This window comes from Grus americana, chromosome 3 (assembly GCF_028858705.1).
Source record: "Grus americana isolate bGruAme1 chromosome 3, bGruAme1.mat, whole genome shotgun sequence".
NCBI lineage: Eukaryota > Metazoa > Chordata > Aves > Gruiformes > Gruidae > Grus > Grus americana.
In genome coordinates, this window is record NC_072854.1 from 11,722,435 (window position 1) to 11,866,613 (window position 144,179).

Sequence of the window (144,179 nt, forward strand, 5' to 3'; positions counted from 1 at the left end):
AGCCCACACACATTAGGAAAGGAGAAACCAGAACACAGCCTTAGAGTGTGGAAAGCAGTGTATCAAAAGGTTTTAAACGCAGCATAGTAGATTCAGATATGTAACTTTAATCTGCTAGCTGTGACCATGAGGAGAGCAACCGGTCCCAAAACAAATACACACCAGCAGATAGCCTAACATGCGTGTGTACATACACCTGTGCATTATAAACCAAGAATAAACTATAACTTCAGACTGCACTATGTGCATTTCATCATAAGAAGATATGACCTTCAAATGATTGGACAAAAACTCTACTGAATTGAAAAGACTAGAATCTGAGACCCCATCCTGCCCAAGCTGCATGTTTTCACCACTTTACCAAGTCTGCTCGACTGATTTCTTTTCTCAATAAGGTCTCAGGAGCTAGTTCAAAGGACGAACAAAAAATTACACTCAGCCCCTCTCCCTAGCCACAGTTCCCATTGGTAACAGTAAATTGCTTTCTGTTGTAAGAGCCTGTAATGCCTGTAGTCTCCATTTACCCTAGCCTCCTTCCCTTTTCTGAAGGAAACCGGTGGTCTTACAGCATCCTGGGGGTGGTCTGCAGACCTCCTCTTAGCTGCAGTTGCTCTGGTTCCTGTCTATGCTCCAATCAATTCATACCCAGCTCAATGCCACCCACAGTGCGCAGTTGCATGTGAATATCAGAAAGTTCTCCGAAAGATGCCAGCTCTATCTTCCTTTGATGTGCCATATTAGGTCCTAATGGGCCAAATTCTTCCCTTACACACATGCAGCTCCTGCTGACTTCAACCAAGGCTGCAGACTCACAACACACAGCTTTATGCTAAGTAGAGACTAACCACAGTTTCTGAAGTATCTCAGAATAGAGTTCCCTCCAGTACGAGAAGTCATGTTCTTCAGTGCCTCAGCTATACCAGTTGCTGGAATCTGTTTGTCCCTAGGAGAGGTCCATATCCATGTGTAAACACATTTTTATGGGTACACTATTGCAAAAGACTAATTGGATTAAATAGTTCTCACTGCCTGAGGATTTTTCTGTACTTTGTCTACAAATTATACATGCAAGCACAAGCCATTTCTAAATAAACTAGCCTGGACACTACTAGAAATGCAGCTAGAAATACAGGAAGGGACTCAGTGCAGGATGCAAAATCCACAAGGAGGCTGGGTAATATTAATGGAATTTACCCATACTGTGTTTTGTACTGGGATAATTGCTCTCCTACCAGTACCTAACGAGCTAGCTTAAAGATAAATCAGCTTCAGCAACTGGTATGAATTGCAGTCATAATACAGACCTCAGTATAGCCATCCCCCAAAACAGTGATCGTTAAGCTTATGCAGATATTTGTAGGACTGAATCTTAATTATACCACAGCTTTTCCACTCCTTCATCCACCACATGTGTAGAAGGCAAAGCCAGGTTAACAGAACATGACATTCACATGCCTGTGGATTTTTGGTTCATTTTTTAATAACTGACATATATTTTATGGTAGAATTACAGTGATGAGCTGGTTGCAGTTCTGAAAGCAATCAAAGCAGTTATTTACATTTACTTTAGAAAAATGCACCATATGCTAAACCCAAGGCAGTTTATACAGTACACAGGGCAGCAGGAATACTTCAGAACAATCCTTTCTATATCTTTTCAAGATTTTTGCAAAATTCATAAATATGCGACTGTCAATACTGACCTGAAAGATCCCCGTGTTGTGTGCACACATTCTGTAATTTTTGCCAAGTATATTGGCACAGGGTTATCCCAACAGCAAAGGCTATATTGAATTTTATATAGCAGAGACTCACAGAATTTGTACCCACATCACTCATTCTGTAACAGCCTGCAATTAATTTGTTGCAGAAGGATAACAGATTATTCTTCCATGAGTGGTAAATTTAATACAGGCTGGAAAATCTGGTGGAAAAATTAGGATTGGACTATTCTCAGCTAGCTCAGACAGGAGTGTCTTGATAAGACAAGACAAGGCAAGACAAAATAAGATGATATAAAAAAAAGATAAAGCAAGGCAAGATAAGTCAAGGTGCAAAGTTAGGTGGAGTGGGGTGGTTTGCAGAGTCCCTTATCATATCCCTACTAGGGAAGTGAGGTGTTATTGTGCTACCATCATTTAATCTTCAGATTACCTACTCAGATAGCATCTGCTCAAATACGGGCAGTAGTAGTTCAGTACAGATTAAACTGTGGGATGAATTGCTCTGTAGATCCTTCCTTCTGTGTCTTTTTTTCTCCTCTAACCTCATGAGTTTTCCCTTTAGCAGGGTCACGTAACGCCGCAGAACTTGCAAAGTGTGCAACTTCCCCGGCATGCTGATTGCCTTGGCATTCGTCCCTCAGAGTCATAAGGCCTAAAGCTGTGACAATCCAACAGTCATTTCACTCTGCCATGTTTCCTGGCAACACGGTGGGAGAGAAACTCTGCCAAAACCATCAGTGAAACAAACTGACTTCATAGAGCTGGTTATTTTAGATGTCATTGAAATTAAGGACAGAAGAGACAAGCAAAAACTGTTTTATCTGGACCTCCTATTTATTCCAAAACATTAAATATTTGCATCTCCAATCCAAGCAGCTATTCCCCTAAGAATTGTTCCATGTAATATTTAAATCCCACTCCATCCTCTAGCCTCAAACAGGTACTGGGAGGCTCATATCGGGACACAGATGGGGAAGGGGACAGTGACCTCCCGAGATCCCTTAACTGTTTTCTTCCTAATGCAGCCAAGCATGCATTATTCACGATGAGAGTACTCTGTGGGCTCATATTCCATCTGGTTCCCACCTTCCCACCAGGGCTACTATTGATACAGTTCCCAGCCTGTGCTAATTCATGGAGTTGTTTTGTCCCAGGTGCAAGACTTTGCACTTCTCTTCGTTGTACTTCAGGAGTTTTCTGTCAGCCCTGTCCTCAAGTTTATCAAGTTCCCTCTGGACTGAATCTCTGCTACTCAGTTTGTCACCAGCTTCCCCTAATTTATTACAGCCCTCGAATTCTCTGAAGATATGTTCTGCCTCGTTATCTTATTATGGAGTAGCAAACATTGCAACTATGTTCATGGCACAAAAGGTAAGGGATGAACAGAGGACTTCAGATTCAGAGATTCCCACGCCAGAAAGACACATACCACAATGTTCAGCCAGATCTTCCCTCTTTGCACACAGGCTGCGAGCCATCTCCTCTCTTTTCTTACAGATAGGCCAGTGTGAGTAAGTCATTCCAATATTTAATCATTCTCAATGCTAGGAAATTCTATCTTGTTTAAGTTTGTTTAAGGAAATTCTTTCTGCCCTTTTCCAACTGTTTCAGATTTCAGTCTAAAGCCTTACTACAGTATTACATGAATTGGTATGGGGAAGCAACCCCAGACATAGAATTTTAAGATATTTTCCCCACATTTTTTAAATTGATATTTGAAATATTCTGTTGCTCTGAAGATGGGAAAGGAATTTCTGAAAAAGTTGCATGTTTTCACTCTTTATTTGCAATTTCTGAAATTTTACATTTAAAAAATAATTTTAGACCCATTCCACTGTGGATGATTTAGACCATACCTAGACAGTAAGAAACTATTTTTCAGGTGTGTTTTATAGATCAAAATGCATTTCGAACAAGGATAATTTTGCACAGTGAAGATGCCTGAGTTTGGTACACATGAGAGATGGTAGGTCTGAAATTGCATATTGTTTCAGTATCTATGATCAGTTAAGGAGTTAGCCTGCTTTAGACTTAATGCATTGCTTCTCAGAAGCTCTTGGTTTCAGAGTTGAGGAGCATGGTGTGGTGTCACAAGAACTAACTCAATATTGCTATCTCTTCCTACAAAGAAATCTGGTTGTAGTGAGTTTAAAAAAAAAGTGGAGATTTGCTAGCATACTAACTTAAGAAACAGAAGTTGTGACCTGCTTGGGTTATTGCTGTTAAATGCTTATTTTTTCTTTCTTTCAGTATTTATTTTCCATGTATTTTCGCTGCATCTGGAATTGGTACTAATCTTTGATGAAAAAGTCAGAAAAGTGAGAAGTTAGAAATGGTAAAACAGTGCAATGTAGATTTCCCATAGATGTTCCAGCTGCTCTGTACCTCTCTGGTGACATACAGCAGCCTTACATTAGTTAATCTAGTTTTATGACTCTCTTGTATCACTGGGGTAACATAAAGACACAGGAGCATATTGGTGAATCTGGTTCTGTGAGTATGCTTTTGGTCAGGTTTGACTTATTTTTATCTGTATAATTCAGCAAAATTAATTCCTCTGACATCAGTGGAGTAGTAGCTGGTATGCGCATGAGGAAGCTAGAGCATACTTCTGAAGAGCAACTGCTTGCATTTGTAGCATTAGAATGGGATTTGAGAGCTCTGCATGCAGTTCCTCATGATCACAACCTTTTTGTGAGACCTTCTGCAAGACATCATTTTCCTGCTCATGACATGTAAAATGAGCGTGGAATTTTTTTCTTTCATCCTTCCTATGTCCCATTTACTTGCTTTAAATACTGAGATACAGCAACTGCTTCCTGGTATGTCTCTGAAAAGCACCCAGCAAAACAGAGCCCTAATTTGTGATGAACTTGTAAAAAAAGGTTAACTTTCCTTAACTCATGCCTAATGATGCTTTAGATGAGACACAGAAAAGTTCGCATGCATTCTGTCTTTTTCCTGGTTACCATGTTAAACAGTTTGACTGGAGCTATTCATATTTCCTCCAATATGCTGGTAGCATTTTCTTTTCTACCCGCCAAAGAAACTGAACCTCTGATAGAATCCTGGAACTGCACAACACCTGGCTTTTTTTGCCAAAATATTTTCAAGGTGTTGCATGGTGGTGAAAAGTAAATTTTGAAAATTGTTTTTCCCCCCAGTGCTAAAACTCATCCATTCCCAACAAAAACATTGCTCATGTCTCAGGCACTCTCTGCCTTGCAGGCTATTTTATGAAGAAAAGGAGGGGGGAGGGAACACTCTACATAATTCCTCACAGTCCCCTGCCAGCATCTACCTCATCAGTGGAGTTAAGTCCAAGAGGTATTGTTAAATCCTTATGCCATTCTTCTGAGACTTGTATCCAGTTTTGTCTCCCTTTACATATGCTTCCAGGGCCACTGCGATTGCTTCAGCATCAATTAAAAAAAAAAAAAAAAAGGCAAGATGAGGGGAAAAAATCTCCAAACGCCCTCATTAATGTGGGAGGTCCCAGCTCCCCCAGAAGGTCTGCGAGATGTTGAGCATGCTCATTTGGAGACAAATTTTGGCAGTTTGCCATCACAAAAGGACAACGTGGGCTCCTGAGCTGTACCGCCTCTGCCACACTGTAGGTGTTTCAGAAGTGATGGTTGTTAGAACAGGCAGTGTGAGTTCAAGCTTATGTGTACTGTGGAATAACAGGATGATTTCCTCTCCCCTGTCCTGTTGGGTATGCCTGTCTTTGTGTGCAAAGGTGGAGAGGTGCCTTGGTCTCTCATCTGTTTAGAAAGTGCTGCCTTTGCTGGCCAAGAAAGCAGGCAGGTGGGCAGATATTTCTTTCCAAAATTTCCAGTTGCACTATATGCCTTCAGCCAGGTATGAGGCTAACTTGTGTACATAACATTTCCATTCATTTGTCGTCGCCGCTCTCTGAAACTACTCATTTAAGAATCATATTTTTGATTGATTGCACCAGTCCTATTTGCCTAGTTCTCTTTTTTTAAATGCTCCACCTTGTTCCGTTGTTTATTCCCAAGCCACCTATGAACTGACTCACCTGTTGTATGCTGAAAAGTCTGTGTTGATGATGAATACCAGTTCTGTAAAGCTGTTCAGAAGAGGCAAATTACATGGCCATTATAAGCCAGTTGCATGAAAATCCTTGGGTAAACATCATGTAAGTCAATGAACAGAGCTCCAAGTTGGCACATTTTCCTTTTAGGTAATGGATAACCCTGCATACAACTACTAGAGTGTTCCCTCTGAACTAATAATGAGGAGGAAGCAAAGATCATACTTGGATTTAGTACAGCCAAGTGTGAGGGCAAGAGTTTTATTAAAGGAGTTCAAACAAAAGGGCAGGCATGACCAAGATGTTATGCCTAAGGATTTAAATTTAGTTTCCTGTATAAGTATGCAACGTCTGCCAAGAGACAAATTGTTTCCAGGGTAACACTTGAAAAGAGTGATCGTATATCCCTTAGAGTCAGGCTGTTGAACATTCGTATAGCAGGACGCCACCATGACTTTGTGCGTGCACCAAGTTTTACTCAAGAACTGTGCTAAGTGAGGTTGTACTGGAGGGAATGTCATTCACAGTCATTTTTTCCTGCCATTTTCCAAGAGAAGGGCCACCAGCAAAGGATTTCCACCTACAAGTGTGTTGCTGCACATACTGCTGATTGAAAGTGCAAATGACTGTGTAAGAGCACCAAGGCTTGAATTTTCAGAGATGGCTGATGGAATTAGGCACTCTGTTCTCACTGAACTGCAGAATTGGCATACTTTCTGTCCAAGCATTTTTGGAAATACCAGACTAACAGTCCATGGCACTGTGAAATGGCTGATCATTTGGTGCATCCGATGTCTAATTGCTGAAGATAAGCCTATGATAAAAGGAGTTCCTTATTGATTTCCTATATGATAAGTACAATAAACAATGTATTACTACATTAGTTTTGGAAAACATGGACAAGTCAATCTGAAGGCAAGCTCAGAGCAGTCCTGATGGTGACTGGTTTCATTTCTAATGCATCCTGCTCCAGGATGTTGTACTAAAAGTTTCATGTTAATTTTCTGAAAACAGGAAAATAAATGCTAAAATGGCTTTTGCACTGAAGTTATATCCTGCTTTTTATCTGGGGTCAGGCTTGAGGTAGTTAAGAGATTGCCTGATCTTTTTTCAGTTTTTCGATAGTTTTAAAAAAATGAGTAATTTGAAGTTATTTTGTGTTGACTTGATTAGAGAGATTTCTTTTCCAGCTTTTTGGTGAACTGCAAAGTTACAAATATTTAATTTAATTTAATGTTTTACTCATGCCTTTGTTCTTTTTTCAGTGAAACTAAAACCACTTATCAAAATGAAACATCATTTAGAATCAAATCCTTTTGTTCTGAAAATGTCAAAATGAAGTCTTTTGAGTTAAAAAACAAAACAATACATTTTCCAGAATCAACACTAATTTAAAAATATTTTGGTTTATCAAATTTGCATTTTCCTGGCAAAAAAAAAAAAAGTTGTATTCTATTTTATTTTATTGACCTGGATCGAGTTAGAAAAAGATACAAGCTGAGTGAAAAAAAATAGAATATAAGAGAGTGCCAGGGCATTGTATTGTGTTGCAGTTATCTTGGTGTAAACGCAAGGATATCAATTTTCAGGGTAGCATTTTTCTTCTGTTAATGCAGAATCATTTCTCTCTTGGGTGGCTGAGATAGCAGTGTGCAGATTTTAAATGTCAGCTCACGGTTTTCTGCTCGGTGGAGCATACATATTTCTGCCTTCTAAGGTTGATTTAGACTTTATTGAGAGAAACTTTTGTTTTGAACCAAAGCTAAGAAGTTTGGCTTCCTTCTACTCAAAGCTGAAATACCAAAGATCGTGATCTCCTTCTGTAAATACCAAGATAACTTCTGCTCTTGAGAGCAAAAGTGTTTAAAGGACATAGTTGGCTTAAAAAAAAAAATCTCTTTTCTCAGGCATTTGGTTGAGAGAATGGGATGTGGGGGAAGGAGGGTTTGATTGTTTGTAGTTTTACGTCAGGAAGTCTAGCAGAAGCCACTGCAACATCTCATAAAACATTGTGCAGCTGTGTGCAGACCTCAGGGTGCACAGATGCGTATGTATTATATTTCCTTGGAAGGGGCACAAGCTGAACTTTTCGATTTTGACACCCGACAGCATCCAGCAAAGGTGAGGTCTGCTACTTGTGCTTTAGGTTTTAAAATTAAAACCGTGTGTGTTGTAGTGCTCACATGACATGAACAAATGTATAAATGAGGCCCATTAAGTGAGTGCGTTTACACATCATTTAAATGAAACAACACACCTACCCAGATGGATTCCTAAAATGAGTAATTGTGTACTGTTATTTCCATAACTATTGCCCTTCCTGGTATACCCTCACTTCTCTGGTATGTCCATCGCTTTGATTTGAGCTTCCAGATTGGGGGCCAAGACCTTGCTTCTCTATGTTTTCTGTGAAGATCTTGATGTTATTATGTGCAACTGGGAGTGGGATTTTTCTCACCTAACTTTAGCCATCAAACACTTAGGCTCTAATCTAAGCTTGCCTTTTTGGCATCCTCACTAGCCAATGCAAAGAAAAAAGGGTTTTTTTCAGAGGGCAGTTTTACCCATCCAGAGAGATATATATAAGGCAGTTAGATTCACGTAGTCCTCTAGATGTGCCTGTGTCTTGATTGCTTATGATAAAGGGAGTCTGGAGAACTAACTTGGACAAATTGCCAACCTTTTGATGGGAACAGTTATTGACATGAAACCAAGCTTATAAAATAATATCAAAGAACTAAAAAGAACACAGAAAGATAGAAAAAGGCAACATCCAGGGGCTTTTGAGAGACACTGAAACCTTTTACCACATCTCTGCATATAGCAATTTCTATAGCATTTTGTTCGACTTTCCATGAGAAAGTCTGTCAACAGTGCTGCATCTCATTATGGTTTCCAGGATGGCTGCCCAATTTAAAACAGGAAAATCAGGTCTCAAATCTTGACATGCATGTAGGAGGACTCCAGAAGCCAAAATCTAGCTACATGTCTGCAACAGCTGGATAAAACTACCAAACAAAAATAGAATGTTAGCCATCCTACAATCCCTTTTTCAATTCAAACCTTAAACATGCCAGTGGCATGAAGTATAAACTCTTGTTTTTTAGATTTTGTTGTCTTTGTTCTTGAAAACTGGCAAAGTATCCTATGCAAATACTACCCTCCACCCAGATAATTCTAGCCTATACGAAGTTGTCAAAACACATCTACTTCTTTTGTTCTATCAACTTTCATTCTTTTTCCCTCCACAGATGGTAAGAGAAAAATAATAATAATGCCAGCTTTTCTTGTAGCTCTTTTTTGCCCCCTCAGATTTCAAAGTACTTTACAAAGATCAATGTCATTATTGCCCATTTTTCACATGTGGATATGGAAGCGTTTAGCTGTGAAGTGGCATCCAAATATAGAACCTGAATATTAGTTTCCAGTTAAAAACAGAAGTTGATATTTTTTTCAGTAACACTTCCAGCAGCTGAAGTGGGTCTTAAGGAGTACCAGTATGCTAGCAGTGGTGCATTTAGGAGTTCTGGCACAGAGAAAAATAAATCTGCAAATGTCATTCATTATTGTTACCCATTTTGCTGTCATGGCACTTGGTCTTTGCCACATGAGTATGCCAGACAGCTGCGCAGCAAAGTGTTGCAACTTCTGGACTGTTCATCAGTTGGTTTTTTTATGGTGATAAAGTGAAAGCTGAATTTGTAATAATACAGGGTATGTGATCATGTGCATGTGCAATGTGTGTAACATAGGTGTGGATCCGTGTGCTCTGTGTGGTTGTTTGGCTGTGGTCTGAGCTGCATCTGTTAGCAATGAAAAATATGTGTTTTCTCACAGACATAAAATTCCGGGCCACTTAAAGGTGAATATTTTCATCAGATCTCTCCCCATCCTGTAATTTATAATCAGTGCAACTAGTGTGCAGTTCTCTAAGACCATAAAACAGATAGAAAATAATCATGAAGGGAGAAGTTAGTAATGTTTGCCAGATGATAATCCATGCTCGGAATTTAGATTGGTGACCCCTGTTACCTTCTTCAACGACACAAGAAGGAAGAAGATAATAAGATTATGTATTGGAGAATAAGTAGTCGGCAGTGTAGTGGGGCATACTTCTATTAAAGTGTGTGGACAAGATTTTATAATTAATGGCTAGCTTTATGCACATCCTACACATGTGCTGCAGGATACAGCAAGGGGACTGGTCAGGAGAGGGAAGGGTTGGAAAAGATGTCAGAGGACAGAAGTGAAGAGCTAAGGGAAGGTAGCAAAACAATACCACCCAGTCATCCATCTGTGAAAAGGGAAAAATCTTAAATGAAGGATCCTTTCTAGGCTTTTAAGTATGCCATATATAATATACTGCTTTGTACTTCCTGTTTATGTTTTGTCTATTTTATGACCTCAGGAGAGTGAGTCAGTCAATGTAAAAATGGAAATGCTTTGCTGGAAAATGCTCTGCTCTTTTCATGTGATATGAAACCTGAAATATTAATTTCTTTTGCTTTTTATTCCTAATAGGATTGCAGAGCATTTACATCTCTTGGAGGCTCTTCCCAGGACTCTCTGGCTGTGTCCATATGAGTAAGACCACAGACTGTTCTCTGGCTCTGAGGTCAGTGCACAAAGAGGACTGCAACCCTGTGTCTGGGGAATCGTCCCTGGCCCATGAATACTTCCAAAGAGTGCCCAGGAACTGTTTATGAAAGGACCGATGGCAGACACTGTTTAATTTACTTGCTTAATAGATGTACCCTGTTTTGCTCTAAGCATCATCAATACTGGTTCTGCAAATATTCACACAGCCATCCAACCAGGAAGGAAAAGTAGTGAAAAAATGTCTATTATTTAGAGAAACTACTTGTTCTTGTTAATGTTAGTGAGATTATGATGATGGTAACATGGTAATTCTGAAAATCAAGTCCTGCTCTATCTTGGCAATAGAATACTAACTTAAAGGAGATGATCAGTTCTCACTCTCAGCATTACTTCTCTGCCTTTAGGTAAAGATCTGCGGACTCAGGAGCTCTATACCCAGTGCAGAATTTTCTCTAATGATTCAGCCAGGTTCATTCTCTGACATGGTGTTTCTTTTCAGCAGATTTGTTCAGAAGTCACTATGCAAAACTAATAATGAATGTTGAATTTTTAGAATCTGAGTCTGAGATATCAAGATAAAATATGCAAAATTGAATGTTTTCATCAAATGTTTGCTAATTGCGCAGTCATCTAAGGTTTTGTTGCCCTGGACCAACGTGATGAACATTTAAACCAGTTTCTTTTGAAATTGATGGGAGGTTTTCTACTGATTTGAGTCTTTCCAGTACGTATTAAAAGCTAAATTAGCACAGAGATAGTGACAGAGGGTCTGAAGTATAAAAAATCCAAAACCTCATGTAAATTGTATTGCTCACAGGCATACAAATAAGCTTCTGATTGACTGTCTGAGCCTGACCTAAGCTCTGACCCAAAGTGCACAAAGCTTGAAGGTTTTACATCCAAAGTGTCTGTTCGCATAGTGCGTTCTGGAGCTCTTCCAGAAGTGTCCAGGACTTCCTTTTTGTCCCAGGACGTATTGCCTTCCTCTTCTGGCAGCAGCCCATGAAAATGTGCAGGTAGAAACAAAACAGAAAGTTTCTAGCCCACGGCATATTATGTTAAGGGAATCTATTGTATTGACATATGGGTAACTAGAGATGAATGAACTAGTTCAGTCTAAATAACAACCAGCCCCAACCTTTGCCCACTCAAAAAGTGACCCTAACCCAAATCTTTTTCCAATTTGGATTGGTTCAGAGAGATCAGCTGTCGAGTCTGTCAGCTGGTAGCCAGACACCATAGCAGACATAACTAATTAGGATATATTCCCTCATCTGGAGATTAAACATATTTTTTGTGCTCCTTGCATATTCCCATAGTTATAACTTGCATTAAAACCTCCTGGTCTGAAAGCAATGTCTTCAGAACCAAAGCAAGTGAAAAAGTAGCTTTCTTCCAGAGAAACCTATGGGAGTTGAATTTGTCCTGGATGTTTTCTCCCTCAGCAAAGTTCAGCCTGCAAAGTTACTGACTTCCCATCCTCACAGAACATCTGATTCTGAGTTTCAGAACAACTTATTTCTCAGCTCTTTTAGTCAAACTTTACCTGTATATTATCAAAGTTTGTCCAACAACCATATGATTTTGTTACTTGTCTTAAGAGAAAATATTGCAAATCCAAAAGCTCTAAAAATATGCATAACTTGGGACTTCAGTAAGGTGCCGTGTATTCTGGTGGCTGGAACTCATGAGGTGTCCATGGAATAAGGACAACCCATAGGACTGAGAAAATTTAACTGAGCAGCTGAACTTTGGACCTCTACTAAACAGCTTGCTGACTGTGAGAGGCAGAGTATGAAGCTTCCCTATCTTTCTAAAAATAAACACTGGTGATGATGTATGTGGTGTTCTGCACTTGCTATAATTGCAGCTTTTGAGTGATTTTGCTCTACCATTTATTATTTTCTGCCCAGATTTCAATCTGGTTCCACAATGGTCAGGCAGTGCACTAATGTATCCGAGTCAGAGTATATTTACCCTGTACTTTGATGCCAGTGGTATTCAGAATCCAGGGAAAAGTTAATATAATGGAGGTCAGGATCTCAGTAGGTTTCAAAACCAAGATTAAACATGCTTATGGGTAAAAAGACTGTAGAGCAACTTTTTGATAGGGAGCCTAAAACTCACATGTTCCACATGTGTTAGTGAATGGTGGAAAAAAGATTGGAAGAATTCAGTGTTTCAGAGAAACTAAGCATCATGTGCTCAATTTCTTTTCAAAAAAGATTGCGCTCCTGAAAAACAGTTTTAATTACATATTATGTATATATTGCCAGAAAATATTTAGCCATTCTGCATTCAGCAAGGTACATCCGTACTGCCTGAGTAGGATGGTATTGTTAGTTGCCTGCACATTTTTTTTTTTTATGCCAAACTGTGGACTGATTATGTGTAAATGACAGTTTTATATAACTGGAACAGGAAACATATTTCCATAATCCATGTGTCAAAGCTGTAAGACAACTGGAATGGCTTTCTAGAAACTCTGCTTTCTGACAGTCCATACTCATTTCTTTATTTTTTCTGCAAATCCAGCTCAAACTTCCCCTTGCTGAGTCAGTCATTGTTTGTAACAGAAATTGCTGTTGAATCTCACTCCTTAAATATTCAATGGCATAGTAGTCAGAATTTATCGGGCATAGTGGAACTCGAAAACATCTGTACTAGAAGGCACAGCAGCCACAAGAGCTGAATGGGTGCAATTTTCACCGAGTGTCATTTAAAACTTGTTACATATTTTATACAATTAAAAATGCTTAGGAACATCTTCTAAACAGTTTCCCTCAACATTGTAAATAAAAAGTTGGGGCTGATTTCACCTGCTTCAGCCATGCACTTAGCCATGTACATACCAAAGCGTGCATGCTTTTGTGGATACCTTACTTGCTGCCACCCAGCTGCCCGTCCAGACAGGTGAGGTCTCACATGATGTCGGAGCAGGTATGTTATGTACCCTACAGCATTTCAAAAGGCACCAGAAACTTGTGTTTAGGCAGCTGAGTCTGCCCTGAGCCCACAGTTAGCTGAATCACTCTCTGTGCTCCTTTGACTGTATTAACTGTATCTTCACTGACCGCTTAGGGAGCTTAAGCACCTGCCCCACATAATACACCCCTACACGTAGAGAATTAAATTACGGTGTATAAACCTCTTGCTGAATCATGCCCTTACTCTGTTTAATCATTTAGGCTCTCGAAGGGAAGACAGGCAGTTCCAACCATCTCTTCACCCCAGCCTAACACCAAGGGGTGACTCACTTTCCCTCTTGGAGTGCCAGTCTCCATGGACCGTGGAAAGCCAAGCTTTCAGACAGCTGGTGAGAGCTGACAGGAGTCCTCACCCAAGCTGTTTTATCCTGGAGCTTTGGCAAAACCCCTAAGGCTTGGGAACACAGAGTTCTGTTCTCTGTCCATGCTTCCCACAGGCAGGGGAGGGGCTGAACCTGAAGCTCAGAAGTCAGAGGAGCTTTGCCTTGATGTCAGTGGAGGAGCTTAAGACCTTACAGAGCAAGAAATACTGCAAGCCCCAAAAAACTCTTCCTGGATCAACAGAATGGGATATATTTGCAAAACAGTACACATCTGATTGCAGATGTCACACTGAATGTGTTTTTTCACTTGCTCTATGTATTTAATCACAGGTAATAAGAAAGCATGGCTACCTGCCTGCACAGTTATTTCACTCTTTGTGTGAATGCCGGGTAAACATAGCATCAGACTGAATGGTGAACTTTGTATATCTGACCTCTAATCCACCAGGTCAGTGGAGCTTCCCTGATGTTACCTATACTGGACATTTTGACCTTGGAAGAAAAATGTTGCATATGTAAGAACAGAAATAAATATGGAAGTGTTTTCTGTGTGCAGCATGTCTTGTCTATTTCTTTGATTATTTTTAACAATAGTAAAGGTTTGATATTTTCCAGGCATTGTGACTGCTCTTCATCTGAGAATCTCAAAGCATTTTAGAAAGATTAAAATTAACCCTCACTCTATATGTATATGCTATGTAAGATTTATTACAGACAGTTTACAATACTGATATTTAGCACATAGAATCAGTTGCAAGGTGGAAAGCTGAAGCAGAGTCCAGTTATCCAGTCTCCTAATCTTGTCACTAGAAATCTCTAATTAATATACAAGCAATTCCTGTGGATAGGCTTAAAGGTACCAGGACCTTCACTGAAAAGCTCAGTGCTTGCAGCAGCTACTATACTGTGGAGCCATTAATGGAGACCACTAATAATATTTTTGATTGTGTAAAAAATGTATAGGAGCATTGGAACTGAACTTCTGGTTTGTTCATGTTGCCATATTGGTAAGACAACCCTTGTTATCAGCCTGATAGATCTGATCGCCTTTTTAATATGAAGCACTCTTCTAGCATGTCTTAAACCATCACAAGCCCCTCTAAGCAAAGCTTTAATTTGATACATAGTTATGCAGTACATCTTTAACTAGCTTAAAGCCACTCTGTGATTCCCTCGGATTCTATCCACCAGCAAAACTGCACAAAGGGTGAACAGTTGCTTTGGTACAACATTCCCTACGGCCACTGAAAGGGGATTTGGATCTGTCTTATTCACATTGTGATACTGGTATGCAAGAAAAACGGCAGTATAATGAAATAAAGGATAAGACAACCTTACCATGAAGATCTTACAGTCCACGGTCAAAATTATATAATGCTTATTGCAGCACAGCACCAATTACCTTGGCTATAACTGTAGAATTATTAACCTTGAACAGAGAAATATAAAACTGTGGATGGGCAGGATGATATCCCCATTTCACTCACTACAATAGACTTACTGAGTAGGGTTGACGGCTGATGCAAAATAAGATGGGGAGCACTGTGTTTAAATGATGTGAAGCACAGGTCATTTCAAAGTTAACAGATTTTTAAGACCAGAGGTAGCACTGTAATCATCTAACTCTTATTTCCTGCCTAACACCAGCCAGAATGTTCTGCAGATTAATTTGTGCTGTGGAGAGAATCATTCTTCCTTTTTCAAAGAATACTGAGCTCAAAAGCTTATGTTGAACTAGATGTGGAGGTGATGGGTTTGAGCTTATTTGCTTAATTATTTCCTGGACAAGCTGCACAAGCAAAGGTACAGAAATCAATTTTATCTTTACAAATCTTCTTCCTCAATTGTCTTATTATAGCAGTGTTTATGATCTGGCCTATATTTATTGCATTCTTTGCTAGCATAGGCCTTGCATTCCTCACTTGATGTTTGCCATGTGTTGGGCATTACTTGAAATACATAGTTCTGGTTTCTTTTCTCCACAGTCACCGGACAATTAACTGATATAATGTAGGCGGTTTTTGAAACTTCATTTCAAGCCCTCAGTTATAAAGGTAACATATTGCTAGAGTACTGGTATCAAGAAGAAGATGTCAGCGAAGAAAAGAACAAGGCAATAAACAATCAAGCTGGCAATGAAATCCAGCAAGATTAGTAAAATGACATATGCTCTAACCTGCATTCCTCCTTTTTCTCTCCTTTTGTTTCCATACATACATATATAAATTCTTGTGTGTGCATGTACATGTAAACGGATTCTTGTATCTGACATAAACCATAAAGGATTGGGTTTATTTTTTCCTAGCTGTGAGATGAGCAGAGGCAAGTTTCACCACTTTGACTTTGTGTGTTCAGATTTTTCCTGTGGCTATTATTACTCAGCACCTGTACTTCCACTGCTTCTTGTCTCCTGTAGGAAAGTAGGTCTGTTCAATATCGGAGCAGGTAAAGTGAAGGCTGTGTCTGAAGCCACTGCTTTCTATTTGTACAAGCAATAGGTACAAAGTGGACATTAAACAGGCACCCTGCTGTGTACCTGATCAATGTCTGTTTCATGTCTATAGTTTTCATATATTTATCTTATACCTGCTCCAGGAGCTCTTTCTCTCTCTCTCTTTCTCTCTCTCTTTCTCTTTCCCCTCCTTCCCCAAACACACACTTCTTTTTTCTTTTCCTTAAAAAACGAGAAGATGAATTAGGGTAAAAAGTGGCATCTTTGGGAAGATTAGATAAATCAGTGCCTCTGGGACACAAACACAAAACCCTAGTCAGCTACAGGGATGACAGAGCTATTCCACTAGTGAAGATGGGTCTAGGAGAAGAATTTAAAGGCAGTATTAAAATAAGTGGGATTCCATACATGTGCTGCACTCACCAATTCCGCATAAATTCCCTCTTCTCATTGCCCAAGTTTTTAATGCAGCAGGATCAAGGGAGGTCGCTTCCAAACTTAGGTGTTTCACTTGTGTGAGCTCAGTCCTGTGAAAGCATCAGAAGCACCTACCTCTCCTCTTTGACTTAAATGGATGTCCTGGCTAGACAGCTCAATGCCAGTTCATGCTTTTAGCTTGCCCCTAAGAATTAATTGAGTTCTAATAAACCAGGAGGAATACATACTTGCATGTATTTTTTTTGTTACAGCTGATGACTGCTGAGAGCATGCAGCATGCTCTACCTCTTTCTGACAGTTATTGCTTTTCCAGAAGTCTTTCAACCTAACATTAAAATTGGACCTGTAGGTGGTACCTGGGAGGCGTGGCCAGGCAATCCCTGATAGCTCCAAGAGAAGAAATCATGGCCGATACTGGTGAAGAGTCTAGAATAGCAATTATGTTCTGGCCTCTGATATCTTTCTAGGCCATCTCCATCTGCCAGATTTAAACCCTTTACCTTGCCTTCCTTTAGATCTCTGACTTTAACACTACTGACTGCATGTACACGAAATTTATCTATTAGTTATGGCTTACAAAATACAGTATGGCATTCAGTGACTTCATAGCAGTTAGATATTCTCTAACCATGACACATAGATATTTTGTATTATCTACTACTCTTTGCTTTATATACCATCTGAAATCTTAACTTGAAGGTCAAAAGCAGAACAGATACATTTTCATATGTTGTCCCTTGTTTTGTCCGCTCCAGAGTGCACTGTTCAGGTGACAAATGCATTTGATCCCAAAGACTTTTCCTCTGAGACCCTGTGACAGTAGCAGATAGGTCACTCCAAACAAAGCATAATTCATTTGGTTGCTCCAGAGAGTTCAAACACCTAGAGCAAAGCCCTAACAGAGTAAAGGTCCAAGTGCACATTTCCCTCTACATAACCCTTGTTATCCACTTCGGGCTGTAGGGATTCATTTGGTACATCATGACTCACTGGTCTTTCTGCAAGTGCTGTAGTCTGGGAAGATGTAAAGCAAGCCTATATTTAAGTTCTACTGAAATTTAGATGATATCCCATCAGATGAGTGAGCATCTCTAAAAACTGAAGAATGAGGTCAAGGTGATGGGGGCAGAGATGTTGCATATCAACCTTTTGCATAAGAGGATACTTATGGGTAGGACATCTAGGAAAGAGGAAAGCTTTTCTTTATCTGTTGGTTTTGGGTTTTTTTTTTCTGCCATTGTTGAATGGCTTTCTATCACAAAATACAACTAGTCAGGCTGAGGTGAGAAGAATCACAGTTTTTTCCATGTCAAATGAGTGAAAACTAAACTCATGGAGGCACAGGGGTCTTCTTGCCTTGCCTCTCCCTAACCCCATGAATCTTTCATGCATAGGTGCAAAGTGGACCAGGAGGTGAGGTGGTCTCTTATTCAGAATGCTTTACTGGTGTTGGTCAATGAGGTCTGCTAGAGCGTGGGACTGGTGGGCTCCCACCACTTTTGTCTGTCATGGGTGTAGATCCTCGATCCTTCTCTTTGTTTGGACCAGTCTGGACTGGGTTACACCCTTCCCAGGTGGGAGCTGGTTGCTGTCAGTGTTATGTCAAATAGCATTTGCCAGACTTAGCAAACCAGCCTCTTCATGGGACTGAGCCAGAGAGAGTCAGTCTCTGCAGCCTAAATGGCACACTGCACACATAGCTGTTCCTCTGAGCCTGTCCCATCCAGAGGACATGACAGAAACGTTCAGCACAGCACCCAAGCTTTTAAACAAGGGAATTAGGGTTGATCATCTGAATACACATATCTAAAATTTAATTTACAGGTTGTACTTGGTTCCCCCAATTGAGGCACATGGTTTGCACTCAAATTTTAGGTTCCTAATGAAGCAGTTTGCACAGAATAAGTGACTAATTTCCCTATGTAGTCAAGGAAGAGAGGCAGGTGCCTCTGAAGACCCATGGATGGTGATTTTATTTACCTTATTTGATCAATATGCATTGATGAGCATAGCAGGGAAAGAACAGACTACAGCTGAGCAATATTCTTTGCTAATATTTTTCATCTTGTAACTTGAGACTTCTCTGCTATGATCACAAGAAAGTCCCCTGCATGCTCTGTGTTGTGCTGAGATCTTCCCAAGGATGACAACAGTTCTAAATATGTCTTTCTTTTTTAATTATATCGTCACCTTTGTACTGGATACTGGGCTGAACCAATCAAAATGTTCCATGTTTGTTTCCAAACATAAATTTTAGTTATTACTGATCTGTACTGGATTTAATCAGTGACCTAGGAACTTTACCAACAAGGTCCTCAGCTATTCCAGCTAGATCTGGTTTTAAACAGGTTTTATTAATACTAATTGGGGATACCATTTAACTATCCAGATAGGATATTAATAAAAAAGGCATTTTGTTGGCTGATCTAATGGTAATTTTATGATTTCTGACTCAGATTCCATTCCTCAGATTGTCACTTAAAATATTTCAAGATGCATCTTCTGCAATATGTCAGATCCATGTAATGACAATGAAGTTGTTCCAACTCATACAAGAACTTGAGGAAAAAAATCCAACAGCATTCTAGTACTTCAGAAAGTTCCAAATTTAAATTAAATTGAATATAGACATAACTTTCCCAGAAGAACAATTCAGCTTCAAGAAAGATTACTGATATAAAATTAATTAGATTCAGGAAGGAGAATATTTTTTCTTTTTAATAAATATATATATATAAAATTGTGTATGCATATAAAAAAGGGAGTACAACATCCATAATTTTTTTAATCATAAATTAAGCCCACACTTTACAGATGAAAAAAATATTTTCTGTTGGCATAATCAGATTATTCTGTCTTCTTGGATAACAGTTTGCAATATGCTCACAGACAAAGCAGAGCACAAATATACCAATTTTTAAATTCCAGATTATCATAAAACAAAACTCAAAATCTATAATTGAATGGAAAGCAGGGGGGGCGGGGGGGGAGGAGAACCAGGTTCTTTCATGCATTTCTTGTATATAATCCCACTGACATCAATAAATGTGTGCATGAACAACTGGGGAAGAGTTTGGCCCAGGATGTGGAAATTATTTGATAGAAAATGCTGAATTAATTTAAATTGCCTGGGGTATGAGCACTATCTTGTGGAATGAAAAGTGGCTGAGGAACTATAAACAAAAGCAGAAGACAAAACATTAAAATATAGATTTGTGGGAAGGTATTTTCCTACTGAGGTACTTCAGGGATCTGTATTCAGTATGGTTTTATTTAACATTTTCACTAATGATCTAGAAGAAGTAAGCCACCCATTAATGAAAGTTGTCAATGATGAATAAGAGGGTGGAGTTGCAAAAGGTGATGAAAGACAGATACTACAAAGGAACCTGGATACAGATCCAAGATTCTCATTGACTTCAATAAGCTTTGGAGCAGATCAGCAGAGATATTAGAATGATGGGCAGGAAGAATGACAAAATGAGATTCGTCTTGGAAAATATACAAAAGCATCAGGTGAAAAATTATCCTGGACCTAATAATCAAAGGGATATAGAAACATGGAGGGCAGCAATATAACTGAGTTTGCAATGCATTAGAGCAAGAAAAATAATATGAATACAATTTGAGGTTTATATGCTGCAAAAGGGAGGTACCATATTCTTGTGCTAAGGCTAGACATTGTGGAATATTACTAGGAAGAGTAACAAGGGACCCAAGGGCTACAAAAGAACAATGTGCAAATGCAAGTAGCAACGATACAGTCACCCCTATATCTACTGGGTATTAGGGAATAGATATCTACTATAGTTATACATACCCACAGTGAAGCAAGAACAAACAAGTCCCCAAAATACCTTGAAAACTATTCTTATGTTGAAGTTAGCTGTACTCTGAGGTAGCACTGACCTCCTCAAATCCCTTCCAAACTGAAATATTTAATGATTTTAAATACTGAACTCTAACTGTAGCAGTGCTAACAGAAAGACAATTTATTTTTAATAGTTATGACACATCTATTTCTCTTTTTTTTTAATGTTTTTGTGGCCAACCTCATGAAAATTTTGTAGAGGTTAACGATATTAATAATCAAAAGGTCAAAATTATCAATGCGTGAATATTACCTAGGTATATTTATGAGCATCATAATAATTTTTAGCCCAGGGGGTGGAGTCAAACATGTTTGGCCAGATTTTCAAATTTTATAAATAACACTAAAAGTATCTTTAAGGATGTTCAGCTTTCTAAGGAATTTTTATAAATCTCATTAGATGCCTTTGACAGTTGACCCTTAATGACTGCCTTGAGCTCACACAAGAAATTAATGATAGGAAAACTGAGGAAATTAATGCAACGGATAAAAGTCTGCAGCTTTGTAGAGTCATTATAAGTATCAAGGGTCACTAAACAAGCTTTTACCAGTGCAACCTTCTACTGCTATAGACCAGCTTAGACCCACTGATTAAAAACTTGAAAATCTGACATCTTTTTGGCTACCTACTCGGGTGGTATCTTTATTTATGCTAAGACTTAGAAAAGCACTTAAGCACATGCTTAAGTTTAATTTTAAGCAATTGCTAGAGTGCTTTATTGAACTGGGATGCAAAATTCATGATTTCCTATTCGCCAGACTCAACACTGCATATAACAATGTAAGCATTCTTTTCAAATAAGAAACGCTGGCTATTACAGTTCAGTTTTGAGCATTGTTCTACATTTGCTGGAAACAAAATAAGTCTGGGGCAATAATGTGTTTTGGAAACTTTTATTCCCTCCAACATCAAGTGGAATTTGCTTTTTAAAAATACAAACATTTTTAAAGGTACAAAGATGTGCGAGAAAGATTGGGAAGCATGGCTATAGCCTGATTCCTTTTGTTAATATACCCTTGTAAATCAGAAGCAGCTCCCAAGGAATTTAACTATTAGGAAACCGAAAGATAAGAATCACAGCACTAGTTTCTTCTTTAAATGAATTTGGCATTTCTGTGATGCTGGCTTCAATTTGCTAAAATAAAGACACCTTATGTAACTGTGTCACTGCGAAATCATTTAAAAGCTTGTCTGAAGTGTCAAGCCAGTGGAGGCGACATCCACGCCCTGTGGAAGGATGACAACAGTAGGTCACACAGCTCAGCTCTGCGTAAGCCAGTGCAGGTGGGCAGGTAGGAGGTAATGCTGTGCCCAAACAAATGAGCTCTGCTTCCAGCCCCTGAGACACAGGTCCATCAGGGAAACTTTATTTCCCTCAAGCTGGTGTTTCTTTGGGAATCTCTGCACCGTACCCCACCGTTTCCTTCAGCGCCAAAAATATTAGCCCAATAGAGTGCAAAGGACCAATAACAAACATAAATGGGCATACATTAGTAAAACAAGATGAAGTTATTCATCGATGTGGGAAAGCAGGTACTCAGTGGTGGTTTCATCGATCCTTGAAAAGCTTCTTAGCTCAGCTCACTGCAATTGCTACCACGCAGGTGCAAGTAGTGGTTGAGACAGCAGGTCATGCTGACACTGCGCAGAATCCCAGGCATGCATGCAGTGCCTTCCCAGCATGGACTCACGAAGGAATGGATTTCAGAACATAAATTCTGTTTTTTTGCCCGGGCTTCTAAATTTCCATTTTGACGAGGGTTGTATTACTTAACCAGTCAACTGAACAAGATGTGATACTGTGGTGTTATAATAAAAAAGTTATGAAGTAGGTTAACTCTAGTTGACCTCCTTTGTGCACCAAATGAGCCAAAAATCCTCACCTTCAGCAATATAACTGAAGATTGTACACAGTAAATAATAAAAATATCTCTCTTACCTGCAAAGGAACATAAGTGTCAGAGACAGTGCTAGGATCTTTATGGTTTGTTTTGAAGCTAAATAAATAATTTACAAAGAAAGTTTTCGAATTATTTTAGGGTTTGGTGGGGTTTTTTGGTTAGGTTTTTTTTGGTGGGTGTTTTTGTTTTTGTTTTTTTTTTGTGTAGGAATGTCAGTAAACAGATTTGTCCTTAAATTATTTATTATGAAGCTTTGACATGTAAATTCACATTTTCTTGCATTGCTAAGCTATAATTGGATGGAATCACCTCATCTATTTTTATTCCTAAAATATTTCTATTCAGAGATTCATCACAGTATTTTAAAATTAAATTTCCATGAATGTTCACTTTCCTTGATCACTGATGATACCAAAATCAAATGATTTGAAGATAGACTTGAAATGCATGGTTTAAGGAAGCAATAAGAATGATTTTGTAGTTAATTAATTTTAGGAAAAAACCCTACAAAGTCAGCACACACTACTGCCAATGTTACAGTGATGAGTGCATCACAAGTGCCTAGATTACCCAGGCAGACCAGAATAAATCTATTCCATATCTCTGAGATAAGAATTGGGTCTGTCATACAGTAAGTGATCCTTCACTCAATTTGAATTATCAGACATCGTAATCAGTCAGAACTATGAAAATGTGACTTTCTGCTCTACACCCAAACACAGATTTTTTTTTCTGCCCAAATCAAATCACTTTGTGATGTTTGCTTTCTTTCAACAGGCCAAAATTTTAGTGTCAAGAAATAAAAAAGTTTGTTGTTTGGTTTTTTTTTTTTTTTTTTTTTTTCTGAAATAAGAATTCCAACACCTGGTGAAAATTGGACAGCGTTTCAGAGAAATGAGGTCCAGCTCTCTTGTTGGTAAAGATCCAACAGTGTTGTTCATACAGCAAAGGTTGTTTATCCTGACAGTTTTAGTATTCTGGGAGATTAGATTCACATTTTCTAAAAGCAACCCCGAGTTTTCATCTGGTTCTAGTATTGCTCCTTCTCTACTTTATATCAAAGCTGTTACATGGTTTTCCTGTTCATTGTTAAAGAGTCATTGCTGTGCACCTCAAAGCACGATGCTCTAGGTTGATAGATTAATAGCAAACCATCCTTCTAAGAATGAATTCTTTATTCTAGCAGATCAATAGAGTTCAGTCTGTAAAACTGAACAGATATTATTCATATATGAAGTACTTCATCATTTATAACATTAGACTTAACTGCTTCAAATAAAACAGTTTAAATTCCTATATGGGCAATGTCAGGATGTTGAGCTTAATAAACGAAAACCTGCTATTCTCATGTCTTCAGGTTTAGCTAAATCCACTGCATTTCTAGTACACATATAATTATCAGCAGTCTATCTGCATCTCATGCACAGAAAATCAGTGCATTCTATCTCAGACTAAATTATATTCTTAGCCTGTACGGATTCTTCACCCAACTGAATATTGCTTACAAAGTGCAGAGTCTCTCACACACATTATGATTCCCTTCCCACAGTCTCCTGAAAAAGGTTTTATACCAGTATAATTCTTGAAAGCCCCAGAGTCTGATTTAAGTTTTCAGCTAAGAAATTGTGCTAATAATAGTGCAAAATTGCAGGGTTTTGAGATCTCAAAAATATTTCTGATCTTCATTATTTGTTATATATCCCATATGATGACAAATGACTTTGGAAAATACCACAAATACTTAATACACTTGTGATATTAGCCCATTTATAATAAATACTATGGGTGGAGTTATTTTCTAGATGATTTAGTGTAATCTCTTTGGCAGCCCAGCAAATGGGAAAGAGGGTTTTTTTACACATGGTTCTTTTAATACATAATACGGCTTACTAGATGATTAATAACTTAGTGCTTCTCATTGGGATACATAAAATGTAGTATAAATAAATAAAACCGTAAAACAATTAAGGGGATTTGTACTCACTGATTCGTTCCTGTTTATGAATATACAGTGTTAGTATAAACAGACAGGGGGTCCTCACTTTATCCTTTTATCATTTCCAAATGTTGTTATAAGATGGTAACCCCACTGAAAACAAACAAAACAGCATGTCATGTAAATGTAACTTCAATCTAACATTGTGTTAGGTCAGCCCGGCTTTGAGAAATATGTGGCTTTTTCAACTGTTACTTTTGCTGGAAAGTTCTGTTTGTAAATGTCAATGATATCACTTAAAAGCAAAACAAGAAAACCTTATGTGGAAAAGTTGCAGAAATGGTATTCACTAAAGTCAGTTTTCAGTTAAATTCTTCATCAGACTTTACATTTTATGCATTTATCAGGATATTTCTGCAATAAAGGAAACTTGAGTTCACAAAAAGATTCTCTATTGTCACGTAAACTTCCCAAACCACACTCTCTATATTAAGAAAAATATGTTCCCAGTAACATTTTAATTTCAGTGAACGTTACGCTATCTTTAAGATGCAAACTTGCACCCCAGTGGTGTTATACTTCTTCTTCACTTCCTATTTCACACAAAACAAGAAGTATTTCTGTGAAGATGGCTGAGAGTGTAGCTGCCAAGCATGAAGGAAACACAACTGTATGGGCGACCACAGCAGGGGCCAGGAACCAGCCCGCAAGGAAGTGGCAAGGTAATGAGTGGTGCCTCGTTAGAGAAGGGACTCTATTAGTCCTATCTAATCTGTGTGGGTAGAAATCCTGCTACCCCACAGAGCTGCAGTATTATAAAAGGAAGGCTATGAGAGATTTTGTAAAACTGTTAATATTCTTCTGAAAACATAATGTATGGGAGTTTTCTATCAGAAAGTTAAACTCATGGCAAGTAAGAGTATGTCCTGCTTTCATATCATGAACTTGGAATAAAGGCTGCCAAAGAAACACTTCGCCTTGTAATGTGTATTTAAGCCATGGAACTCATTGCTGCATATAAATAGTACAGATAAATAAAAAGTACACAGGCATTAATATAAAAACTATTTAAAAATCATGGAAGAATTAGATTTCCAAACATGGCTACAGACCTTCCTCTCTGGAAGCCTGTTAGCTGTTGATTGCTGGAAAATGCAATTAAGATGTAACAAAAGAAATGCTGCTGTAGGTTAGTCCTCTTATACTCGATTTCCTCTGCTAGCAATAGTCTTCATCCAGGGGTGCAGGCAGGATGCTGCTTTGAGTCTCCCTTGACCTGCCTAGCATGAATGCCCTCATGTTTTGGTAGGTGCAGGGTCATCCTTGGAGGTGTTTAAAAGATGTGTGGATGTAGCACTTAGGGGCATGGTTTTGCCATGGAGTTAGCAGTGCTAGGTTAATATTTGAACTTGATTACCTTGAAGGTCTTTTCCAACCTAAATGATTCTATGATTCTATGGTTTGACATAAAAGAAAGGGCTGCATAGCGTCATATACATGAAGTAGGCCTGGAAGGCAAGAACTTGAGAACTCTAAGTGTAGTTGTGGCACTTATTTTATGAGTTTTAACCCACAAATTTTTAATTACTTTTTAATCTTTTCTTCATTTCTTGACCTGCTGGTTTGATAATGGTCAGGTGGTCTGTTGAATTAACTTGTAAGTCTAGGGGCTTGAAGAACAGCATTCCTACCTTTTCCCTTGCTATTAAAACAAGCTCTTAGCAGTGTTTGCAAAATGCTCTTGTGTTCATCGTTTGATCTTCATTTTCTCTTGTCAAACACATTCACTAAGCTGTAATATTCTAAAATGAATAGCTTTTACTACTGATAACCTTTGATCATGAAAGTTATGTATTGCTCCTAAGATAATTAATAAAAGTTTGATGGCCACACTCACAGAAGTACTTTACTGCATGAGGAAAGACTGTTTTCCATAAATCTCTCACAATCTGGCATTACTTTTTGAAGATGTTCTCAAAATAGTTTATTTTGTGATTGTTAGGGAAAAGAAAAGGGAAAAGAAAAAACAAAAGGAAATGTGTTTATAGTGTGAATACATTATGCTTTTTCAATCAGCATAGCCCCCTGAGAATTTGTACTGCAAGATGAGTGTGTGTGGCTGCATGTGTGTGTGCATGTATTGAAGGTGTTTTTCATTTCTACAATGTAACATGGCTTGAACTGATGCAAGAAGAGGACGTTTCGTTCTACAACTTTATACTACAGGAAGAGCTCAAGAACAACAAAAATAAATTCAAATACTGTCTGTACTGTTCAATAATGGTCTTTTGCAGGACAGTCAAGTTTCCCACAGAGTAAATACAATCCATATTATGTAAATATGATCCTGTGTACATTCATTTAATTTAACATTGCCATCAGAATAGCACATTTCACACGTGGGAATGCAAAGCCCAGCAAGGGAGCAAATTAACTGCCCGCAAATTGTTTGCTAACTATGAAGTTTTCCAAAAGAAATCTCTAAGGTATATCTTTACCAAGGGCACAGTATTAGAACTCTAATACCACATGTTTCCATTTGAACAGATGGCAGTGAAAGGTTTGGCTGAAATGTGTTATTAGTTAACAGAAAAAGACTTACTGATAGACATCAAGGGTACTGTTTAAATTTACTTAGAGGAATGGTGGTTTGTAATCCATTCATACTTGCAAGTATAATTACTTTATAATTACTTGTAAGTGGATAGAACCTCAAAAGTCCAATAGCTTTTCTGCTCCAGAGACTGTATCTTATCTGCTATTGTAATCATCTCTATAATATGTTAAGCGATGCATTAATTCAGGTTCATCTGCTGTTGAACTGAGACAAGTTGTAACATCATTTCTGTAATTTCATTTCTAAAAATTCAGAGGAAGCAACACATTTTATGAATTCAATGATTTTTAAAAACAAGAAATCTTTGCTTGTTAATAGCACAGTTTGCATTAAGTGTCTAAAAGCTAAAGGAAAACACATGCTTATGTTATTCTTGTTACTTATTTGTGCTTTAACACAGACTGCTGGGTGCTGGAATTCCTACACCCAGAACAGTGACCCCTGGCTGAGAGTCTTAGATTCAGCTGGCACATCAAGAAACACAACCTGCCCCTACTTTCTGCTTGACCAGAAAGTGTCCAGTGCATAGTAGGTTCAGCCCTTGGTCCTCCCTGTCAGATCCATAATGCTTCCCAGTGACGGGAAGGATTGAGTTAAGTGACTTCAGAGTGTCTGAAAGTCCTGTCTGAAGTTAGTGGGACCACTCATATGGACATAGTTAGCCATACACATCAGTGTCTGAAGGACAAGGATGAGGGGTGCTGGGCTAAGCTTGTCATTTCACATTAAAATAGTTGTGGAAAGATGTATTGAGTCAAGTTCTATTGTATATATTTGATGTGGATTGATTAAGGTTAAAGTAACCTGCAGTTAAATAAATATAGGGAATGATACAGTATACATGTCAGAGAGAAAATTTTACAACAAACATGCCAGTAGAAATGTTGCTATATTTCGGTTCTGCACAATGGTCTAAATAGCAACTCAATGCACGTAGAGTAGATGAATGAGTCAGCTTTCATTCCACAGGAAATTTCCCTTTCTCCATGTGCAAATTTCCTTTTTTTTTTTTTTTAAGAAAAAATTGAGATTTGAGATGTAAATTTATTTCTTAATTTTATTCAAGATGAAAGTTATTGCAATCACCTAAATGTGTTCAGAGGCAGATTTTTTTTTTAAATTAATATAATATAAAAATAACATATTCCTTCTTTCACATGCAAGGTTTTAGTACTATATTAAAGAAAAATCCTGTTGACATTCAATATGAGATATGCAAATATACTTATCTCTGGCATGGGGAAATTTTTTTGTTAAATTACTTTCAGGAAAAAAACATATAAAATGGTTTATTTGATATTTAGGATATTTCACTTAAAATAATTATAGTTGTGATATAAAACACATTTTCAGTCTTACTGAACCCTGTTACTGCTTCTCCTTTTTTTTTCTTGAAGATGATTTTCTTTTGACAAAAACCCCAGAATGTCATGAAAATATAATTCCAATTCTAGGAGAAGTGCTCATGGTCTTGTACGTGATTCAACTGTATACTAGTGCCAAATACTAATAAAAATTCTCAGCTGGCATTTCAATCCATCTTGAAATACTTTTACAGTCTTTTTTTGGCCATCGCCAGTAGTAGATGCTGGGAACATGATGTCATAGTCTTCTAAAAAAAAGAAAAAGAATCATATATAAAGAGTACACATAAGATAAGGTCAGTGTAAGACTTGTAATCCCTTTACTCAGTGCTGTTAAGCCTTTTCTAAAGCTTTCATAGGTTTTGGAAACCCACGCATCAGGAAGAACATTTAGCCGTTAGAGACTGTCCAGCACAGAGATCAGAGGTCTAGAAAATGTGACCTCTGAGGAGAGATTGAGAGAAGAGGGTTTGTTTAGTCTAGAGAAGAGAAGACTAAGAGGAGACATGATACCAGTCTTCAAATATGTACAATTGTGCTGCAAAGAATTGGGCAATAATTTGTTCTCCTTGTCCACTTAGGACAGGGCAAGAAATAGTGGTCTTGAAATGAAGCAAGATAGAAATAAGTGAGAGAAAAACCTGTATTTGTTGGCAATGAAAGCTTTGGGTGCCACAAATATTAGCGGGAAAGTCAGTAAACAATAGTGATAGATCTTCTATCTTCCAAGTAAGAGTCTTGTCTTAGATCATTTTCCTATTGAAGTAAGTTGAACTATTGAAACAACAGAATGAGAATCCTAGCTGTAAAAAATGGGAGTCTATTTCAGAAGGAACTGACCAACGCAGAACCTTTTGGTCATTACAGGTAGCCAGTCAAGCTCTTGCTCAGCTGTAGCTGGGAAGCAAGTGCTGTTTTCAAACATATGACACACATAATAAAGATGTGGCATGTTATGCTAATTCTGCAGGTAGTATTTGCAAAGCTCTTAATATTTCTTGGGGTTGGGTCAGTTGCCTAAAGAGAGACACCTAATGCCTTTTGATCCACTAATGCATATGTATCCGAGATGTCCATACAGGAGTAGCAGATGTAGCCCTGGATCTAAAGGAGACTTCTTTCCTTCTGGAATTGCAGCTGGAGGCCAGGTGTGATACGTAAAGCTTCTATAGCAGTACTAGAATGAAGCAAATGAAGCGAGTTCCTAGTGCCTGGAGTTTAAAGGATTGTCAGCAAACTGGAAAAAGTCTATAAAACGAAGGTCAGAAACATTCAAGGTTTGGAAAACATGTTTTTTAATGGCATTGAAGAAACTGAAACAATTAAGTAGAGAAAGTGAGGGCTACCAGTGTGAAGTGTTTGCAAAGATTCTGATTTCCAGTGAGGAACAACTTGTTGAACATTTTGTATGCTAAACTTAACAAGTTCACACTAGAAAGTTAACACACATTTTTGGCAGTGACAGTCATTAAACTGGTACAATTTGCATAAAGATGTGATGGATTGTCTTACCATTTGAAATCTGTTAAATTAAGAATAGTCTGTTCAAAAGATGTACTGCGTCTAACATAGAAATTATGAACTGGAAAAGAACTGAATTTTTGGGTGTGTATTATACACAATGATAAATGAAATTATATCAACAAGTCTTAAGCAGGGCCACAGCTAAAATATTTGTCCTCAGCCTTTAGTGAAATTTGAAATACACCTACTGATCTCTGTAGGCCTTTGTAGGTTTGCTGTATCTGCACATGTCAACAGCAAAAATTAATCTGAAATCACTACAGTAGATGCTAATAAGTGTTCTTGGTTGTAAATATATGGACTTATGAATTAATATCTGTTGCATTAATTCAACCTCTTTTCCAACATACTGACTACTTTTCTATTACAGCACCAACTTCAGAGCAAGTTTGTGTAAATTTTGTACAGATGTATGTGGATAGTTATGACCATCCTTTCTCCTGCAGGCTAGAGTTTTAAAATAGCAGGCCTTTATCTGCTTAAGCATATGAACTCCGTTGTTGTAGAATCATAGAACCATAGAAGGGTTTGGGTTGGAAGGGACCTTAAAGATCATCTAGTTCCAAACCCCCTGCCATGAGCAGGGACACCCTCCACTAGACCACGTTGCCCAAAGCCCCATCCAACCTGGCCTTGAACACTTCCAGGGACGGGGCATCCACAACCTCTCTGGGCAACCTGTTCCAGTGCCTCACCACTCACACAGTAAAGAATTTCTTTCTAACGTCTAATCGAAATCGACCCTCCTTCAGCTTAAACCCATTACCCCTTGTCCTGTCACTACACCCCCTGATAAACAGTCCCTCTCCAGATTTCTTGTAGGCCCCTTCAGGTACTGGAAGGCTGCAATTAGATCTCCCCAGAGCCACCTTTTCTCCAGGCTGAACAATCCCAACTCTCTCAGCCTGTCCTCATAGCAGAGGTGCTCCAGCCCTCTGATCAGCTTCCTGGCCCTCCTCTGGACTCGTTCCAACAGCTCCATGTCTCTCCTGTACTGGGGCCCCCAGAGCTGGATGCAGTACTCCAGGTGGGGTCTCACGAGAGCGGAGTAGAGGGGCAGGATCACCTCCCTCGACCTGCTGGTCACGTCTCTTTTGGTGCAGCCCAGGGCACGGTTGGCTTTCTGGGCTGCAAGCGCACACTGCCGGCTTATGCTGAGCTTCCCATCAATCAATACCCCCAAGTCCTTCTCCTCAGGGCTGCTCTCAATCCATTCCTTGCCCAGCCTATAGTCGTGCTTGAGATTGCGCCTACCCATGGGCAGGACCTTGCACTTGGCCTTGTTGAACTTCATGCGGTTCGCACGGGCCCACCTCTCCAGCCTGTCAAGGTCCCTCTGGATGGCATCCCTTCCCTCCAGCGTGTCGACCACACCACACAGCTTGGTGTCGTCAGCAAACTTGCTGAGGGTGCTCTCGATCCCACTGTCCATGTCGCCGACAAAGATGTTGAACAGTGCCGGTCCCAGTACCGACCCCTGAGGAACGCCACTCGTCACTGTTCTCCACTTGGACATTGAGCCGTTGACCACAACTCTTCGAGTGTGACCATCCAGCCAATTCCTTATCCACCGCGTGGTCCATCTATTGAATCCATGTCTCTCCAATTTAGAGACAAGGATGTCATGTGGGACAGTGTCAAATGCCTTGCACAAGTCCAGGTAGATGATGTCAGCTGCCCTTCCCTTGTCCACCGACGCTGTAACCCCATCATAGAAGGCCACCAAATTTGTCAGGCATGATTTGCCCTTAGTGAAGCTGTGTTGGCTGTCACCAATCATCTCCTTATTTTCCATGTGCCTGAGCACAGTCTCCAGGAGGGTCTGCTCCATAATCTTGCCAGGCACGGAGGTGAGACTGACCGGCCTGTAGTTCCCTGGGTCTTCCTTTTTTCCCTTCTTAAAAATGGGGGTTATGTTCCCCCTTCTCCAGTCAGTGGGAACTTTGCCAGACTGCCAGGACTTCTCAAATATGATGGAGAGTGGCCTGGCTACTTCATCCACCAGTTCCCTCAAGACCCGATGCATCTCATCAGGTCTCATGGACTTCACCTTCTAGTTCCTTAGACATTCTCGAACCTGATCTTCTCCTACAGTGGGCAGTTCTGCATTCTCCCAGTCCCTGCCTTCTGCGACCTGGGCAGTGTGGCTCAAGCACTTGCCAGTGAAGACTGAGGCAAAGAAGTCGTTGAGTACCTCAGACTTCTCCATATCCTGAGTAACCAGTTCACCCATTTCATTCCGGAGGGGACCCACATTTTCCCTCGTCTTCCTCTTATCACTGACATACCTATAGAAGCTTTTCTTGTTGACATCCCTGGCCAAACTAATTTCTATCAGGGTCCCAGGTATCAGGCTTTCCTAACCTGATGCCTGGCTGCTCAGACAGTTTCTCTGTATTCTTCCCAGGTTACCTGCCCTTGCTTCCACCCTCTGTAGGCTTCCATTTTTTTTTTGTTTGACTTTGCCCAGGAGCTCCTTGTTCATCCACAGGGGCCTCTTGGTGTTTTTGCTTGACTTCCTCTTTGTTGGGATGCATTGCTCCTGCGCTTGGAGGAGGTGAGCCTTGAATATTAGCCAGCTGTCTTGGGCCCCTCTTCCTTCCAGGGCTTTGTCCCATGGTATTCTAGCAAGCAGATCCCTGAAGAGGCCAAAGTCTGCTCTCCTGAAGTCCAGGGTAGCGAGCTTGCAGTAATAGGAGTAGTTTCACAGGGCTCAAAAAGTTAACCAGGGGAAGATTCAGTTTGAGACTAAGATGTCTCCCTGTAAGGGTATATAGATGTGTTAGGTGCTTAAGGGCCCGTTATTGCTTGTGGAGAGTGGTATTGCATCTTACATCCTTTGAGATGCCCTGTGATAACCTGCAAGGCTGCCACTCCAAAAGGGTACAAATACTCTATAAGCTCTGCAACGTATCTGCCAGCCTTGGCATGTCACATATGTTGGGTACCTACAAAGAGCTTGGACATCTTAAGTGTTACTAGTTGCTTGTGTTTAGGTAGCTGAACCTCCCTATTGCATAAGTTAAAAAACCCCATACATTCAAAGCAATGACAAACAAGAAATAAAACTGAAATATGAATTTTTAAGCTTCTTATTCTCATCTAATTTTAGTCTTTCATGCTCTTTCAATATTTTTATCCTCCTTGTGAGGCAGAGGAGGATCGTTACCCTCATTTTCAGGAAAAAATACACCACAAACAAAATAATTCGTCAATGGGAAGTCTCTAGTAAAACAGAAAATCCAGCCTTAGCCTTCCACTCTCTGGCAGTGAAGAAATATTGCATACTTCAACTCTGCATAATAGTAAATTTATTATAAAGCTAGTCTAAACCAAATGTTTTTGTGAAAAAAATTTAAACTAAATTAACATAACTAAAGATGTCTGTGATTGTCATATGGGAAATGCGTGACAGAGAAATAGGTATCCTGAGTCCTAGATCTTTCACACCCTTCTGTATTCTCAGTTCTTATAGCTGTGTGCCAGGTTTGTTTTGAGTATTCTGTATTTAAAGTTTGATATTCAGTCTGTGTAATTTTAAAAAAAGGAATATTAAGGGCATGTTCACATAAAGTTAGAAACACACAAGTGCTGATCTACTCTTGTATCAAGAGCACCTCTCCAAACACCAATTTTCTCCTACTCCTATGTCACAAAACTTCATTTATAATTTAGAAAGAGTGCAAGAATAAAGGATAGGATATGAATAAACAAAATTTGCTTTTCTTCTCTCTGTCTCATTTTCTTTGGCTGTACTACAAAGATTTTGATAATGCACTTCCTCAGCAAAGTTCTTTTGATAACTCTGGAGGATCTCCACTGCACCAGAGCTATAAGATATTTTGTACTGGATAGTGACAGTAGATAATTTTCCAGAACTCTAAAGTCTAGAGCAAGTAGGAACTTAAACCATATTTGAATTACCTTGGGAAAAAAAAAAAAAATCAGATGAAATTGTGTAAAATATAATGGAATCTCTTCATAAAGTACTGCAAAAATGGCAAAATAATAAAAAAAAGCAAACCTCCTTGTAAGACACTAAAAAGAAGCTTCTATGATATTTCTTACAGTCATATAATTAAAGCAAACAGCAGCTACGGGAATATTTTGTCTTTTAATTCCACAGTCTGTTTGCATTCAATCTTCTGTCCCATCTTGTTATCCTACAGCATATAGCCTGGAGAAATGAAAGATTAAGATATTGATCCTGGATCTTCAATTAGCTTAATTCAGCTTTAAAGGCAGGTGCCTTTTTTTTTGTAAGTTTCTTGAGAAAAAAGTGCAAACTTTGAGTTTAGCACCATGGTGATGTGGATACTGTACAGTTCCTTGGGCTGTTTGAGGTCAAGCCTACACCAGCGAAGGCTGAGACAATGAGCTGAGGCAGTTGTGTCTGCAGGGCCAGAGCTGGAGTGAGTTTTGGAGAGGGGAGCAGATGGCTTGCCCTAAAGAGAAGCCACAGCATAAAGCAGTGTCTGGGCGGTGAGTACGATCTGAGACTGGGCTCCAGATCAAGTTCTCTGATGGTATAGCCACGGCCTGGAAGTCATAACCATGGGGATGAATGGAGAATTTGGCATGTGAGGATTCTCATTCTACTGCATTTCTTTTTGGCCATAATATTTGCTGATCTCGTTCTTCCCTTAGTGCACTATATAACACTATTCACCTGCCATGGCCTGCCGTACAATTGACTGAATATTTGTGATAGCCTTCTGTTTCTAATAGCCACTTGCTGGTCCTTGGCAGATAGCCACAATAAGACTAGAATAACATAGGCTAGGTGGAACAGAAGAAGATTGTCTTCTTTTAAAACACATGTTTTATAGCCTCAGGAAATTGCTATAAACCATTGCACCTTGGAAAAGGAATAGGGGTTTCTATTTAAAGCAGCCTTTGCAAACAGCCCCTTGACTCGCTGTGTAGCTTGTGCAATCACATGGACGGGACTGGATGGAACTTATTATTTTTAATAGAATCAGAGAAGACCTGCAAAGCTGGCAAGCTAGGTGGGCTTTCCTGATGGCTTGCTGATCGCAAGGCGTGTGTGGATATCTCATAGCTTACACAGCTGTAACGTTCTTTCACACACTCTGCCTGGACTATCACATATGTTGCCACAAAATGTTAAGACATCAAGACTCAAATGTTCTTTTGTTCCTTTTTCCTCTCTGTGTATGTTTTACTCAGTAGCTTTGTTTATTTTCTTAAAATATTTCCTTTTTGTTTGCATTTCTTGGCAAAGGCCTCCTTATGTTTTTATAACTGTAATCTTCTTTCGGTCCCTCTGCCAGCTATATTACCCAAGATTAGCCACAAGTGTGCTCCAAGGGCTTCAGTTCCTCAGAAGCACTCGTGATGTTAACAGAAAACCAAAAATAGCTTTTCATTTGCCTCTCAGCCTAATTCGTTCAGTTCAGGTATAACACTAAAGTACAGAAACATTGTATAGCATTGTTTTCCTTCTTTTTATCTATCTACTCAGTAAATATAAAAGGCGATCTTATGTTGAAGAAGTGCTGCAAAAGGCAAATTGTCTTTGGTATGGAATTATTTATATGGATTTTTATATGGTAGGGAAATGGCTATTGTGGAGCAGAATAAATTCCCTGAAATGCCATTTCTGAATCAGAACTTCCTTTCAGGTTTAATGTTAGAAGCCTGTTTTTGGAGCAGGTGAACAAGAGTGCTGTTCCTGTTCCAATTAGGATTAGCATGTGAGAATACCATCAATGTCCAGGTGCTCCTAAAAATGGAGCTACATGGCTGTTGTAGGGAAATATCAAATATTAATTTATAATCAGGTCAAAAGAAATAGTCCAATGTACTTTATGATCAATGTTTCTATATAGCCAATGTCGCTTATGATGAGGGAAGAGATCTCTTTTTATGGAAACCACAATTCCTAAATGGTTAATCCACAGCCATTGTGCAAATAGCTACATTTCTAACCTTGTGCAATTTTTAAAATTTTATTTTACTAGCAGGCTGAAAGTTGTTGGCTTGTCAAAAGCCTCCTTCAAAGAGCGAAATACCAGCACCTCCTGAACTAACAATAAGACATGTTTTACTAGTAGTGATGAAACATCTTCTATAAACACTCCCTACCTTACTGACCATCTTTTCCCAGTATTGATTCACCACTGAAATATTTGTGTCACTTGAGTTCAAGTACATGAAACCAAACCGTTCAGTGCTTGGAGTTGTATGAGTGCCACTAAAAGCAGTATGCACTTCAGCAGTTAGTGAATTAAATAAGCAAAAACATGCTAATGGTCTCTGTGAGACCAGTACTGCTGACCTTAGAGAGAGAATGATAATAAAATGAAGAATACAAACAAGAGATGGAACCATGGGCCTTTTATGGGTCATATCAATAGAGCATGCAGGGATTCAGAGCTACATGTTATCATTGTCAGACCATCAAAAGAAATGTATTTTCTATTTCTTTACAATCGTGCTATCAGAAACTACTCTGAATAATTTCCCTGAAATATTTGCAAGATCCTATCCCTATTACCTTTCTGCTCAATCCAGCAGTTGATATTTGTAAAAAACTTGAACTAATCTCTTTAAACCAGGAAATAATTCACAGTTAAGAAAAGTTATTTTTATTTCACAAGAGTCACAATTTGGCCAATAAAATATAGAATGCAAATAAATTGTATGGAATTATTTTTATTGACAGGATATTTCAGAGTTGACTGGAATTTGACTTTTCTCCTACCTGGAATTATTTAATATAGTGTTTAATTTTAAGGAATAAAATTACCAGTGAACAAAATGTGTTATCTTTAGATAACAGATATTTGAAACCAAAGAATGCTAGATTCAGATTACAAGCCAGCAATATTCAATAATGTTTTCCCTTTAAAGTATCACTTATTATATGTTTAGCTAGAGGAACATAATCAGAGAATATATGAAAGACAGAATAACTAATATGAGAAATAAAAAATAAGTTTTGCAACATAATATGCCTACATAAACCAAGGGACTTCCCTGCAAATTACATTTCAGGTTTTTTCTTCTTATTTATCTACACTATATTATGTATACTGTATCTCATGGTGGAGAGCAAGAATGTGAGCAACAGTTCAGATCCCCAAAATAGAGTGGGGCCAGCTATGCCCTTCTGGAAGTCTTGTGTTGGTTTGAATAGCATGTTTTCTCCTTTGCTGTGAATATATTGCAGCAATTTGTGTAAAACTATTATCCACTTATTTGGGCCTTATAAATAAAAAAAAAAAAATTACTTGGGCAAAAGCTGGGAAAGAAAAACAGATTACCTCTTTCAAAATATGAAAGTATCCTGCGATGTTTTGTCTTGACATGGGCAGATGTTGGCAGTCAAGCTATTTGACCCTGGCACCATTTCACTGAGTATTTATTTTCAATCACATGAGAGGAGGAATGATGTTGCTGAATTCTTGATGTAGTATTTTAAAAATCATTTCATTTAAGGCAGTATAAACAAACACGTAGCAGTGAATAGGAGAACTGACTTATTAGGGAACACAATAAAACAAAAAAAGGAGAGAAATAATGTACTTTCTCTCCTTCTTCCCACTCCAGAAAACATTAAAGTCAGGCATCTGTGAACATTTATCCGGAAGGATAATTTTACTTTCAAGAAAACTGTCCTATGAATGCTTATAGTTTGTAAGCTGGATGACCATTCATGAACCCAATAGAATGGATTTATGACAGCAGTGAGGGTTTCATGGGTAGTATCACCATATTTTCCATGTTCTTAATGTATTTACTTACAAAGTTAGACATATGAAATGAACACCCAAAATGGTTTTAGATTTTTTTTTCCTATTTCTTACTCATCAATACAAATTTACCATGTTTAAAGTACAAGTGCAAGTAAGAAAGGTAAGATCAGGAGGAAGCTTATAATATTTTGATACTTGAGCTATTCAGCCAGACATTAGCAAACTGAGAAGCAAAGCCTTGGTTCTTTGGAAAATCACCTGCATATGCTAGCTGGTATAATCTAGGAAAAAAAAAGAAGAAAAGGAAATAAAAAGTAGCTCTTCCAAAGGTACTAGTAATTAAATGCAGAAAACTTGCACCTTTACTGACAGACAGTAGCTGTTCATCTTTTTATCTATGTGTATTTTACCATCATCAAATTTTAAAGAAGGCAATAAAGTTAGACTTCAGAAACTAGAAAAGTTAGCTATGACCGTTGCTAACCATTGCCAGTCATTACTCCAATCTAGCTGTCTGCGCACTCCTGTCTGTTGATCTCCTCTGTCATCCTCTTTTACATAAATACTACTTTCCACCTCTTCCATCTTCGTATTCCACCTTCTTAATTTTCCATTCTCCAATCTATATTCTTATTGAGAGGTGCACACCTTTAAAGTATTATGGACCAAAAACACGTGCTTTTTTTCTTGAACATGTAGAACGAAACCAAGGAATGTTAAAGTCCTATAAGTATCTTTTTCTTACTGCTGTGGGCACTGACATGAAACATTCCCTTTCATGCGTGTGTTAAATAAAATACACAAGAAGCAGTGTATTGCTCAGAGCTTACTGCAAATACCTCATAATATGTGTCTTCCCATATATATTCTTGTATGTTTTATACCTGTTACTGATTTCATTACTGAAATATCGCAGGATCATGCTGCCACAAAGAGGACTGCTCCAGGGCTATTTAAGGCTAAAATGAAGAATGCTAGTGTTTAGATAGAAAATTCACTCACACTCACGGGTAATTTGTATCTTACACAGCCTGGAGAGCAGGCAGGTTGAGTGGCACTCTTACCAGTGACACATTCATTTACTTACACTTATTTATGACTCAGTCATATCTTAGCACAAACCTCCATGTATACACTTTATATACACCTCCTCTATTTAGCTTCCATGTTTTCAGCAGACGTTAACCATACCTACATTTTCATTTTTGCACCTGCAATTAATTGTCTGAAGAAATCCCTGCAATAAAAGAACTGGTGTGGCTGAGAGACACGCCAGACAGATGTGCGCACAAAATACACTAAAAATTTCACTTGTGTGTACCTGGGTTGCCCATTAGCAACAGTTACACAATGCTTTGGCTACTTGAGTTTTGAGAAGGAATGTGAAAAAACTAGGAAATGAGGGAAATTAAGGGTTCTGCAAACGAGGAATAAATCCAAGTATATGCTGCTAATTGCTCTCTCTTTAAAAAACATGATTCAATGATCACTCCTACACAGCAAAGATACAATAACACACTTTTCTAAATAGAGTAACAGTAAGAAGAGCTGCTGGAGAAGCTGACTTTTCCTTTAACTACTGTTCTTTAAAAGTGATTCCGTTCAACAATGTACAAGGTCGACGAGTCAACGCAAGACCACCCTGCTTGGGGATTTGCTCTCAACACAGAGTTGTGTCGAATCCCTCAGCTGAGAAATGTCAACCAGCACCTTTCGTATTTATGGTGACTCATAAACAGGAAACTCAGCCCTGTCCACGACACTGGAGCTTTTTCGTATCTTAGATCCTTTTATGAAGGAAAAAGAAAAGGGTAAAAAAAAAAAAAAAAGAAAAGAAAAGAAAAAGAAAAAAGAACCCTCTCAAAACAAAACAAAGAACTTAGCAGGACATTTAAAGCAGCTGTCTTCTATTTTACATGCCAAAATAAATATTGCCAAATTAGTAAGGCATACTGAACAAATTAAGCGCTAAATGCAAATTTATCGACTGAAATACAATGGTAGAGTAGCCAAGGAGCTTGCAATGGTATAGTTCATCTTTGAAAGTAGGTGTTTTGGTTGGCCGGTTGCTGGAGAGTGACATGGGAACAGTAATATAAAAAGAGAGCATTTCTGTTACACCCAAGATGAACAGTTTATTTTAGAAAGTTCAAGTAAACATTTTCTAACATACATTCACTAGTTTCAGAGTGTCTTTTGCTACCAAGAGAGAGATAAAAACTGGTTTTAAAAGTCTCCTATGAAAATACAACATTTCAGAAATGGTAATGTCAGCATGATAAATTATCCAACAAAATTTTGGTGGAGTTTCTCATTTCAGAATAATGAGACAGTCTTGATTCTATTCCCCCGTATTCTTATAAGGACACACATAACCTTTTTATCTCTGCTGTGATTTAACCTTAAATTACCAGAAAAAGCATCACAAGAGCTGCTATATACATATGTTATAAATGAGTATGAGTACATATATATATACACACACACACCCCCCAATATCCAGAGTGAAATAACCGGTCTAATATACTAAATCTAGAGCCTGGGTAGTTCATACACATGGTTTACATGAGATCTCATGAGCCTTTTTTTTCAGTGTTCACTTTTCCATAAGTAAATTTCATTGTTATTGAAAAAAAAAAATATTTTCCATTGGGAAAACCAAAGCTCAAAATTTTGCTTCAGGTCAGTCCAACCGAGACTTTCTTGTGTTTTGGCATTACTGGTTTGTTGGCTTGACACAAAACATTCAGATTGAAAATGAAATGTTTAAGGTCTCCCTTTGATAAAGCTGATAATATATTGCAAGAAACATACTGTGGCCAAGAAGTCAGGTCCATGTGGAAAAAACAGAGATTTTTTTAAGTAATGAAGCTTGCATAGATCAATAAGATTCTGGGAATTATACAGTTAATGTGGAACTGATTTTGAATACCAAGCATACTTCTCTATTCAATAAACCAAACAGAAGCATCGAGATTCAGACATATGAATGTATTTTTCAAAAAAAGTATATCAAAACATAGTATTGATCAATTAGTGACTCACAACTAGTTGGAGCCTTTCCCTTGGAGAACAGTTTCAATATTTTAACTTTTCAACCTGGATTTAGGGTGAAACAAGCAGTGAAATATTCAAATTTTTTTTGGAACCAGACTCCATTTTTTTTCCTGTTGCAATTCTCCTTTTTGACCCACTAAGAGTTCTCAGGTAATAATCCCAACTGTACAGTTTGAGCAAGCTATACTGCAATAATTTTCATTGTAAAACTAAAAGCAAACTAGCAAGATCTCTCCCCATCTTCTTCCTTTCCCACCAAACAAATAAGAAAATGTCCAATTGCAAGTAAAAGTGTTTCAGCCATCTTTTCAAATAAGATGGTAGATGCCCACATTTCTATCCTGTAAGCGTAGCTCTCATTGGCCTCACCTGCATCACATCATCTCATGGCAGGGCCCCAGCCATGCAAGGACTGGTATTTGGGAGCAGACGGTTTGAAATCAAGTGGCACCTGCTTCTGATACACAAAAATTTTAGCTTCAGATTTGCTCTCCTATGCTCAACCATGTACTTTGGTGGAGCATCTACAGAGTTGCAACTGAAACCCGTCTCCCAGCAGACTCTGGGGAGTGACCGCTACTTTGATTATCAGCATGAACATTTGGCAAAACATGTGCAACACAATTAAGAAAGAACAAAGTTGTGAAGTTTACTGTTTGAGTCAGCCCAGTGCAAAACAAACAAACTTATTCCAGCAAAATGTTATTGGTTTCCTTGGCTATAGAGTCCTTCTGGAAAAGAAAAAACCCCACAAAAATCCCAGTGCAATTTTAAATTCTGACGCACTTTGGGGGTTAGATTTTCCTCACAGAACACTGCAAACACGTTTTTTTGCATTAATTTAAAATCAGAGTGGCTATTTTACAGAAAGCTGGCTTTCTGTGCTCTGAAGAGCCCTACGTGTTTCCCGATTTGTCATGAAGCTTTGGTCCAAGTGAAAGAGGGAATATTTCCGTATGCTGAAAACTTATATGGGCCTTGACGAGGCTGACACACAGAGAAGAGAGAAAATAAAAGCTGATCCAGGAGTTTTCTGATAACTGAAAATGAGACAAAACCTAACTCCCGGACTGGACTGAGATGGTAAGTTTGCATCACCACAATTTTATGTACTATGGTGGCACTTAGAGTATAATCTTTAACCCATGTCAGCACTGCTCCTGTTGGGGGAGATGCCTTTCTCCCCATCCCAGGAGGCCAGTCTTGCAAGACAAAATACCAAATTATTTTTCTTTCTCAGATTTATACGTGTTTATCTTTTTTAGAATTCATCTGAAGTAAAATGGATCCAGCTTTCTTTCAAATAATACAAAACATATGGGAACAGGGTTGTGTAAGTCACAAGTTGACAAGAACCAAAGCCCTTCAATGATTGTCTCAGACCCACATGATATTCTCAAATCTGACAGACCCGTTATGTGAGCAAATCCTTGTAGCCTGCCAGCCAGCTTTGTAGCGACTTCACAACATGGATGGCTGCAAGGAGAGTTATTCCACTTGTTCTTCACGCCGATTTGCGTTACACCATTTTGGAGGGCAGGAATGGGTGAATCACATCTAGTGCCAACACTCTCCCTGCGACACAGACTCCTGTTGCTCCTGGAAAGCTAATATCTGTGCAGGACCTACATCAACCTCACTTGCACGTATGAACAAGCCCTCAAAATTTGCTAATATCAGTCTCCTCTAGTGCTGAATTGATTGATATATGTTACATCGCAAATTGCCATGGTAGAGGTAGCTTTGATAAAAATGGAGAAAAAAGAGCTGTTTTTTGAAATTTTTGCTGAGATGGGAATTATAAATTAGAAAGTTTAGAAATTAGAAAATTCAGAAAATGTCTTCATATTGACAGCCATTATTTTCAGTCACACCTCCCTTCTGCTTTCTGCTACCTTTAGAGCAAAGCACTTTTTGTAAGCGTTTACCAATATGGAACACTCTTCATATTCACCACTGGATTTGGCTGCTGGGTATGCTGAAGATGTTTACTTCACCGTGGGCCTGGATGTGCCTCATACAAATTATACCCCATCGTACCGTCTTTCTAATGTGAGGGGTATGTCCGTGCTGTGTGGATGTGAGCCGTCCCCCGCTGTTCTGTACCATGCATCTATGGTCATGAAGGTTTTGACTGTCATGCAGTGAAGGTGGGGTCCAACTCATCTGAAGAACTGATTTAGGCAACACAGGGGCTGCCACCCATGGTGTTCAGATACCTGAAGAGCTGAAAGCTTTTTCCTGACAGTGATCATCGGCACCTGACCTAGAGCACATGCACCTTCCAGGTTTCACAGAGAGCCTCGTATGGGCTGAATGCACCCTACCCTTCAAAAGCTGCAGGCCGCTCTGTCCAGAGCATCTGTGCTTGCTTTCCACGAGCAGTTTAGCATAGCAGAGCTGCAGCCCAGCCTGACTTTATGGCTGTGGAGTAGATAGATGTGCCCAGTGTGCTGTATGGAGGGTAACTCGCAAGCAGGAAGCACCAGTGGGTGTGACAAAGCTGGAGCTGAAAGTGGTTAGACATGTTGCATGATATAAGTAGCTCAAACTACGCAACAGCGCAAGTTCTGCACGTGCCACAGGCAGAGCAGAACCAATTATGTTTTATCAGTCTCAGACTGCTGTATTGTCCCCTTCACTTTTTGACATTGATCTAGTGGAACCAGTGTGTATAAAGACACACTTTCATATTCTTTCTTTTTTTTTTTAAGTAAAAATATTTCAAAGAACCCCTTCCCATCAGTAATACCATATGGTTCTATTTTACTTAATTGTTGCTCTACATAAGAAGACTGGAGATAAAAGTTATTTTCTGCAAAGTCACAGCTGTATTGCCAGCTGCATTACTGGCAAAAGTAGTTATTCTAACATTTTTTTTTTCTTTTTATATTCTTGATATATAGCTTAGATTTATATTGTCTTCATTCGTTTGCGTAAGCTGCAATAATCTAATGCCAGCTATCTGCATCAGAGTCACTAATTTAATGAAAATATATTTAACTGTACCAAGCTTCCTAAAACCATATGGAAAAATACCCCTTAATGTATGTACATGAAGCTTTGGAGAAGACAGTCAAGCATAATCTGAGGGCAAAATGTGGCCACTTGGTCTTTTGAAAGGAAAGAAAAAAAGCTAGAACTGTACCTAGCCCTCCATCCCCCGTATTGCTAGGAGCCAATTTTTAACAAAGTGTAATTGTGTTAGGTACAATCTGAAGAATACACTATATTCTTTAAAATGCCTAAGGATTAGTGTCTTCAGCTAGGGGGACAATCTTGCTATTGTCTCCAAAGCTTGCAGTCTTGCTGTTTTAGAGGAAGTTTATTCCTAGATAGCGATCTTCGTAACACAGAGTTCAGAATAGAGACATTGACAGTTAGTGGATATAGTTTATTGCTTCTTTATAAAAGCACGATTTAGTAGCAGGAGTGAATATTTGAGTCAGCAAAGACTTGTATTTGCTCCTCTCTGCTAATCTGTCAGTTTTTGCTTATTTATAGATCTTAGGAGCTTCTTTCTAACATTCAGCCATAGCCAATACTTTGTCTGACTGTAGGTTTCCACATGTTTTTTGGAGAGGACACAGTTTAAACTTTAACTTTTATAGTTACATAGGATGTATAAAATGCTTGCACAGAGTGGTTCGTAAGCTGAAAGTTGCACAGATCAGAGAAGATAACTGGCATTAGGGAATTCAAGACACATTCACAAACATGTTCATGTGCCAATACATCCCTAAAGTTTTCAGAAGTCACTTTCCAGTGCTCTGTTGGCGGCCTCGGTACTTTCTCTGCCTCTGAAAATCTCTCTCAGTTAGAATATCATCAAAACAGTTACAATTTCTAATTAGACATTGAAACTGTTGTCATTATTTTGTTGTTTTCTATGAAACATCATTTACTCTTCTGTTTTTAGAAGAATTACTGTGGTTGGTTGTTATTTTTTTTTTACTGCCTTGCCAAATGGATGTTACCAGAAATAAACAAATAGGATTACCAAAGAGACTTTGTGGGATGACAGTCCTCTCTCTCACATGGTCACGGGACAGAATACCTTGAAATGTAAAAAAAGGGTACTATTTTTCTTACTTAAGTTAATTAGCGACATTTTTTTGAGACATTTATCTGCTGGAAGTAAATTTACATCAAAAAAATGAGTCACATTATCCCTTATTCCTGATTATTATTCATTCTTTTATTGAGGTTGACAAATTTAGTTTATTAAATAAAGCACAGTTTAGGAAACTTTATGGTTTTCAGTCAACATTACGTCCTTTGGCACCTGAATTCTCCGAGCCTCAGAACAACCTGAAGACTCCCAACACTTCACATGTATTTTTCTGTAACACAGTATACGGCTCTGAGAACCCCCAGCTCAAGCTGCAGTCAGGACTGAGCACTATCACCATGTGATGACATGACTTGACTTGTAATGTTAGTTAGCAGTAGTAGTTTCCTGCTAGCAAAGACAAAACTTGTGGAATTAGAATCATAGAATCACAGAACGGTTTGGGTTGGAAGGGACCTCAAAGATCATCTAGTTCCAACCCCCCTGCCATGGGCAGGGACACCCTCCACTAGACCACGTTGCCCAAAGCCCCATCCAACCTGGCCTTAAACACTTCCAGGGATGGGGCATCCACAACCTCTCTGGGCAACCTGTTCCAGTGTCTCGGCAACCTGTTCCAGTGTCTCAGCAACCTGTTCCAGTGTCTCAGCAACCTCACAGTCAAGAATTTCTTCCTAATATCTAATCTAAGTCTACCCTTCTTCAGCTTAAGGCCATTCCCCCTTGTTCTATCACTCCATGCCCTTGTAAACAGCCCCTCTCCAGCTTTCCTGTAGGCCCCCTTTCAGGTACTGGAAGGCTGCCATAAGGTCTCACCAGAGCCTTTCTCTCCTTGGAGAAGAGAGCAGGTTTCTGTGTGTCTCTGCCTCTAAACCAAAGCCTCTTATCGTTCCTGAGGTCCCACTACTTTCCCCTTCTCACCCCAAAACCCCTTCCTGCTCTAAAGCAACACATTTACCATGAACCCTCCTAGCTCCCCATCAGACACCTCTACACTGCTCCCAGGCCCCTCCTTTGCCCTTTCTTCCCAGGTCTCTGCCAGCTGAGACTTATCATTGCGACCTACATCTACCCTCCTCCTTTCTGCTACACATGCTCTGAAAGCCAAACCTCCCGAGTGTTTCACACTCCCATGGGCCACCAGCATCTATTCCTGCCAGCCACAAGCTCTTGTCAACATTTGCTGGCAGTCTAGGCTGGCACCTAGACGTGGGATGAATAAAAGTAAGACCAAGATGGGGGCGTATGGGGATAGGATATGTCTGGGGGTAGGTTAAACCCAATAGCAGTTGCCTGCTAGTATTACAGAAGTACTTCTGAATAGCAGATAAGAAGTATCCCCGCTTCCTTCAAGCATATTTGAAGTGATGATTTTTTTCCAGTTTCCCATATTTTTTTTAGAAATGACACTTCTAGTAAACTGTTGAAAATGTGCATCTGTCTTTAATAAAGAAGGGGCTTAATTAGCACATCTTCTCTGTTGAATAAGAAAAAAAAAGGCAGAGAGGCAGGAAAAAGAGATTTATTTTGGTGCCATTTGAATCATAGCTAGCCTAGCATGCAAAGCCTGAAATAATGCTAAAGCTGAAAGAAATGATGTATAAATGGAAAAGTCATCCCCCATGTTTAACAGCAAACAGTAGATGCAATACACCATGTTCTGGTGCAGAAGAGCAGCTTTCCAGTGGAATTATTCCAGATTTACACTGTTGTGTCTGAAATGAGAAACCGTCCCACAGAGCATATGTAACTGTAGGAGTAACATGATATTCTTTTTCCTTGGATGATTTTGTTCAAGCTCTGCTTGAACTGCTACCCCCAGCTGGCAGTCAGTAACACGGCCTGGTTGCGTTAAGTGCTGTACAAACATGTAATGAAAGATAGTCCCATACCTGAAGAGCTTGAAATGGGTATCGTATTAGAGGCTGTAGAGGAATATATCAAACACAGAGAGCAGCGAATTTGTTATTGACAGAATGAAAATAATCATTTTGGCTGTTAGGCCAACTGTTACCATGTTGTTTGAAGGTGTTATGGGAGAGAAGTTTTAAAAGGATCCTGAGACAGCTTTGTGGATTCTCCTTCCACATGAGGGTAGCAAGAATAAAGCGTCAAGCTGATTTTGTTAAAATTGGACTAACAGACGGTCTAGGTGGGGATCACCAGGTGGGACAGAAAGAGCACTGCTTGGGGGACAGAGCACTATTGGCAGCTTAGCTTTCACGTCAGCTGATGTCAGAGCGTGGGCCACAGTGGGTGGGTAACCACGCTTTCAGCCCCCTCAACTGATTGTCATGAAGGTGGAGGTGACAGGTGACCTTTTGCTGGTGTGGAAAGACAAAGAACTAAAGCAGGAACAGGACCTAAAAGTCCATAACTTGAAGGTTTAAAAGAGGAAGATAATGTGTCTGAAATAACCAACCAAGAAAATTATGTTTGGAACACTGTTTTGAAAGTATTTTAATTGAAACAGAACAGATTTATATAAAAACTACAGAAAAGGAGGGAGTGGAAACTAGAAGATCCTAATTGATATTGACAGTTGTCAAACTTGTTTTGATTCTGCCTGATATATATAGGTTATGGGAAAAAAACCTTACGGAACAGAATGAAATGCAAACTAGAGTTATCTGAAATAACTGTAAATAAACTCATGACAGAAGCAGATTAATTGTAAGCTGAGAAACAGGGTAAATTAGTACATTTAGAGTTATTGGTGTGCTACGAGAAGCTTCAGGCTTAAAAATATTCAACATGGGCAAATGCTGTGTCCAGAAAAAAATTCCAGCTCAGCTATGACTGCTGTTTCACAGTAAGTAGATAGTGCCAAGCTGATTTCTGTAGAAACTAAAAATAAGCCAGGACTAGGCATGTTTTGTGGGGATTTCTGCTTTAGACATATCAGATTTAAGCTCATACTGTGCTCTTTTGGGGTGCTTTGAAAAATGTCCTAAGATTTGAGTTCATGCAGGACAAGGAAAGGATGTGTGGGTTACTAATAAGAGTATGAGGGTTGAAACTGTGTCTTGGTTTATTTAAACAACCCTCCCTTCATCACTGTGTGTTCCAAGGACGCAGCACGATTCTCAGAAGACAGGTTCATCCTGTGTCTCAGTGCAAGTTGAGCGGTAGCACTCATGGTTTTCTTTGTAGCTTGTTGCAGAGCTAGTTTAACTGAGTAGACATCTGAATCCAGGGTTCAGTAAATGGGGGAAAAAATCTGGGTGTTTATTTTTTTAAAAAACTTATTATCTTCTTTCAAATATCCTACTGCATGTGCTGTCAGAGTATGTGCTGTTTCACTTTGTGAGTGACACTGACTCCCGCTCCTGGGAATGTTATCCTTCACAGCTATCCCCAAGGCAACTCTACCGCATTCCAGTGCCACAGCCAGCCAAAGGAATGAAAACTATTTTCATTTAATCTAAAACTTTCAGAAATTATTAGCAGCTATATATTACCCCCATTTATGCCACTCAGTGACTGTCAATATTTTAGATTACCATTTAGTGGCTTTATCAGAGTTGTCCATGTTAGAAATTTGATCTATTTTTTCTTTTTATTAAGAAGCACTTGAAGAAAGCACAGCCTTGACTTGTAGGCATGTTAATGCAATGCTCTCCATTCAAAGTGTGCCCTAATTTGCTGGTCTATAGCAAATGTTGAAAAATGCTATACAATAACATCTGTTATTACACAATAGTTCTCTATTTGCTTCCAGGGAGCTTACACTAACCCAGCATTGCGTAACTTTTTTTCTTCACATAAAACAATGAGAGCGTATGCTGGCCTGTAAAAGACTGTATGGCCTCAAGTAATAAATACCTCTCAAAGACACTCAGCACAAAACCTCATTGTTAGAGCAGTTTTGCCAGAGAAGTTGCACTGTGGCTCGGTCCAGTGAAGAGTAGCTATCTTGATGCTGAAAGATTTAAATTGTCTCAGAAAGATTTCAAAAGAATTCACATTTCAAGCAAGTGAGTAAAGTTAGATATGGGCAGTTTATGTGATTTGAGAGTGACAGGTGCAGTGCTGGCTACACAGTGTGAGCACAGAGCTGGGGCTGTGATTACAATCCTGACCTTTCTAATAAAATCATACTGTCCTAGAAAATGGGGATAACTCTTTGCTCAGTCTGCACAGACTGCTTTTGGAGCTTGTGTGCCAATGTGGTCATCCTCTCTTTTCTCCTGAATGCACATGATGTGCAGTTTCTTGCCAGAGCAGTTGTAACTTTTTTTTCAAACCATTAAAAATGTGATAAATGGTGGTTTGTAAGTGAAAAAAAAAAAAAAAAACCAACAAAATTTTGATTTCTTCCAAAATTTTCATTTATCAATGAAAAGTCAAAGAGGGAAACCTCGTTTAACTTTCCAGGAACTCGAACAGGCTTAATGTTTTTTGTGTGTGTAGAAACTTGTGACCAGTGACAGCACACATAACTGTGTCCAAGCAAAAGCCTTTTGCTGCTATAGTCTCTGTAAAGAATTTGTTACTATTGTTAGTTGCTTAACATTTTAAATTAGATGTCTTCTGGACAATACACATAAATAAAGAGAGCCAGATGGGATCCATCTGGCCAAATATAGATGTTTACATCTAAACTGGTCCCTATAAACTTCCACTGTAGTCAGTGGCAAGAAAAGAACACTTTCAGGCCTTGATTTATCTCAGGTTAAATTAGATACCTAGAACTAGTCATCTGAATAGCCATTCTTATAGCTCCTATTTCTCCCCACAGATTTCAAAGGGAGTTTAGGGAACCATCCACACTGTAGATATCCAGGTAGAAAGTTCAAGGAGGTGAGTCCTACCCCTCTTATCACAAAAAATGTAATGCCTTAAGCAGTTACTATGGTCTTAGCATAGATCTGTCTATAACTCTTTTAAAAGACTACATTCAAAAATGTAAAAAGAAGGAGAGGTGTGAGCTATTTATATACTTAACTGGGTTACTTTTGGCAGTGTATGAAAGCTAACACATTTAAGTAAAGTCCATTATACCCTCATGAAGCTACATTTTTTCAGAGAATTGCTATTGGTGCAACCATGTGGATATTACAAAGGGTAACAAGGAGTAAAAATCAGCACAGAAGTAGCCTTGACAGTGTCGTAGTAAAGGATGTGCTTTATAATGCACGTTTTCCCTTCCACTCTCTCTGTTAATGATTATTGGTGTAGCGTGCTTTGTATGGGAAAAGCAGAGTTATTATTGGTGGTTCTTCCCTCCTCTAGGTTTTAATACTGGCCTCATACAGATTGTTGTGGGCCAACACCAGTAATTCTCTGTCAATGATTTTAATGAGGAGCAGGAAATAGGGAGATATTTTTGGTCCTTTTCTTTTGGAATGAATGGCCCCAAAAGAATACGATGTAACATTACTCAACTCCAAAGTGAGTAATTCCAGTGGTTCGACAAGAGCATCCTAGTCCAACTTTCAGGGGATGGTGCCTTAGCCAAATAAATGGTAACAGTCCAAAGCAATGCAGGCTTCCACTAAGCATTTGGAAGAGCTAACCCATTAGGACATTTTTGTTATGCTTATTTACCTTTTGCAATATCAATGCACTCCTTGCTCGGCTATAGCAATGTGCCCAGCTGAAGTCTGAAACACGCTGCTGCAATTCTTTGCTACTTTTGCCTGTAGTACATTGTGACTTACAGTACACATAGAAAAGGAAGAATCACTGTGTTGACTTGCTCTGCATCTTCAGTCTTGAATTTATCAACGAAAAATTTACTATCACCCTGATTATGTTGTTCCTAGTGTCCTGCAAAGGCCATGTTAACATAAAATAGACTTACGTGAAAACTGAGCTTGATGTCCAGTCTGAAAGGAAAGGGACATCAACAACTGATGATCCCCATAATAGTAGGGCACCCTCTAATGAAATCAAAGAACTCTAGCAAAATGACAAAATAATAGCAAGTTATAAGCTGATATGTAAAGATAGGTATGATCTCTAGTCAAATAAAGATACTATCCTAAAAAGGGGAAGGTTGAACAGAGAGAAAAAGGAGAACAAAAATGACAGACGGCCAGAGAGTTCTTGATGTGGCAGAAAGTTGACATGGTGGTATTTGTTCTTCTGCAGATTTGTAATTCTCTTGCTTTTCCTGACAATAATGGGTGTATCTAAGAAGTTTGTTTGCAAAGACTATGATCTCCTTGCTTTAGCAGTCATGGTTTGTCCAGAGAGTTAATATGTAAAATGACCTTAATGATGGAAGTCTGGAGACCTCATGCATATGTTGCTGAGATATTCAGACAATCATAGGAGATATGGCAGCAAAAGGTAGCATTAGAGCACCATGGTCTGTGGTTTGTGTGCTTTGGACCACAAACCCTCGCTGTGGTTTCTCTGCTGTTAGTTACAACCTTTTCCTCATGAAGCCATACTTCCCAAAAATGAAGGAAAGGCCAAAGACTTGGTACTGTTGAGGCCACATAGAGACATAAGAGGGCTGACCTGAAATTAAGTTGTCTTTGAGAAAGATAGGATCCAAAAACTGAGTTAAACTCAACAGTTTGATGATCATTCAACTACCAAATCTATAAGATATTGTGGCACCAGCGTTTATCTTGGGAGGACCAGCTACATACTCCAGAGATGGAGGAGTTTCATGAGAAAGATGCAAGACACTGAACATAACATAACTCTTTAGTTAGAGGACTAACCAGCCGACTCTCTTGTAGCCACTGCAGAACATTTCCTTGAGGAAAAGCTCTGGGAGTTGGTGTAAGATGGGTGGAGGGGCAGCAGGATTTCCTGTAAAATGTAGATACAACCAAATTATGTTTTGTCACAGAGCAACTTGATAGGATTTTTCTTACTAAAAAAGTGTGAGTTATTATTTCCAATTTATTCTTTTTTTCAGTAACAGACTGATTTCATATGATTTAAAGAGGATGATCACAGCTATTTTGTTAGAGGGGTCCAGAAACATTATTGGAAGAGCACACAACAGAAGGAAGGCCCTGTGACAATAAAGAACACCCTGAAGTTCTTTTTGTACTTCAGAATCTCCACAATAGCACATTCAAAACTGCTAAAGCAGTGATCTTACGGGAAACCATTGTAGCTTTACCTGCCCAGAATTGCCTCATAAAAGCTCTTAAGCATTTCAACATGCTTTATTTTGGATGGCCAGAAAACCTGGAAGATGTGGGAGGGTGCAAAGAGCTCTCTCAAATATCAAAAACTATATAAATAGCAATCTTGACCCCTGACAGCATACAGTTCCAGAGCAGCAATGCACAGAGAACAAGGAGAAGGATGAAAATAATGGCACAAACGTACAGGATGAAATTAATTTTTTGTATCATTCCAGTGAAGTCATTCTTGACTCCTGCAGCAAAACAACAGGCCAGATGAGCTGCTGGCACGTTTTACTTCCAAACGGTGTAAGGAGGTGGAGCTTAAAAGGCAAAAAACTCCAACATCATTTAAGAAAAGGACTGAAGAAGACTGTTGAAGTCTTCAATTCCCTTTCCATACCTGCTTTGAAGGTAAGAAAAAAGGTAGTCTAAGTCAACAGAAAGTCATATTCTATAGGATGAGACAACATATTCACAATGATATTATGTTGAGATTACCTTGCACTTACAACAATAGAGAAAAGTTTCTTTAGTAGTTGGAAGCCAGCAATTACCATAGCACCTGCCCCCACTGCAACCTGAAGAAGTTGAGTTCAATGCTCTTGACTTTTCCTCCTACCATGAGCCACTCCACCTGAGCTGCTCCCTATTTGCTGCATGACTGGTTGTTGAGTGTTATGCAGGTTATGTTCCATTGGCATCCATGGATATCCAGCCCACAAAGGAAAAAAGTGATGACAATTTGGATGTAACATTTTCATCCCAACTTCATCTCAAGCACTCAAAATAGTTTTAATCTGAAGTAACTTCGTTTAAAGGATTTGGATCTGAAGTTTAGATTTACCCCATTTTAAAGATTATATCTTATTACATGATTCAGAGGCAGATGGATGGCCTGATTGCAAACTTCCTACTTAGACTTTTCTCCAGGGATTTGGTTCAGGCTCATTTCTCATTTTCATATAAGCTTGACTGTCAGTTTTTTATTTTTATGAAAATGGACTAATATAACCAAGCCAAAATAATGAAGACATTGCTCATTGTAAATTAAATTTAGAATGCAAAAGTGTCTGTGCCAATTAAAAAAAAAGATATTTTCAAAGATAGACTTTGCAGACACGAATTTCAAACCACATTATATTGCTGGAAACTTTTTTTTTCAATGGAAGTGATGACACAACTTTAGATGGCAACATCCTGAATAAAACATTGTAATAAATACTCAAGAATGGTTATTAAGGGAGGGAAAAGACTTGGTATTCATATTACACCATGTAGCCTTTTGTCCCCTAATCTTCAGCCTTATCCAATCTTGAAAGATTTATAGTTTGCTAATTCTATAAGGCTAAAGGACATTCTCCTACCTAGCAAGGTCAGTCAAATCCACTCCAGGCAGTGATCAGTGGATTAACACATGTCACTGAACTCCTTATAACTTTACTGCTGCCAGGACATTTCAGTTAAACACCATGACACTGTGAATGTTGAAATGGACAGCTGGTCTTACCTTCTGGTTGCTGAAGGCATGAGTAAATTAAAACCCCTCGGCAACATGTTTCTTTGGCGTATCCCTGTTTAACAGGGAGTCTGCTCTCATAAGCCTGATAGAGAAATATAAATACTGCTATGTATATACACAGATATATAGTTGGAGATTTCCAGAGCTCTAGAATATTTTTGTTTTGCTCTAGTGGAGTCAAATCAAGTTTCTGACAATCCCCTCAAAATATTAGGAAAAAGTTAGGTTGGAAACAGATACAGAGACTTGCTCCAACTCCACTCAAGTTAAAGTTTTCCCACTGACTTCTAAGGGAATAAATCACACTATTGGAGTGGGTGGTCCCTCCGTCCTGCACAGTGGGACAAATCACCCCCAGATCCTAACTCACCATGTGCTGTGGTTTGGACTCACTGCTGCTTTCAAATTTCACGTTTGGCTGAGCTGTGCAGTGGGAGGAGTGCATCAAAGGATGGGTTCTTAGCAGACTGATGCTTTTGTCTTCCCAACTTGGACCCTGGCACAATTTAGAACATCCTAAGGTGCTAAAATCTAAAAATTATGAGCAGCAGTAATCAGTCTTCAAGGGCAACACTGGCAGTTGGAAATCACTGAAACGCTGTAGTAGTTACCCACATCCATTCCCTTGCCATTTAGTCATCTTTGCTGGCTTTATACCAGCTGAGATCCCCCCAAGCATATCCTCATTTGGCCTTTAGAATCACTAGAAAAATACAAGGGAACTGGAACTGAGCTGTTGTCTGCCTTCTGCCATGGTGCCTGGTTTTTCAGTCTTGTGTCATACCTCTGCTCAAGACCAGTAATATTTCGAGGAACTGCTTTTCACTGGTGCTCTGAAAGAACAACTAGAGCCAGCAGCAGCATCCTTCAGATACTGGTAAAAATTTATTTTCCTTTCAGTGTTTCAGTGCATGTTAGCAGCTGTCCTTTGCTGGCCATCTTGGCTAAGGTATACTGAAATCATGGAGCTATAAAAATTTACATAAGCTGAAAGCTGGATCCAATATTTATTCCTTGTTTGCTGTAAAGTAACTGCATAACTTGTTCTTGAAAAATATATTAAAAGAGTAAGTAAGTGTAACGGTCTTTGTCCAGATCCACAAAGGTAGTGGACTGCCATGACACCTCTGAATTCCTGGAACAATAAGGGTTTTTACCTGTTTAGGACCCTCACATATGTGCTATTACTTGAAAAGTCTGCCTAAACATCTGCATGGAGTTAAGACTTAAACAACAAATTGCAAGATAAGATTAAACATACTGCACATCTACAAATATTACCTGTCAACAAATTATCCTTAGTCTTATGTCAAAACACAGCACTTGTCTCTCTGCCTTCCCTGTCAGTAAATTCCAGTAGTCAATTGGAATTATTATATTTTACCCCCCAAAAAAGAAAAAAGGATTGTTCTGAATTTACTGCCCCTTCATTGAGTGTCTTGTTCTTGCATTATATGGTTGTCTGAAATGGAAGGGATGGTTGCACTAAACAACTTTGCTAAAACCCTTCTCCCACGCACTCTGTGCTGCCCCACTTTTTGCAATCTGGTTTACGTAAGCCCCACACCACTGTGTAGCTGTGTCCAGGTATGCAGCGCTCAAGGAAGGGAGCTGGCCTGTTGCATGGCAAGGCTTGGCTGCCAAGTGTCCACAGGATGGATCAAGTGGATGAAAGATTTCCTCCATCTTTTATGAGCCACCAAACACTGCCTGGTTCAAGACACTTTAATCTTTCCAGGGCTGGAAGACAGTCTAGGTTTATTATAAGGTGGATATTTGGGAAATAAACAGCTGTTGGCACCTATAACTTGAGCTCTTTATGCAAGATACATGGACTTCTTTGTAGTATGCTTTAGCAGACATTTTTGTGATGCAGTGTCCTTGCAACTAGCATCTTGTGGAAAAAAAGAGCACATGGAAAATTACATCGTTAGCTAATTTTTGGAATATACCATGCCTGGTTTACTTTTTTGGTCTACACTTCTCCCTCTTTCCTTATTTTTCAGTTTTGACCCTACGTTTGAACCCCACACCCACTCCATTCCTCATAACCAGCTACTTCATATTGCATGATGTTCCTGGCATTTCTTTAGCAGCAATGGGAATTTGACCTCTCTGTAATTCTCACTATTAAGTGTTTTACCAAAGCTGGTAAATAATGAATTACATGGCTAATATATTCAAGCAATGACGGCATCATTACTTTGCCTTGGTGTTTCATAATAATCAGAAGAATTGTTGTGAAGTATAGGACCTATAATTATGGAAATCCAATGTATTTTTGATTAAATATTATATTACTTTTCAGTGTCTTATGCTTATATTTCACATTAATGTCCAACAAAAGCTCTAACCTTGTGAGTCTGAGTAATGTATCACACTTGTGTGCACCATTTGAAATTTGGTCTGATATTTGAAAATCTCTTTCTTTTATCATTCTGCTAGCTCTCAGTGGACCATAAGAAAGAATTTGGTAGTCCTAGCTTCTCTGCATTAGGTCATCAGACTGGCAAATTATGAGCAAAACACCAAAATATTCTGGTTGTTATTTTTGCCAGTGTTAGAGTGCTCAGTACTAATTAAAGGTGATATCAGACTGTGCAGTATATATTATATGCAAAGAATAACATTAAAATGCTATATGTTAGCTACAAATAGTTAAAAAGTATTCATTTTTTATAAATGTTACCTTTCTGTGTGATGTTAGAAGCTGCAATGGAACAATTAATGAAGTAATTTATTTGAAACAACACTCTGTGAGGTCCAAACTGTTAGACAATATTTGCCACAATGGTTTTCATTTAAGAAAATCAGCCTTTCTGAAATTTCGTAAAAAAACTTGAAACTGCAACTTTTCAAAACTTGAACACAGCTCTAATTTTTAATACATTCTTTTTTTTTTCAATTATTTATTCAGATCCGTTTGGGATGGGCACTTATTTTTTTTTCATCTTTCACTTCTGTTTTTTATTTGACATAAGAAAAATAACTTTTCTCAGTAATGCTGTGAAATGGAGGTGGTGAGATGGCAACTGGGTAAATTTTCCCTGACAGAAGGCTGGTAAACCTCATAATCTCCTCCTGCATGATTCCTCCTCTTTGCTGAGCTGCTCTAAGTGACCTAGGTTCTCATCTTTGCTTCTCAGCGAGATCCATCAGCAAGATCAACCTTTTTCTCTGCCATCCTTTTCCAGACTATTCAGCCCATATTACAAAATTACAGAGGAAAATAGTGATGTTCCCTTTATGAATAATAAACAGTATAATCTGAGAGTTACAACAAAAGCAGAAGTCAGGGACAGAGGAGGTTATAGCTCTTCCATAATGCATGTACCAGAAAGGGGGTGTAACTCCTGGAAACATTGCTAAGTACTGAGGGCAGAGATATTTAAAGCAGCCCTGGGACCAGACACGCAGAGATGGAGGAGCGCAGCTTTCCGTCTGTGCTTGTGTACAGAGACGCAGGGCTAAACTCTTGGGTGCAGCATGTACCCCTTATCCTGGGTCCCAGGATGGCACTTTGAGAAGCGTTTGTGGAGTTTTCTTGGCAAGGCCATGGCCACAGGAAGGCCATGCCAAATAAGAAGCACAAAAGCTGTTGTCATCGTTCTTCCTCTACAAGTAATGGCAGAAGTCATGAGGATGAGCTTCATCTCTGTCTCTTGCAGATCCCAAGGAGTGCTCTATAGGGAAATGTGTCAATTAGGGACAAATGCGAAAAATATGGGCAGGGGTTGCCATCTGCTCCCAGGTCCAGAAGTTAGCAGTGTGGCCCAGCCACTGGATTGGTCCATGATGTTTCAGAAGGAAATATATGTAAAGAAAATTCCATTTAAATACCAAAACTTGGAAAACCTTGCCATTTTTGCCTCTTAGAAGAAGCTCAGATTCAGGATACAAGTGTTCTCACAATTTCAACTCAAGCAATCTGTGTCACCTAGAAATATGACAAGCCCTAGGTATTAAACTGTGTTTGCATAGTTTACTTACAATGGAAGCTCTTAGCTGGAAACATATTTTTGTGATGTATTTATACAGTGTGCAGTAGAAGTGCGGAAAATAACAGTTTTGTAGCAATGATTAAAATGTGAACACTGTTGAATTAAACTGAGGGTTTTGGTTTGGTTTTCTTGAGAAACAGCTCTGGTCTCTGCAAGCTTTGTCATCGCTGTAATTTAAAACACAGTTCAGAACATAATTATAATGGAAGGTGGTATATGGGTATATCCTATTCTAACCCTAGTCATTAAGAAGCTTGACATCTATCAGTTTGACACCTAGACCTCTCTTCAGGGAGTGGAGAGGGATGGCATCTCCCCATCTGATTCAGCACATCTACTTTAAGCACCTCTCTTAGGATGTGGTGAATTGCTCCCTCAAAGACACCTCTCCATGAGCTGCAGGTGCAGGCTATGCAGCAACACCTCACTGCCCATGATCTCCTCCATTGACAAACTTAGTGCTCACAATGATTTCTAAGGATTTGCTGCTTTACTATTATTTTCGGCCTACATTAAAGACACAAATTAGAGATGTAGCACTGTGCAGTATACTTCAGAAAATCAAGGTAATTAGCAGACTTTCTCCTGGACAGTGTTTTGGAAATTTCTATGAAGTTGTGGTTTTGGGTTGTGTGGTTTGGTTTTTTTTAATTATTTTTTATTTTGTATTTAAAAACCCAAAACAAACCCAAACATAAGAACACCTCCCCTCCTCTTTCTCTTGGGGGCGGGGGGTGTGTGTGTGTGTATAAGGAAACAAACAAAAATCCCCTACCTTCAAATTTTTTCTTTCTCCTTGGAAAATATGGAAAAATTCAGTAGTTCATACTGAAGTTATTACACAAGGATTCATTATTATTTAAAATCCTAAAAATGCTAACATTTTTTTCCATAAAATGAAAAAGGAAAACCTTAAGTTCTTTTGAGGACTTTTTGTTTGTTTTTAACTATCAGTCAGCTATTCAATTCTAAGTAGAGATAAATTCTTACCAGAAAAATTGTTTCCAAAGTCCATGCCAATACCATGTACCTACAAATATATCTAAGAATTTTACCCTTCAGTTTTTCAGTGAAGAAATCCATTCTCCTGTAAAAAGTTGATTGTATGCTATATTAATTGAACAAAGAATTGCTTTGCCTAGTGCTACAAATACTCTCATTGTTGAAAGTCATATGGTAGGACCAGATTTTTTATGAAATAATCATGATTCAATTCAAATTCCACTTGGTCCTAGTTATCTTGAGGATGCCACAGAATTTTTCTGGTGTTATGATGAATCTTACTTGAATTGTATGACAAAACTTTTTTCTGAAAAAAACTAATATCCTATACTGTTTATAGATCAATAACTTACATGGTAGATTTCATGTAAAGTCTCACAAACACTGCTGTGTTTTTTGAGCTGCATTATATGTTTGGGGAAAAAAAAAAAAAAAACAAAAAAAACAAACCAAAAAAATCCTGAACCTGAAAAGTGGACGTGTGACCATTACAGAAGGACAAAGGACAAGATACCACATTTTGCCCAAGAATTATCACCTATTATGGTTTCACAAAATTCATGAAACTCAAGTAAAAGTTTGCATTCTGCAGACACAATAAAGCTCTTTCGACTCTATTTATGATTATGTGACCAGCAGGTCGAGGGAGGTGATCCTGCCCCTCTACTCTGCTCTTGTGAGACCCCACCTGGAGTACTGCATCCAGCTCTGGGGGCCCCAGTACAGGAGAGACATGGAGCTGTTGGAGAGAGTCCAGAGGAGGGCTAGGAAGCTGATCAGAGGGCTGGAGCACCTCTGCTATGAGGACAGGCTGAGAGAGTTGGGGTTGTTCAGCCTGGAGAAGAGAAGGCTCCGGGTAGACCTTATAGCAGCCTTCCAGTACCTGAAGGGGCCTACAGGAAAGATGGTGAGGGACTGTTTATCAGGGGGTGTAGTGACAGGACAAGGGGTAATGGGTTTAAGCTGAAGGAGGGTCGATTTCGATTAGACGTTAGAAAGAAATTCTTTACTGTGTGAGTGGTGAGGCACTGGAACAGGTTGCCCAGAGAGGTTGTGGATGCCCCGTCCCTGGAAGTGTTCAAGGCCAGGCTGGATGGGGCTTTGGGCAACATGGTCTAGTGGAGGTTGTCCCTGCTCATGGCAGGGGGGTTGGAACTAGATGATCTTTCAGGTCCCCTCCAACCCAAACCATTCTATGATTAACTTTATATAGACTGTGTACTCCTTTTTGAACCATATTAAGCTCTTAACATCAATAGCTTTCAGTAACAGTGCCTTTCAAAAGGAATAGAATATTACGTATAAGTTTCTGTCAGTTTTAAATTGTTATGATTGTTGTAACTCCCAGTTACTGTCTGTTGGTCATTTACACAAACCTGCTCTTAAACTAATTTTGTGCTATTTCCTTTCTTTCAATCACCTTGACCTGGAATGAATTAATTTCCAACTTCTTCCTTCTAATCCCAGTAATTTGGATTCAGGTATATCTTTAGAAGAAGTAAACTCTAAAAATGTAAAGAAGAAAACACATGGAGCAGAGAATTGTTGCTACTTTTAGTGTTGACAAAGTGAATGGAATGAATGTTACTTCTTAACATCTTAGTCCTCTGTGGAACTAAATACCCTCAACTCCCATTTAGTTTTATAATTATGGCAGATTAAAGCAGGAGGAGTTTTTACCTTAGTGGATAATAAGCAGGTGGATGGTGCGGGCAGAGGAGATTTCCCCTTCCTCTCCTGAGTGAGCCCTTAGTTACACATCTGCTTCCCCTTCCTCTAATCTCTAATTTACTTTAAGGGTAGTTGAGGATTTGCAACATAAAGCCGAAAATGTTTGTGTCATGTAATCTTAGCTCCAGCTTCTGAGTTGCCAGTCATTTGGGACTGAAGCTTATGGCTGTTATTTTATTGACCTTAGGAGAAAATGGATGGGATTGTAATGACGAGACCAGATTAGTAGAAGGTAGCTAAAATGAAGCCTATTGCAGATGAAAGCCAATGATCATGACCTTCATCTGTGCATCTCTAGCTCCCACTACCTTCTGCAGCTGATTCAGAATTTCACAGAGATTTTAATCTGGTATGGTTACCATTTACAGTTTGAAACTTTCTATGGAGAAAGATCACTTGCAATAACTTTCTAACACTTGGACAAAAATCAGATTTTTAAAAATACTTTTAAAACTATTGTATTTTAATATTTCAAAATGGAAAATATCAGCTTTCTCAGTTTCACATAACTTTTGTTTCATAATTTCAGCTACTATTAGGACATAATTAAAATGAACTGTTTAGAGATTATTGAAACAATAAAATCTTTCTACAGATGGGGTGGGACATTCTGAATATTGTTTTCAGTTGTGCTTTTTCACCCTAATTCTCCAAAGAAAAGCTTTTCAATATCTCATTTTGCCTGAAGGACGGGGATGTGGTTTCCTGATTAGTTGTATCCCTTTTCAAACTGTTTTCTAAAAGGTGGTTAGATTTTAAGATTCAGATTTAGTTTTGGTTATTTAGCTTGGATGATTTCTAGTAGAAAACAATTCTTGCCTGTTGTTTTGTCTTTCATCGGTTTCCTATGAGAACTCCATTTTTGAACAAAAAGCTAATTGTTTCTATAAAACCATGTCTTAGTTACTCCTTAACATCTAGGATTCTTCCTGGATATTAAGAACACAGCCATGGTTTTGAATTAAATGATACTGGCTTTCATTAACTTGAACTCCCAATGTTAGGATGAAGGGATGGAATGAAGAAGCCATTTAGATCAGACAGGCAGTGATTTGCTCTGAAGCCTCTAAGACTTCCCTAACATGAGGCCCAGGACTGGTTGTTCACTTCTTGGTCTTGGGTAAGACATTTTCCCCTTTTTTGTGTCTGGGGAAATTAGTCTGGCTGAAAATAATTTTAAGCAAAGATTTGGAGATTTTCTGTAATTAATTCTTTCAGATAGTGTAGCTAATATTTGTCTGGTTTATGACACCTTTCTTTCCTCACCAAGCTGCACTGCCACATACAGTGCTCTCAGCAGTGTGCACCCCAACTGCTCTGGCCTGAATGACTTCATAACAGAAAGAATGAATGAGAAAGGAAACAGCCTCAAGTTGTGCCAGGAGAGGTTTAGATTGGATATTAGGAAAAAATTCTTCACTGAAAGGGTTGTCAAGCATTGGAACAGACTGCCCAGGGAAGTGGCTGAGTCACCATCCCTGGAAGTATTTAAAAAACATGTAGATGTGGTGCTTAGGGATACGGTTTAGTGGTGGACTTGGCAGTTTAGGTTAATGGTTGGGCTTGATGATCATAAAGGTCTTTTCCAACCTAAATGATTCTATGACAATCTATAATCAAGAGAGACCAACAATGCAGATGTGTTGGTCCTGAATCTACAGGAAGTTAAACACTACTCTTAAACTGGGAGGTGCTGATGTCTTCTCGCTGGTATCCAGTGACAGGACACATGAGAACTGCTCAAAGCTGCATCAGAGGAGGTTTAGATTTGACATTAGGAAGCATTTCTTTACCAAGAGGGTGGTCAACCACTGGAACAGGCTTGCTGGAGAGGTGGTAGATAACCCAGCCCTGTCAGTATTCAAGAGTCATTTGGACAATGCCCTTAGTAATAGGCTTTAACTTTTATTTGGCTGCTCATGGCTTGGTTGGGCATACTATTTGCTGGGTAAAAAAAAATGGCTGGATGGCCAGCCCCAAGGAGTTGTGGTGAATGGAGTTAAATCCAGTTGGCAGCTGGTCACAAGTGGTGTTCCCCAGGGCTCAGTACTGGGGCCAGTTCTCTTTAATATCTTTATGAATGATCTTGATGAGGGGATCTAGTGCACCCTTAATAAGTCTGCAGATGACACCAAGTTGGGCGGGAGTGTCGATCTGCTGGAGGATAGGAAGGATCTACAGAGGGATTTCGGCAGGCTGGATTTATGGGCTGAGGCCAATTGTATCAGATTCACCAAGGCTTAGTGCCGGGTCCTGCACTTGGGTCACAACAACCCCAGGCAATGCTACAAGCTTGGGGAAGAGTGGCTGGAAAGCTGCCTGGCAGAAAAGGACCTGGGGGTGTTGGTCAACAGCCAACTGAATATGAACCAGCAGTGTGCCCAGGTGGCCAAGGCCAACAACATCCTGGCTTGTATTAGAAATAGTGTGGCCAGCAGTAGTAGGGAAATTATCATTCCCATATACTTGGCACTGGTGAGGCTGCACCTCGAGTACTGTGTTCAGTTTTGGGTGCCTCATTACAAGAAACACATTGAGGTGCTGGAACGTGTCCAAAGAAGGGCAACAAAGCTACTAAAGGGTCTAGAGAGCAAGTCTTATGAGGAGCAGCTGAGGGAACCGGGGTTGTTTAGCCTGGAGAAAAGGAGGCTGAGGGGAGACCTTATCGCTCTCTACAACTACCTGAAAGGAGGTGGTAGCCAGGTGGGTGTTGGTGTCTTCTCTCAAGTAACAGTTGATAGGACAAGAGGTAATGGCCTCAAGTTGTGCCAGGGGAGGTTTAGACTGGATATTAGGAAAAATTTCTTCACTGAAAGGGTTATCAATCATTAGAACAGGCTTCCTAGGGAAGGGGTTGAGTCACCATCCCTGGAGGTATTTAAAAGACATTTAGATGTGGCACTTAGGGACACGGTTTAGTGGTGGACTTGGCAGTGTTAGGTTAATGGCTGGACTTGGTGATCTTAAAGGTCTTTTCCAGCCTAAATGATTCTATGATTCTAAGTGGTCAGACAGTTGGACTAGATGATCATTGCAGGTCCCTCCCAACTGAAATTATTCCATTTGATTTGATGCGATTCTAAACCAATATCCTCTGAACTTCTGATATTCAGTGCAACAGTGATGAGAGTACAACTGATTTCTCTTTTCCTCTGCTCCTGGTTTCTGACAAGGAGGTTCCACCTCTCCTAGTAGATGACCTCGGTCTGAGTTTATACAAGCTTTTCTCACCTCCCATCTGAAATTAAGTAATGAGATATACCTTTGCCCTAAGCCATCTGTCCTAGGAATCTGCGACTCTATGCAGTAGCATAACTGAACAACACAAGCTATATAACTATCCCAGAACACCCTCTGTCCCCACTGGCTTCCTCTAAAAAAAAAAAAAAAAAAAAAAAAAAAAAAAAAAGAGTGAGCTGAAACTCTTTTCCCTTGCCTGCAAAATGATTGATGGCCTGGGCTCAGGATAACTAAGGCAAAATAGAGCATGGTCCAGAGATCCAAATTAGTAAGTCCATGCAAGTGCAGAGTAGGACTTTGTGGACTCACCAGTTTGCATCTGGAAGCAGTATAGCTGCATGTACTTGGCATCATGCCCAAGCTAATATACCCTGCCCTTTGTGTGTGAACGTGACTATTCTGCTTCCAGGCCTGATTTGGCAGTTTATCCAGAACCGCCCTTCTGGTTCTGGGGTTAATGCAGGAGGAGCGAATCTGTCTGCAGCTGGCAGTGTGGACAGGCTTTCAAAGAATCTCTCTGGCACCAGGGTGGGAACCTGGGATGCAAAATCCCCTCCCCAGGCACAGCAAGGCTTTCTACCCAGAAGGTAATGCTTGTCTGTGAAGAGGAGAAAACATTCCTTTCAAGAGTTTGGTCCAAGTTTCTGGAATTAATTCTCACAGGAAAAGAAACGTTAAAAAAATCCCCAACAACCCGTGTTGTCCTGTCTATCATGTGCCGTTCATCCGACCCACTTTTCTGCTAGATACATGCAGCACATTTATCACTCAGCTCTTCCACTCTCCCTCCCCAAAACTGTTATCCAAATGCAATGATATGCATAGAGTATCTCCTTGCATTGCAGAAGGATAAAAATGCATATGACAAATATTAGTTACATGACATCATGCTCTTTAGAAAGGCATTGGGATACGAAGAGGTATAAGATTCTCCCTAGAACTGAATGGAAAAGAAAGTGTCTATATTTTACTGTAGTACTTTAGGGCACACAAAAAATGAATTTGCTAAGCCTGTTCCCTGCCAGATCAACCTGGACAGGCTAAACTTTCATATAAAAATATTGTTCTATTAATCCAATGTATGTGTTATTGGTTAGAGATTACATTTACTTGTGCCTTATATTGTGCTGAGCACATCATGCTAAACAAACTGTAAATAATAACTGCAGGCAAATACCAACTTTCTGTTGGGAAGCATCTTTTTCACAGTTTTAAAGTTGCTGATGTGTTTCACAGCAGGCTGCTGACTACACAGGAGTAGCATTCTGGTGTTAAAAATACTTGAGGCTGCCCCTACTATTTCTTGCTCATTATCAGCCCTCTTAGCCAGGTCAAGCTTCCCTTGAGGAAAATGGAAATGGGAGCTTTGCCTGAGGTGAGGTCTTCAGAGCTATTCCTGTTGATCACATTTTGGCAGACAGAGAAGAGCTGGGTGAAAGTTCAGGGAGAAGGAAAAGTTTTATTTTGAATTTGAAGCCCAAATAAACTGAGCCAGCACAAAGCAAAACTGAATTAAAAAGCAAAACCTAAAAACTAAAGAGGTTCCTTTGAATTCACATGCACTCTGGGCTTTGAATAACTTAAATGCAGAACTATACATCAGCAGAACTATACCTCAGCCAGGTGTATTTGAAAGATTTGTGAACTTTGTAAAATGTTTGATGAAGCTGGGCTGAATTTCAGATCTGTAATGAAACATGGAAGCAGGTGAGTTCCATGTGTTTTGGAGATTTTCTCATAAATAGTTTGCATTGCTCTGATAGTGACAAATTTAGAAAACTACCTTACCAGATGTACACAGGAAAAAAAAAGGATGTAATATGAGGACCAGATAGAAAGCTTGAACATCGAGCTGACTGCTGTGCATTTATGCTCTTCTGAACTGAAACAGAGCTGCACAAGGCTGTGTCCAAGCCGAACACCGTCAGAATATAGTGGATGGTTTCTACGGTAAAGAGGTCCGGCTTCAGAAAGAAAGAAAGAAAAAGAAAGAAAGAAAGAAAGAAAGAAAGAAAGAAAGAAAGAAAGAAAGAACAAGAACAAGAACAATGTGAAGGTCTGAATAAATATTTTTGCAGAATTTTAACAACCAGAGACATCGGGGATCACAGTGAAAGTGATTATAAAATGAGGTCTCTTTCCTGAGAGTGTTTAAATGACTGAGTCTTGAATGGCTCACAGCAGCTGACTATCTGAGCCTTTAATATTTTAATTAATAGTATTTTGTGTTGCAACCAAGTTTACCCAAAGAGAACTGATGATTCAAACAAACCCAGTTAGAAGAGACTTCATACTTCACAGACCTTACAGTTCATAGTAAGTGTTGGTATGTCATGCTTATTATGTTTGATAGGTTTTAATGTGTAATATGGGAAAAAGCAAAATCTCCTATTTATTTAGAGAGATGATTGGAAAATATATTCCCGGAAGAAAGTTTTGATGAATGTCTTTTACATTTTCACTGCAAATAGAAAACAAAACAAAAAAACCCTCACCAAAACAAAACAAAATGAAACAAAAAAACCCCTTTGGGTGAACAGTGAGCATTTCTATCCAGAAAATCCTGCATCCTTTGCAGACCTAAACCATACTATTCGCATGACTGAGTTTCCTAACCAGACAATATCTCATGTGATATAACATAATGCTTTATTTTGATGAGCTGACATGAAAAATTATGGAAATATCTAGGTGTGATTTAAAAAGATGATGACACTTCTCTGAAGTGGTAGTTTTGTATGTCTATAAATATCAATATATGTAAGCATAGGCATTTCCAGTATAAATAAAATTTCGTTTCAGACACTTTGGTCCCAGTTCATTCCAGCAAATTTAAGTACTTACTGTGGTACCAATGGAATAATTCTAATCCCCTTCTATAGTCAATGGAGAGATTGGACATCTCCAGAGGTCAGTCCCAGGAATATATTGACTTTGAAAGTGCTTTTCTGCTGTCCCTGAGGCATAACATTAGATGAGGTGAGTCAGTAAGTCATGATCTTTCAGTATGGTTGCAAAATCAAAATAGCTCTGTGGAAGTTTCCCCCCATAAACTTAATATTTAAGTTTTCAGTACTAAAAACTTTAAAGCCAGACACTGACAGTTATATTACAGATGAAAAATGCACATATTTTTTTAAAAGCCTGTAATTGGACCATCTATAATCAGAACAAAAGATAAATATGTTAAATATATTATTTACCACAAAGAATTTACCAAGAACTATTCAACATTGCTGCTAGCTCAGAATGAGGATCTAATCCAGTTCAAGGTCAATGTAGGAACTATAGACAAATGCTGTGTATTCAAAATAGAGGCTCTGGGAAGAACAGGCTCTTGTGACAAAATACACTGAGGTTTTATTGTGACAAACTCACACTTTCCTTGCCTACATTAAGTTTTATAAGCAAATTAACTTGGAGGAGCAAATAAAAATTGAGATGACTTCATGATTTCCAGGAAGAAAAGAAGCAAAGTGATCTTAACCAGAATGTAGTTAGCTTCAATTGCTTGAAGTAGCACATCCTCTTTACCACTAGCCATAGCCTGGTATTATCTGATGGAAGCAGCAGTGGTTCATGGTGGACATGCTTTATATAGTACTTGGCAAACCTAATACTGGGCAAAACCTGCTGTTCCTCTACTGCTGGGCAACAACACCTTGCCATAAAAGATGTTGGCATATGTCAATAATTCTTCCATGAAATGTTTCTCCAGTTCCTTATAAGAAATAAAATTCCCATAAGTCATGGACAAGGTATAGTGTAAGTCATGATTCATGACTGCCCCTTATGGGCAGCAAAAAACGTCTCTGCCCTTTTTTTCAAATCAATACGGATTTCATCTTTTCTTTACGTATCATTCGTTAGAAGTCTGATATTTTTGTGATTCATTTCACATTGAATCCATAGCCCTGAGTCACAAGTAAAATATTTGCAGAAAGAATGCGAACAGCCTGTAGGAGCATATTTTGAATAAATAGCAACCTTATGCAAAAAGCCAGATTCTTCTACTCTTATTTGCACTGGTGACTGTCCAGAAAAAAGCTCAATGATATCCATATATTTACTCCAGATTTACCCAAATCCTACCGAGCAGAATTTAGCCCATTACCATAAATCAATGGTCAAATTGTACTTATTTAGAGTGAAAATAGGCTGAGACCTACTTGCCCAACTCATATAAAAGTTTCTAGTAATCTTGGAAGGAATTTTGTCTGATTAGGGCAGGATTTGATTTTATGTCCATTCCCTGGAGGGTAGCTTCTCTAAGTTGGTCACCTTCTTGCTGCATTAGCAATTTTGAAATTATAGGTAAGAGAAAAACCTTCTAATATTGTGGGAAATGCATTTACGTGGTAAGAAAGTTGCTGATGCATTAACATTTTGCAGAGTATTAACCGCAAAGGAATAGTGTTCTGGTATTAAAAATAATTTGACATTGTCCCTGCTATTTGTTGCTCATTATCAGTACTCACTGCCAGTTCAACATTCCTCAAAAAAATTTAAATCCTACCTTGGGAAAATGAGGTAGGGAATATGTGCAACAGCTGATGACATCATCTGCTAGTAATGGCTATAAATCTTGAGTGAATTTGTAAGTACAAATGTGAAGCTTGGAAGGTGCCAGATTTCACGCCTGCATACTTATAGCTTGCAAATTCATCACGTGCAGAACTTGGGAACATCATTTTCATCCAGAATGTGCTCAACTACACCTTGATGAAGCCAGAAAAGAAGAAAAAAATGCCAATCTCCACTAGAAAAATAAGGTGTCATATTTTATAGGATGATAATTTTTATTCTATTTCAGATTTTTAAGTTACTTCAAATGCTTCATTTATGTCTTCATCTAAATGCCAGTTTGACATTTTGGACCATTTCAGAAATTAGCCTTATGATATAACAGCAAGAAGGTTTCTTGCATACCGAGTGCGGTATAAGTGAGTGTTAACAAAGCACTAATGCCATTTGGACAGGATAATACCAGCTAGTGTGTCCAAACCTCTTAAAAGTACATTCTAAACTTTTATATTGCCAATTAAGCAGCAAGGTGGAAAATTCTTGTCTTTCTGTTGGCATAGAAAGGGTCTTTCTAAGTTGGTTTTTTTTCCTTATAACTTTAAAAAAGTAAGAGAATACTTGAACTTTACCTCAAAGAGTTTGTATTTAAAGAGATGCTCCTTAAATAACTTGTATGCTGAGGCAAAACAATCACCTGGGAGAAAATTGGCAGAAAGCCTGGTTCTAAAGGGGTTGGATGGTTCAGGGAATTGGTAGTGAAATCCTTAGATTTTACCAATCTACTTCTTTCTGATTCCCGTCCAGCTTTGGTCATAGCCACTGAAAGTTCCTACTGGAGACCAGCCCAAGCAGCAAAGGCTCAGGCTCACTTCTGAGCTGCCCACTAATCACTGGGCAGTTTGGATTTAGGAAGAAAGTTGAAGCTTATCTCAGATTACTGCTATCTGAAATCTCTCCAGCTGTGTATGTGGAAAGAGTCGCTGATCAGTGTCAGCGTAGTTCCCAGTGGACAGGTGCCCATCTTCCCACTGCTATTCAACAAAGAAACTTCAATGCTTGTTGGATGCTCATTTTTCACACAGTAGTGCCTCAAAGGGCATGCCGGTTCCTAAGTTTCTGCTGACGCTTCAAGTCCCTGACTTGCTGGTGGGCTGATGAGGTTATATATAAGCTCTTAAGGATTTGTGACCAGGCCATATTATTGTAGCACTATATCCCTACTCTGTGGCATCACCAAGATGTTTCCATGTGTCTACATGAGGAATTCCCCTTGTTTGGGATCAGACTTGGGCAGTAAAACTCAAGTTACGTTCTCTAGCGCCACTGAGATTTCGTTCAGAGCTTAGGTCCAGGAACTAGTGATTTGGGTCTGGCAGCCCAGGTCTTGCTATATCAAAGGTCATTGAATTTTGAAATAAAGTCTTCTTGGATGGAGTTATATATTCACGGTCACATCCTGACCTTGCTAGCCAAGGGCATTCCAAACTTTTTCTTGCTATTCTTGACCTTGTTGCCTCCTCCTTCTCCTGAAGTGAGGTGGGAGAGACAGCATATGGAGTTCTCCTTGTCTCCAAGTTACTGATCCAGCTAAATAGCAGCCCCACAAACAAGCCAACAAAACATCTGGCTTTTGTCTTAATGAGTTCGCTGATCTGATGCAACACCAAAGCACTTGTACCCTCACAAAAGGACTGTGAGCGGACTGCCAGTTTTGGGCCATAACTCGGTTTGGGGTATTTAAATTAATTGGAAGACAACACCCTTACCCTGACAGAGGGAGTGCAGAGATCATTCCTCTGTATTTGCCCGTTGTTATCCCCAGAGCTTGTTGTTGCAGGTCGTAAGGGGGCTCAGGATGAAAGAATCCATTTCCAACTAAATCCACTTCTCTCGTTCCTGCTCTTGTTCTTTTATGTTATAAATGGAGGATCCATTATATAGTCTGACAATTTAAAAGGAATCTTATTAAAAAAATAAAATAAAATCCAAGCATGTTTCTCCAGTCATTTACAATCATATAATACTTCTGTCTTTAACTGGACCGCTATAAACGTTCATAATAAGTTCATGGTGCAGATGAATCTGTACTTTGTGACTAATAGTTTTATTATTTTCTTTTGAAAAATATATACAAGATCTGATTTCCTCCACATATTGAATTGTAAAGACACATTTCTGCCATCTTTAAACTCCAGAGACTGCAAATGAACAATTCTCTGTCACAGTATAGCTCACATTTTAAAGTCCTTATTCCTTTACTGCATGTGCACAAATAATAGCTCAGAATATACAGAAGCATTTTGAATGAGCAATTTTGGGTTGATGATCTAAAAATGTTCTACAGAAACCAGAATTAATTAATTAGCTTAATTAGACAATCCATCTCCTCTAATTCCTACCTGCTCAAACTTACAAATCAAGTATTCCACTATATATATTTTTTACAAGCATATTTCATTCTAGTGTGCAATTTTATTTTCTATAATGGATCAACTGATAGCTACAGTTCTACCATCTACAGTACTATACTGGCGTATATTGTAGAAAGTCCTGTTAATGTTACAAAAATTTGAAAATCTACACTTGGAACAAGTGTGAGAGAACACATACATGAATAAATTAATTCTGACAATGGAAGTCAGAAACAAACCAAGAAGGCATAAACACATTTATTTTGAAACTTAAATGAATATTTTCAACAATTATAAATAAAATAATTAACATCTTATACCACATCTTGTGCAACAAACAATCAACATCCATGAATACTGGGTTATGGAAATTCATCCTAAGAACCATGCCACATTGTTTTAGTCATTCCATTATATTTTATGCCTTTGTGTTGGCCTTCCTCCCACTGTTAGTAATCTGGATCCAGGGAATAATCTCCAGGGAACTATGAGTTTGTTTGGAGGGAACTGTTTTTTTCTCACATGTGGACTCTAACTGTTAAAACTCCAAACAATTCCTCATAACAGTTGTGAGTCTGAGCTAAAAAAGTAATGGCTCTTCTCAAGGGAAGAAGGTATTTCAGCTGAACGAACAGAAACCGATACTGCACAAGCAACTTGAGGTAAGAGCAATCCAGTTCTGCCTGGTTCCAGAAGAACATTAGCATGAAAATGAAGAGGCAGAAAGCTGAGTTACATCACCTCATCAGCACTATCACTCACTGACTAATTTTCCCAAAGTGCAGAACACAATTTTTAACTGCTTTCAGAAATATCTGATAACTGCCGTGTTTCCTATTATCCGTGCTATTGGCCTTATAGGCCTTCCATATTATTTTCCTTAGGGATACCAGTGAGTCCTGCAACAGTGAGGAGCCTTCCCCACAACTTGGTAGACATTGTTAAAGCAGGATAAAACCATCATCACAGTTGTACAACACAGGAAACGAGATAGAAGCAATTAGGAAAAATAAATACTGATGTGGGGTCTTATGCCAAAAGTAATCCAAATCTACTTGTGGGAGTTCCCACCAACTACCTGGAGAAGAACCTCACTGGGCTCCTCAAACTCAGTTTCCTTGGATTATTTTTTTTTTTCCCAAATAATTTTGCAATTGCTGACATCCTTTTTTAAAAGTGTCACAAACTCTCTATTTTTATTTTATTACCTTCTTATTTTTTTAGCTGATGGTTCATGCACACCTGTTTAATTGCCATTTGAATCTGTGACCTCACATAGTTATTTCCATGAAAACATAAACTGCACTCAAATATCTTATTTGCTAAAAGATTTCAGTTTATGCATATGATAGGTTTAGGAAAAATTAAAGTATTTGTATTTCTAAAGTTTTCACACAATTGAAACATTATTTTTGCCAGCAACATGTAATGAAAATAAAAATACTGTTTTTCTGCACTATATGAGTGTCTATACAAGCACATATTTGTGAGATAAATTGTTAGCTTCTGTTTATATAACAAAAAACCCCTATTTTCAGTGACTCATATTGTAGAAGTATTGAATTAAATGTTTGCTCTATTAATCCCATTTAGTGACCCAGATTATAAAATATCAATGCACTAATAATAAAATATTTTAAATTATGTATTTAGATGTAATTTTCTGCACTTATATTTAAGTATTTCTGCAGGTTTGTACCTTCGGAATATTATGCTGGAAAGAGTTGCATAGATTTTCCACTGCTCACTGCAGCCACCAGCAGCCTGAACACATAGAATCATAGAATCATTTAGGTTGGAAAAGACCATCTCACATTTCAGAAGTCCTCGTTGCATTTGCCACTTATTCCACTGAGAATATATATGTAGTTTACTAAGATAAAAGATGCTAAATTGCTACACATTACTACAATTCCAATATAAAATATTAATAAAATTCCAGAGGGAAGAAAAAGTAGTTCTCTCTCTTTTAAATGAATTATCATATCCAATAAGTCTTTTTTCCCCTCCTATTTCATTGGAAAGATTTACAGCACAGCGTGGTTCTAGCTGGCTGCTGGGCATTGCTGGCTGACTGCAGTATCACAGGACTCCCTAGCCATAGAGGCTGGTTTGCATCCTGATGAGCCAGCCAAGCCTTGGCATCACTGGATTCAGCCAGCCAAGCCTTGGCATCACTGGAGCTTTAACAGGACTGAGTTATTAATCCTCAGTCTCACTTGGAGAGACTTCAGTCAACCTGACAGTTTTGGACCACATAGCTGGGCTCAGACTCTCTGTGGTGCTGAGGTCCCATGGACATTAGATGCTTAAACTTGTCTGAGACTTGGATCTTTAGACTGTGATGGCACAAAATCAGCATCACCAAACAATTAATCCATTATCAAAATGTCTGGGGAGGGATTTTCATAAAAATTGTTGTGAGGCACCCACGTCCTGTTGCTTGCTGCACCATGGCATACATGTCAGTATGCTAGCTCATTCATTTGACCTGCTTGTAAAACAGACATCTCATCTGAGATTTTTGACAATTGGTATTTTGAATCTATACTGCTTTATACAAGGCAAACTATTTGGAAGAGATACGTTACTTGTAATGAAATTTTCAGACAATGCTACATATGTGTGAGAGTGACTGTCTACAGCCTGTGATTAAGACATTGGCTTGAGATGGGCAGGGAAAGGACTGATATGTAGAGTCAAGCTAATATTTTGACCACCTGACCAACGCAGGAAAGAAGGCAAGACTTGAAGCAGTCTGACCTCCTCAGGAGTTCAGGTTACTTGCAAAGAGGTGTGTAAATAAGATGCCGGATTGTGAGGAAACTTGTTGGTTCAGGGTAAGCCTGGACAACCTAAGCTCTTGTAAAGGTAGCATAAAAGTGTTAGAAAAGGAGATCAGCACAGTCCCACACTCCTGCCATTTAAAGATGTTCCAATAAAATAGGATGCCAATCTAGAACTGTTTGTTTTTACCTCTGAAAACTCAAAGTCTTGCCAGATTTCCATAGCAGAATGACTTACATTGAAGTCTTAAAAAACGCAGATTCAGATTACTCATTGCAAAATAAAGTTTGAAACCTTGTGTGAAAGTCACCTGACCAAATGTAAATGCTTTCTGTCTGTATCTTAGCTAGTCAACCCAAGCTCCCTTTAGACTCAATGGAACAAAATACGTGGTTTAGTACAATTCATCTTAGGCATTTTAGATACTGACTTTAGGATAAACTGAGTTGCACTTTAGCAGCCTTTAGCAGGGTGTATTTCTCCTCACTGACTATAAGGGGCCTGAAGTGATAAACTCAGATGTACATGTCTAGACTGTAGATGTTTATAGTTAGGTGACTGAATTCCATTTGTTCAATCTACTGCAGTTAGTAAAGTACAATATTTATTTACCCTACATGTCATTGTTTCAGTGAGAATGGATAAAGACAAGCCTTGTATTATTTTTTGATCTATCTGCTTATGGCCATTGTTGAAGACAAATGCTTGAGGAGATTGACCCTAGGTCTGAACCAGAAGGGTTGATACTGTATTCCTCTGTTCCTAATCTCAACTTTGAGAACATTACAAAATGTAAAGGGAAGGAAAAAATAGCTTAAACTTTGAAATGCAATGACCATCACAAGAAAGGACCTTAGACTTAAAGCTAGAGAAAAGGCAGGTTTATAAGATAAGGAAAAGCTAAACAATTTAGACTGAGCCTCTTATAACCCAGTTCAAATATTTCTGGTGGCTTACATGAAGTTGACCTACTGTGTACTACATAAAGCATGAAGTTTAAAAGGTATGAGGAAAATGCAGTTAAAGGAGCTCATAAATGAGATTGACCCTACCAAAGGTTTGCAAAACACACTAGAACCATAAAAAAGTAGCTTTTAGAAATGCAGTATTTCTAGTTATTATCTACAGTTGCCTACCACAGCAGAAGGGATTATGCTGTCCTTAATTAGGTGGTGTTTAAGAATTTTAATTTGGATTAAGCCCAACATTTAGGTGACTGAATTTTTGTATTACAATAAGCTACAATGAAAGAGGAAACAATAAGAAATCTAAGGATTTTATATGATTTACCAAGTAGTTTATAGCACACTAAGTGATCATGTAAATGTCACAGATAACTCACATTGTCATAAGAAGGCATAACTTATTCTTTTGTGTTTGAGGCAGGAAGGATGGGAAAGCTCAGGTTTCGTTCAGGAACTCCCCAGCGTTTTCACTGAAACATTGACATCTCTTGGGCTCCTGGACCCATGTTGTGAAATTTTGTGTGACCGAGTAAGTCACATCATGTTCTGTCCTTAGGCCTGGGAAATAGGAAAGGACTGAGAACAGAAAAATGCTGTAAATTTTTTATTCTGTTCAACAGAACAAACAAATTTGTAAACCTCCTTGTAAAATGTTACTGCACAAATATTTTCACAAGTAACCCATGTGCCAGGTAAAGAATTATCAGTCTCTGTTGGGTTTTACAGTGTCCACTCTTTCTTTTGAAGACAGGAGAACATATGAAGCTGTATCTTACAATCCATTTAAGGGCTTTAGAGTGAAGAAAAAGTCTGTACCCCCATGTGGAACAACTTCCATTTAGAAAAAAGCAAAGGCATAGACAGAGACTGTAGTGTGTCCATCAGCACAAACCTCACTGGCAAAGATCTCTCCTGGAATTAAAATCCCATAACTTAACCTCAAGATCATCCATCCTTTTTGGGTGTTGTGGTCCATCTCATTTCTGAATGCCACATTTGGAAAGCAATTTGAAGCAAAACTTCTTCCACTGCTACAATATTCTTTTCTCTAATGAGCTGTCTCTGTTTTGTGCCAGTAACAGCTCTGCTTTGTGGTCAACTAACATACTATTCATAGCTACTATATATCCCTCCTGGGATCCGTTTCTATATTCCCAGTCCTTCTACTGACAAAAGAGTTTTAGGTGGACAAGGAACACTAGATATGGCCCTTTTCCTAAAAGAACCCTGTCAAACGGCCCAGGCAGCACATTTAGGCTTTATGAGCAAACATATAATGCAGATTGAGGAACTGGTAAATAAAAGAGATAAAAATCCAGTATAGAGCTTATTAAAAAACTAAATATTCTTCCACAGTATAGATGCCCAAATGTTTGAACTTACTTTATGGTGGGGGCAGAAATATTCAGTGTACCAGCTCAGAGAAGCATAAAACCAAACAAACTGCTAAAAATGTATGAGCTTTAATCAGTGTAGGCTGATTTGTATTTACATAAAAATGCTCTAAGGTTTTACATTTACAATTTTAAATGATAATTAGAAAACCGTATAATAATCATATGCAAATCACAGTATAATTTAGCCACTTAATGAATTAAAGTAGTAAAATGACAACTTAACAACCTCCACCCATGTCCCTCCCGATCTTTCATAGCATAGTCCTAACCATCACCCTAGTCCTGTGAGACAAATGGCTTCTGCAGCATGAGACTAGAAAGTCATAAATTAAGCCTATTTTATACACAGTCATGCTTTTTAGCCCAATATCTGCTTATTGACTGCTATATTTAAAAAAGGAAAACTTTTATGAAATTTTTTGCAAGAAATAACTTATTAAAGTGAAATTCTCAATGATATTTAAAGCCTTAAGGTTGTCAAAGCTACTACAGGCTGCATTGTGGAAAGTTTGCATACAAACAACTTTACTCAGATTGAGAAGTAAACTGAACACTTGAGTTTGGAGAAAATTGAACATGTTTAATTTACAAACAGAATGGAGTCACCCTTGACTGAAGTATGCTTTTGGTTCTCTTCAGAGCAGTTTTGTTACTTGAAGCTCAACTGCACAAATCAATGTGTGGTGAGGGACAAAGATATTTTGATATTCAATTATACATACATTGAAGCAAAGACAAGAACCCTGTTCCTGAAGCAAACCTTTATTTTAATAAATTAAGGTCTATGCTTTTTCCTGGCAGAGTTGCAGGTTTCTAGCCCTCTCTACAGGCGTAGTTCTTCAGATATTTCTCCAAGTTAGGCAGCATTAATTGTTTGCCTTTCCCCCATTTGGATCTGATAGTTGAGTGTTAATCTGTAATGAATTCCTATATTGTAGAAAGTTGACATGATTATTTCATAAATCATGCTGATAGAGCTAAAAAAGGCAACAAAACCCACAAACTATCTCTTAGAGATTCAGAAGTAGAACTAAGTGATCCCTTTTCCCTGCGGATCAGCTGGGTGGGTGCCAACACATACTGTTGGTTGTGGATCTACTCTGTCTCCTAGGTGAGAAGAGTGCTGTGGAAAAAGAAAAAAAAGGTTTATGTGGGAAAAAAAAAGCTAACAAGCACTAATAAGATTCCTATGAGTGCTCAGTCTGCACGTGACTGAGGATGGTATCAGTATTCCACATTACACCAATAACTCATGAAGAACAAGGAAGTTAATTGCCTTTCTGTGTCTGAATTAATCAGCCAAAATAGAAAACAAAACTGGCAGGACATTGGATGTTTGTGTGCCAGTTTATGGGGCCTCCATAAACCAACACCAAGAGAACACAGCTAACAATTTTGCTGATTAAAACAGTAATAACTGTTCGGATTTTACATATTTAGCAACTGAAGCTACTAATGTGGGATCCGGCCTGCAAAACCAAATATGAAGTTAATTAAATATCTAACAAATGTTTGTGAAGCTACAGAAAGAAAAGCATTTGGTTTTCAATTTCCTTTATTATGTCCCCACCCCATGAATCCCCCCCAGGCCCATTTCCTTTTCTTGTTCAAATCGAAGAGCAACTTTCCCAAGAAACTTAAGAGCTGGGTTTTTTAAAGGGGCTTAAGAGAGTTGGTCGCTCTATTGAAGCTCGATTTCAGTGAGATGCAAACACCTCATTCAACACATTTCTTCTTATGAAAATCAGGCACTGATTAAAGATATATAGTACTGATAATACGAACAATACATATAAACTATACATATAAAATAAATAAAAAAAAAAGAAGAAAAGATTTATCATCACACTGCTCTCTTCAGGGGATCTTTCTTTCCTTCTCATACCACAAAAGCCAAGAACTGATTACAATTTTTGTCCAAGCTCAGTCAGCCCTCCAAATGGAGACCAAATCAGTATTTCTCTTGCACTTGTCCCAAGGACACAGAACAGCCTGTTCTCATTAATGAAGCCACTCTTGAGATACCCCTGGGTAATCAAATGAAGGTCTGGTTATAATTATAGGTTGGATGCTGGGATGCTTACTTTAATGTAGGGAGCAAGGGTGACAGTTGCAATGAAAACGTTGGCTGTGACAAGGATTAGGAGTGAGGGTACTTTTTGAGGGTTTCAAACGGGTTCATGCTAACTGGATTAAATCTGTCAGGGGTATGCTGGCCCCAGCCTACATGGCAATCTCATCTTCACTCACTTCTGCTATGTAGCTCATAGTTTCATTTACTATTAGCAGTTGACACAGTAGAAACACAGAGAATGAACCTTTTACTGTATTTCTAAAGGTGGTTCTCAACGACAATGGAGTAGGCAAAAGTTACAGCCTTAAAGCATCGTGGTACAATTACCATCTTCTAATTCAGTTTCCTGCATATAACAGGAATCCAAACAACCATTATTTTCTGGATCTGTTCTTTTAAAGCTTACTCCTAAACTGGTGCTTGGCTCTAGGGAAGAGGAGTGTTCTTCCTTGTACACTTTGTAGACATCTCATCTATGATAGAACTTTAGAGTAACAAGTACATGCATATTTTAAGCTCATTTCCCCTCATTTCTAATTCCACAAGACTTCTCTTGGTACACCACCAGTTTTTGCAAATCCCATGCCAACTTTTTTCAGAACAAATAAGGAGAATAAAAACTTGGGGTCAAGTTGTAGCATCAGATAAATATCAACAGAACTGATGTGAAAAGTAGTTTGTGATTTTCAGACATGAATTGTAGTGGCTGTAGCATCACCATAAAATAGTCTGATTAAATGATTAAATGAAGTTGTATATCTTGAGGAGTTCTTTACTACAGTCATTAGATAGCCTAAATAATTTCATTTCAGGTAACTAATTAAAAGGATTTATGCAAGCACCGAGTGCTGGTCTGAGTTAGTTGTATGGAAATTAGTGAGCAGTACAGTAGGTGAATATTTCTGTAAATCCCATCCTTCAATCCCAATTTGCACTACAGTACGGTTTAAAGAGACTTTGTTCAGAGAAAAGTGCAATCAGTAAATAGAATAGCAAAGCTCAAACTCAAAATTGGAGAATAGTTCATTAGTTTAAGTTTTGAAAAACAGGATTTATAACTTAATTCAGCTGTGGTCATTCTATGATAGACGTATGTCACTACACAAACAGCTGTAAAAGACAGGAGGATAGTGATTCTGTGATATAAGGTTTAACTCTGATCACACACCACAAAGTGTCCCAGAGAATTAGTCAGCTCAGAATGTATGGCTTGGAAAAAGCAACATTTCTTCTTTTTAAAATCAGCCAGTTAGGCACAAAGTAGTAGATTGTGCTAGAAAATTCTCCTGTGCCTGAAGGTGGCTTAAGTGTCTGATTCAAACGTGCAGATACATGTTCATGCCTATGTGTGCATAGATATATCTACAGAAGGTAAAACGTGCCCACATTCTTTCCTTTCCTTAGCAGACATCCCCTCCCTCACAAAAAAGTGTTGTATCATCGGCCATATCAAAAGCTAAACTGCAAAGAGGTAGTGCTGCTCTCTGCACCGTGATTCCTTACTCCCTCTTTCGATTAGCATGAAAAATCCAGAGGGATCTATCTGATTTCTCTTCTACAGTGTCCTTTGCAGACTCACTTCTTCAAGTGCAGGAGAACCCACTGAACAGTAGGGTGCTTCCAGGAAATGAAGATAAGGCATGATATTTGGTTTCCCATATTTAACTACGGTTTGAAGAAAGATCCTGCATTCTGGGAGCATAAAGGCAGTGAGGCTTTCCTGAGATGCCTTCCAGGAGTTAATAAACACTTCTGCCACAATCAGGACTCTTCTGCCGGAGGCCCTGTGCAGGCATATAGTAAAAGCACAAACTGCAAAACCAACCCCAGAGGACTCATGTTCTAAATAGACCAGAAAATGTGTGGGAGGCCTCAAAAAGAGCAGCTAAGTGACCAAACCAGGAATAAAATCTGGGTGTGCTGGCTCCCAGGAACCTCTCTGCTGCTACTAGCACTGAGTGAATTGCTCTGGTCTACCCATTCCCATATGAGTCAGTCAGCTGAAAAGAATATGAAGGCCAGAAGGAAAGTAGCCTAGAAACAGCTCTGGGATAAATTAGCTCTTTACATTAAATTATTTCATTTACTATTTCATTGAAGTGAGGAAGCTAGAGACCATGTTGTGGTTCTGCAGCTGAACAGAGTGGCATGAAGTAGAACAACACTTATTTAAAACAAACGCATGTCAAATTCTTGCCTGCCATAGATCCTGAATGCTCAGGGATTGGCCCTGCTTGAATGAGGCACCAATAGCTTTCAGCAGAGCTCGGTGACGTACATCCTTCCATAGGGTTGGACACATGCCGTTCTGTTGGATGTACATTGTGTTCTGTGGACACACTAAATCTGTGTTCTCAGTACTTGCATGTGACTCAGAAGGAAAGTATTGATAGTGGATATGGCAGCAGATTGCACATGGCATTGAACTTTACACATTAGGCTTGTTAGGAGATATTGCCACCTATTGTTTTCTATCTTGATTGCATTGCTTTCTTAATAAGTAATTGGGTTTGCTGCATTTTAACAACGTTCCAGATAGAAACTTTACGAGATGAAAATCTGTATTTTGTTATTGCAGTTAAATAAACAGATGATTTTCAAGGAGTAATGGGTCTTCATCTATCTTAGTCATTTCTTTAGCTAATGTCACTCTAATTTTCAAATTTTGCATGGACCTATAGAGTCAAGCTTATGTCAAATTTCATAGTATTTTCACTCCTTAAGTTCTAGACAGCTTTGCATGTTTTATCTTTCATATGAAAATCTCCCTGTTAGTTAGAAAAGTGTATAGCAATGTACATCTCTGCTTCTTTTATAAATAAGCAGATGCTGTCACACTAAACTGTTTTGTTTGCTCTAGAGAAAGAAAAAAGTCCTCTTTAGTAGGTATAAGAATTTGGTTTTCTTTTGGGTAGTTTATTTACTGCACAGATACCTGACAATCAAAACTTCATAGTTTGTCTTGATTTTGCTGAATTTCTTTGGTCAGAAAGAAGCTGGTAAGATGTTGGACTAGCCAATCTATTTAGTTTTAAAATTTACCTATATTAAATGGAAATAATTCAAAAAGAATATGAAATAAAAAATTCCCTGAAAATTAAATTATATTTTTTTCACTTCAGATCAAATGAAACATTTCCTTGAAACCAAATATCTATCTCTCATTGTTTTTTGTCTTTTTAATATGAAAATCTAACAATTTTATTCTCAAATGAGGTCACATCTGTTCTTCACAGCATTTTTTTTTCTATTAATGAAAAATGTAATTATGTGCCTGACTTAATGAACTTCTTCCTCTGATCCTTGTTGTATGACTAGTTCCAAAGTTATTCCGCTGCATCTGTCCTGAAGTGGCTTGAAGACTCAAATACAGATATGGATATAGCCATATCAGGGTATGGAAAATCAAAATTAAAGTCCTGATACAACTTGGAAGCTGCTGGATGAACAGGAATGTTACCCGCAGGGGAATTTCCCTATCAGTTATTCAAACCACTGTCCCAGTCTTTATGAGTGGCATTTTGGTCTGTCTGTACAGTTCCCAAAGAAGGGGATGTGATATCAGGGCTTTTTCAGCAAGGCACTGAACACAGGCTGTCAGAAGAAAATGTGGCAGCTAGTTGCACATGCTCTTCCAGCAGACCATCCTGTTTTGTGTCACCATGAAGCCAAGCTGTGGCACACTGATACTGAGGAAGAATGGGAGTCTCAAGGGTCACAGCAGAACATAAGCTTTGTGAAATAGCACAGTGGGAAGCGATTTAAATAAATCCCAAACAACAACAACAACAAAACCTTATGCAGAGAAAGAGACAGAAAAAGACCAAACAACAGTCCACTGTGTTCTTGATAAAAACGTCAAGTGCAGTTGTAGCCATAGCCAAGCACAACAACAGGACTAGGACGCATGAGTTCAGAAATACACAGTGCTTTGTTAGAGATGACTGGACAAATTAGTTCTGAGCATTAGACAGAGACCAAACGGTATTTATTATCTCAACATTTAATTTCATCTTGAGGTTAGTCAAAATCCTGTTCAAGCTCTTTTCTTCTTGTTACTGGCATTGTAGTGCATCCTCTAATAGCTTCATTATTTAATCCTGTAGTTACATTATAATTCTCTTTTAAGGGCAGTTGTTCCTGAACCCTATTCATTACCAGGTTCAAGAAGACTGTTATATGATTTCAGAATTACTTACAGCTGAGTTTGAGAAACTTACATTAAATTAATAGGGAAGTCAAGATTTGTAAGCTTTATGTAGAAAGATGTTAAACAAAAGAATTGTACTGCTTGTGGAAAGGAACTAGGAAAGAAATTTAGATTAAATCAGCACAGAATCACTGGACCAGATTTTTGTAAATCCACAGAATCAGTGGATGCTTCATCTCCTAGCGTCTTCAGACCACGTATTCTGGAAAGAATGCATTAGTTAAACATAAAAATTGTGTTTGATATACTGAAATGTAAGTTAAATTTAAATTTAGTGGTATAGCAAGGTTAGATTGGCTGATTTAATGGTTCCTCTGCCCTAAAACTCTCCAGACCAGAAATAGCATCCCAGAAAAGGAAGAAAACTTTACAGGAGGTTTTCTTAATTTTTGTCATATTCATCTCAGAACACTTTGAAAGCGTAACATAATAGTAGCTGAAGTCAGAGGCAATAAACTTGCATGACTTCATATCACTTGGGAATGGCATTCAGCCATTTTCCTACAGCTTTCCATGATAAATGTTCTAAGGCTTTTTTTTTAAAAGTTACAAATGGGTGGATGCTTTAGTGACTCTTTTTTTTTTTTTTAATATTGACTTAAATTTAATTTTTTGGATGCTTAAATAAAATTTAAACCTCATTAGACTTGCAGTTTTATGTTTGTAGGAACATTAAGTGAAATTTTATAGTTTACTAGACTCTACATAGAGTTTATTTTTTATTTTATTACTTTTTGCTCAAGGATCAACAATTGGTAGAGAGTTTCCTTGGTATTCTGTGATGCTGGTGATCTAGTTTGTACCATGCAGACACTCATCAGCTCTGCTACACCTCATAGATCTTTTTTCTCCACCTTCTGATCTAATTTGGCAGGGAAGAAAGTAAAGCACTAAATAAATAAATAAAATTAAAAAGAATTAACATCCTGCTAGCTGCTGAATTGCCTCAGAGGAGACAAAATTTTAATGAACTCACACTGCTAAGTAGATATTAGAATGTACAAAGTATTGTTTTTTCCAGTTTGACTAGCTCAATAATATCACTAAATTTGACTGAAAATAATATCATTAATAAGAAAATAAGATCTCCTAGAGTCACAGTATAATGCAGTCTGGAAGGGGCCTCGGGAGGTCTCTGGCACTTGCTCACAGCAGGATCTGCTATGAGATCAGACCAAGTTGCTCAGGGCTTTATCCAGTTAGGTCTTCAAAACCTCCAAGGACGGAGCCTACACAACCTCTCCGGGTAACCTGTTTCTGACCTAACTGGGATTAAAGCAGATGTGACTAGTTTTACATATTTTAACACATTAAGGAAATAAAATAAAACTAAGTTTGTTTAGTGTGGTGGGTTTATTTCATACTGAAAGCAGTAACTTTTTCTATTTCCAACAGATAAAAGTGAGGGCTAAATTCACCAAACTCCATGGGAAAAGGTGGTACTGATCTTCTCCTACCCAATAGCAGAGGATTACAGAATATAGCCGAGATATCTGATACTGCCTCACTTCCCTGATTTGGTTCAGGGCATCAGAAGCCATCTCTTACTACTTCCAGAAAAATACCTTATCTTATATATCTACAGGCTACAGGGGTGGGAGGAAGCCAATCTGTTTTGAAACTGGAAGTGGGTAGATTTGAACTGAAGTCACCAGCAAGCAGCTGGGTATCTTCATTACTAAATAAACTTCACTGAAGGTGAAATCACTCATGATGGATCTAGATCACTGTGTGTATTTAAATGATCATGAAGACAGAGAACAAGAGTATGAATGTGACTTAGCGGCTCAGCAATTAGCCATGCACCCAGGAAATCCTCATCTGTGCTCTGGAACACATTTAATTACTCTTTGCTATCTAGAACTGTCTCATCACCAGGAGGAATATGTCTCACAATAGCCAGTAGGTTGTCTTAGATGGTGTGATAGTATGATTAAAAATTCCAGATGCAGGGAATTGAAACAACTTATTTTGTAACCATGCCAAAATCTCTTGTCTCTAACGTTTTGATAAAAAGGTGGCACTTTATTCTCCTCTGACACCTTTACTCTTCCATGTATGTGTACTGCATATGTATGATAGAAATAGCAGTTTTCAGTAAATTCATAACAAATCTAACTTTAACTAGAAATTCTACATTGCTCCAGCTGAACCATTTCCCACTCTCTTCACAAACACTTGGCCTCGGGCTTATCCTTGGTATACCCCCTATCAAATCTAACGTCGAATTGTTCAGTCAACTTCCACCATCACTTCACTAATGGTGCCAATTCTTATCATCATCTCACAGACGCCTCTGCACCCTCTCCCACTTCCCCTCATGCTTGGGAAGAAATTCTTATCCATATTTTCAGTCAGGTTATTGTTGCTTTTTCTATCTGTCTTAAAACCAGCTTCTGGTGAGACACTAACACTGCGGATATTTAGGTCTACTGAGACTATACATTGTATAATTGTACCTCGTACATCAGGTCTCTAATGCTGTTTAGGATTTACTATGCATAACTGTAATAGAACTAATAAGTAGTAACAGATCTTATGCTGAGATTGAGAAGGGTAAATTTTCCCTTACAGGAAGGTAAATCTTTGTTTATCCCTGGGTTTTTTTATATCACAGCCTATCTAAAGGACTATTTAAGGTCAAAACTTAATTCTCCAGACATTGTTTGGCCAGGGAAGAATAATTTCTGAAAGTGGGACAAAAATTACAAAGGATGTGCATTATCAGAAATACACTATGGACAGGTAGGCTAAAACACAAAGAAGAATGCAACCATGAATTACCAAAATTATGGCTCTTCTGAGACAGTTCACTGACTCAAGTGGATGTTGTTTAAAGTCAAACTGATTTCAAACACTTTGATATGTCTATATAATTTTATTTTGTAAAAATGTTTATGCAGAAAATATTTTGAAATGTTGACCTAATTTGGGTGAAAAGGAAACACTGAAAAATTGGGATTTCCTACTTTGTAATTGTTTAAGGTTGGAACTATCTGGCATACATGTCTCATAGGGGCCAAGTGAATCTGGGAAGAGGATGCAGAAACGCAGCCAGAAAGCTCTTGAAATCCTGTTCCATAGCAGATAAACCTGATGATATTTAACAAGGAGGTTCTTGCAGGATCAAAGCTGTGCCTCTAGCCCTAGACTAAGTACAATGCAAATGGGTGAATGAAATGTAGAGGAGCAATACAGCACCTGCATCAGGCTTCAGTCATTCACATACCACAAATGAAATAATATTTTTTGTTAAAAAAAAAAAAAAAAAGAAAAAAAAATATGGGGCCATCTCTTTTCTTAGCCATTAGGTCACATGTTTTACCATTGCTTCACAATCTTTGGAATTAGAAATGTCCTTCCTTCCCTCTCCATTTTAAATTAAAACACGTTCTCACAACATCAGGAGCCAGACCTCCAGGAGGAAAACCAGCAACAACAAACATCCAAGATCTAGGCAGTCTTATGGGAACAATATAGTCACCCCCCTCAGCAAGTGAAGAGGACATCTAACAAGATCACACAAGAACTGTTCTGCAGGGCAAGATTTTCCTCCTCATGCATCTCCAGTTTCAGGCTGCTTTGGAGGCTATGTCCTTTGCTCCTCTGCAGCCTTGAAAAAATGAACATTAATAAGGAAGGCCACCAGGGAAACCTCAGATTTTCTTAGGCCTTCTCTACCCTCTCTGCTGCTTTTAAGCAATTGGAGATTTGGCAAAAGCTGAGGTTTACTGTATGGATGGCTCAAATGACCTCTAGTGATGGAAAATGCTTAAGATTTAGTTTTTCTGTGTCAGATCAAAGAATAAACATCAGTGGCTATGCAAAGTTTGAAGTCAGTTTAAAGTAAGTTTTAAAATATGACTTCAATCTGGTTTTGTGCTTTAGTAAATATTTTAAAATGTTTATACAAAATGCTTGTATCTGGTCTGTAGGAAGACTTTTAGATTGAGACAGTCTATGGCAAAAACATCCTAATCATAATACAGCGGACTTCTTGAGAATGCTGTTTCCACTATTTTTGTCATTATCTTAATTTGAGCCAGGATTTTACCAGTTAGTCAAAGTAAATTTTTCTTACTCCATTTTAGCATTTCTCCCACTGACTTCCTGAAACCCCAAAAGTGACTTGTTTCTGAGGCAAGGATCCCCTTCCCTCTAACTAGATGAAAGTTTTAGTTGTTTTCCAAGTGGGGAAAAATGCAAGTGTCCTTCCTGTTAGAGATTCATGGAATCCTATTAGAGATTCAAGAGAAAATAGTATTACACAGTATCCTCTCTATAGTGTTGGGTTTTTTCCCAAAGAAATCATCACATGGAACACCCCCCACCACCACCACTAAGATGTATTTTAAACATCTGATTATACATAAATTGATATTTCAAGCAATTTTTACAGAATCTTAATATATTTCTGTAGAAAAGTTGATTCCAGTTCTTTTAAATGCTACAGGGCCATTTCATTGGGCAACTATTCCTCTTATAGAGTATAAAATGTCTTCACTTAAAATGTATTGTAGAAAAATAGATTAAAACTATCTGTGCCTATTTTCCCTCAAAGCCATAAAGAATTTTGAAGATTCAATTCATTTTGCCTTTTTACTAGTCTTCATCCTTTGACATATTACAGACAGGCAAATTCTTTCATAATATAATGGGTATGTTAAAATAGAATAGCCCACCAGCAGCCTGGCCATGAAACAGTCCCACAGGTTGTTCTAGACCTGGCCCAGAAATGACTTTATTAGAACCAGCCAAGCAAATGTGCCAGCTCGTTTTCTAACTGCTGGAAAATTTAATTCCAGAACTGGCACGTGGGTCTTGCAGCTGCCCAGTTTGTCTCAGAGAGGCCAGATTTAGAGTCAACAGAGGAATAAACCAAGGGACATCACTTCTATCCCGCACCACACTGAACCCTCTAGAGGCAGCCAAGATGATACTGTTATGCTTAGTTATTAATGATTGAATACATGTTTATTTCAACACTTTGTGTCATCAGCCAGTGATTTCAGCACTCATTCCTGAAAAGACCATAATAATGGAACTTACCAGAAGATTAATGCTTCATCTGTGCAGAATGCACACAGCTGAAAAGTAGAGGAGGTTTCCTGACACTGTCTCTAGTAACCATGTATTGCAGAATTAACTGCAGTCAGGGACAGAGCTCAAAAGTTGAGGTCTGGATCCAGACTTTACCAAAGTTCAGGTATGTGGGTTTGATCCAGCCTGTCCAAAATAAAGCTCCCCATTAACATCACGTTTCTAATAGCATTTCTGCAAAGCTCAGAGCAGCTCAGGTGCAGGGATTGACTTCTGTGCCATTATCATTCAGTTACAGTTTATGGATCATTGTTTTAAACCTGGGTGTACATTTTTGATACTATATAAATAATAATGGTGACACAACAAACTGCAAAACCATGTCATTTAAAATTTTATTATGAGTCAAAGATAAAATATAAAAACTGGGCTTAAACTACAGTATTCTGATCCAAACTGAGATTCTCCACTGTTTCAGTGGTTTTTATTGTCCACAAGCGCAAAACAAATGGGTATATTAACTATTAGCTTACTGCTTCATCCAAGCGTGTGTCATCCTGCAAAATGCAGGAAAAGATATAAAGAGGGGAAAATGGTCTGCAAGATGTAGCAATTGCAAAGTCAGCACGTGTTATTTGAAATTTGTGATCTGTGGCCAAACACTTCTACAGCAGTGACCGCAGTCTATCAGATATAGATGTTTTCCCCACCAAAAAGTGTCAGATGTTTGTAATCTGCTTTTAAGATTATATAGCAGTTATATAACCTGCAAGAAAGGGATCAGTGTTTAGATATGGTATCATTGCAAGTACATCTGTTCGGTAAGGTTTCAACTCAGGCACCCAGCACAGACTTGGCTTCCGTTCCTTTCCAAATTCATTAAGATGCTGTTGTATGGTGTTTGCATGGTTTTGTTTAGCTGGTGTTCACTGGCAAAACTCAGCTGAAACACTGATCCCGAATAATATGTCTGCATTCAGGTAGGAAGGCAGTCTCCTTTGCAAAACCAGCTAATTAAATTGAAGGTCTCTGCAATGATATCCACAAGTGAATTATCTGCCTTTTTAATCTTAAACATGGCGCCTTCCTGCTAGCACAAAGTCTCATTGATAGGACTAGCAGAGGTGGATGGAGCTATGTTGCAAAGGTAAGTAACGAGCTTGAGATCTTCCATTTTCTGTAAGAAATTAGATGCCTTTGAAGAAAGGTAAATACTCACTTGGTGGTAAAAGGAGCTACTCAAAATCACACTCACTTTTGCATATTTTTACCATGATATCAAACACAGAATATAACTTCTTAATTCTCTGAATAAGGTGCACAGAAATTTTTAATAAATGAGTCTCTGCACACTTAGAATAGTGGCAATATCTTAAATATTGAAGAATATAAAATTATTACTTTCCATTGCATTTTATTCAGCACACTCTGGATGTTATTAAGTTACATATGGCACACTATGCTGTATTAATATTTCATATATATGATCTAATATGCATAGCACCCCTAGGTTGGAAAAATGAGCTATTCAGAAAGAAGGCATAATTCAGACATTATTGCCTACTGGCGGTCATTTTTCCATTGCTGGGGACACCATTGCTAACTACAAAGTCCAGCTACCCTGGGCCAAACACTTTTCCCATTATTCAGTTTGCTTTCAGTTCCCTCTCAAGAAATGTCACCTGAAATGATGGAAGGATGTTACTATATGATTCTATAGTCTATACAGTGCTTTAGCTGGGCATTTTGGCACTCATGGCAATTTTTTTCAGGTGTGAATCAAATTCTTCCATTCTTGTCCTTGTGTTTTCTGCATCTACTGTCCTTGGGTTTCTACTAACCACTACAGTTGCTGCTGTTGAAGAACTGAAGTATCTGTTCCTAACTAGCAATGTTAGCTGGTGGTGATTAAGCTGTCCTTCCTCCGAATGGGCACCCTAACAAAATTTCCTGCCCTCCTTCCTCAATTGTTAGGTCTTCTAGTTTTTTGTAATTTTTCTGAGTAGTCTTTTTCTCTCAAGAGACCCTTGAACTACTCATTAGGGTCTCTAGTATAGCTGTCAGGATGATGCAAACCTCTAAGCCAGAAGCAGAACTGGCAGTCAGCTCAGATAATTGTAAATGAAATTTTTCATTATATTTTCATTTCCATCCTTCACATTCACACCTTAACACTCAGAGCATTCTTGGGCACAGATCCTGATGTACTTAAATAAGTATGTGTTTAAATTATTTTGTGTTTATTTTTATTCTTGCACTACCTCTCTGCTTCATTTTTTCCATTATTTTAGTGGCTTACAATGCTTCATACTCCGTACCCTATATATCATTGGATAAACATTTTTATATTAATCACTTCTGAGCCCGGTGTTACATGGGAAACAAATACAAAGTGCCCTAGCACATACACTACGAAACAGGTATGACATCCTCTGGTATGGCAGGGAGGCAAAGCGCAGCACAAAAGGAAGATATTCACTTTAGTGTTTGCAACACTAGCATGAAATAATCCTCGCAGGCATAAAACCCAATGCCCTATTTCTATTTCACCTGTAGCATTTTTGTTCCATTGTGTAGCCATTCACTTCAGTTATGTCTCAACTTGCACTGACGGAAGGCAAAAGACACTTGGGCTTTAAAATGTATTTGGTCCCATTTTTATGAATTGAAATCAGAGATTCCTTTGCTGATCAATTTTCATAGAATAATAAAATAATTCAGATGGGAAAGGACCTCCTGAGGTTTCTAGTTCAGTGTCCTGCTCAGAGTAGGGTTAAATGTGAGGTCAGGTAAATTTCTCCGGACTTTTCCCAGCTGTATGTAGAAAACCTACAAGGATGGAGCCTGTAAAACCTCTCTGGGCAGACTGCCCCAGTGCTGGACCATCTTCATGGTCAAAATGTTTTTCTTTATAGCTAGTAAAAAACTCCCATGTTTCAGTCTATGATCATTGCCTTTCATCCTCACACCACACACTTCAGTGAGGTGCCTGATCTTCCCGTAGGTATGGGCAGGCTGCTGTTAGGTCCCGCAAAACTATTTCTTCTCTAAAAGGAGCAGGCTCAGCTTCCTCAGCTTCTCCTCCTAAGGCAAGTTCTCCAGCCCTGACCATCTTGGTGGCTCTGCACTGTTGTACTCTCTCAAGTTTATTGATGTATTTTAATCTAGGGGGCACAAAACTGGATGCAGTATTCCAGATGTGGTCTAATGAGTGCCAAATAAGAGAATAATCACTTCCCTCAACCTATTGGCTATGCTCCTGTTGCCCAGTAAGCCGTTAGCCTTCACGACTGCCAGGGTGCATTAAGCACTCCTGGAAAGCAAGTTCCACTAAGAAGCTTTATGGATTTTTATCCCACTGAGTTGCATGCACTAAATTGCTCTACAGAGGGGCCTTGCTCTCCCCATTCACTATATAGGGAACCTAGAGGGATTAGCACTGTGTGCCTAAAGCTAGCTCATGTGAGTTAGTCTTATAGGTTTGATAAAATATGCATACTGTGAAACCTTTTGAGATATGATTTACAAAATTTAACAACCACCTTTAAAATATTGTACGCTACAAAATGGTCACTACAGCAACAAAACAATATTCTAGTTAGGAGTATAAATTTGAATAAATGTAATTTCAGAACAAACTTCCAAGGAAGAGGAAAACCCCAGTTTAAGCTGAAAGAATGGAAAAAAGACATATTTAATAAATAATTCTTCATGGTTAAAACTGAATTCCTACTAAATAAAAGGCCATGAAAGAGTATTCTGGTGAAATACAAGTTGGCTGGAGCACCTCTCCTATGCGGACAGGCTGAGAGAGTTGGGGTTGTTCAGCCTGGAGAAGAGAAGGCTCCAGGGAGATCTAATTGCGGCCTTCCAGTACCTGAAGGGGCCTACAGGAAAGATGGTGAGGGACTGTTTATCAGGGGGTGTAGTGACAGGACAAGGGGTAATGGGTTTAAGATTAAATGTTAGAAAGAAATTCTTTACTTTTAGAGTGGTGAGGCACTGGAACAGGTTGCCCAGAGAAGCTGTGGATGCCCCATCCCTGGAAGTATTTAAGGCCAGGTTGGATGAGGCTTTGGGCAATGTGGTCTAGTGAAGGGTGTCCCTGCTCATGGCAGGGGGGTTGGAACTAGATGATCTTTAAGGTCCCTTCCAACCCAAACCATTCTATGATTCTATGATTCTATGATTCTATGATTCTATGATTGAAGAAGGAAGAGAAGACTCTGTCCTTAGGAAAGGAAGGGTAGAGAGGATGTGAAACAAACTAAGACATTGGAGCAGCTAAGGTTAGTTTTTAATTTACTCTGGGATGAGGGGTTTTTATTTCTATGCTTTTGTAGATGCTTCAAAGCCTGTCACAAAGAACTTAACTTAACCTTTTTCTTTGGTAAAAAGAAAAAAATGTTATTTCTATTTAAACTTGTCTAGGATGTAAAATTATTTTGGGATAATTTAGAAAGGATGAAGTTTAAAACTTTAAGGAAAGTCACCAGTTCAGACAACATAGAAGTTTCTGGCAAGCCCATTTTGATGTCCACAGCCCAAGAAAAGGCTGGGGAATTTTAGCTCTCTGCTAACATGACAGAACCTTGAAGTTCCAATAAAAGGGCAGAAGATCTTCCTGGAAAGTACTATCATGTGTTCCTCTTGGAAGAGAAGATAGTAGTGAGGTAATCCACAATTTGAGGAAAACCTTTTGCTGTTACTTGTTCATTCTGCAGAATGCTAAACATTTACTTGGGGTTCTTCCCGGTGTGCCCTTCTCTGCAGGTCCAAACAGAAGCCTACTGATGTCAGGAACATTCCTACTGTTTTTGAAGGATTGAGAACAAACTTCTCCTAACCTGTTGGAGGCCTGATGTTTCAGATAAATTATTTATTAATCTACTGACAAACAGAATATTGCAGGTACTTTTCTGTCAGTAACATAAATGAGTTGGGAGAATTTTTTTTACTTTGGGTTGATTTGGAGCAGAAGATATTTCAAGGTGGAGTGCTCCCTCTTTTTGACATTAGTCTCTGTTTTTCTTGCAACAGGCCAGCCTGCCTAACAATTAACTAAGCATATTTGGTGGCTGGGTTCTGTTATTTTCATAAGTGTTCTGAAGAAATGTGATGTCATGTGGCAGTGATATGTTGTCCAATTCAAGCTGATCATGAAGGGAGAAACTCCATATGGAATTTCTTCTTTAACAAATACTGGAAATGAAGTTCTTGTGTAATTCACTCTCCTGTTTCAAGTTTCAGAACCATGACAATAGTAGCTAGCAGCAGTGACATTACCTCAAAAGCTTTCTCAAGAAAAATAACACAATATGCGAGACTGAACAGAGAAGGAGGAGCTGGGTTTTCAGGTTTCATGTCTGTATTTGGTTGGCTGGCTTCAATTAACACATTAAACTTTGTAATGGCTTTATGTCTTCCTTTTTTAAATGGGGATAATTATGAGTTCTTCATCATATCTATGAAGATCTCTGAAGATCTGCTTATGAGAGAAGGTCTTATCAGTTTAAGGTATTATAACAACATAGCTGATTAATGGAACTATGCCTGCAGGGGAGGGGGTAGCAGAGGAGGAAGAGGGTGAAAATAGAAACCATACTTTTGTCAGATTCAAGGAGCTAGTGAAGAATGAGGACAAAATGCTACATTGCTTTGTAGAAAATTAAGGATCACAGCTACATCTATCACCATAAATGGCTTGCTTGAATTGCTTGCATTCTCTGTCTGAGCTGCAATATTTCATTCAACTAACCATTCGTTAAACACACATCCTGAAAGCAAATAACTTTAATGTAAATAATTTGTGAAGCATTGTTCCATCTGTTGAAAATGTGCAGTAGTAGTTTCGACCCTTGTCTAAACCAGGCAAGCTACTTTCAGGCAAGTTTGGGAGGTAAATGAACTGTCTGGCTGCTTTTCTTGGCAACATCTCTTATTAGTGGGAGGTGGCAGTAAAGAGAACATGAGGAAGACTGAAAGTGTTTACTTAAAACTTTAGCCAAATGGCTAGGGAGAGTTAAGATAAATCATAACTGTCAATGATGACAACTTTAGACTGCTACTAGTTCACTCCTGTTTATGCAGTTTTAAATGTTGCACTTAGAAATGTTTAGGAGCAGACTGGATTTTTATTGACAGATGCCATAAGTTGTTTAGATGTAAATATTTTGGACTTGGTTCTAACAGTGACATGGAAGATTTGCAGGAAGAAGGCTGTAAAGCTTCACACAACACTTGAGAGATAATATTTTTTAAGAGTGTCTCCAAAGTATGCATCTGTGACTCATATTTCCCCAAAGAATAAGGTCCATAGATCAATGCAGGCTTATTACACTTTCTCACACAAAAAAAGCCAAAATAAAATGTTACAGCAATTGGCCATATGGGATTATTGAACTGAGTCAGTTTCTTTCCTTTTTTTCCCACTCTTGTCTTGAGCACCTTTCCCCCCACCCTCCTTTTTCTTTTTTCTTTTTTTTTTTTTTTTTGGATGGTGGCTCAGATACTAAAATTTAAATAGCAGTTAAGACGTCAGAGTAAGCTAGCAAAAGGCCAGAAGTTCAGCTAGTAACCTCAGGATTTTTTCTTAAAAGATTGAGTCATGCTGACCAATGCTATGAAATACAGTACTATGTGAAAGATCAGGGTGAATTGATCAGGGATTTAGATCAATTTATATTTTGCTTTTAATTGTGGCAGATGTGGCTTCTTTTAATACGCTTACTTATGTTAAAGTAAGAAGCGCATCTAGCTGCTCTTTTGTTTGTATAGTTCTATAAGATTTGCTTTGTGTGCTGCAATATTGCAGTATTGGTTCCAGGAGAAAAAATAGCCCAAGAATTAGAATAGTCTAACCCTGGGTTCAAATCCCCTCTCTGTTTAGAAATGGAAGTATCACTGAGAGGCTTATCCTCCAAATATCTTCATTTTTAAAATACACGGAGTGTACAGTACTTCCCCATGGATTGTTCATGTATTCCTATTTCGATAGACCAAAATGGATCTTCTCAGTGGAGTTTAGTACCTTATATGAGAAGCATGTGAACATGAATAGATTGTTTTCTGATTGTGCTGCTACCTCAGTTCAAGAGCATACTCTGTTGCTTCACATTGTATTGCTCTAAATTCAAAATATGGGTTCTTAGCCTGTTCCAGTCTACTCCTGCCTAATCATGGAAAGACCTGAAATGCATTGCCCTATGCCATCAATTTTTCTTAACATTTATGTTCTGTTTTTAGTGATTTCCAACACCTCAGTTCTGATAAGGCACAACAGTATGGTTAATATCTCCTATCACAGTTCTGCCAGACTTTACAAAGCAGTTATTGATTTTCAAAACTTGCTTGAGAAGCTTGACCTAACAGACATGCCATGCCTTCCCCTTCATGTCCCAGCTTTCCCTCCAAGAGCAGGCATTGGGCTGTGGAAGAACTGGATGTATGTTCTACCAGGCTACTGGCTGCTCAGGAGAGGATGTATTTTTACCCTCTCCTCAGAAAGCTGTTTCACTTTTCTGAAAAAGTGTAAAAGATTGACTCAGGGAAGAAGAAGGAATGTGCCTGTAAGGGCCTGACTCACTAACCTTTACAGGAGATGCATGGCCAAGTAAGGTCCTCTGAGCTTCTGCCCCTGCCTAAAGGCCTGGTTTTGTACTTTGTCCATGTCTGCTCAAGCTAAATATACAGGCAGCCACTGGCACTTGAGACTCACCAGTCTGACGTACTCCTCTAACCACTAGACTAGACAGTAACCTTAAAGCCTTTAATCATCTGCTGCACTGCAAATCTTCATATGTCCAGGTAAAGTGAAAGAGCCTTAACCAAGGCTTTTTGGGTGATTGTTCTCCATTGCAAAGCAAAACCAGGTAGGTACATATCTCAGAATCAGGTGGCATCAAATGGTGCACATCTACCCTGCTTAGAACTAGGTCTACCTATAGCAGAAGTGTCTTGGAAAGAACAGGATGGACTAGTTTAAAACAGAGTCAGGGAGTGCACTAAACAGTGTTGATGAACAAGCATTCAGTACTTTAACTCTTTCTTATGCCCCTTTTGATCTAGTAACATCAGTGTACTCAAGGATTTCTCTGCAAAAATTCATGCTCCTATTTCAGGGCTTTAAATTCTTCTGGAGCCAGGATCTCTCTGAATTAAATTAATCAGCCTACATTTAAGGGAGCAATTCAGCTGCTGAAACAGAGGCATTTAGTGTAGTTTGAAACATGTTAGCATCTTATGTGGCTAACAGACAGCTACAATCTGGGGTTTAATAAATTCCTTCTCCTCTGGAGTGGCAGTTAGACTCCTGTAGGTTAAGCTAGGAGGTTGGGCTACATGTCTTGAATGGATATCTCAAAGGATCTGCAATACCCAACTTCAAGCAACTGAATCACTCCTTGGCTATATTTATAGAAAGAGTGGAATTTAATTTCCTTCAGACAGGTAAACTTTGGAGAGCTGCAATGTAGGTGTCTACATGTGAGCTCCACTTTTAGTCAGTGGAGATCCAGACACAGAGTCAGTTTCCTAAATGTAGGCACACAGTGGCATTTCTGGTGTATTTTTCTTGGCCTGCAGCTACCTTTCCATAAAACGTGGATCTTCCAGAGGTTCTCTGTCATATCTGCCAGCACCATGTGAGTATTTCAGGTACACTCAGGCAGTCAAGACGCTGACAGATACATATTTTAAACAAGTTAATTGAGCAAATGATTTGCAGTCAATAAATGAGAAGGAATTTAGAGACCTTTCATACTCCTGCTAGAGCTACACTGTGTGCATTAACTGCATCGATGATGGATTCAGTCCATTTGCCTGAGCATCCTATACACCCAGACCAGAGAAACCTTTACCATAGGATCCAACTAATGGAGAGAAATGAGGACTCCTGGATATGACTCATTTCTTCTCAATGATTCCTAAAATAGGTTAAGATGAGTTGCACAGCAGGGGAGCCTATTTCTCAGTAATCCGTAGAAACAGTCTAAGGTGACTAGACCAGCCAAAACATCTTCCATGCATGTATCTAAAGACAGGGGTCTTTAGAACTCCATTGTGAATTCAGTTATCTCATGCCATTTGAGATACAGCAGATTGCTTAAGACATCTGCAAAGGACTGGTAGACATAGCACAAAATCTACAAGAGTTCAACATCCTTCTTGGGGGGATTTTATCTGGAGGTCAATTAGGGCATCCTGAATCTTCTCAAATGACACTGGACACCTATGTCTAGCAGCTGAATTGAGCGTTCTAAGCAAAACCAACGTCCTTTCATGAAGAATCCTCCGCTGGCTGATGAGAGCTAACAGGAGTGTAGCTTCAAGCTCAGTTTGACTTGACATGTTAGTGTCAACGACAATACTGATTTAACAAACCAAAGGTTTATTCTGACCATCACGTCTGCAGCTGGTTTATAAGAAAAGGAAATGTGCTGAATCTGAAAGTAGTGCCGATGGTTCCAAAAACCAGAGATGTAATTGAACTGATAATAATTCTTTACCTTAGCAACTGACTGGCTTTTATGTAAAAACCAAGTCTAAAGAAACTGACAGTTTCAAGGTTAAAACATGAAAAATCCATAAGTCTTTTAAAAATAAGCTCTGTGAAGGGATTTTTAAGAACAGAAATTTTCCTATATACACTTGGAAAAATGAACTGTTCAAATATTCTTCAAAACTTGGCTTCATATTAAGTGTCTGATATTCACAAAACAACCAGTTTTAAACATTATAAAAATAATTTTTATCCCAGAAATAACTTCCTTTATAAATGATGGCAAATCAATAATTATTACAAAATTTGGAAATCCAGGTTAGAATGGAAACTGATTTAACTCATGGCCTAGATGTCCACTGACAACAAAACAAGAGTCTACAGTATTTCAACTATCTTTCAAAGGTTTAAACATTGCTGAACACATTTTGGGAACTTCTGCTGTAAAGACTTTATTGGCATCACAGTACTCAGTATAAATCTGTAAAGATGAATCTGTTCAAACTTTATGGAGCAGGAGTGGAAATCTTTGAAGAACTGGGGACCCTTAAATAGAAATCTGGGGGAAAAAAAGGCACTAGGATTCATGAAACACTTGGGGTTGCTTTCCAGTAGAGTACTGGAAAGCTTGCTTTATTCAGTTAACATACCACAAATGAAATGAATGGATAATACAGTACAGCTCTGCACAAAGTTGAAAAGGGCATTCTCAAAGAACTGCAGTCCCATCACTATGGTATTTAATACAGAATATAGTAAAGGACATGTTATAAAAGTAAATACATAGTGCTAAACTAACAGAGATAACAAGAATGATTTAGAAAGAAAAGGTCTTGGCTAACTTGATGCTTCAGGAGGCTGCAGACAAAGCTGATAAAACACAGCATAATTTATTTGGATCTTCAGAACATTTTGACAAAGTTCCATACTACTGGTCTCTGTTTAAGCTAAAAGTTGCCAGGATCTAGGGAAGTACATGGGAGTGGATAAAGCGCTGATGGAAAAACAGAAAACAGAGAAGCTATGTTAGATTGTGGAAAACTAGATTTACTGGGGCCCGACAGGGGTCAACATTTAGGCCTCTACTGTTCATGATCTATAAAAATGATATAGGCTAGTAAAATATGCTGACAGCACAATGTGGAAGGAGCCGTGAACCTACAACGTAAAGCTAGAAAAATTCAAAAGTGTTTTTGCTTAGCTTGCTTGTTTTCATTGCTCAAAAAGCACTAATAATCTCTTTTGCGCTAGCTCGTCAACACAAATGCATTTTAAGAATGCCTAAGCTATAAGGTAAATAAAGACAGGCTAGAGGAAAAAAAAGTCTTTTGGCTCATATGCAAATACTACATTAGCGTGCCTAAAAGTCCTGCATTGCTTGGGGCAGTGCCAAAAATCAAAGATATAACCTCAGGTATGACATGAGTGAATTCCCTGGTTTTATGTCCTTGGTTTTAACGAGTTCATGACTCAGTAGTGTTAATGCAGGGGTGGCAAACAGAGCTCAAAAGCTATAGGGATAGCCTCAATGGGAAGAAGAAAATTCAAAACTGTACTCTTGGTTCATCAAGATTTTCTCATGATCCCTTGAAAATTTTAAGACTTACTGTAACCTTAAGTTTTATTTCAGTGGTAGATTATTAACAACATTAGTTTTGCAAAAAGTGAGTTCATTGTTACTACTGGTTGATCATTTTCAGGCAAAGCAGAAAGACTAGGTAGACTTACATGCAGTTCCTGACACAGATTTCTCTGTCCTTATAGGCAACAGAAATAAGTTTTCTGAAATGATTATACTAATGCTTTCTTTTTCCAATCCATAAATTGTTTAGATTTTTATAGTTTTGGGGCAGGGATCATCTCTACTGGAACATAAATTTTTAAGTTACTGGAGATTTCTACATTTGTAGACCCTTAAAGTTGAGTTCAGAATTCTGGTTCTTTTAGCTGATAAATGAAAATTCTTTAAATAAAGGACTTTGGAACAGTACTGGCGTTGGTGGTTTCTGCATTTTTCTAGGTACAATACTATCCTCTGAAGCTAAATGTTACCATGGAATAAACAAATTACTTTTATTAATAAATTATTCACAGCAAAATGAGAATCTATCAGGCAAGTAGATCGGAAATTGGAACATAGCAGGCACTGCTCAAAAGTTTTTCTTTCAAATGTCTTTGCATGAAGAATTTACATTTTCCTTGTAGCCTTTCTTTTTGACAAGCAGCTGTTCTCCTAATAATAGCAGTTGCTGAAAACAGTTTTCAATACTGTGGCACTATAGTGCTTTTTTCACAAGCTTCCACTCTCTGTGGGGCTTCGCAAATCTTCACGTGCTGCAAAACCCCATAGTCATGTGACTGGTCCCGTTAAATATATAAACAGCATATGCCATCCAGGAAGGGAACCCAGCCTACATGTGAAAACAGGAATGTGGGGCAATGATTTAGCACTTTAAGACTGAAGTATTTAAAATTGCAACCAAAATATGCTAGGCTTGTTTTTGATTAAATGTTTTCATAGGAAAAACAGATTTCCTGACCCACTCTATATTTAAGTCTTTGCCGAGATTCATCTGCTAATTAATGTTTCTAGGTAAGCATCAGGCAGCCCATCTTCCATACTCAATCAAAAAAAAAACCTAACTCCAGCCCAAAGTAAATGCAGTTTTCTTAGGATAATGTGCTCAAGTTCAGAAAAATAGAATGTGGCAATACATAAATAAAAATGTGAAAGTAAATCTTACTACTATATTTGATAAGATAGAACATGGCTATATTGCTATTAGACTTACTAGTATGTGTCAGGCCTACTGTTCAGACCTGCATAGTTTGTGTCTAAATAGCTACACTCTTGTTTCCCCACCCCACAAGCACAGTGACTTCATCCATGCCACTTTCTGGACATAATCTCTAACCCAAGTTGTCCCCTGATCTGTATTGCCTAGGAGAGCACTAGTTGGCACATAGGAGCATACCAAGGATTTCTCAATATAGATTATGGTATACTAATGCTCAAGCCAGTATCCTGTCCCTTCTTAATTTACTTGTACAGAAGTAACTCACTGGAACAAAATTTTCCCATGTACTCATGGTCAGTAGTATCTTGGTTAAGTAGTCCCAAGACAAAGGAACTACCAGCAAAGAAAAGTCTACTATTTTGCTAATAGTGAGTAGAAATCCATGGAACTGGCTCTGCATAAATGCAGTATTAAAATATATACTTAAAACATGCACTTCAGCATGAGAAAAATTAATTTCCTCAGCCCAGCTATGGTAAACATGTTCTCTCTGAAATACCATGCTGAAGTGATGTGTATAATATTTTCAAATGAGAAGCATACATTTTAGATTGTGAAATACCACAACAAAGAGCTATCTAATAATATTTTTACTGGGTATGGAGAACTGAAAAAGATTCAGACCATGATTAGCAGAGCCAGATCCAGAAAGAGAATCAAATAAGGTTCTAATTAAGTTTAAAAGACTGAATATTATCTTGTAAAAGCTTGTGATGAAGGGGAAACAGCATAAACAGAATAGACAGCAACCACATCAGGTGTCATAGATGCCAAATCTTTCAAAGTCTAAATGACATCCAAAATAAATCTATTTTTAACAGAAATTTTAATTCCTAATACGCCTGCCAATATTTTGGGGTAAGAGAGGCATAGTCTCCTCTGAACTGTATGTAGATGAAAGAAGGACAGCTGAGGTGTATGGGAATTACATGATCTTGTTTGGGTGAATAAAAAGCTGATGTCAGTGGAAGGGACGGCCAGTTGGATCCATTAGCTTTATAACACCGGACAGTTTCCTCTATCTTTGGCATGATGACCTAAACCAATACTTCCAAAACTTTTTCCATTACTAGCCAGGAACCCCAGTTTTTTAATTCCACAGACCAATGGAAGGTCTCAAAGTCTGGGCTGGGAACTGCTAACCTAATAGTCTCCGGAAAGCCTGATACTTTTCATTTAATTAAAAGAATAACATAGGTAGAACCTCTGAAACAACTAAAACAAGAAATTAGAAAAAGACAGACAAATTTTCAGGCATGGAAAGGCTTATTCATGCCTGAAACTGAGGTTTTATGTCTTAGACCTAATCCAGGACCAGTGTGCCAAAGGGTTTGTGTGGTTTTACAGCTATATCAATTGGTCTAAGGAAAGGTCATCTACAAATCTTACCTTGCTTATATCCTGTCATGCATTTTATTAATATTAATTTGTCCCAAACCATTCAAGTCTGTGTGTTATGACTGTCTATCACTGTCATTGATGCCTAGCAAAGATGACATGTTTGCCAAAGGAATTCAGGTATGTATGTGCAGGATCTTCCTCTTGTGCCACATTTCTTCCCCATTACTTTAATGATCTTAATCATCTTCAAGTAAGCTCAGTGCACCACAAAATTTCGTGGTGAGAAGAATGACATGATATATATTACATGGTTTGAATCTTTAAGGAAGTGGATGGAGTCAAGGACACTCACATTCTCACAGGGTGAAGCCTTAAGTTTGAACAAATCTGCTTCATGTTTCATGTTACAGGATTTGCAATTTGGTTTTGACATATTAAGAATGCAGAAGGAAACCTGTGTAACTGTTAAAGAACAATAAAGAAGAGAATAAACCTGCTCTTAAGAGCAAAGATTGAGTTATACACAAGCCCTCTGCCAAGACAAAGCAGCTTGTCAAGCCTGCTTCTCTGCAGCCCTGCTTTTGAGCCCCTCTTCCCATGCTAAGTAATATTTTCTTTGCATTGGCATGAAATAGCTCCTTATTTCAATGTCATTTCTTCTGTTACACAGGAGACTTGGTTCTGCTGGTGGGACCCTTTCCCAAATGAACTCTTTTGGCCACAGTTTTGATGATGATGACATGATATAACAAGCTTATCAATTTAACTCTGAGGTAGATGGACAAAAAAAATCTTGAATCTTCCACTAATAATCATAGTTATTAGTTCAGAACAGCATAGGTGATAAGCCCCTTTCTCCCATCAGTAAAAATGAAATTATACGCACTCAAAGCAAGAACTTGGAAAAAACTTGTTCACCAACCTGCAAACATCACTCAGATGCTGGAATTATTTCTTTTGCACCAATTCATATGTGATGCTTTCATCTTAATAGCAATGACAGGTAGAAACATAGGAGAATTATGTGTTTTCTTTGAAAATACTTTCCAATATTTCAAACAGAAATGGTAGTTATATGAAATCTAAGATCATAAAGCAATAAATACTGAATAATAATAAGTGACTAGTGTCTTAAAGCTGAAATTTATTCAATTACATCAGTATAAAAATTGAATAATATAATGTTTTTCTTCTTCCACCAGTTCTCTTCCATCTAAGCAGAGAACTTTCTCAAGTGAGATCTACCTCTCCCTTTATGCATTACCCAGTAGTCATAAGTATAGACTTCAGACTTGAGTGAACATTTTGTATATACAACTAGACGACAAACACATGCATAAAGATAACAATGATACAACATCCCTTTTTAAAAAAAAAAAATCTTACACCACCACGCCCCCTCTGTCCATTAAAAATTATAGAATTGTAGAATCATAGAATGGTTTGGGTTGGAAGGGACCTCAAAGATCATCTCGTTCCTGGCCAGGAACACCCTCCAGTAGACCAGGTTGCCCAAAGCCCCATCCAACCTGGCCTTGAACACTTCCAGGGATGGGGCATCCACAGCTTCTCTGGGCAACCTGTTCCAGTATCTCACCACCCTCACAGTAAAAAACTTCTTCCTTATATCTAATCTAAATCTACCCTCTTTCAGTTTAAAAAAAACCAACAAATTGGCATTATGTTTCCTTAGCTAACCTCCTCAGGTGAGCCACTAGACCTTTCTTCAGCCTGAGGAACCCATCATAGTTATTAGAGTTCGCAGGCTAAAACTAGCATAACTGAGAATTCAGACCTGGGACAGCTGGGCTGTCTTTTCAAGTCTACAGCGAGGCCATGGAAAATGGATAAGAAAAGCAGTCCCTTTTCTCCACAGAGAAAGCTCTTCAGCTGTCTGTTGAGACTAGCCTAAACCTCATGAGACTGAAGATGCTGTATTTATCTTATGTATTAACAGGTATACTGAGGCCAGCCTGGTTTTAAGCATTCTCAAGATGGAGGTAACACTTTTCTGATGTTACTAACTCAAAGATTAAAATAACAGCTTAGAAAGGTACCATGCTGTTCACTTTAGGAATCTAACCTGAGTTCAGTAACCAAAATTTATGAGTGTAAATTCAGTGTCTGGTCACAAGAGAAAGCAGGGTACCCCCAAGGAGGATTCACAGTAATAATTTAGATGGTTGAAGTTCAGGTAGAATGAATGTCACCCCTTGAAGCAAAACACAACCCTTTATGGAGCATTTAAGACATTCAGTCCTTTCTAAAGAATAATAAAGCAGAAATATGAGCTGTTAAAGGATTTGTTTATTTATTTGAGTCTGACAATGGATTTTTCAAGTGCAAGTATTTCTTAACCTGTGATACTTGGTACTTGAGCAAGGTTATCTTATGGCATAGCAGAAATCACAGGTCTTCCTTTTCTAAGAAAAATACCTGTATGATCCAACTACTACAATAGCCAAGATGATACTGATATTCATAAGTTATCATCTATTATTTCTGTTCACTTGAGCATATAAAATTGCAGGAATATTCAGATTTAAAGTGATATATCTTTAAAATCAGTGACATGAGAGAAATGTCACATCATTTTCCATTATACATTTATATGGGCTGGTGCAATATTCAGCGCCAAATGTCTGTCTTTATTCTGTAATGCACTTAACCACCAGAATCTTTTCAGATAAATGTGGATAATATGAAACATCTCTACCCAAGTAAAATTTCACCTCGGGCTTACCCATCTTTAAGATACCGAGCATTTCCTACCTCCTTCATGACTATACAAAATCAGCTGAAATTCTTGTGTAGGCTTTGGATCCAACAGGAGGCAGTTCAGAGATACAGAAGTTAACAGGTAATAGCTGTTAATTGCTTTTCTGGTATTGACTTGAAAAGTGGCAGAAAACGTACTGTTTAAGATGATATTTACTTGAAAGCTATTGCAGCTTTTATTAGCAGCATGTAAACAACACAATTAATAGCCCTAAATTCTTGTATCAATTGATTGCATTTAGGTGACTGAAAAGAAATGCCTTCAATATATGCTCCTTTGGCAAGATTACAGTAGTTAGATTATCTTACTACCATTGACTGGAAAAAAAAGCATACTGGCATTGAAGGAAGGCTAACAGTCAATGAGTTCTCTTACCTTTTCTTTTCAGTTTAAAGAACAAACTTATTGCTTGGACTTGGCTTTTGTGCTTTATGCATTAAATATTTCTGTTGAAGATAAAATACCATGAATATCTGCAGAAGCATCATGTTTTTATCCTTCTTGCAAGTATTTTGGAATCTGTATATGAATACTTCACTCTTGTCCAATTAATTGGCAATCAGTGTCTTATTTCTTGGTGTATATTGGTGTATATTGTAATATTGGTGCATATTATTTATCATCCATTTAGCATTCTTAAAGCTCCTCACAGTACTTTGTTTTAATTTTATTAAAACCCAAACTCATTAATTGTCGATCATATGACCCTTTTTTTTGCACTTCTGAGACTCGTAACCATTTCATCGGTTGACACCTGTGGTGTAGGCAGTGACCCCCAAGAAAGAAACAAGAAAAGATGATTCTTATCCCTAGTGGGCACATATTATCCAGTCATTATCAGAAAAAGGGTACGTTTGTTGAAACTAGAAGCCCAGAACATGTTCAGAACCCATTCCAACTTGTCTCCAATGCTCCTGTGGTCAGCCTGGACTCACATCCTGTACAACATTGCAGCAGGGACATTTTTTAGAAAGGTCAATGAGCTGTCATACAACTCCACAATAGAAGATATAGCAGAAATGGTTGGGCCATGCATAATGTGAGGAACCAGCCATTTTGAAAATAAGCATGACTTATAGTGAGCCTTGAAGTGCAGATAGACTTGAGGTTTTCTCTTCACTATGCTGGCTGGGTTACCTCAAAGATTTCTTTGATAGTACTCCAATGTGCGCAGCCAGTGAATTTTGCCTCAAGCTGCCTTTGAAGGCTTCTTCCTACTTGGATCAAGATGTCAAAATGTCCTCAGTTCTTTTGACTCAGCTCCTGATTTAAACAGCGCTTGGCATATCTCCAGAATGAGATTAACTCCTGCTTCTTTTTTTGACTGTATTTTGCGCTATGAGTTACCAATACCTGGGCCACTCTCTGTACTTTTACACAGCAGCTTGCACCTATAGCAAGCAGTGAAAGCAGCAGGAAGTCGGTTTTGTGGACAGCTGGATTTTACTGGGTTCTATAGCTATTGAAATAAAATCTAAAAATGAATTTTAATTTTTTGAGTTTAATCAAAGTTCATGTTATGCTTGCAGTTTAGAGAAAATTCCAGATGTGAAATGAGTCAAAGCTATCCTTTTGATCTGTCTTGTCAAGAGATCTTCCCTGTGACATCCTACCTAATTGTCACATACGGACTCGGTCTCTGGTTCAAAGGATGCTCTCTCCCTCTTTTCTCTCTGAAGCCTTATTAGGTGAGTGAAGCTACATACTAAGCCCATCTCAATCACAGAAGTACTCTTCTCACATGAGAAACACAGAATATAACACAAAAGTGACCTCCTGGATCAGCAGTCTACCATCAAACACCATGCCATGCAGCTTTATTAAGCTTATCAGTTTTCAGTTTGAAAATAACTGAACTTCGTATCTCCTGGACTCTTACTGAAACATAATGCATGATGAGGTGAGGGAAGAATGCCTTAATTAGACCTGTAGTTCACTACAATTTTGAATATCTTCCCCTCTGGACAAATCCTGTAGGACTGACCAAACTCTCAAACTTGGAGGAAAGATTGTGAGAAAAACAGGGTTTTTCAAAACCTCAGGATTACTCACCAAGAGGATCTCTCTTCCACTGACCTAGCACTGCATTACAATGCCATAGCATGCTACTGTAAATGCTGTTTTCCAGATGAGATACAAAATCAGATTTTTACTAGCTATGGTCATTAACACAGCCTTGTCACTGCTGGAAGATAATTCCAGTTTGGACAGTTGCATTCCTTTTGGGTAAATTAAAACAGTCTCAAACTAGGATTATTCTGTGCTGATATGTTTGTTTTATGTTTCATGTCACAAATCAAACAAGATAAAATATATCCTTAAATAGTGTTTGGAACATGATACTATCAATAGGTCTCTTGGGAAGTCCTCTGGGGAATATTTGTTTAGACAAAGCCTTGCTGGGGACAAAGCTTATACGGAATTTATCCTAGAGAAAAAAAGTTTTGGTACTCCTGTCTTTCTGAGATACCAGGAATTTTTCCAATTGTGAATGCATCGATGAAACTACATCTTTTTTTTTTGATTGTGATAAGCACACTCCTTTAAGAAACTTATGTTTTCTCAGTTCCTCTGATTCTACTATGCTTTCCTAAAATATTTCTTATCATATGCAGGCAAATTTTGCTTGCATAAAACATCTTGCAGTCCTCCCAGAATACATTTCAATAGTGAATGAGGGCTCTCTGTATGTTTAAAGCCAGATTCCCTCAGCTACATTTGGAATTTCCTCCCAAACCACAAAAAGAGAAACAACTAACAAATGACATTTATGGCACAATGTATAACACACACCAGATATATATGACATTTTTTTATTTGGACTTTTCTAGCTAAACAGAAGCAAACAAATGTTTTATGAAATTCTCTATGGTTGCTATGGTTATTTCTATCTTAATACCCACAGCCAAAAGGATTATCTCAGGTCAAGACCTTAGCCCGGTGAATGCCCTTATTTAAACAGTAAGGTCATTTAGGGAAAAAAATAAAGACCAAAAGACACAATAATAATTAATAATAATTGCTGTATTCTTGGCTGAATTGCTTTGCAGCTGAACGCCATTCTTCTGGTCTGAGTGCTATTTTCCTCTAACCTTCCAGAATGACGTGGGTGCCGGTTCCAGGTACGCTCCTTGTGTTCAGGCTCTCCATCACTCCTTCTTGAAATGTGAAAATTTGCACTCTAGCTGTCCTAGTTTTCAGGAACCCTTGACCCAGGTTTGACCTGGAACTTCAGTGCCCTTTCTCCAGGTTTGAAAAGTTGCAGGCATTTAGGGCAACAATTTAAGCACTCAGAAACTACCTTGTACAGACAGTGCAAAAATGGGGACTATGAAAGACAGTCAGAAATTGAAACCAGGAAACAAAGGACATTTATAAATATATATAGGTAGGTTTCCATATAATGAAGGTACTTCTGTCACAATCTGCATCATGCTACAGGGCTGGCATCAGAATCCCCTGTCTGTATTCTAATACAATAGTATCTTATTGCCTGAATCGACATATGGGATAAAATTTTTAGATTAGTTTAAAACCAGCTAAAATTCTAGTAGGGATTTCATTAAGCCCTAATTCTAAGTTCTGCTAATTGGTTAAACACTAATTCCAATTTAAACCGCTCAAAACCAAGCAAGAATGTGTTTCAGAAGTTCCTATTAGGTCCTTTTAGTGTTTTGGTCACAAAAGTACTCCAGAAAAATCTGCCCTTTTATTTGTATAATAAAAAATCAGTCAGAATCCAGCTGCCACTTGCACCAAAAGCACTTATTTTAGTTGGGAATGTAAAGGAATGGACCTGAAACCAAAATCCAGTTAAATAAACTTCTCGATGTTGGGAAATTCCCTTCCTGCCACTTTGATATTGGTCATATGCTTGGTGATTTGCTGTACCTGAAAAAGAAAACCAACAGGAAAAACAATGGGAACGAGTTTGTAATTAGCTGATATACAAGCTCTAAAAGATTACTGGGGAGGGGAAAGGGGGTTTTATTATCTTTTTTTAAAGGAAAAAGACAAATGAGGAACAGATAGTGCAAAACAGTTTAGCTTCCTACACGGTGCAATCTCTCAGCGAGTTCATCTTCGTTTTATGTCACTTGAGTGAGGCAGAGCCTTTGTGTGGAAGAGTTTCCAAGGCGAGAAGCAGAGGGGCAAGGAGGAGTAACACTTGTGTTCAAATTGAATCCAGTGGCATTTCAGGAAAAAATAACGTCAAGCACAGTTGTGGCAGTGATTAAGAAAATAATAACCCCCGCCCCAAGTCACGGCACATGCTTCCCATATGTTTCCCCTGGGCATTTGCCAAATATAGCAGGATCTGGTTACATTTCTGTAGAGCGATTCAAGGCCTGAAGAAGCCTTGCTGCACTCGATAGGGTTGGGGTGGGGTAGGGCATTGAAATGGGTGCCTGCTTCTTGTTTGATTTCCCGCTGAAAGGAGGAGCATTACATAAAGCTGGCAAAAAGAACTCCCAACCACTTTCTGTCAGAAAGTGTATTTCTGTCAGAGGTGAAAAGCTGGAGGAAAAAATATCCTCTTCTCTGAAATTTGGCCTTAAAAAGGTAGAAAAAGGGAGAGTCTACTTCGGCATGTTCGTTCGGCTCTCGAGTGCACTTTTGAATCGAATCCCCCATTTGTTCCCACTTACCACACTCCGGTTCACATCACAGAGCGGTCTCTGAGCGAGAGAACTGGATTCCTTTCAGATTAAATTCAACTGGAAGATGTGCTCCAGAAGCACAGCTAATGTACTCCAAACAGTTACGAATGTTTAAACCATGGGAACAGACTGAAGCTAGTGTGAAGCAAAAAAACCCCAAAAACGTGTATAGTACAGATGTCAGGTCCTCAACACCCGACAGCTTCTCACTGCAGACCCGCTCCTGGGCTGCATGACTTGCTCATGTGGACACAGCCAAAGCCTCCCGCTCCAGCTTTCCAGAACAAGCTGTTTTGATTTTAGACTGACTCTTTGCTTGATTTGTTTTTAATATATAGTATATTATATAACACAAAACTGTAATACAATGCTTTGACTGACCTCAAACCATTTTCATTGTCTTTCACGAAGTCCTTTGAAACAACTAGGTTTCTTTCCAAATGTGAATGAGGACAAATTGTGAAATCTGAAAATCCTTTGCGATTCTAAATTCCTGTCTTCCATACAGCTGCACAAGAGACCTGGATCTCCTTGTAAATTAATACCTTTGTACTTTAACCCTCTGAAACGTCCAGGCCCTGTTCGATCTGAGGGCCAGACTGCCGTGTGTAATTATAAACGATGGGAGGAAGCTGCTCCTCCCTCTGGTACTCTCTATAGGGCTGACCATACATTACAGATTTCCTCCCTCCTCCAGCCCCCAGACTGTTCTGCCCCCATAGAGCTAGCTGCTCTTGCATGGCTAAACCTGCAGGTTGCTGCCTTTAAACTGGCAGCCTAAGCTGAGTATTTATGAAGGGAAATGCCTATCTCACACCTACAAGAGATGACTACTTCAGCCATGAATCCTGCTCTTCCCTAGGCAGCATGTTCCCAAAACTGCTTTAATTAAAATAAAAAAAAAAAGGAAAAAAAAAAAAAAGGTTCCTTACAATGGCAAAACAATGCTTTAAAGATTTGAGAGTGCTCTAATTGCCTACATTGCTGTCTCTTTAAGCCAAGGAATGGACCCATGCTCACATCTGGTAGTCAAAACTAAATGGAACCAGCTGAGAGAATACCCACTAGAAATTAAATTGTACAGAACATGGCTAAGCCAGAAGGACTTAAGTGAAAGGCTTTTTTTATTAACTCCCTTGCTTTGCACTCATGCCTTTTGTTTACTTTGTTTATTTTTGTAATAAGCAAAAACAAATGAAAATGTCCCAGTTGTTAGCATTTAGCAAAATGTGTCCACTGTGCATTTAGGAGAGCATTTTCCATCCCATTTTACAATAAGGACGTCATTCATGGCCAGCAGTATGTCTATGGAATGTTGGCCTGCAGCTTTATGAATTGATTTTAAAATGTAATGGAAATATACTGTATGTGCACAGTAGCCAACTCTTCCAATGTTAATAACTGGGACATTTTCATTTGTTTTTTGTTTATTAAAAAACGAATGGGAGGCCTAATCCTAGGAATAGCCATTTGACTCCTTGTGTTGAAACCGACCATAACTGGCTGCTTATAGAGCTTGCTTTAGCGTGGCCTGGCTCGGGCCACACGCAGCTTCCTTTGGTTGGTTCATAAACTGCCAAACCATGCAGGGACATGGGATGATGTCTTGCTTTCATTTTGCTACAAACACATTCTCTGCTCAAAGCTTTTTGTCAAGTTGGTAGTTTCTCCCCTTTTTGCCAAAATTTATAAAGAAGATTTGTCATTAAATTGGAAGTTGAGAGCAACAGCCCAGTTCAGCCCCTCTCCAACTCTAGAACAATTCTAACCAACGTCAATAGAAACTATAAAACTGAGTATCCAGAGAACCTTGCTCTGCAGATACATAAGAAAATCTTTTATTAACAAGACCTCTGTACGATGTTACCATTCATTGATAATTGAGGTACTTAATCATCCAAAATATTGAAGAGGGAAAAAATAACAGATTTTGAGTACTTACCACCAATAACAGACAGATATGTAGTCAGAAATAGCTAACGACCCCCTTAAGACTGTCTTATTGCTTCCAAGTTTAAAGAGACAATCTGTCAAAAGCATTGTAGGAAAAAAATATTTCTATAAAGGAAATATAAATAAGGAAATTTACCACTGATGTTACTTCTGGAACGGGAGCTGATTCTATGTGATACATAATAGAATTATGCCACAGTATCCACAGTCTACAATATAGCTAAATTTTCTTTCAAAGATACAAGAACTACAGGGATGTGGGAAGCTAAATATTCCCACTGTGAGTTTGATGTGAGTTCACCCTTTTCTGAATAGGAAGTGAATCACTGAAGGCACCAATGATTTTTAATGCAATCCTTCCCAATGTTTACATTGTTCAGATATTTGTTCCTCATATTCAGGCATAATTTTTTCTAAGAACTGTGAACCTTTAAACCATCTTACAAACATAACCTAATTAGCTGTTATTCACCATTGTGCATCTTTTGTACATGGTAGGTACTAATACTGAGAGAAGATGCTTGCTTATATCTTCTCCTTATTACTGATGTTTATTTATAACACTGTTGCTCTTCAAAGACATGATAGATAGAGGTCATGACCTGCTTGCAATATGCCCTGTACAGACCTAGGCAAACAGCAGAGTCCTGTCCTTGTGAGCTCAGCTTGGCTTTAACAAAAGTGGAAAAAGGGTTTTGATTGAACAAGTTAGTGAGTAATATTCATTCAACACATCAGATTCATTGCATTGAATATACTATCCAGTATCGGGACCCTTCAAGTTTCACAAAGGCCCTAGTGCAAAATATTACCTCTTTTTAACTAATTTTAATTGGGCTAGGGCTAGGAGAACGTAGTGGGTGGTATAATAATGTAAACAACTATTCTTATTGGTGGATTTTAATTGGCAGAAACCTTGTTTTGCATTGCAGAAAAAGTGATACAAAAGTAGACCCTAATGAAAAAGGACAACAGACTGCAAAGGACCTCTCGGTGATCCTCTAAGCGTCACAGGGAACTTGGATATATAATCCTTTCCATATGTAACATACTGGTAGTTGCTCTGAGAGGACCTAGGGAAGAATACACTTGTCCTTTGGAGAAAGTTTAGCTCTGCTTCTTAAAAAAAACCCAAACAAACAAAACACCATGTTTGAGTCCGGTGGAACAACTTCATAGGAAATCCCAGCAGTGGAACAGCAGCTCTCAACCTCTGGAGACTTTGCAAAAGCTCCCTTTGAGCTACCTCACCTCAGGCCTCACAGTCTTGAGACTATTGTAAAGCAAAACATCTGAGGAGGGGGATCTAACTCCAAATCCATCAGCTACAGCACCTCTGCTGTCCCAGTGGTGCAGTGCAGCATGAAGAAAATGAGAAAATAGCACAAGCTCCCAGTCCAGCAAGGAGCAGAGTTTTAAAACTGTGCTCTAACCCCTTGTTTGCAACAGACAGTGCTTGAAACATACAGTGCTGCATGCACAGGTGGGGGACCAAATCCCTTTGCCCTACAGGCAAAGGCTTTCTGGAGCCAGGACATACTGCTCTAATAGTGTTGAGGGAAGAGTTACCCATCACATGCTCATTTTGTTGGTGATGCTGATGCTTAATGCAGAATACTTGGCCTAGTGACTTTGCAGTCTTCATGAGATTAATTCTTTTGGGCCGAAAGTGGGGAATTTGCAACATTTAGGCATTGTTCTATTCTTTTCTTCTTTGAAAAGAATACAGATATCTCAGAGCACTTCTCTGTCCTATTCCTTGCTATTGCTGTGGCTCTATGCCAGCAAAAAATAGTGCTTCAGCCTCACATTGTGATCCTGCGCCAAGTACAGCAATATGAAGGAAGCATCAACATAATCAGCACGATGTAGCGTCTCTGAGCCAGCAGGGATATGTCACAGCTTTATGTAGAATTCCCTATCTTTTTATTTTATTATAGAGACCACAGACTGGGATATTATGGGTCACCTAAAGGTCATGTTACAAAAAGCAGCTTCTTTTTGGAAAGATGAGCCCCTTTTTAGTATGCTATTAGATTCTTTTCCTTTTCTCAGTTGATTGCATGAAGGTGCAGAATTAATGTTTGTTTTGTGAATTCCTTAAAAAATCTTCTCTTGTTCCTTTGGCACCTGTTTGGAAAGAGGAACTTCTGCAGTTTAGACAAAGATTTATCTCCCTGGGCCCACAAATACACCAGTTGTAGGCTACCCTGTTAACTGATGCACCCAGTGAAAAGCAGCAAAACTTGGACTCCTATGTGCCTAAATTACACATATACATCAGATTTGTGCTTCCAAGTCATGCTTGTACATGTGAAATTGTCATACTTACTGTAACACTTAAATTTCATCATAAATCATTTCTTATCTCAGTAGTTCCCTTTTGTTTGTCTCTCCTTCCACACCTCAAGGACCCTCATGCTCTAATACTGCATGAAATGATATGGACATAGTCTCTTGTCTCCATGAAAATCCAGTGGAATTTAGTTACTGGCATTTCTTGTATTCCTAGAATTCTCTCTGGAGCTACGATCACTAGGTCTGAGTTGGTGACCAGGACTGCTGCCTCAGTTACACAGTTTACAATGAATGTCAGAGACACCATGGTGTTCTGTGTTTCTGAACTAATATGGATGGTACAGTCACACCACTGTAGTGCTATGGTTCTAATTTTACATTGCGCCAAATGACAATGCAGCTACTTGCGTCTAGAGCACAAGTCTTATGAGGAGCAGCTGAGGGAACTGGGGTTGTTTAGGCTGGAGAAAAGGAGGCTGAGGGGAGACCTGATCGCTCTCTACAACTACCTGAAAGGAGGTGGTAGCCAGGTGGGTGTTGGTCTCTTTCCCCAAGTAACAAGTGATAGGACAAGAGGTAATGGCCTCAAGTTGCGTCAGGGGAGGTTTAGATTGGATATCAGGAAAAATTTCTTCACTGAAAGGGTTGTCAATCATTGGAACAGGCTGCCCAGGGAAGTGGTTGAGTCACCATCCCCGGAGGTATTTAAAAGACATTTAGATGTGGCACTTAGGGACATGGTTTAGTGGTGGATTTGATAGTGTTAGGTTTACAGTTGGACTTGATAATCTCAAGGGTCTTTTCCAACCTAAATGATTCTATAATTCTTCTCATTGCTGGATCACTCATGCTTCTCTTGATACTACATTTTTACACTTCTGTGCTCTTCCTGGCCCAGTTCTCCCCTCTCTTTGCTGCCTGGACATTTCATAACTCTAGCACTCTCCTCCTTCACTTCTGTTCCTCTCTCAAGATCTGGGACAATGCTATCTGATGACATTTTGATTCCAACAGCACAAAAGAAGACCAAAAGTGTGAATTTATCAAGGGTGAAATTATGCCTGACCACCCTGATTGCCTTCAGTATCTTGGTGGACTAGGACAGAAAAATTGATGATGTTTAGCTTGAATCCAAGAAGGGCTTTGACACAGACTTTCAGAGCATGGCAATAACCAAAGTGGTGAAGTATGGACTTTATAAATGGATGGTCATGTAGGTGAAATTTGGTTGAACCACTATGCTTATGGGGTTGTGATCAGCGGAACAAAGTCCAGCTGGTGGTGGTTACTAGTGGTGTTCTGCAGGGTTCAATAGTGGGCGCAGAAATGTTTAATGCCTTGAGTATTGAGCTGCACATTGGGATGGACTACACCTTCAGGTAGCTGGCAGTCTATATTCAATTGGGAGGAGCAACCAACACACTGATGGGCAGAGCTGCTAGTCAGAAGGACCTCAACAGGTTGTAGAATGCTCTGACTAGACCCTCAAGAAGTTCAAAAAAGGCAAATTAAAAATCCTGCATCTGGGATGAGTTAACCCCATGCAACAGTGCAGGCTGGAGGCCAATTGGATAGAAAGCAGCTTTGCAGAAAAGGACCTGGGGGTCCTGGTGGACAGCAGGTTGAACATGAGCCAGCAGTACTCATGTGCTCATTCCCTACTGGGAATGGTCCCTGGATCACGCTAATTTCTGGACCATGTTTGGGCATTGTTTTGGAGAATATTAGTTGGCAAGTGCCTGAAACATGCCAAGGACACTTCACAATTTAACAATATAGATGATTATGTGCCAGTGCCTGGGAATGATTCCTGGCAGCATTTAGTTTATTAGTGTAGACCTAAACTTTAAGTCTGCAAGTTGAGAGAGGAGGAGAGTGTCAACAGGAGGTTCTCATCCCACAGGTGGAGATGGAGGAGAGGAGTGTATTTCAAGGATTCTTTTCACTCAGGATCCCTTGTACAAAAGGTTTAACAGTAATGCTCACATTGAGGTGTAGTGATAGCTGCTTTGGCATTGGCATTGTGAAAGAGTCAGGACCACGCGGCACCAATCTGAACCGGGGCAGGTCAACACTTCCTCAAGGTTTCATTCCTGCGTCTTCCTCTCTACTGACTATAAGCATCAAATGCTCCCTCAGCTCTAGTCTATTCCTGTTCAAGCACATTTTGTGTCACTTTTTTTTTTTGTCCAGCCTACAAATCATGTGTAGGTGGTTTCTGAAAAACTGCTTGGTTTGCCCAAGATTTCCGGATGTGTAACATACCTTTTATTAATGAAAGGTCCTGGCACTACAGTACAAGTATTTACATGTGGGTCATGAGTGGGAACAGTATTGTAGGACTTTTCATCAAGGATCGCTGCACACCTGGAAGTCTTGGATATGACCATTTGCACCATGAAACTCAGTTGTGGGACAGACAAGGTTTTCCAAACAGCCTCAGACTTAATACATTTTCACAATATATCTAATGCTTTCAGGAATCATTGGACTTAGCCTATATATGACAAAAACTGCTGTCATCTGGGAAATCCCCATGCTGCATAGTGACCCCTCCTTCTCCTACCCAAGGAGGCAGCTGGGGCAAGCTGCCCCTCTTACTCCCCCGCGGGTGGCCCTGACTGCTTTCCCTTTCTTATGTTTTTTGGGAGTAAAGCTGCTTTGTTCTGAAACATATGACTGTAATTGTACGCAAGTGCCCATGGACTATTACAATATATATTAATTTAAACAGGAATGAGATTAGGTTTACAAGCTATCCCCTCCCCCATTACATATTTGTTACAATTTCCTGCTATTGTTGTAGATTTCTTTTACAAAGCAATAGAAAACTTTGATGTAGAATTAACTGAACCTGTTTTACATATTCAGTTTTTGTTGGCAGTAGTTTTATGCTCCTGGCTTTGGTCTCAATGCACTACGTACACCAAATGGGAATTTTCAAACATTAATATATACATTTTAAATAAGGGAGAAAATACAAACTCTAAGCCCACCTACTGCTTGTATGGCAAGATTTAATAGGGTGATTGCTTAGCATGCAGGAGCATGGACTTAATTATAAAAGTACTGTAAATCCACTAGTGCTCTACAGTTGGTTTTACATGCACACACATACACACACATTTATGTATGTACAGAAGCTTCTATGGTGAGGAAGAAAGAATTAAATTTATGCCAGATGCTTGCCCTCAGAGAAACCAATAAGAAAAGTCTGTATAGGTGTATGCAATTGAGATGCTTAGAAAGATGTATTATCTTTTATAAAAAGACTGAATTATTGACTTTTCAAAATTCTTGAACTTAAAAAATCGAATTTTTTCCCTTCTTCACAGCTTCCTGCTTTCCTACATTCCTTCTTGCCTGCCTGTCCATTATGTACCTTCTTAGCTCCCTACCTTCCTATTTTCCTTCTAATGGAGTAAATCAAGAAAGAAATTAAGAACCACAGAAAACAGTAAAAAAAAACCCCAAAACTAACCCAACTTCTCTGTTTCTTTTGTTTTGATAAAGTGTGCAAAAAGTTTATTTCTTAAAGTATTAAGTTTAGAAAATTCTTCACATTTTCAGAGAAAAAAGTATAGATATGCATTCACAGTTGTGTAGGTTTGTTGACTGAACAAAGGAAAAATAGGGATGGGGAAAAAACAGTTTCCAAAAACGAAAAAATAAGCTAGATGATAGAGTGAATTTTCTTTCCCCCCTTCACTTGCATTAATTGTTTATTGATGTTCTCGTGCTTCCTTTAGGAATGGTGGTAAATTCAAACCTCAAAATCTAGAAAAAAGGTTTGCAACATCTAATTTTTTCCCAATAGATTTTTTTTTTCACCTGAAAACTTCCAGCACAATTATTCTTTATGAAAAGATTAACTCTAAAGATCATCAGACTGATTTTTAAGTAGGTTTAAATTGAGATACTGATGATGAATTCAGAGACACATTTGCTGCATGACGCTCAAGGTTGGTTGCTGGTTTTATAAAAGGATGGTCTCTCTTTTTGCTGGTGTCTCTCTCTAAACAGGGAGAAGAATAATGTCTTAGATCCATTCACTCTAACTGTAACTTCTCTTACATTCCTGCATCAGGATTTTACCTTTCCTAAACTACCTTTGTAATAAACACAGAGACATGAGCACAAGATGATCCAGATCTGAAACTGACTGTGGTTTGCTGTCGTAATAATTACTATACTTATTAGAACTTTTATTTAGTGTCTTTGCAAACAAACAAAAACCAAAACCAAAACAGCAACACCCCAAAAGCCGACTACAGTAGCATTTCTTTTCAAGAAGAGCTAAAAAATGGTGGAGTTTGTTAAAAATAAAGTAACTAGTTGAAATGGTTAAGTCTTGCAGATAATAATTAGCACCTAACTGTACAACCCTAATTTTACTTGTGCTATGTCATAGAATCATATAATCATAGAATCATAGAATCATAGAATGGTTTGGGTTGGAAGGGACCTTAAAGACCATCTAGTTCCAACCCCCCTGCCATGAGCAGGGACACCCTCCACTAGACCACGTTGCCCAAAGCCCCATCCAACCTGGCCTTGAACACTTCCAGGGAGGGGGCATCCACAACCTCTCTGGGCAACCTGTTCCAGTGCCTCACCACCCTCACAGTAAAGAATTTCTTTCTAACATCTAATCTAAATCGACCCTCCTTCAGCTTAAACCCATTACCCCTTGTCCTGTCACTACACTCCCTGATAAACAGTCCCTCACCATCTTTCCTGTAGGCCCCTTCAGGTACTGGTAAGCTGCAATTAGATCTCCCCAGAGCCTTCTCTTCTCCAGGCTGAGCAATCCCAACTCTCTCAGCCTGTCCTCATAGGAGAGGTGCTCCAGCCCTCTGATCAGCTTCGTGGCCCTCCTCTGGACTCTCTCCAACAGCTCCATGTCTCTCCTGTACTGGGGCCCCCAGAGCTGGATGCAGTACTGCAGGTGGGGTCTCACAAGAGCAGAGTAGAGGGGGAGAATCCCTTCCCTCGACCTGCTGGTCACACCTCTTTTGATGCAGCCCAGGACACGGTTGGCTTTCTGGGCTGCAAGCGCACACTGCCGGCTCATGTTGAGCTTCTCATCAGTCAATACCCCCAAGTCCTTCTCCTCAGGGCTGCTTTCAATCCATTCCTTGCCCAGCCTGTAGTCGTGCTTGGGATTGCGCTGACCCACGGGCCCCAGCTATTACTAGATGGTTTGAAGAAAGACACCTTGAAGATATTTCTGCAGACACCTGCTTTTACCTATGTAGAGGTTAAAAATACAGTGCACAGGCAAAAATTATGAGCAAATTATGTGAGGCTGAAGTAGAAAAAAATTATATTCTAAAATCATTTTATTTCCACATCTTGATAATGCATGCTGTTCTGATCACTTATCTCAGAAAGGACAGAAGATGTCTAGAGTATACACAGACAAGAACAAGGATGATCATGTTTATGAATGAGCTGACCTAGGTTCGGTATCTGGGTACAAATTCACTTCCTCAAAACAGCATAAGCAAAAGTGTTTGGAAGATATATTACAGCCTTTTCTTTTTTTTTTTTTTTCCAAATTTTTCCCAAAGAAATAATTGACACAACTGTTTTTCCCACCTTTTGCTTTTTTGAAATGTAGCATACTGAAATTACATTAAGAAGAGGTCTTATGAGAATGGGAATATTTTTCATTTTTTGCTACCAAAAAGCTTCCTTGAAATGAGACGTTTTAAAATATTTGACTTGGAAATACTTTACTTCTTTTAAAAATGATGTAATATTCCTTACATAATGCAGAAAAGATTTTCATCAATTTGTTTCAGGTTTTCACATTGCTGTATATTGCATTATTAAAGCTGGGTAACACCGAAATAAAGTTTCACATAAAAGTTTATTCATAATATTCCTTTCTTGTGTTTTGTTCCTTGTTCAGTTTGTGAGGGTTTTTGAAGGGAGGCAGGGTCTGAGGGAGAGGGAAAGGGAAAAAAAATACGCATTTCTGTAGACCAGTTCACCTCATCCCAAAGCTGGCGTTCAAAATAGCACTGTCTGCCAGTGGTGGCCACTTCTCCCTGCTGGCTACAAAAACAGCTGGCGGACTGGTCCAGAGGTACATAGCTGAACTGATGATGTCTAAAGGTGGGCAAGCTGAATCCTAGCCACTGGTCCTGCAGTAAGGGAACAAGAGGGAGCCCACGTTCCCTCTCACACTTTTATTTGTAGGACCATGGTTAAGGATGAGCTGACAAGACTCTGCAGGGCACTGGTCTAATCGGCTTGATAACATGTGGCATTTCAAACAGCACAGTGCTGCTACACAGGTATAAAACTCACATAGTGATGATTAAACATGTTGAAGATGCAGACCCACCCATTCTTTCCTCGCAGATAGGAGAGGAAATGCGAGGGAGCGCTCGAGCACAGATTGAACCCAGAGCCAGGCGCAGGTTTGCTCCATCTGTAACTGCTCTGACTGGGAGCGGTGATCAGTAACTGCGAGGTGGTTGAGCTGGATTGTGTCCCTGTAAAACTATGGAAACGCCACTTTGTGGGCCTCTTGTTCCCTGAATAAGCATGCAGCTGACATGCCTTTGAAGTACATGCAGCTGCACATATTTACCCCTTTTCTGCCTGATATGCAACAGGAGATTTATATTTCTCTGCTAACTCTGTGCTTTTCTTCTCCCACAGCTCTCATCTCTAATTGTTTGGCTATTAATTAATAATATACTACACAGGATTAGGTAATCAGGAAAATTGGCATAATTTACAGCAGCATTTACTACATTTATCTTTGTTTTTAGACTTAAATTTCATGTTTCATTCCAAGGTTTTACAGCCACATTTTTATTTCCATGCCTTTGCTAATGAAGACTGTTTGTGGCCAAAATACAGGATAAAATAAAACTTTATGGTCTTAGCTGCAAGTTGGTGTAAGGTCATTAGATTTGGCAGTCAAGCTATACTTACTTGGAGTTCAATACCCAGTGATTGTTTCCAATTTGATCCACTTGGGCATTTGTAACAATAAATGTTAAGCTTTCAGATTTTACAATAGTGTAAGTTCCAGAGAAGCATTGAGACTAAATATAGGTTCAATTTTTGCTTCCCTTGAATGAATTTTTCTCTTTTTTTTTTTTTTGGTTCCTTCACTTCTTCCTGCTAGTGAAGCTGTCTTCCTGGGGAATAAAGAAGGAAGCTTTGGTTTCATGGAATGACACCATTTTGAGCTCCACAGCTAAACTGAGCTGAATCAGATTTGTGTGAGCATCTACATAAGGGAACTTGTGCACTTCAAAATCAGGTCTAATAATTCAAAAAGTTGCATTACTTTCCTGAAATAAGCATTGAACCATTATTTCAACATGGTGTTAGGAAATGAGGGATGATATAATCTTTCAGAGTACTAAGAATCTGATCACTTGGGTTGTCTAACAGATATATTTGGGGTTTTTTTGTGAAGTGAGAGAGTTTGTTTGGGTTCTTGGCTTCTATACTTTTCTTCCAGTCCCTGTACTTCCAGCTTTTTCCTTCCACTATTGACTAGATAGTCTTCCCTCCTTTAGATTTAAAGCCTTGACATTTTTGTTTGATTTTGACTGTCTCCCCGATACATAGGATTCACAGTTATATTTTATTGATTTAATCTTTGAAGATCTAATGACTCCATTTCTTGTCTATTATATCATTGTCTAGAATTTCGCTACTGACTTTTGACACATTTCTTGTTCTCTGTCGGTCCATATAAAACACTGGACAAAGCAGCTGTCAGTAATTAGCTGGCTGTCTAAATACAGATGCCATCTCTATGCATGGTAAGCACGAGATTTTAAACATAGAAGGAGGTTTTGTGCATGTAGGTGCACCTGTTTTTATAATACCACTATTTTCAAATAAAAGGTTTCAAAAATTAAGTCAGTGACTGCTGAGTTCTGATAAATCAGAGCTAGATCTCAACAACTCCTAACACAATTTTTGTAACACCAGAACCACCTCTTTGAAGTCCAGCTCAATTTTCACTAATGAGCAGTAGTATAACCAAAATATTGTTTTCCCCTTATGTTACTCCAGTATTTGTTATTTGTGTGGGTCCAAATTTAGCTGATAAGAAAGTATGTGGACTTACTAATAAGCTGGCCTTTTAATGATGTAATATCTGCCATAGAATTAATGTATGAGATATTCTTGCAAGCAGTATCTTGTCACCAGCAATAGTTACCATGGCTTGCATATTTTAAAAGTAGTCCGTTAATGAGTAGCCTGACAGTAAACTTTTAAAAGTTACTCTGTGGTGCAATTAAAAAGAATAATTCAGATCTTCAAACTCAGGAAGCAAGAGAAGCATTTATTTTGAAGTGAACATCTGAAAACCCAAGAACATATGACTGAACAGAACAGGAGCACATGTTTACCACTGTGTATATAAAAGTCTTGACCTGGCTGTATACTCATGTTCAAATTGTCATGTGATCTTTTTAGGCAAATCATCATGCAAGCCTGAAAATATGGGTTAGCTATTTCAATCTGTTATCAGTAACTGCCTTCTAATTCAGTATTTAATACAGATATTTATTTAAGGGGCAAGTCCTGCCTATGGATAGACAAGACAGATACCTGCAGAAGAGTTGGGAAAGTTCTAAAAAAAATAAAATAAAAAAAAAATTACTCCTTTGATTCAAGAATGAGGCTATCCTGCAGTGATCAGATTAACTTGCCAACTGACCACAGCTTTGAAGGCTAATGGCATACTTTGCACATACTGTGAGCCATTGACTTCATCAGATAAAAGTTTAGTAGTTCTGAATAAACTTAAAAAGTGAATCATGAGCTCTGTGTTGACATGAACTGCTTTCTCTAAACAACTTTTAAAGCTCCTTACCAGGCTTTTTCTTTTGAAAAATGGTATGTTTGGGGGATTCCAGAAGTTCCTCAACCATTATTCTGTATCCTCCCTAGTTTAAAGTATTTCTGATAGTCTGAGATAATTCAGGGTTCAGTGAGGATGACAAAACATAAGTATGACTCTGAATTTAGTGATTAGGGATCTCACACTTGTAAGGGGAGATCTTAAAGCCAGCCCTTGCTTTAAAGGATTGGATAAAATATAGACACATCCTTGGCATGAACACAGGAAATGAGGTGGGTCCTCAAACCATTAAATTATGTGATTGTATATCAACCTATAACTTCTTTTTGGCCTAATGACCCTTTGTATGAAGAAGAAGTTGAAAAGGAAAAGATGAGAGAACTCCCTTTACCCGCAGATCTATTTCCATCCTTTTTCAGCCTCCCTATTTCAAGCCTTCTGGTGGGAGACAAGAGCCAGGAGTTCAGATGTCCAAAAGACTAAAGAAAGAGCTGAAATGGCATCTCTCACAGCCTAGCTGAATGCTGAGATCACTGTGCATGATCAAGAAGTGCAGTTTTATGTAGTAATTGCCAAGAACAAAAGTCATGGATGTTTCTGTTTTCTTTGAACAGCCTGATGCACTCCTTCTCTGTGACTGAAATGTGCTTCCTATAAAACCTCCAATTCTCTCACATATCAAAATAAGGATTAAAAAAAAAAAAAAAAAGAAAACATGTAGTTGGCTCTATTTTTTATATCCTCAGTGAAGGCCAGGAGAATTGAAGGAGCTAGGCCACTGGGTCTTTAACACAGGATGATAACCCTAGGGCACTGGTAGCCTTTAAGAGCATGTGAACAGACTGTCAGCAGACAGTGGTGGCCACCAAGAGCAAACTTTGAACCCCCCCCTTGATCCCTCAGACTCCTCTGTGTCAGAGGGACTGTGACCTCATTGGTGTCAGTGGTAAAATCCTTCTTCAGTTTAGCTGGGCCAGGATTTTGCACATATTTTAACTGCCAAAAGCCATAGCTGTACATGGCCTTTACCTCTGTGTACACAGCACTGCAGTGAAGGCGCTAGGCTAAAACTCAGGGGATGCAGGGTCAGTTCCCAGCTCTGCAAATGGTTTCCCCCTACAAATGGTTTCCCCTGAAATGTCTGGCAAGGCACTTTATCTACGCTGTTTTCTCCCATTTTGTCATCATTTATCTGTTGTCTAGAGGCAGTCTTTCTCTGTGTATATTCACATCTTCTAATGCTGTGTCTTTTGTTTTGATTGAAATTTTTATTTGTAATACAAATAATGTTTATTTAAAGTTCAGCTTTACTAAATCCTCCATTCCAATGCCATACTACTTTAACAATTTCTATTTTCAGGTCACTAGAGCATCTTGCAATCATTACAGATGCACGCCGCCTAACTTTTGACATTTAGTCTGACCAGTTAGGCCTGAGAAAGCCAAAACAGTTAGCAATTGCCTCTGGTCTCTTGATTCATGTGAAGCCACTTAGATGTCTCTTAACCTTGCTCCTCCTCCTGTGGTTTTGGTACCACCATGAGGAAATACTCATGGAACTCCTGTTTTACTTGAGACCCCTCTAAGCTTTGTGAACACAAACTAACAAATATATATACATATATATATATGTGTGTATTTTAAAGTCATGTTTGACCAAACCGCTTTCCAAACAGAGGTATTTGTGGGATAAGGAGACCAAGGTTCATACAGCATTGGGTTTGCAGAAGCCAATAATCCAGTTTCAGGGTTTGCCTCTATAGCAAGATTAATCTACAGGATGGAGAAAATAAAAAAAAACAACAGCCACAGATAATCAAGCCAACCATACTTATCCCAGAGTGCAATGAGAATCTCATATACACCTCTCAAGACAGGTTCTTCACATGTTGGATACAGATGAAATCTGACCTACCTCAGATGTCAAAGGAAGACTATCCATTGCTGTGTATCGGCTGATACTTAGTGCACATGCTTGCTTTCCCCTACTAGTCTAAATGCTTCCATTAGGTTCAGTGTGAAGAGCAATCCTGAAGACAACAATGAAATCTGAGCTACAGAGGCAGCAGGAAATATTTGCAAGCTGTGCGAGGTCCAGCAGTGATACTTAAACAAAACACGTTTTTCAGGAGAACGCTGCATGCTGATCGCTTATGAACTAGACCCCCTCCCCTTTCTTTCAGAGAGGAGGCAGTGTTCATCTTGAAGGGGAAGATAAACTCTTTATTCAAAGGAGTATATGGAGAACTAAACTGAAGGGAAAAAAAAAAAGCACTTTGAGAAGCTTCCCTGTACTAAAAGAACAGATGGAGGCATCTGAGAAAGAATGGGTGGGAGGAGGGAGGGAGGTACAGAGGAGAAGGTTATGCACACTGCTTGACTTCAGGCTTCTTATAGACAGCTGAGATGGCTAGGCTCCTGCAGAGGTCCCTTTGGGGTCTATTTTCAATTAGTTTAGAGGAACTGGCTTCCTAGTTTAGGGTAGTTAGGCTATGTGAATCTCTCCAAAACTATTACCTTTTAACAGCATCACTAGGAGGCTTTTATTGTCTATGATATTTACTTGCATCACAAATCCAAATAACAACAGTGGGTTTAAGAAAAGGGGAATGAAAAGGGAATAATGTACTGGGGAGCTATTGGTGGGTACTGGGTGTGCTTGTGTCCTGGTACAGCTGGTGTTCATAGTGCAGGCTTGAAAGCTAACAGATTTTTGGTGTGTAAGTCTAGTCCTGAGAAAGGGCTGAAATCCTTGCTGAACAGGCGCTACAGACATACCCATGGAGCCTCGAGTGTTCTAAGACCCCCATCAGTGCAGCTCTCACTCTGTGCACTGAAATGTGGGGACTTGGAGGGAGTGGGAGCGCGTCCCAAGCTCTGCAGCTCAAAACATTCCTGTTTCCCAGTGAAGAAGCACAGATTTTGCCCGGGGTGTTTTGTTAAGACAGGAAGCTTTCCTCCGCTGCCAGTCCCACAGGATTTAAGTGCAGGCTCAGATACTTGTCTTTTCTCTGCCCCGTTCTTCCTGCCAGCAGTTATTCCTCACTCAGACCAAGTCTAACTTTTCAAAATCAGTTTGCCAGTGCATATTTGTTGCCATGAAATCCTCCAGGCTTGGGGAAGGCAGGGTAGTTGTTCCGCTCCCTCCACTTTCTCCTTGGTTCTTTGGCTGTTTCAAACACGTTATTGCCTTTGGGACAACTGTGAGGTTCTTGCTGACTTGTTACTGTCAGTAAGCTCCCAGGCTTGACCCTTGTGCCGGTGGCATGGTTAGAAAACAGGACATATTAGAAATAGGTTAGAGTGTCACAGGTTTGTATCAATCAGGACACGACTACTTCTTTTTTAAAAATGCAAAAATTTTGTGTGGGAGTTTACTACATCAACATGAAATCAAAAGGAGCATTTACAAGAGCAATTTACTACTTCAAGCATCTTGCAAAAATATGGCAGTAAAGATAAAAAAAGAGACTAATCCAAGATGGTGCAATAGCTTTCATCATCCAGTCTCATAAATGTCTAATCCCACTCTCCGTCAGACCATGTTTATTTTCATATAAATTCCTTTAAATTGTAGTGTTGCTCTTTTCTTAAACATGACTAATAGTTTTATACTACCCTTGTGAGCCCGGTTTTCATCATAGCATGTTTTCACACCGTGTGACCCAGTTGATGTGGCTATTCCATCCAGTAAAAAAAAAGGAGGTATTGTAATACATTTCTATGGCATGTGCATGATTCCATTAGATACTCCTTCCCTGTGTTTCCCAAATTTTCTTAGTGCGGAAGCATATTTTTCTTTTGGCTTCACTTTTTGAAGGTTGCATTTTCTCCTTGATGTGTACCAGAGGTTTGGTTATTTGAGTAAGAGGAAATAATTTAACGGACAGCAATCATGTTCCTGGCCTTCTGTCTGGACATTAGGTTTCTACATAGTTTGAAAGTGAGCAGAGTGCATTTATGACAGTTGCAGCTAATTTTTTAAGAGCAACTGTGATAAAATTATTTTCAGCCCAGAGCATGAAATAGGATGTAGCTGTGGTCTCCCAGGTTCAGTCCAGGAGGCTAGGTGGGCTTCTGAGTAATTATTTTCTCTCTTAATAATCTCTTAATTTAGAAAACCTGCCATAACCTGAAAATGGTTTGGGTACATCACTGGAAATCATTCACCTCATCATGCTTCCTGCCCTGTTTTGGGAGTATGCTGCTGGGATTGCAAATCTTTGCTTCTCTCATCTGTCCTACCCTGCACAAGGAGAACATTAACAGTTAAAAAAAGGAGTAGGAATTGTTCAGTGCAAATATCATGAACCAGAAAGCAGAAGAACCTTCTTCCCTCTATTTTCCCAGAGAAAGGACACAATTTAATGTAAAGTTTACATCGCTTGTTGCGCAGACAGTTAACATTCCCCATTAACAGCAAAATGCCAGTATTGTGATTATGCTTTTTTTATTAGAAAAAGAAAAGAAGTTATTTTAACTCTTAGTTTTGATCATAAAAAATCTTTCTAAATATACTCCCATTATATCATGAATGTGATAAAACCCCCCCAGTTTAGCATTCCTCTCAGGATCTCCCAGTTCTTCACTGTGATTGCATGGAAGCAGGGCTTTACATGGAATAAAACAAGAAGATAACTTCTATTCATAAAGCTGCACAGATGTACTCGTGCTTGGGGAATGAAGCAGGGGATTGACCTCTTGGCAGAGTTCTCCATAATTCCAAAGTGCGTGCTTTTAATTCATGAATATATATGCATGTATTTGTGTATGAATGTGTGTATATATAATTGTTTATAAAAGACAGAACATAGTAGCCCAAGTAATAAAATTATGCACACCACAGTGGGATGAATACTAAGTTGTGTGCTATCTTATCAGAACCCTGCAGTAAGTACATTTTAATCACATATTTTCAGGGCTGTATATTTCACATACAGCTTTCAAAGGATATCACAAGATTTTAGTAAGAAATTTCAATGTTTTTATTACATTCATATGGGAAGCATAACTTCACATTCCTACATGTTTACTGCACTTTCCATAATACCCCAGTTGTCAGGAAAAAACAGGAAAATACTAAAAGAAAAACAGTTTAGATTAAAAGACTGAGCCCCCCTATGGATACTCTCAGATCCATGAAATTCTTTCTTCTGGGGATTTCTCTGATGGATGTGAAGGCTCATTGCCTGCCCACAGCACTTGCAGGAAACCCCACACCTTGAACAGGATGACCTCCAAGAAGCTGCTGAGTTTCTGGCCCTTTTTTCAGACCTTTTTCTCCTGGGGCCAGAGCTGCACTGCGTGAACGTTAAAGATTTCATGGTGCTCCTCAAAAGGGAGCCAGTTCTGAACTCCTTAACAGCAGTTTCCTCTGCCTCAGGAATTAAAGACAGTAGGAATTGACCTCAAAACGGGACTTCTCTCCAGAGCTGATGAGAATTTTCTTTCCCCCATCCCTGTCATTTTACACACCACATACTAGTTGGTTGCCCTTGTTCCCTATGACCACAAAGGCAATTCCATTTTATCTGTGTTTTACACTTGCCGTTTTCCCAGCATTTTGGGTGCATTCGTAGGCAGCTCACAATAATTACACTGAGTCTGACTCTCAATTACATTAAAGCCCCTTTACATTTAGTTTACAAGGCCCCTTTACACTGCTTAAATAATATAAGTAGACCTCAGTGCAAATGAAAATCATCCCCTCATTTTTGTGTTTTCCTTCAAAGCGTCATGTTTGTTCCACTCCACAAAATAAAACAGAACAGCCATGACAAAAAATGTGATCCGTCTCCTCCCTTAGCAAGAACTGGTGCTACCAAAGTTTTATTATCGCTCACAAAACAGATCTTAGAACCATTTACTGGATACAATAGAACATCATTAAAAAATTAAACTAAACGACAGTTGTCCAAATAAATACACAAAGTACATTTTGTGATCCATTACCTCATTTTTATTGCATTTATTCACTTTATTGCTGCTTTGCAGTTCAGTAATTTGTGACGGGTTTTCCAGTCATTAGTGACAATTAACAAAAATGAATCACAAAAATGATAGAACAACAAAAAGGGAAATCTATTTTAAAAATGCTTTATCCAAAAGAGTGCTCAGTGGTCCATTAGGTCTATTAGTGACAACCCATTCTTTTGGAATAATGATGTCCTTTAGATGTGATAAAATGACTGTGTATGACCAATAATAGGAAAAGAAAGGAAGGAGGAAAAGCAGATGTCACACAGTTACTCAGCTTTGCAATGGGAAGAGCTTTCTGTTAGAAATGTCTCTACATTTTTCTGTGAGAAGTTGAGTGTTATTTTCTAAGGCATAATTTGTTTCCTAAGAAAATTTATTTTTTTTAAAAAAGAGGATACACAAAATCCTAAAAATATTATTTTGAAAACTAAAATACTATTTCAAAGCAACTGTTGTTTCTCTTGCAAATTGAGATCCTGGTTGCCTGATGTTGCCCTTGTTCTTTAATGGCACTTGGGTGAAATCTTCCAGAAATCCTCATGTCCAGGTGTGCCAGCAATATACCCTGCCTTCGACGACACGGAGACAACTGACCTGTGGGAGATTTAGATAGTCCAAATGGTCTGAAACTGTGAGGAGAAAAAAAAAGAAGCTTCTTGTGCTTTAGACACATTTTCCACAGTATTTCCGTAACACTCATTTCCAGGCAAAGTTGGCATTTCACTGAAAAAGTAAAGTTTTCTCTTAAAAATAATCAAAATTATGTAATTTTTAAATGTGTATATTGGCTTCCATTTTAAAGGGTTCAAACCCACTTTCCAGCCATCCTGCTTCATAGTTACTACCTATCAATAGGAAATGAATGGCTATTCTCAGTAAGAATTGATTGAGAAAAAGAGCAAATGGCTGGAGGACTAGATTTTAAGGGAAAGCCTTGGAAATTCATTTTGTTTTTTGTGAAAAGCAGCAATGACCTTTCAAACTCTTCACTTGCTCCTCGTGCTACTCGTTTGAAAAAAACCAGATCTTATTTTGCCAGTTTTAAATAAGGTGTACATACTAGATTCATCCCACTTCAGGTATGCAGTTGTGTCATTTAAATAACAACCAACGCTTATTTTGTGTCTAAAGGCAAGAGATGTACTTGTCTAGAAGAGTGTTCAGTTTTAGGTGATTTGATTCAGCCTTTCAGATCCCCATTTCTTTCTATTGATACCTAATTTGGGTGTCTCCTGCAAGTGCCTAAAGCCAAGTGTGCAGAATATCCATATCTATGAGTATTACATCAGGAATGAAGTTTCCAAATCTAAGAAAACAAGTTTTATCAACCATTCTGTTAGTAGTCCAAAGCAGAATGTTTCATACAAGATTTGTTTGATTTTTAAAGTTTAATGTATTCTTTGCTTTAGAGTGGCAAGTAAGAGCAAGGGCTTTGGACCACTAGCTTCATCCCATTAGAAACAAAAAAAATCCAGTCTGAACAGGTGGCTGCTGCATACGCATGGATCAGTTGTGTATGAGCAACACATCTGATGAGCAGAGAATATGTTGGAATAGGGGTGATCAGTCTCGTAGGAAATGGGAACTTTGTGGACCACTCATCTCCCCTTTGCAGCCTCTTCAGCGAGACGCAAATCAACCATCTCCAGCCTTACAAATGGTATTATACAGCTTCATGAAGACTATTTGGAAAGCTCATTGAAAGAATATGCATGACTTAGTTGTGGTACATATGGTTTTGCAAGATTACAGTTTATGCTGTCATTTGTGGCATTGTCTCTCTTTTTATTGTTCTATTTTTGTGTTTTCAATAGAGCATTCTCTTTAATTATAGTGCAGTATCCCCTTTCAGTAAGAAAAGTATTTAAATGAACTTGTGAAAAAAGCAAAGGACTGGAAAACAAGAGACCAATTCAATTGTTCCCGACTCTGGCAGAATCCTTCGTGAGATTTTAGAAGATTCACTTCCTTATCTCTGGAGCTTATTTTCCCTGCCTGTAAAACCAAACTACTATTTCTCGCTGTGTATATTCTTCCATCACAGAAAGGATAAGAAAAAGAATGAATCAATCACTTATGACATATTATTGCTTTTACTGTCTGTATCACTGGAGTGCATTCTGATAAACCCAATATATTTTAGTCTAATCGTTACATTATATTAATAAACTAAACAGTGTCAAAGCTCAGTCACTGTCCCAGGGACCGGATGGTGAAGGCTGCCTGCAACTTTTAAATTATTTTAGCCTCCACAATAAGATGACTGCATCCTACTGTTTATTGGGAATAATCCCTGGTACAAGATAGACTGTAAACTCTCCAAGAGCCATTCAGGAGAGAGTTAGTTTGCTCAGGCTGTTCAAACCACTCAAAAGCAGAGATGATCAAGATCCAGCTCCACTGGCTGCACTTGTGCTTTGATGCTGTTTAATGTATTAGTAGTATAGGTGAAGCCATTAAGAAAGGATGGGATGGGATGGGATGGGATGCGATGGGATGGGATGGGATGCGATGGGATGGGATGCGATGCGATGGGATGGGATGCGATGGGATAGGATAGGAGCCTTGCGGACAACCCGTTGTTTACCCATACCCGTATTGCTGGAGGGCACAAATCTCTGCAGAGTTCCTTAGGACTTCAGCGAATCCAACATACTGATAAGTAAGAAAAGGTTTGTGGTGTATAAAACAAGTTTTTTCTCCTGCAGCAGTGATTGCTGCTACTGAAAAAACAAAGTTTACTATCAGAGATTACTGTGCTCAAATGAAAATGCGGACACAGGTGCCTTAATGCTTGAGCTGGGATAAGTTTTACATAGCTGTAAAATGAGCTTCAGCTTTTATGTTACTGTCTTTTTCTTTACAATAATAATCTCTTCACTTTTACAAGCTCTATATTATTTTTAGGTAAGAAAACACTATAAAGTTCATGTTTTATTGTTCCTTGCAGTTATATAAATTACATTTGGCCAAAATAAATGTAATTCCTACTGTGCGAACTGAGAACCCAGAATGTTGATTTTCCTCAAGTTATAAACAATGTGAAGATATGTTATACTGGGTCACAATTTTCCACTGTACAGCAAAATATATAACTCACTTTTAATAACAAAACTGCATATATCATTAAAGTTTCCTACTCCATGGAGCACATATTATGTTTCTCTGCACAGCAAGGGATATCCTTTCTATGTACCACAATTTCTAAAATATTGTTTGACTGAATGAAAAATATTTTAGTGATTCATTAGTAAAACAGCTGTCATTTTGAAAAATTATTCAAATTAGTCTGTATTTTTATTAGTAGTATTGAATTCTTTCTGCAGGCTTTTTTTTTCTTTTCTTTGTAGATCTAATATTACAGTACATGTTTGTACCTCTTTCATCTTTTTGTTGCCATGGGTTTTGGACAGGGAACTTTGGAGAATTATTTATTACTTTGATTTCTCTGGTGGCTGTCGGAAGTTAGAGGCACCTCCTAAAATTTAACATGCCTAGTTAGGAAATCCACAATGTTCATTACGATACTTTGATTCATTAAGTTTCTAATTATGGGTTTTCCAAACCATAGACTTTCCCAAAAGACTATTGACAGGATTTTCTAAAGCACTCGGCTTTGACCTAACACTACTGCCATTCACATCCATGGTAAAATACCCGATGATGTCAGTGGAACTACTTAGGCACTACTGAGCACTTTTGAATATCCTCTCTTAGAAGTGCTACATGACTATGCCATAAAACTTCATCTAAATCCTTCTTTGAACCACAGCACCTCTGTCTACAAATCCCTGAGGCCATTAAAAGTCTTTGAGAAGAAATGGTCATTGCAGCATACCTGGAAGGTTAATAAACCCACACTCTGAGAGGATAAGAAAGAAAACTTGAGAATCTTGTCCTCTTCTGAAAAAAAACATGTTTACAGCAGCTAGATGGCATGAAGAAGCTCCATCATAGAGTCATAGAAAAATTTAGGTTGGAAGAGACCTCTGGAGGCCACAAATGCAACTTCCGGCTCACAAGTGTGCTAACTTCAAAGTAAGATCACATTTCTAAGGGTCTTATCCCACCAGGCCTTGAAAATCTCTGAGGATGGCGATTCCATTCCCTCTTTGGGCAACCTGTTCCAGCCCTTAACTCCTCCTGCGAATAATTTTTTCCCCAATGCCTAGTTTTCTTTGTGTCACTTTTAATGACTGCTTCTTTCTCTTTAACTAACACCTCTCTTGAACACATAGAGAAGCACAAGGAAATTACAGAGTTCCTCAAATGAAATATTTAGGGCATGAAAGTTTAGTAACAACATATTGACTCCCACAAGACCCTATAATGCCAAATGAAATGTCTAAAGTATTGACAGTAAACTGGCTGCACAATGTAGCCTTCAACAATGTATTTGGCACTTCTGTGACCATCTGTGTGCAGCCCAACAAACTTTGAGCTGCTGCATTAGTATGGGATTCATCTCCCAAGATTTTAGTTTGCAAAAAATGAATGTCTTACTTAAATTAGGCATTGAGGATCCCTCCTTGATGGGGAGAGAGAGAGAGAGAGAGAGAGAGAGAACGTCACTTAATTTTGGGAACAAATCAACACTTGGTGTTAGACTCCTGTAAAAATACAACATCTGGACCTGGTGAATGGGTGATCTTACAGGTTCAGTTCACTACTGAGATGAATTCAACACAGGGAAAACAAAACAAAACAAACAAACAAACAAAACAAAAAAACAAACAAACAAAAAAAACCCCCCAAAAATCAAGCAAGAAAGAAAAAAGAATTACCTGAGACACATATCTTTATATCAAATATCTACTATGGTGCCTCGAAATACACCCTGAGTTATGGGATGAGTTTCTGCCATTCCATCCTACAGTGTAAAGACGATGGTGGTCTTTGTGACGACACTACTTGGCAGCTGTCCTACACTGAGCTCCTACAGTCCAGCAGGAAATACTCTCTGGAGCTGCTGAGCTGGTGCCTTCTTAGCACAGCCCTTCTCCTCCTTCTGTCATAGCCCTTTCCTGTATGGGACGCACTGCTCTTCCCCATGCCCCTTATGATAGGTCTTGGTCCATAAAGGCTCCAGGAGTTGTGAACACGAAGGAGAAGGCAAAACAAGCCAGGAAGTTTAATGCAACATGTCAGCTTGTTTCGTAAGAATGGGATAGTTGTGCAAGTTGTGTATATAAGGACAATGACACATGCAGATGTAGGAAAAAAAAATGTTTATCTAAGTTACTGTAAGGGAAGATAAATATTTTAGTTAAAAGAAAAGAGAAAGAAATGTAGATTGTTTGTCATTTCAAGTGTTTCCTTTTTTGTGACTTCTGTGAATTGTGGGTATAAGATGGTCTTCTAGTCAGTTTGGCTATCTTGGCAAAGGTTCTTGGCTATTACCCTAAAGGCAAAAGGTGCAGTAGCTGGTGTCCACAATGCTCAGAGCTAGCACAATCTGTCATGGACTGGCAATGGTCCTGCTACAGAGCACATGATCTTGTGCTCTGCATGACACCTCTTTAGTCCTGAGACACTCTTACTGTTTATCCGTGTCTTATTCGGGAAAGGGGAAAGCCCACACCAAAAACCCAAACCCATCCCAGATGCCCACATCATTTTTGTTTCTGGGGGAATAAACTGGTTTACTTTAAAAGAGATTCTGGGAGCAAACTAATGTAATGAAGTGTTAATGGGAGATAGGGGAACAGGCTGAGGAGCTAAGGTATTCAGTTCTGTGTGACTCTCCACACGCATAATCATAAAGGTAGGCTAAGACTGGAAGTGGAGTGAATGTCTCATAAGAATAGATAGAAGCATTATTGTTGTGAGAAAACTTTACCATATATATCATCTCTCTGTGGGTGCAGTTCTTATGGAGATCAGAGAAGAAATGGCTTATGTAGGTCATGAAACTTCAACGTGAGATAAGCGAAGCTAATACAAAACATGGTAAAATGCAGGGATCAATCCTACAGGATCCTGACTGCAGGAAGGAGATAGCGGGGGAAATGCATTCCCTGGCTGAACTATGAAGTACTTAGAGCCAAAGAAAAATTGGGGAGATGGGAGAGATATCACTTGCTTCTCTCCATTATTTAATGTTATTATTGTATGAAATAGAAAAACACTAATAAATATAGACCTGATTCCCTACTGTTCCTCAGCAGGTGTCTTTTTTAAATTAAAAAAGTTGAATTTTATTCTTTCTTGGCACAGGTGTGAGCCATATTTGAGGAACCAGAGAGGAGAGAATCACTTAAAAGTGATTCTTTTTCACACTTGTCTCTTCAGGCTGGATGTGTACATGGTAGAATTAGTCTTCAGTCTAGTAGTATGAGAACTTGAGAAATGTGCAATGTAGGAACAGTTTGCTATAGACCATCTCCAAAGCTCAGCTGAGCTTCATTAGATCCCCTAGGAACTCTGTTCCTTGCTGAGAAGAAAAATTGAAGGAAATGCTTGTGTTTCTTGAATTACTTTGGGTTACAGCAATTTGGCCCTTTCTTTTCTTGAAAGATTTTGCTCTCCATGTTGGGATTTTGCTACCTATATTCATCATAGTCATAAAGCTAGTAGAAAAGGAAACATTTTCCTTTTTTAGCACTGTGGTTTTCAGGAGGAAAGATTATGTCCTATTTAGTTGTTGTTGTTATTATCATTATTATTATTATTATTATTTGATGCAACATTTCTCTCAGTCTTGACACTCTGCTAGTCTCCAAACATGGCAGGTTTGATGAATGAGATCGTGGCTTACTGAAAGACGTATCAATGCTCACAAGGCTGCAGCAGAGGCACTGAGCTGGGAAGAAGTCTCTGTAGATCACCTGCCTTTCCTCTCTGACCCAAAGCAGGATCCACTCCACTTCAACAGTCTCTTAGGGAACCTATTAAACCCTTTGTGGGTCTTCTGATTCATTACTGCTATCGTACATCTACATTGCACATTCAGTAAACACATGCAATCCCTGCACACCTTTTGTTACTGTTCAGGGACTGACTTGTAGCTGGATGGAAGAACCTCTGAAGAATACTTGTGAACTCCAGGGGATCTGCCAAGAAGGGGGCAGGCTGAGGAGCTTCAGTTACAAACTCTTCAGAGTATGAAAATCAAGTAGTATGTATGGCAAGTGGTTAGTACCTTTAGAACCATTGTAAAATATGATATTGCAAGGAATAATGAATGCTAAGTGTTAACATGGGATGCATTCAGCACATAAACATGCTTTAACCCAACTTCATGTTTTAGTATTTTATTTCTGCAGTAAGGCTATAGTAAGGTCTGGTTTGGGGGATCAAATCCAGGTCCCTCTTATTGCACATTTTTTTCCAAGCACTTCAGCTAAAAGTTATGGGTTTTTTTCTCCTGCTATGGTTCCTGAGATGCTATTCACTAACTCTTCTGATAGGCAGAAAATGATCAGCCTAAATTCTTTGCCTATTTTAACACATTTATTTTTTGTCCAAATAATATTGTTTATGGTAAGTTTTTCCATTCATAAATGTTTATAGACAGATATAATTTCCATTTTCAACCTTCAATTCATCAAGCTGCATGAGTAATACTTAATGCTTTCTGTTAGAATGGGCTCTACCATTCCTCTGGTACCCCAGTACAATTTGGCTTCAGGGATGGCACTTCTACAGGACTGTAGGCAGGAGTAGAAACTGAGAGCTGCTCACTTTGAATTTATCATCTCTGTTGCATTACCTTTGCTATAGCTTGAGTCAAATTCACATAGGAGAAAGCTCGTATGAGCCCTTTGCAAAAAAATCAATGGATCAATGGTATTTTGGACCCTGCAAGAAAAAAGCTGGTAGAATCAACAGACGCCTGGTCTGAGACCTTTAGCGAAGAGTTTTGTTATATCATGCTGGTGACAAGTCCAGTCATCAGTGCAGACTAGCTGTTGGTAGTGGGAATGAGGGAACTTTAGGAAATAACTGATCCACTCTTGTCTGTAGTTAAAATTCTGGTAGAATCAGCTATTAAGTGAGGAAGAGAGACAGCAGTACTAATGGGAACTTGTTTTGGCACCCAGCTCAGAGTTATAGATTACAGGTTGAAAAAGACATAAAGTCATGCTATCTATTTTTGCTCTTTGTGCCTTCCAGAGAGATGTTGTACAGCTTTGCTATGTAGCATCACTCTGTCCAGACATTTGTTTGATAGAGTTTTTGGAGAGGGCTGATTGTAGGCTTCCCACAATGATAAAGGGGTGGGAAGGAGTTTCAGAAGGCAGCTGGCTGGCTCAGTGCATGTGGAAATGATTACTTTAATGGTGCTTTTATTTTATAGAATTATTAACGATGTTGGGGGGGGAGGCTAGCTGCCTTGGAAAGGCATCTTCTTAAATTATCGTAAATGTAAATGAAGAAATTAAATAAATCCATATATTTGTCATCTCCCTTACCAGATCAGATAGCACCACAGTAGACAAAGCCACACCAATTACAGCTTAGACACGCGATCAAGTTGCTGCTACTTAACTAGTATCATGCATCAACTGAGCTGTGGTATAAGCTGCAACCACAGCTCCACCCCCAGTAACTCATACCTTCACCACATCCATGGTGCAGGGTAGCAAGCAGCAGAATGGAGGTCCACCCTGACTGCAGGATGATGGCTTTTCCCTGCAGCCTTTTGCTGCTGTAGCCCTGCCTGAGCTTCCTGTTCTCTACCTGCTTTTCTCCTGCCTCTGCCCCCTGCTTGTGTGCTGGCTTAATAATACCCACAAAGAGTTGCTGCAGTTCCGCCCAGATAAGAACCAGGTTAAGCTGACGTATTTCTTATACTATGCCAAGCTGCCTCAAATTGCAGAGCAGGTGCTGTCCAGGTTTTTTGTCTTTAGAGACTATCCTCTGGATAACAGGACAAGGGGTTAAGGAGTATCCTGCACTGGCAATACTTTAGCTTGGACTTCTGTATGCTCTGAAGTTGTGTCCTTTCCAGCTCTGTCCCATGCCTCTAGGTCTAGCAAGGGATGCTGTGTTTGAGTAAGCTCTGTAGGCCAAGTTCTATGCCACAGTCTTTGGACAAGAATAGGTTTTGACACATAGATGGTAGAAAGTCTTAAATGGTCTTAAATGTACTATCAAACTGTATAAGATATATGCTGATCTTTATGTGTAAACCAGTATGTGGCTTTAAGTTTTAGCGCTATAAATCAAAAGGAAAATAAAACAGGGGAAGAGACATTTAGGTTGAAGCTAAAGTATTAATTAATTCAACATTCACTGAAATTAAAAAACCCCCACAATTGTATGCTAATCGGAATCTATCTTTCTTGCTGGAAACAAGACTAGATTAATAAATCCCACAAAAATAGCCACCCCAGCTATGACTTGAACTGGGATTACATCACCACCAAACACAGCTGTTTGAAAAAAGTGATTTTAAAATAATTTATGTCAATGTACATTCACTGACCAATAGTTTTAATCCAGAAAGGAAAGAAACATTTTTCCTTTACACAGACATAATTTCTTTTATAAAGTAGAGATCATAAATGAAAAAGGATAAAGAATTTGATTTAGTCACAGAATAAGCAAGAGGGGAGAAAAAGGATAGCGCTTTTTTTTCCAACTTACTTTTCTGTTTTCTGACCTACAGCTCTGTTTCTGTTCATGCATGATTTTTTTCACAGCATGCACACCCCCTCTCATCTATATTCATCCTGCAGAGATGAAGATGACCTCAGCTACTAGAAGAAATTTAGAAAGTTTCCTGCAAGGCAGATTATAGAATCATAGAATCATTTAGATTGGAAAAGACCGTTAAGTTCATCAAGTGCAACCGTTAACCTAGCACTGCCAAGTCCACCACTAAACCATGTCCCTAAGCACTACATCTACACATCTTTTAAATACCTCCAGGGATGGTGACTCAACCACTTCCCTGGGCTGTCTGTTGCAATGCTTGATAACCCTTTCAGTGAAGAAATGTTTCCTAATATCCAATCTAAACCTCCCCTGACGCAACTTGAGAGCATTTCCTCTCATCCTATCACTTTTTATTGGGAGAAGAGACCAACACCCACCTGGCTACAACCTCCTTTCAGGTAGTTGTAGAGAGCGATAAGGTCTCCCCTCAGCCTCCTCTTCTCCAGGCTAAACAACCCCAGTTCCCTCAGCTGCTCCTCATAAGACTTGCTCTCTAGACCCTTCACCAGCTTCGTTGCCCTTCTCTGGACATGCTCCAGCCCTCAATGTCTTTCTTGTAGTGAGGGGCCCAAAACTGAACACTACTCAAGGTGCTGAGTAAGAGGGAATGATTGCTTCCCTAGTCCTGCTGGCCATTCTATTTCTGACACAAGCCAGGATGCCATTGGCCACTTTGGCCACCTGGGCACACTGCCAGCTCATGTTCAGCTGCTATAAACCAACACCCCCAGGTCTTTTCCACAAGGCAGCTTTCCAGCCATTCTTCCCCAAGCCTGTAGCATTTTGTGGGGTTGTTGTGACCCAAGTGCAGGACCCGGCACTGAGCCTTGTTGAATTTCACACGATTGGCCTCAGCCCATTGATTCAGCCTGTCCAGATCCCTCTGTAGAGCCTTCCTACCCTCCAGCAGATCAACACTCCCGCCCAACTTGGTGTCATCTGCAAACTTACTGAGAGTGCACTCGATCCCCTCATCCAGATCATTCATAAAGATATTAAAGAGAACTGGCCCCAGAACTGGCCCTGGGGAACACCACTTGTGACCGGCCGCCAGCTGGATTTAACTCCATCCACCACAACTCCTTGGGGCTTGTCATCCAGACCATTTTTTACATAGTGAAGCATATGCCTGTCCAAGCCATAAGAAGCCAGTTTCTCCAGGAGAATGCTGTGGGAAACAGTGTCAAAAGCTTTACTAAAGTCTAAGTAGGCAACATCCACAGCCTGTCCCTCATCCACTAAGCAGGTGACCCGGTCATAGAAGGAGATCAGGTTAGTCAAGCAAGACCTACCTTTCATAAACCCATGCTGACTGGGCCTGATCACCTGATTGTCCTGTATGTGCTGCATGATGACACTCAAGATGATCTGCTCCATAGCCTTCCCAGCACCGAGGTCCAACTGACAGGCCTGTAGTTCTCCAGATCCTCTTTCTGGCCCTTCTTGTAGATGGGTGTCATATTTGCTAACCTCCAGTCAACTGGGACCTCCCTGGTTAGCCAGGACTGCTGATAAATGATGGAAGTGGCTTGGTGAGCACGTCTGCCAGCTCCCTCACTCCCCTTGGGTGGATCCCATCTGGCCCCATAGACTTGTGTGTGTCTAAGTTGTGTAGCAGGTCACTAACCATTTCCCCTTGGGTTATGGGGGCTTCGCTCTGCTCCCCATCCCTGTCTTCCAGCTCAGGGGGCTGGGTACCCAGAGAACGACTGGTCTTACTGTTAAGGACTGAGGCAAAGAAGGCATTAAGTACCTCAGCCTTTTCCTTGTCCTTTGTCACTATGTGTGTGTCCCCCTCCCCGCTTCCAATAAAGGGTGGAGATTCTCCTAAGTCCTCCTTTTGTTGTTAATGTATTTATAGAAACTTTTTTATCGCCTTTTACAGCAGTAGCCAGATTAAGTTCTAGGTGGGCTTTGGCCCTTCTAATTTTCTCCCTGCATAACTTCACGACAGCTTTGTAGTCCTCCTGAGTTGCCTGTCCCTTCCTACAAAGGCCATAAACTTTCCTTTTTTTCCTGAGTTCCAGCCAAAGCTCTCTGTTCAACCAGGCCAGACTTCTTCCCCACCAACTTGTCTTTCAGCACAGTGGGATGGCCTGCTCCTGCTCTTTTAAGATTTCCTTCTTGAAGAATGTCCAGCCTTCCTGGACTCCTTCGCCTTTCAGGGCTGCCTCCCAAGGGACTCTGTCAATTCTTCACTTGACAGGGTTTCCAGCAGCTTGGTTCTGAAACACAACACCATAGTCAGCAACAACCCCCCTTGCCTAGTGCAGGAGAACCCAGTTTTTCATTTCCACCCTTGGCAGATTTGTGTTAGCACTGTAGGGGAAATGCCAATGGGAAGTGAGTAGAGCTGGCCATATGAAAACACCTCAAAATTTATTCCTGCCCCTCAAACTTTGCAACAGAAAAACAAGTCTCATTTTCCAAAGCCAGCAAAGCAGCAAGGCTGTTGATGAGCTGGAAGAGAAATGAAGGGCGTTTCATCTGCCCAGTTGGACTAAAGCATTTTCTACAGTGGAGCAAGAAATTAATTTTCTTTTCAGGCTTTCATCAAGGTTGATTCTTTTTTCTTTTTTTTTTTTCTTTTTTTTCTTTTTTCTTTTTTTTCTCTTTTCTTCCCGCCCCCCCCCCCCAGAATGAAATGTGTTATATTTCCCATTGTGCCCATAGTCTCTGGTTTGAGCAAAAATTCCCTTGGTATCTTTTGCTTTTCATAAAGTCTGGGTCTTTGGAAATGAGTGATGATGTGAATGCCAGTTACACTCAAAATAAAGTACCTTTCTAGACACTCTGATGGCACAGAAAGTTTTGATTGGGTAACCTGCATGCACTGTGATGTCTCAGAAACTAAAGAGACAAAGCAAAAGAACCCAGAATGTATTAATTTACATTTACCTATATTTTATTTTTCTACATCTCACAGTATCTGTGGGGCTTTCTCACACTATCCTGATCTGCTGGTTTGCCAGTACTGGTTTCAGTTCTTTATCGTCATAGCAGTGAAGCAAAAAACCCTTTCCATGACTAAGCTTTTATTAGTATAAACTGCAATACAGTATCTCACATGCAAAGAATACCGATCAGTAGACAACTCCTGCTCCACATTTGCTGCTAAACATTCAGAAACGATGCAGCAAAATATTTCAGAAATAATTTCTGACATAAATGAAATTATATACTTGATTGAAAGTTGAGTTAATTGATAATTTAGTGAGAACAGCAATTCCAGTTCTATCAGAATACTTTTTAAAAGGTACTTCATTTCCACCATAGATGCAGGCTGTTCTCCAGAAGCTGCAGCTGAACACGCACCAGCTTGCAATGGAAGTAATCTTCCACTGGTGTCCCTCTCAGTGTCTCATGAGAGGGAGGGAGGAAAAGGAAGGAGAAAAAAGGGAAGGGAAGGGAATAGAGGGAAGGATGGAAGATTTATTAAACTGCCTTGGCAATTGCAATTTGTCTGCCTGAGCCTTCGTTGTGAGCTCTTAGCAAACATGGTGAGGCAGAGAGTAAGTGCAGTGGTGCTTCAGTGGACAAATTCATTAAGCTTCTACAACTGATTTATTTCATTATTATCTCTGTCATCTTAGATATATCTATTTTAAACCTGCAGGACCTTTCACCCTTCTTTTTCTTTGGAAGGCTTCCACTTTAGGCCCCAAAAATGTCTTGGAGTGCCATTATAACCTTGAATCACATTGTATATTTTCACCATATTACAGACCGCTGTTTTTTGTATTTAATTATATACTTTAAAATGTTGTGAACTGCCTGAAGCAAGTTGCAAGGACTTGTCTAGAAAAGCCACTATTAAATATTCTTCTTCATTATATTTGATACCAAGGCCATGAATAATGACTTACCCTAGATTTCAGTAACCAATCACCATAATATTTACTGGCAATGACTCTGTGAAACTTGTTGCTATAGTAACTTAATCTTGGGCATAATCCAGGTCCCAGAGGAGGTGTCCATTATCACAAAAGCCACTTCTGGAGCAAGCCTCTGTAGCTGCAGTCTTGGAAGAGAGGGACTAGGGACTGTACAGGCTGAGTTTCTAAACTACTGTCTCACCCACTCAGGCCACTTGAGACTAGTAGTAAGGCTGAATCACTCCATAATAAGCATATGTTGGAAACCTTTCCTTTTCTCTGTGTTTTCTGCAGAAGGTACACATTTCTCATTGCTCCTGCTAGAGAACGGACCTACCAAGAAAGCAAGAACCCATCTGCATAACTCAGGCAGAAGAGAGATATCCCAACCATCCCATTCTTTTGCCTCTCTTTTCTTGACTCACTCTCAAAACTACTATTTGATATTATTTTATTGATTCTTTCAAAAATAAAAGTCAGAAATTTTGTTTTTGTTTTTATTTTTTTGTTTTGTTTTGTTTTTCCTCCTCAGAATATTTCCAGGAAGCTTCCCTCAAAAGTAGAGCTGGAGCAATTTTTCTGCCCCCATGTGCCAGACCTGGGGATGGATGGCCAGGTGCATGTGGGGATCTGTCGAGGGTCTTCCACAAACATGTGAGCAGCCACTTGCTCCATTTCTGGCCAAAGCCAGGTCCTGCAGGAGGGGATGGATGGAGGCACAGCATGTGGGGGATGCTGAAGCTGACTTCTCTGGCCCTGAACCTTCCTTCCAGAAGCCTGCCTGGGCTTGCTGATCAGCTGAACTGTCTCTGTGCAGGCATTCTGAGGTGGGTAATAAGGAAGATATTGTTTCAGTTTTTCCATGTAAAAATAAATCACTTGTTATTTTAGCAAAATGTGATGTTTCCCAAGGGACATGTTGATTTTATGAAGTGGGACTTTCCAACAGAAAAGTTGACTGACTGACCGACTCCCAGATTTACAAGGCTGAATGAGAAAAAGGCCACTGCATTTCAGTTGTGATGCATACCAAACAGGCTGTATACATAAGGGACCTAATTCCCAAATTTCACCCAAATAAAGTTGGTTTTTGTTTTTTTTTTTTTCCAGAATTTCCTTCTTGCTGTCAGCCTGAGGGTGTTGGAAGGAAAGTATAGCATTCAATTCAGGTTGAGAAGTACTGAGAGGGTGACACCAAGGGTGCTTGCAGGAGCAAGCACTCTGGACTACACAACAAAAGTGGACAATCAAGGATCCTTTTCTTCCATATTTTGCCTATTTGTAGGACTTCCCTCCTCTCCAGCCTCCTAAGGAAGCACTTCGGGTCATCTTGATGTTTAAATAATATTGTCCCATAAGTGTAATGTGATTTAATGTAAGTGTTAGCATCATCCTGAATTTTTAACCTGATATAGTCTAATATGGAAGATTTGGACTGTGTTGGAAATGTTCCTTCTGCTCATGAGCAGGAGTGTTTGCTCTGGTTCCCTAGCTATAACCTAAACTTGGCTTCAAAGGGAGAAAGCTGACCTTCTGTGTAGTTCCTATCGGACATTGCCAAGTTACCCTGAAGACACTAAAAACAATTTGCAGTTAGCTTAGAGTGACAAGTTTAACATGCACTTATCAAGTACAGCAATTTATTTTTACAATGTTGCAAAATGGCTTGGGACCAGCTAATTTCACTTGGAGGAACAAACACTGCCACAGCCAGAAGGCACAAAATGTGCAACAATAATCCTTAAGGCAACACACTGTAATTTGCCTTCTTCTGTTTAATGCCATGTCAAACAGAAGGATTTCTACACATTTCAGATGGTGACTGTGTTGCCTTCCCTTGGTTTGAGTTAAAAAAAAAAAAAAGAAAAAGAAAAAGAAAAAGAAATTGATTTACTTCAGAGAGCAGTGATAGATGAAGGATATGACATGCACTGAGCATGCCTAGTTCCTTGCTCATGCCAAAAAATTCCCAGAAGGATAAATCTCGTTTCCTGCCTTACTTCACAGAATTTAACTTTTTAAACAAGTCATGTTCTGTGGTTTGGATTCTGTGTTTATATCAGGGTTTGTTTCCAGGCTCATGGACAATAATAGTACATGGGTCTGAAAAATCTGAACATTTTCATGTGGAGAGAAATCTTAGTGTTTTAATCTCACTTTCACTCTTATTATTTGCATTAATTCTTATAAACCAGCCCTTACAGATAAGTTGCAATAAAAACTGATATTTTCCAGGTATAAGATGGAAAATATGCGAACTTGAGGTTTCATTTAAGTCAAACTTATTTCCATGATTTCAGGCTGTACTTATATATTCGTACTGTAGACTTTATTTATTTTAGAAAATATGGAGCTGGAAATTAAGACTTAATTTTAAAAATATGTTCTGTGTTTAAACTGACTTGTGCATTTTATACATACATGCACACACATGCATATATAAACCCTTTGTGATCTACTGATTATACTGGATTCAAGTCCAACTGGAAGCAGAACATGAATTATATTGAACCTGTTAGCTCGACTGCATTTAGAAGATTGTAAGAATATGTATTTCTTTCTGGATTTCCATCCTTTAATTAAAGAAAAAAAAAAAAGACACTTCCACAGGATTTGATTATATCTTTCAAGAACATACAGTGTTATCCGAACATCTAGCAAGCACAGATTTGAGATGGTATGTGAATATAATGTATACATATAAGAGGACACATAAACATACACGGACAAAGAGTAACCAAGCTAGAATCAATCTCTAGACTTAACATCTCTTGCTAGATTTGAAACTTTAATAATGGCCCAAATTATCTCCATAACAAGTACCCAAAACTTTATTCATATACGCAAGAGCAGTTCTGCTTAATAGGCTAGTGACATTCTGAAAAAAGGCCCATTATACTGTGAAGGAAAACAAAAAAATGAAAAAATGGGTTTATCTGTTGCAATTTTTTATTTAACCCACATCTTTTTCAAACCTTAGCTAGATCTACACTGTATTTTTGCTTACATTCTGGGCTGTAGTGTATTGTAAAAATGAGTAATTTCTAACTACTTAACACATACCTCAGTAAGCTTAATATACACAGTAGCTATTCCTAGATAGAATGATAGTCGTAAATGTGTGTGTGTGTGTGTTGGAATATAAATACAAATTTGTGTATATGTATGTGTGTGCTTATATGCCCCTGAAAAATCAGCAAAAGTGATTACATTGTAGGTTCTATTAAAAGAAAACACTTAATGGGCGATAGAGGGAAGAGTTCCCCTTGGTGCTAAAGCTTAAGCAGAACAGCTGGTGTTTGTCCAAAATGGCAGTTCTATGTGTTGCTGTTTGCTTCTGCTGAATGATCTTCTTATCACTAACTATCCTTTAAGTAACAGTGCAGCTATTGTTATGACAGTATGGGATTTTCTTCCTTCTTCTCAGTGTAGGACTAAACTTGAAAATTTTAGGAAATATTTGTAAAATAAAGAGTACATGCTGAATTACTTCAATACGACTCCTTTCTTTTTCCATTTTACCAATACCTATGAGACTAGTTTCCAGAGCCCCTTGTTTCTTGATACCCAAAATATATAGTAAATGGCAATCCCTGCTTTAATGTTAATTCTCTCAAATATGTCCATAAACCTCAGTTGTTCTGCTTTCCATGCAAGGATGCATGACCTTTATGCAGGAACTTAAAAAGCAGTTCAAAGGAATTCCTTCAAAGAGGGATTCCTTCAAACTAATGCAGACATCATTCTTTGGCCCAAGGAGGAGTAACAAAAACAGCTGCTTCCACAGTATTTCTGAGGAGGAGGGGTGAAAGAAAAAGGAAAGAAGACATGCTATAC